At 42.0% G+C, this 144179-nt stretch overlaps 2 protein-coding genes and 1 non-coding gene across 4 annotated transcripts; 2 read left to right on the top strand and 1 right to left on the bottom strand.

Moving 5' to 3' along the window:
* Positions 1-26864: 26864 nt before the first annotated feature.
* Positions 26865-122796, top strand: Ca8 (carbonic anhydrase 8). Of its 2 annotated transcripts, XM_051160003.1 has the most exons (9): positions 26865-27038; positions 27795-27986; positions 41776-41900; positions 75015-75110; positions 78732-78794; positions 79780-79828; positions 80992-81104; positions 102876-103045; positions 122304-122796. In XM_051160003.1, the coding sequence occupies exons 1-8, from the start codon at positions 26939-26941 to the stop codon at positions 103008-103010; spliced, it is 873 nt and encodes a 290-aa protein (XP_051015960.1). In that variant the 5' UTR covers positions 26865-26938; the 3' UTR covers positions 103011-103045; positions 122304-122796. The 2 variants fall into 2 exon arrangements, with proteins under 2 accessions (XP_051015960.1, XP_051015952.1); XM_051159995.1 differs by lacking the exon at positions 78732-78794.
* LOC127207710 (small nucleolar RNA SNORA17) lies at positions 48035-48166 on the bottom strand. Its single transcript, XR_007832956.1, has one exon. It is a non-coding gene; the product is annotated as a small nucleolar RNA SNORA17 (small nucleolar RNA).
* A 12905-nt stretch (positions 122797-135701) lies between the features above and the next one.
* LOC127201409 (isopentenyl-diphosphate Delta-isomerase 1) lies at positions 135702-136538 on the top strand. Its single transcript, XM_051159981.1, has one exon. It carries the CDS (start codon positions 135749-135751, stop codon positions 136430-136432), a length of 684 nt encoding a protein of 227 aa, XP_051015938.1. The 5' UTR covers positions 135702-135748; the 3' UTR covers positions 136433-136538.
* Positions 136539-144179: the final 7641 nt, after the last annotated feature.

The following is a 144179-nucleotide window of genomic DNA, read 5'->3' as shown; positions in this document are numbered from 1 at the left end:
GGAAATGCAAATCAAAATTAATTCAGATTTTATCTTCTACCAGGCAGAATAGCCAATGGTCAATAAAACAATGACAGCTCATGGTAGCAAGGATAGGGGAAAGGGGCAAACTTATTTATTGCTGGTGGGAATGCAAACTTGTACATCTACTATAGGAGTTGGTGTGGCTATTCCTCAGGAGGTTGGGAATAGAGCTACCTCAAGATCTGGCTATGCTACTCTTGAGCATGTAAACCACACATATAACTCCACTATAGACACTCGTTCATCCACGCTTCTTGCTCTCTATTTTTAATAGCCATAAATTGGAAGCAGCCTACACATCTATCAATGGATGAATGGATGATGGAAATGTGGTACATTTACAAAATGGAATATTGTTCAGCTGTTAAGAAAAATAAAATTGTGAAATTAGCAGGATGCATCTAGAAAAATATCATCCTAATTGAGGTAACCCAGACTACAAATATTAAATAGTGTGTGTGTGTGTGTGTGTTAGCTTTTTTTTTTCTTTAAAATAATTTTTTTTGATCTTTTATCTTTATATATTTTTTTATTTGTGTGTCTTTATTTTTTTTAATTAATTTATTCTTGTTTCATCTCAATGTTTATCCCATCCCTTGTATCCTCCGATTCCTTCCCCCCACCCCCATTTTCCCATTATTTCCCTCCCCTATGACTGTTCCTGAGGCTTTTAAATGTTCAATATGAATGCTGGCAGAAGGGGAGGATTTCTCAAGGAAGTAGCATTAGAATATAGTGTTATGGAGAGATAAAGGGGGAACTAGAGGAGGAAGGAAGTGAAGGGTAAAGGAGAGAATATGGGAAGGGACAACTAATAAGGTCTTTTGAAAAACCATATGGAAGCTTACCACTGTAAAAGCTTCCTAAACATCACAGGTTATTGCCAAGGCTATGTGTTGTTCCCCACAACCTGATGGTAAGGCCATATTGCTGAGAAGAACACTTAATTATGTCATCACACATGGAGAAGTCAAGCTGATACTTCAAGAAAAACCTCACCCCTACTGACTAGTGTTCATAATATTCAAAGGTACTCTGCACACTACCAGAGGGCAAAGGTCATCAGTATCACCAAACACTAATTCTCTTTTTGAAATTATTATTTTTAATTCATATCAAACTTTTCTCAGCACTTAGATATGAAACTGTACTCTCCAGTAATTTAGTTTTTTTCTCTTTGTCTATGCAGACATCAATATAAAATACTTATCACAAATGCTCCCTGTGGCACATGTATTTACTCACAATCTACATTCATACATACATATCCTATTTACATGATGGGGATATATCAAGGGAAATGGCTGACTATATGAGAACTTCATGAATCCAAATCCTTTTGTGGGTAGATCTCTGAGAACTGGTGATGGTTGAGATGTACTGTAGAGAAATTTTTTCAAAAATATTATTTGTTATTATAATTAAAAAATTTTGTCTTTTTAAAAAAATTTTTTATTTTTCATATACATTTCTATTACCTCACATATATACAATAAACTACTTATAGCAAGAAGAACCATGACACAATCAGGAATTATATAAATGTTACATTCTTAGTGTTTTCACTGTTCATATTTGGTAGCTTTGAAAGAAGAAAACATTGTTTCTATCTTGGTGTGCTTAAAATTCTGGATATAAATCAGTATCTATCATATCTTGTCATTATCAACTTAAAACATCTATCTAGACCTAAAAACATCTTAACCCCTAAGCAACTAAGCTTAATTGTAAAACTAAACTATCTGGTCTTCAACCCCATTAGAGACTTGAGAAGAAGTAAAATTAATTACCTGAGTATACAGGGAGTGCAGGTTAGTAGTTTCCCAAATGAGAGGATGACAGAGACAGTTTGCTATCTGAATAGTGATTCTCCATAACATTGGAGCATCTTCTTCAGCCTTCTGGCTCAATATAACTGACAGACATATTTGCAAACACTAATTCTTACAGATTGATGTGTGGCATTTAAGTCACACGATGGTATCGGGCACACTTCCCAGGGCTTCAGCAACACTGTAACTATCGTGGTACTGTTTGCTGTTTCCATAGCTTCCTTCTTAGAGTCACCTGTTTTCTGTCTGCAGCTTTCCCCAGCAGACACTTCACACTTCTAAGATCTCCACTGTGTCTATGGCATCACTTTCTTTTCTTTTTTTAGAAGATAGACTGCAGTTTTTAGTTCACTTTTACTGATTCTTTCTGAATTTCATATCACACACCCCAATCCCACTCATGTCTCTGACTCCTTGTGCCCACCGTCTACCCTTGAGAAATCGCTCCCCCAAAGGAAAATAAATCTTGTGACAGCTGAAGAGAGGTTACATTGTATTTTTTAAAATTAAAATGTAACTACATAATTTTTCTACGCTTTCCATATCCTCCCATGATACCTCCCTCTCCTTGTTTCCTAAAATCATAGCCTTTTAAAGGCGTCATCTATCTATCTATCTATCTATCTATCTATCTATCTATCTATCTATCTATCTATCTTAGATATATAAAAATAGAACCTACTCAGTCTCTTTAGTGTTACTTGTATATGAATTCAAAGCTGACCACTTGGTAATGTAGGGCCCATTAATGGCTCATGCATCCTTGGGAAAGGCTATTTTTCCTGTGTTTAGTATTTCTTAGTTGCCTCTGGGTGAGATGTCATGAGATTTCCCTTTTCCATATTGGCACGTCTATTGGTGTTGTGCTTTATCTTAGTGTTCTATTGCTATAAAGAGACAACAAGGCCATGACAACTATTATAAGTGAAAGCATTTAACTGTGGCTTGCTTACGTTTTCAGAGGTTTAGTCCTTGATGGTCATGGCAGGGAGCATGCTAGCACACAGGCAGACATGGTACTAGAGAGCAGCTGGGCATTCTACCATTTCAATTCACAGGCGGCAGGCAGAGTGAGAGATGCTAGGCCTGCTTGTATTTCTGAAACCTCAAATCCCATCCCTAGTGACATGCTTCCTTCAACAAGGCCACACCTTCAGATAGGGCCACTCATTAAACATTCAATTATATGAGGCTCTGAGGGCCATTCTTATTCAAACCACCACTTAATTCAGGTCTTGCTTAGGCAGCCATATTAGTGAGGTACCATAGGCGAAGTTTCCCTGTCCTTTCTAGGAGACACACTCACCAGCAACTTTCCTGCTCCTCTGGCTCTTACAGTCTTCCTGCCTCTTCTTCAGAGATGTTGCCTGAGTCTTAGGTACAAGAGTTGTGTTGTAAATCTAACAAGTGGGATTAGGTACCCATGACCAAATGTTCTTTGTATTTTAAGCAGTTGCTGTTTTCTATAATGGTCTCCATCTGTTGCAAAGACAAGTTTCTTTGATGATGGGTGAGAGCTATGCTTATCTGTGGGTGTGAGGCTAGAAATTTACATAGAAGTTATGCTGACATAATATGTTCTTCAAGATTCTTGACCTCACTAAGCCCAGGTGGTTGGCTAGTTTTTCAGGATCAGGCATGCTTTTCCTGCAATTAGACAGCTGTTGGCCACCGCCAAGATATGAGTGCTACTGCTACGTCCTTAGGGTTAACTTGTACTCTTAGTGGTCCATACACTAATCTCTCTACTTGTAGGAGCTGCTTTTAAGGATCCAGACACTGCCAACAATGCCTACTTTCCTATGCTTCTCTTTCAAATATTGAGGGAACCATTTGTGACCTTACGACTATCAAATACTGTACAGCTGCGCAACCTAGCACAATGTGGATGGTACGAAGGTCCACAGCTTTCCTGCACCCTGTCTAGTCTCTCTTGGACTGTGGCTTCAGTGACTTTTGAGTGACTGGGTGATCCTGGGAAATACATCCATGGGTAGCTCTGTGAGAGCAGGGGGCCCAGAGCTCTCTTCCCAAGGGAAAGTCTTTCAAATGAACCTACTTGTCCATACTCCTGAGCCTGTAACTGGTGGCTTCTAGCCAATTTCTGAGTTGCCCTCAAGGCATGTTTCCCATTGTATCCATACAAAGTACTTGGCTTCTTTTCAATGCTGCAAAACTCTTTTTTTTTTTTTTTTAAATCATGCTTTCCTTAGCTTCAACTTTACTTACCTGATCAAACTTTCTGCATTGTTTGTTTTCCAAATTCTCACTGTGTAAAAACAGACAGCAATGAGCATGCCACAGTCCAAACACTGGCCTACCTTCAACGTGTCTTCAGCAGATCAACCAGTCACCTTTAAAGCTGGCTTCCTATAATCCTTAAAGACAAAACACTGATAAGGCCTCTTGTTCTTTCCTCAGAGGACCCCTCATTCCCATCTAGAGCCTTCTGAGCTCCCTCTTTGCTCATTCCAGTGTCATCTTCTCAGCATCTGGAACCTCCAGTTAAGCTCTGTTCCCACATTCTAGAGCTTCTTTAGCTTGCTTCTCCATTTTTTTTTTCAAATGTACAACATAAACAAGTTCCCAAGGTCTCTGAACCACACCGAGCTGTCAGAGCAACACCTACACTTCTGGTTAGTAGCTTTCTCTGTTAGTCAGATGGTATTAGTACAAATACTTTACATAAACAATGTAGTGAGGGACGGGCTTATTTAGGTTCATTGTTTCAGAGGTTTCTTCCTATCTCAGAAGGGGGAGTGTGGTGCATCAGGGCAGGTAGCTCATGGCATGGTCACTCAGCAGCAAGGAAAGAATGCTTGCTTCCACCTGCTTCCTCTTTGCCTCCTTTTATTCTTTTCATGTGCTCAGGATGGTGTGCCACTTGCATTCAAGGCAGGTCTTCCTCCTTAGTCCTGTCTGCAAAGGCTCTCACAGAACCACTCATGAATGTGCTTTATAAACACATAAGACACTTCTCAATACAATCGAGTAGATCAAGATTAACCATGATGTTTTGCTTAATCTAATGTATTAAAATCATTATTCTTTATTTTGATTTATTGTACTTTATTCAGATTATTTCCTGAATGTTATTCCCTCTCTTGTATCTTCCCTTTCCCACCCACCTTCCTTCCCTCTTCCACCCTATTCCCTTCCAATAGACCCACAGCTAAAAACATCTTTAAAAAATCATTTTAATTTCTCTATCTTTTGCTTCTTTATAATTTCATATATGTAGATGTGTATCTTGATCATATCCACCACCAATGCCCCCTCCCCCTCCCTCAGGTGCACTCATCAGATCACCTTCCCTTCTTCTTGTCCTCTGCTTTTACCCTTTGTGACTCATTGAATCCAATTAGTACAGCCTGTGGATTAATCTAGTTGGCTTGACCTTCTGCATGGCTCGAGCAGGTAACCATAACTGGTGTGAGTTCAGGAGTGCAACATCCATACTCTGTCCAGAAGACGGCACTTCACAGCTCGCCTCCCCATCCTTTGCCTCCTTCTCTCCATCCCTTCTTCTGTGATGTTCTCCAAGTGGTCTCTCTCTCCCCGTCCTCCCTCTCTGTATCTCTCTCTCCCCCTTCTCTGTAGGAGGTTGGGAACCATTATTTTGATGTATTTCAATATAAAAATCAATGAAAATTTGAACATTCTTTAAAAAAATTAAACAAAAATTGCAGGAGTCCATTATTTTTCAGCATAATATTTTTATTGATTATTTGAGAATTTCACAGGACCCATGAGATTCTTAAATTCTAATAAAGACTGGTCAGTGATAGAAGACAAGTTCTCCATCAGTCAAACTTGGAAGCCCATATAAACCTTTTTTCCTTTTATAATATAATGGACTGGTACTGAATCCATGTATTTACCCTTATTCTTGAAGTACTAATCTGTAAAGCTATATAATAGTTTCTTGAGGTTTATTAATGGCAATAAAGCAGTGCATTTAATTTTTCCAGAAGTTACACATCCTAATTTCCAAGAGGAACTTTATTAATTTCATTATTACAGTTGTGCTGGATAGTTTTATGTGAATTTGACACAAGCTAGCATTATCTAAGAAGAATCCTCAGCTAAGAAAATGCCTCCATAAGACTGGGTTGTAGGCAAGCGCACTAGGCATTTCCTTAACTAATGGTTGATGTCAGAGGGCCCAGGCCAATGTGGGTTCTTATGGTAGGTTTAGTAAAAAATAAGAATTAATATTATTAAATTAGTGACACTCCTCCATGACATGTAGTTCTTGCCTCCAGATTCCTACCCTGCTTGAGTTTCTGCACTGACTTCTCTTTGTGATGGAGTATAAGAGTGAGTGAAATAAATCCTTGCCCTCCCAAGCTGCTTTTTGCCATGGTAATTCATCTCAGTGATAGAAGCCCTAAGACTCTAAGATTTGGCAAATACATCTATATCTAATGTACACATACCACATTCATTTCCAAATGAAATGCGTCTAGGTAGCTAAAGAGTTGATCTTAAATATCTGGAGAGGTTCAGGTGTTAAACTGCGCAAAAGGCCCAGTTACTGGCCCATGTCACTGTTGTGAATTATTGGATCTTTTGGGCCAAGCAGAAACAAATTATGTTATTGGTGGGATGCCACTTAACATCAGATCTTTCCTTTCTCTCCTTGGCTTTCTCCTTTGTCCTATGTTCACATCATGATGTGCCATGTGCATAAGTCAAGAGGGCCAAGTAACCATGTTTGCTGTAGCAGCAGTAAGTTGTCTACAGGCTACAGCTAGCAACACTGTAGGGTAAGGATTCCCTGTCACCATGTGCCCTGTATGCCATACAAAGAATTATGCCATGTTTGCCTTGCCGAGTTTTGGACTTGCGTGGGTCCACTTTCTCCCTGCCATTGTCCAATTTCTGTATTTTGGAGAAAAAATGTTTACCCTGTAGGATGTGTTGGAGTTGATTTATTCCTGACAAGGACTCATGGCTGAGAGTTCACCTTGAGCATCAAGGGAGACTTTGGGCTTGGGCTTCTCAGCAATGCTGGGACAGGTGCCTTATTGGAGTGGAATGAATGCATCTTGCATTCTGAAATGAGCAGAAAGCTTTGGATCCAGGGTGGAGTGTAATAATTTGGATCTGGAGTGTCCCCAGTGTCTCACATGAAATGTTTTGGATGTCAGCACACTTCAGTACCGAGAGGTCGTAGAGCCATTATAATGCAGGGACTAGTAGAAGGAAATAACCTCACATGGCCTTGGGAAATGGCATTGAGAGCCAGGTGGTAGTGCATGACTTTAATCCCAGCACTTGGGGAGCAGAGGCAGGAAGACCTCTGATCTACAAAGCTAGTTGCAGGACAGCCAAGGCTACACAATAAAATCCTGTCTTGAAAAAAACAAAACAAAACAACAACAGAAAATGGCGTGGAAGCTCAGATTCTTCTTTTTGTTCTATTGCTTTCGGGCCTCTGTAATCCCTGATCTCTGACTTTCTGGCCTCTTTGAGGCAAGCCGGTTTTCTCTACCGCACCATTACCTCATGCTTTGCCAGAGGCCCAAAGTCCTGGAGCAATAACAGAATGAGATTTCTGTTAGCTTTGAGCTAAGGCAAGCCTTTCCTTCTGATAAGTCACCTCAGACTCTCTGCTACATTGTGGAAAGCTGACTAATAGGAGTTAGAGATTTTATTTGAGAGTCTTACATACTGGTGTTTATCACTGGGTATATCCCTGGGCATACATCTTTATTAATAACTGATTCTTTCTCAGCTTATACTATCAAAACTTACATTTCTTCCTATATTGGTTATAAAAAAAAATCATTTGTTATTATCTAAGCGGCTATGAAAGGGAAAAGGCAAGAAAGTGGGGGTGAATGAAGTCGCCTTTAAGTCTACTGGAAAGGGAGACAGGGTTGGACACTCTTGGTGGCCAAGAAGACAAAAGTTTCTTTTCAGGAGATTCACATAAAGACAGATCTTTATTTTCAAGTAACCAAGAAATAAAGCTTCTTCTTCATGGGACATTCTGAAACACAAGCAGGGCCATTTTCTCACAGCTATCACCAAGGCACAAGGGTTCTATCAACGCCAAACATAGACAGCTGGGATATGTGAAAGTCAGGAACACACGGTTCTTGTCAAGCTTCTGTTATGGAGAAGGCCATGCTTGCTGGAGACTTCCCATGGAAACAAGAATCAGTGGCTTAGAATATAAGTTAAAGTTTTATAATGATTTTTTTCATATTGAAAAGGAAAAGAAAAGAATAGAGAATTGGATTCATTGTAGCTCATAGATGCCAATTAAGCAGGAGAACATGTGGGACTGGGTAAGAGCATTTCCTGGGAAAGGCTGACAACTTGAGTTGGATCCTGGAATCCACATAAAGGCAAGGAGAGAACCCGATTTGGTCCGACTCCAACACTTCTCCCCCACAATAATAATTAATAAAAGCATGAGACTGTGTACTTTAAAATATATGGAATAGCTGGGCATAGTGACACATGCTTTTATTCCCAGCACTCCTTCAGAGAGTTATGAGGACTGAAGGACTGAGTAAATAAATGCCACAGTATCTGGTGAGCATCATGGATCTGGCTTTAACCCTTTTCCCACCTTGGTATCTATTTTGCAAACTTAATAACACTTTGTAAAGCTTCTGACGCTTGAGATATTGCTGAAGAATTTGGAACACTTGCTGGAAGGTTGAGCTGAGGTTTGCTGTGTTCAGCGACCTTTAGCTCCATTATACGTTGACATCACTCAGAAGAGCTTTATAAAATTATGATCTTGGTTCTCACTCTTTTCCATGGCTTGAAATCAACACTAAATCATTTCAAGTTCTTCTAAAGATCAAATTGATTTGGGAATTCTGTTTTAGTTTTTCACAAGACTGTCATATCTGACCATCTAACCTCGGTCCACAAGGAGATTCCTTCGTAATCAGGGATTGGTGACTTTGACGGGTGGTCTTTGTTGTCAACTTGATGATCACAACGGGAATGACCTAAAACCCATAGGTGGAGGGGAATATGTGAGGAACTTTTGCTTATCTTGAAATGGAAGGATCCACTTCTAATCTTGATCTTTGAAGAGGGAAGATCCATCTCTAATCTGGACCATGCCTTCTGCTGGAAGCCTATATAAGGACATGGAAGAAGGAAGTGTTTGTTCTTTGCCTGCTTGCTCTCACCTTACTAGATATTCCATCCATTTCTTGGCATTACAGACTACTTTTTGGGGATTCCAGCATATACTGAAGACTAGATGAGATACCTAGCCATGTGGACTGTGCAGCTACTGGATTCTTAGACCTTCTGTTCAGAGGCAGCCATTATTGGATTAGCTGGACTACAACCTATATGTCATTCTATTAAATTAACTTTTATATAAAGAGGAGATTCATTCTATAAGTCTTGTAACTCTAGAGAACCATGGCAAATTCAGTGATCATTTAGAGTAGTATTAATATCATCCTAAGACTTTTTTACAATATTGTTTTGTATAAATTTCACCCACTTATTTTCTGGATCACAAAATGAACTAGATTTTTTTTTAACAGAAAGAAATAACATACTTGTATTTTTTCTTTTTCAGTTTTGATGACTTTAAGAATTAGTCTACCTTAGAAGTTTCTTTATTGCATGGCATGATTCTGCACTCTAGATGTTAGTGAAATGTGTTAATAAAACACAAGACTGCTAGAAAAACAGATGGCAAGATAGTTATAACTGGAAATGCTTGGTGTTTCATTGGGTTATGGATACCTGGAGCATAGCTATAAAGACCTGTTGTGGAGCTTCCTCTGGGAACATAAAGAAGGGTACTGTTGGAGTGGAAATAGAAACCACTGGTGTTGATAAGAAGAGAAAGAACTTTGACAAAACCTCTAGGGTAGTCATTTTTACCAGAAAAGAGATGTGTAAACTGAAAATAGGTCTAGCATAAAAACCAGACTTGAAATTTGTTCATCTATTGAATGTCTATCAACAAAAACTGCAAGTTTGGCTACCCTGTGACAGATCTGAGCATTACTTTAAAAGGAAGGGATATGGGGCCTTGGGAGATGGATGATTTCCACATAAGCATGAGGACCTGAATTCAGATATCCAGAATCCAAATAAAAAGTTGCAAACAGTGGTACATTTTTGTAACAGTAGTGCTGGCAGGGGGGATATTTGCAGGGACAGGTAGATTCCCAGAGCTCACTGGCTAGTGGTCTAGCCAGTCAGCATGATCTGGGTTCAGTGAGAGGGCTTGTCTCAAAAAATAAGGTAGACCCATTGAGATGGCCGGAGCACAGCCAGCTTAGGTGAGCTGCAATCTGTCCTTGAAACCTCATTGCTGGCTTTCCTGAGAAGACCTGCAGTTGTGTGTAAAAGAAACATCACTAAAGCTTAAATCACACATCAAACACCACACATTAATGGTTGGAGACTTCAATACACCATTATCACCAATGGATAGGTCATCCAGAAATAAACTATAAAGAAATAATGAAAATAACAGACTTCATAAATCAATTAGACCAAACAGATGTCTACAGAACATGTTATCCAAACACAAAAGAATAAACCTTCTCAGCACCTCATGAATCCTTCCAAAGTTGACCACATATCTTGTTTACTATACCCAGAAAGACATGTATGGTCTGTACTCACTTATAAATGGATATTAGACATTAAATACAGGATAACCATGCTACAATCCCCACATCCAAAGAAGCTAAGTAGCAAGGCAGGCCCAAAGGAGGATGCTTAAATCTCACTCAGAAGGGGAAATAAAATAGACATCTGAAGTTGAAAAAGGGAGAAATTTGGATGGGAGAGTGGGTGGGGATGGGAACTGGATTGGGGATCATGTATGGGAGAGCAGTGGTAGGGAGAAAGGGCTGGCAAAGAGAATGGAACTCAGGTAGGAGCTATCACTGAAAAGGAGAGATTGAGGAAGACAATTTATGTAACCTCTTAGCTCTACATGCTTACTCACACATATGCACAGGCAGCCTCACACACATGTGACCAGGCACACACATGTACAGTGCACACAATTACTTTTAAAAGTATCTTCAGGATGTCTTCTGTCAAGAAAAGTAGCTGGAAATGAGGAAAGAGATTCAAGAGTATTCTTTCAGTGCCAAGCTGAACGTTGTCTGTGAGCTCCTTTCTGGATGGTCTTATCTTCTGGTAACTATGAGACTTTGATTGGGCCTGAGTGCTCTATTTGGAATATCAGCAGAAATGGTTTTAGTTCCTTTTCTTGTCGCTACAATAAAACTGCTGACAAATGTAACTTAAAGGAGGATGGGTTTGTTTTGGCTCAGATTTGGGAGGACAGACCATAGAGGCAGAGAGGGTGGCAGGAACTTGAAGCACATGGTTAGCAAACCGAGAAAGAGAGAGATGAATGATACTGTCAGCTTCTTTTCTTCTTTTTATGTGGACCCAGATCTTAGAGCACATTTAGAGTAGGTCTGCCCAGCCCAATTAATCTACTCTAGAAAATTCTTCATAGACATGTCTGGATGCTTGTCTCCATGACCATTCTAAATCCCATCAGGTTGGCATGATTAGACACCACAGAACACTACATTAGAGTGATTATTTTATAGATTTATTGAGTGGATTCTATGGGCTAGGATCCTGGAAATACAAAGATAGATGAGACACGCTTTTAATTAGTTTCTTTTTCATAGGCAAATACACAAGTGCCCAATGTCATTGAGCCTTCCATTGTATCCTGTCATCCTTTCTTTAAATTCACCCAGGAATGGGTCCTTTCTCTAAGAAAGCATAATACAGACAAATGTTGGCTATTTTTTTTTTATTGATGTTAAGTTTCATTTAGTTGAAGATTGGGGTCCAAGAAGAGACTTGATACCCTATGAGAATATATAGGGGGACGTAATCCCCCTCAGGAACAGTCATAGGGGAGGGGAATAATGGGAAAATGGGGGGGGGAGGAATGGGAGGATACAAGGGATGGGATAAACATTGAGATGTAACAAGAATAAATTAATAAAAAAAAACAATTTTAATGAGTTCATTGAGGCTAGATGATAAAATTTGCCCAGTTTAAAGGAAATGGGTCTTAATTTTTTTCTTAATTCATTTTATTACACATTCCATGAATTCACTGAGAGTTTCATATGGTTATTTTGATTATATTCATTGCCAGTTTTCTCCTTAATGCCTTAAAGATCTACCCCGATTTATCCATGTGTGTTCGTTCTTCTGAGAACTCTCAGTTCAGTTCCATAGCCCACTTCTTAATTGGGTTGTCTTCTTGATGTTTAGTTTTTTGAGTTCTCTGTGTATTCTAGAAACTAATCATTTCTTGGATGTATAGGCAGGTAAACTTCTGGGAAACAATCTTACACAGCACATGCATCAGGGAATCAGTAAAGTTGTTAGCTACGGAAGAGACACAGACTTTCCCATCCATCCATACGGTCAATGATCAATCAACCAAAGAAAAGGTACTGGAGTGGTAGGCTCAGAGATTGATTTGGAGTAGAATTCACAATACTGAGTTAGAGATGAACATTTAATTTATGAGAAGGTAAACAACACAAGTTGACCCCAAGCTTTCCGCTCAGGATAAATGGTGACTTCTTTAGTTACAGTCAGAAATAATGGCCAGGGCAGGCTGGGAAGGTCACCAGTGAGCTTTATTTTATAGACGAAATTTGAAAAGCAATTAAACAAGAAAGATTGGGAGGTCACTTTAAATTTGTTACTATTTACAAATTTTAGTATGTATATATATATGTGTGTGTGTGTGTGTATGTATATACTTTTTAAAAATAATTGTGAGTTACTATTACTGTGAATCACACATTTATCACATAAAAGGAAATGCTACATCACTTAATATGCTAATGTGTGAATATGAAGTGCAGTATGGTTCTTTTAAAGGGAAGGCAAAGTTGTCTTTCTGTTACAGTCATAGTTTCTGCACAGCAGCCAGTCCCTATGAAAGGCTCTGTATGAAACCTCAATGCCCCCAAACTCTGGGATGCTTTCTATTTATCATATGACTTCCTGCAAAGCTGGTTTCTTGTGGTCCTCCCTTGAAACTTTCGGTTTCTGCTTTCGGGTTCATGCCTTGAGTTCCTGCCCCGCTTCCCTTCATGCTGGGCTGTACTCTATAAGCTGAAATAAACCCTTTCCTCCCTCAAGTTGCTTTTGGACATAGTGTTTAGCATAGCAACAGACAACAAGGTAGACCAATCCCTAATCAATAAATATTACCTGGGTGAATGAGTGGATGAATGACCACATTCATCTGTTGTTGTAGAAAGGATGCACTGCATGAAAAACCCTGGAACTTTGCTGCATCAATACACCGTATGGCCATGGTTTAGTCAATGATGAGCTATGAATGTTGTCTAGTGACAGTGTGTCCATCTTAGCCTGTGGGGGCACGTCATATGTTTATATGACATTGGCATCATCTAGTGATGCGTCTCTCGGAACGTGCACCCATTAAGATGTTCAGAATTATATTTGTAATTTTATTGTTCCTGCAATCTGGAGAAAGCTCCCATCTCAGATCATTTCCCTGCCTTGTTTCCATGACCTCAGCTCCTGGATGGATAAGTTTATTGCCCACCTCACCTGAAATGTAAACATTACTTTCCTATTTATGTGCCCATGGATGGAGGCAGGTGTGGGTAACTAATCCAGAGCACATGTCTGTGTTTAACTTTGGAGTTTCTTGATGTCAAATACCTCATCACCTAGACCCCAAGCAGATCCTATTTTGATCTGAGGTCTCAAAGGTAAAAGATTAAATTACTGAGGCATCCACCATGTTTGAGACTCTTAAGTGATGATGGCTCTTGTATTTTATGTGCTTTGGAAAATCTTGTAAATATTAGAATCATGAAGACATTCTAATACCATAATAAGAGTAACATGGACATGATTTAAACAAATAGCAAAGCTAATTCAACACATAATTTAATAAAACACACATATAGACTGTTGCCTTCTTAAAATAACTACAACAATGATTGAGTATTTATTCTATTCTGGCTACAGTTTTGTTGTAACTCAGTGCATATATGCCTAAAAATCAACATTGGCAAATAACCACAGAACAATGTGGAAAAAGTTAAGTGAACGGTACTCTAAAAATAAAATATCTGAACAACGGCACACTAAACACACAAGCATATACATGCCAACAATGATGAATCTAATAAACCAACAACAGCTGTTTATAAAAAAAATATGTGCAATGGTAAAACATGCACAAATGATAAAAAACAAACAAACAAAAATTAAACTATGGCATCTTTAGATTTGAAAAGAGGAGATGTGTGCGGTGCAAGTGCCAGACTGAGGCTAACTGGAATCTGGTGCCCAGCTGTAGCAGTGGATAAGGATGGCCTGGCTTGTAACACGTGATAGGCTGAGTATCAGGAGCACACGTGGGGCATGTACAACTGTGAATTTTTGTGTATTCCCCACAGGTTTGATTCTACTGGATACTGTTTCTGTGTTTCTCTGCTACATCCCATGGGAAAAAGGGAGAGAAAAACCACACACTCAAATTGTTCTGCAATAGAAATTGTCCTCTAATTATATTATTCTGTTATATTGCTTTCATTGTTTGAATTTACGTTTTTAAATCTCACATTCTAGTAGGCCTGACTGTTCTAGTTGAAGTGCTTGGCCTATGTTAACTTCTTTAATCGTCTCAGTAGCCCATTTGATTAGGTGTAGACACTGTCTTCATTTATTGGGTTAAATAACTTGAAGATAAAATCTTCTTAAGCAACAGAGCCATTTATACTACCTTGCTCTTTAATGTTTATAGTATCTGAATGATAAAGCACACTTAATAAGACGTGGTTCCATCTGATTTTTGAAGTATGATTTATTTTGGAGAAATCTTCTTTAAATATTTTTTTTTTTTTAGTAATTGACTATCATTTTGCCCCACGTTATATTTTAGTTTTTGTCTCTTTTTCAATTTTCTTCACTGCAAAGGTGGGGGAATAGCAGGGTATCATGCCTTCAAATACTTAAGTACTAGTTGAAAGTGGTGATGCCAGTCTTGTTGGTGCTGCAAACGTGGGCAGCAACAGGCTTCATTTTCTCTTCCATAATCGAGAATTATGCTGATAATACCCAGCTAACTCTAATCAAGGGCTTCCAACCAGTGTAAACACACGGGAGCCCCATTAGCATTCCAAATGCTGATTGGTGTGTGTGTGTGTGTGTGTGTGTGTGTGTGTGTGTGTTTTCATTAGTGTCCCTGGTTCCTCCTCACTACACAATCTCTTTACAGAATTGAAATATTTAACATAAAGCATCGTGAATGCTTTCTGTTTTGGAGAAGCATTGTAAATTGCTAAGCAGCCACTTAACAATTGACATCTCATTGAGAGTTGGTGGATGAATAACAAATGCCTCTATGAATGCTCGTTTTGCACAACAGTGATTAACACATCCTCACTGAGTTGAGAAGCAAGAATGAGTTCTGGCTTTGGAGCTGGCATTTCAACTCTTCCCTACATTAGCTGTGTGACAATGGCCAAAACATGTAATCCTTCAGGTTTCCTTTCTTCGACTATTAAAAAAGGACTTTTGTTTCATATTGTGATGAATTAATGGTTCAATCAAATTACACACAGAATACACAATAAGTAATTCACCTGCTGATGAAAAAGGACGTTGAAATCTATCAAAAGATGGAATTCTGGATTGCTGGTCTGAGCAAGCCAAGCCTGAAGCAGGAGTTCAGTATCCAGATAACCTTCTCCTTGGTAACATGCTCCATCCAGGTTTCGATATTTTCAAGATATCAGATCTAGAGAATGGGCTAAACCAAGAAGGCCCAGAAAGACAGTGGAGAGGGCAGATCTGGACCAAGCAGAGGTATATAATGATGTGCTGACAGAGGAGGGTTGGCTTGGGAGCTCATCTTTTTAGCAGAGCATTCTAGGCATTGGTTCCTTTTTCTGTACATAAGCAGAATCTTCAAATAATTCGTAAGATGCTGGTAAATCTTCATGGCCAACTTGATGGAATTTATAATCACCTAATACAGAAAACTGGTACTGAATAAAGGGGGTTGTTGCTGGGCTAACTCTCACTGTGTGTACTGTAGGCAATTGGCTATGGTTCATGAGACCGTGGAAAAGTTTAGAACTGTGGGCTAGAGAAATGGTGCTTAATAGGTCATGCTGGTGAGAGTACAGAAAACCAGAACACCGACTGAGTGTAGACAGTGGATTCCAGCTTAAAAGGCCAGGCATGTTTCATCTGGCAAACAACCTGTTGGCATTCTGCTGGTACCTGACAATTTGAGTGAGGCTCAATTCAAAATTAATGAACTTGTTTGTGCCTTGGAGAACATTTCATGCCTAACAGAGAAGTGTACCACTCGGGTACAATACGGAGTCTGTGTTTATCCAGGCTTACAGTGCAGTAGAAAAGCATGGAGTGTTCAGATTGGTGAGAAAAGGGTGAGCAAATAAAGTTGTCTACAAGAAGAATGCAGGGTGAGACACTGTAACTGTTAAAGAGCTCAACCCAATTAAAGAGAGACAGCACAGTCTCTACTGGGACAATTGAAAAGGTGCTTTGATCATAAGACTCTTTTAAATACCAATTGAAATATGAGATACGAGATGGAAATGATTGAACTATGTGCCACACAAGGGATATTATATGGAGAAGTTTATTATATGAGCGTGGGGAGGAAGACGGTAGCCCAGAGAGAAACAGAGAGACAGAGAGTTGAGAGATAAAGATAAGAGAGAAAGAGAGCAGGAGAAAAATGAGAGAGAGAGAGAGAGAGAGAGAGAGAGAGAGAGAGAGAGAGAGAGAGAGAAGAGGAGAGGAGAGGAGAGGAGAGGAGAGGAGAGGAGAGGAGAGGAGAGGAGAGGAGAGGAGGCAGAGGGAGAGGGAGAGCTAGGTGGGTCCTACTGGGCAGGGCACACTCAGTGGCTAGTAGGCAATGACATCACAGGTTGCTAGGCAGACTGGGGCAGAATACTAACATACTCCTCTAATAGAAGGCTCCAGTCTCTAAAAATGCAAATTTACTTGAAAGGGGATGGGATGACTGAGAATGTCACCGAAGACACTCTCTGCTCTAAAACAACTACCTAGGAAAGCTGTTTTCTCAGGTTCACTGTGGCAGAAAGGGCCATACTTCGTCTCAAGTAGGCAACAGAACTGGTTTTGCAGACAAGAGTTATAGGGTAATACAAGCTTTGTGACAACTTCTCAGAAACCCACAAAAACCAGGCAATATGCAGCTGGATTGGATTTCTTGCAAGGAACACTGAGAGGTCACTGCTTGAAGCTCTGAAGGTGAAGCTCAAGTTGTAATGGAAGCCCTAGGATGCTGGAGATGCCAGAACACAGGGCGTTGACCTAGGAATAGGGTAGGTAGGCATTGAGTGGAGCCAGTCTAAAAGAGTAGCTGTGTGTTGAGGGACTATGGGATCCCAGTTGATAGCATTAAGAGCTCCAGATGCTAGTTATCATAATGAGTGAGTTCACCCAGAAGCAAAAAGAGTTAAATGGTATATACTCACTTATATCGAGACACTAGCCCAAGGGGTACGTCCCCATGGAAAACTTTACCTATCAGGAAAGTGGGTCAGAGGGGAGGACATCCTATTGAGACTTTAGGTGTGAGAAGCCTAGGAGAATGAGGAAATAGAAGGATCCAGAGGGTCCTGGAAAACTACAGGCGGGTCTGGGCCCTGGGGTCCTCCTCAAACTATGACACCAGTCAAGGAAAATATAGGCAGTAAACTTCGAACCCCTACCCAGACTAGCCGATGGACAGGACATTCTCCACCGTTAAGTGGAGAAGAAGATCTGACTTTCACACAAACTCTAGGGCCCCATATTTGACCATGTCCCTTGGATGGGGATGCCTGGTGGCACTCAGAGGAAGGATAATAGGTCATCAAGAAGAGACTCGATACCCTATGAGCATATACAGGGGGAGGAGGTCTCCCTCAGTCACAGACATAGGGGAGGGGAATTGGCGGGGGGAAGCGGGAGCGAGGGAGGAATGGGAGAATACAAGGGATGGGCTAACAACTGAGATGTAATTTGAAGAAATTATTAATAAAAAAAGAAAAAAAAAGAAAAATTCAAAGGAAAAAAAAAAAAAAAAAGAGCTCCAGATGCTGGAGATGAAGCTGTGGGTGTTACACTTGCTGATTTGGGTTTTAGCCTTTTATTGGCCTGTTATTCCTTGTTGTGCTCCTACTCCATCCTTTGGGGATGTGAATGCTTACTATATGCCATTTTATATTATATTATATTAGAAATTACTTGCTTTTTATGATTTTATAGGAATTTATGGTCAGGAGACTGCTTTGAGCCTGAGAAGAAACTGGACTTTTGAACTGTGTTGGGCCAATTAAAAACTGTGGGGTCTTTCAGGGATGAACTAAGTATATTTTGAATTATGAGGTGAAAAGGAGACTTAAGAGGTCAGGAGAAGAATGTTATGACTTGTGTTTGAGGGCTGGACCGATGGCTCAGCGGTTAAGAGTGCACACTGCTCTTAAAGAAGACCCAAGTCTGATTCTAAGCCCCCATGTCAGGTGACTCACAACAACTTACAACTCCAACTCCAGGGGATCTGACACCCCCTTCTGGGCCCCATGGGCACTAGCACACACATATCACATACCTGCTCCTGCATATACAAATGCATAATAAAATGTGTTTCGGTGTCCAGCTGACAAGGAGTGAGATTTTGATTGTCTACTTGATTATATTTGAAATTGCCTAGGAAACAAACCTCCGGGTGTTTTCTGTGAGGGTTAATCCTGAAGGATGTAACTCAGAATAAGAGTTAAGAAGGTAAGAAGACCCATCCTCAATGTGGTTGGTATCAGTTTTATGGCTTAGGGACAAAGAGCAGAGTGGGATGAGTACCAGCATTCCTTTCTATCTGGTTCCACTTCCTGTTCATACTGCCACCCCACCTTTTCCAACATGAATGGACTGTATCTCTTCAAACTATGAGCCAAGATAGACTCCTTCTTTCTTAAGTTCCTTTGGTAAAAGCAACGAGAGAATCAACTAATACAACATCGAACACAGTGACCCGTGTGCTGTGGACCGTGGCTAATAATGATGAACAAAAACTGGCCCAGGAAGCACAGTCAATCTATGACATGTCATCATTAGCAGAGGAAACAAGAAGTGAAGATGTGTATTAGTGCTTTCTGTTCATTTTCCCCTGTAATAAAAAACTGCTTAAAAAGCCGGGCGTGGTGGCGCACGCCTTTAATCCCAGAACTCGGGAGGCAGAGGCAGGGGGACCACTGTGAGTTCGAGGCCAGCCTGGTCTACAAGGCGAGTCCAGGACAGCCAAAGCTACACAGAGAAACCCTGTCTTGAAAAACAAAACAAAACAAAACAAAACAAAAAAACTGCTTAAAAACAGGCGGGAAAAGTCTGCTCTTTCTTTTTAAACCACTCAGATGTGCCTGCTGTTATTAGTCCAGTCTACCTCTGGACTGCCCAGAGAAGGATGAGTTTCTAATAACCATGAATAATGTATTGGGGCTGGAGTGTGCCTGAGGCTGCAGCAGTGGTGACAGGATCCTCACTGTCCTGGCAGGACATATTGGTTGAGTTCAGTTATCTGGAAAATTCAGGTTTCAGGTTTGGTGGCTCAGATCAGAGGCCCCAGCATGAGGCAGACTTGAGATCATTCATTGCCTATGCCACTGCTGGTTGTCAAGTCTGAACCATTGTTTTCTTATCAGAATACAGAATCATATTTTTGAGCCCTTTACAGTAATGGAAAGGAATAATCCGAGGAAAGTGCTTGGCATGGTGTCTGGACTGCTGGTTTTTTTTTTTTTTTTTTTTTTTTTGCTGCTGTTGTTGTTGTGTGTATAACCAGTAGATTTCTTTTCTCTTTCTTTCTTTCTTTCTTTCTTTCTTTCTTTTCTTCTTTCTTTTCTTTCTTTCTTTCTTTCTTTCTTTCTTTCTTCTTTTTTTCCACCTTTTTTGGTTTTTCAAGACAGGGTCTCTCTGTGTAAGACTTGGCTATCCTGGAGTTGCTTCGTAGACCAGGCTGGCCTTGAACTAACAGCAGTTAGACATGTTCACATCAGGACACAGAGTTTGCTATAAAAACAACAAAACTACGACTTCTGAATTTTGTCTTAGACTATACCTAACTTCTGGCCTTAAGAGAGTGTGGGAACTTTGCCTGGGGAATTTTTTTTCTGCAAACTTTTTTTTCCTTGCTTCAATGCAGGCTTGTTTTCTGAAGTATCAACCTGACAAAGGAATCCACATATGACATCGTCATGCACTGTGGGTTTTTTTTTTTTTTTTCTGTTGTGCCTTTTAGTTAGGTACCAAGGTAGAAGCTGCTGCTTATACTTGTGCCAGAGGATTTGTTCAGGGGTATCCATGCCTTCTGCAAGCATCAGGTCTTGCTTTTGTTTGACCAGGATGAAGAAGCCTTAACACATCTTTCCTCCCCTGAACAACTTTATCTAAAGCATCCATGGGTGCTGTTTTAATCAATGCTGGATAATAAGCCAAAGCGAAGTGCTTTAGAACACCATGAGTGAGTGGGTTGGCAATGTGGGTGGGCAGGATTGAGATGGGCAATTCTTTTCTGCCTCACACTGTTAGCTCAGCTACTTTCAGCTGCAGGTTATGTTTTACTCTCCAGCTGTGCCTCTGTTTTCCCTTTCCGTGTGGCTGGCTGGGGCTCACTCAGACTGTAGAGGACTTAGGATGATAGGAACTGGCCAGCTTGAAGCTGTGGAAAGCCATTCTACCATAGACTGCTGAATTACACAACTCTGAAATGAACTCAGATTGGCATGTGCCTAGAGGAGGGCAGGAGTATGGCAGGCATCTTTGAAGTTGGCCACAGTACTGAAATTATGACTCCCTTTCGATCTGGCTTGGTGTTTTTGGGTAACAGGCATGGCTTCACCTCGAGGGCAGAGTATTGTACAAATTGCTTCAGGAACTGAAGGGCTGCTGCAGAGACGGGGGGTGGGGGGTGGGGCTAGGGAGCATTCTTACTTGGTGATGGCATCTTCTCTTAGATTCAAAAGGTCTCAGTAAGTTTTGAGTCCTATAGTTCTGCCAGGTCAACCAAGTCATAAACTTGTTTTGAGGGCTTCAAAAAATTAAAACATAAACAAACTAGTTAAATAGGTAAAAAAGTTCCTATTTAAAGAACCAAAGTGGGGCAAAATTCTTGATCAAAATATTGAACCCACCCTAGCCTTCATACTTGTTTATTTTATTTTATTTTCATACTTGTTTTTGTGTGTATATTTCCTTTAAGTTGAACTGTTCTTCTGAGTTCTCCTGAGTCTCTTCTGTTGGCAAAAGAGCTTTATTTGTTTTTCAAGAGTGGTGGGTCATATGCCACTTCCTTGATGAAGCCCCTGTTGACTCACCTGCTGCCCGGTAAACTTGGTCACACCCGTTTATTTCCTGTGAGGTTCTTCTGTACTCTGAAAGCCTCCACCTTAGTAACTATAAGTTTATTGCCCTAATATGTTTGTAAAGGTCAATCGAGCCATTCTATGGCTGGTAACATATGATAATTCCTAAGCACACTCTGTGTACTATGTGAGGGCTACACAGAGGAATAAGGCTTGAAGAGCTCACTGTATGCTGGAGGCAAAGGTCAAGGGATACATATTTAACATGGACTATTTCAGGATTAGAGGTCTGTCCAGTGCTTTGTGAGTTATTTTTCTGGTTGCTATGGCCAAATATCTGATAGAAACAGTTTTATAACTTTCCATCCAGCACGGCAGGGGAGGCGTGGTAGAGAGCCTCAGATCACACAGAAAGAGGGGAAGCACCACAGGAAGTGCCAGGAAGCCCCTGCTTGTTACCCTCCAAAACCTGTCAATGATGCTATTGCACGGGTTCCTCCCAGGGCTAATCCATCCATTAGGTCAGAGCTCTCACGGTCTACAGCCTCTGTAACTACAATCCTGTCACAGGCACAGCCTACGATGTGCTTTATTGATCTTCTAGGCACTTATTAATCCATTCAAGTTGTCGATAATGATTCACCATCACATGTGTATTACAGAGGCACAGGGACTGGTGCTCCGCCCCTGCAGAGAGGGCTTTGTTTGGCAGAAGCTCCCCAGAGAAGCACTATGGCTGCTGTCACAGTGCACTTCTTCAAAGCGATGATCTTAAACATTCCTGCTGGCACAGAAATCATTTGGGTGCTAAAATGGGTGAGGGTGCCCTCGCATAACTGCTGTGGTCTCAGGAAAGAGGGTCTGGTTCCTGGGTTTCTCTTCATTTTAGGGTCCTGGGATGAAGCAATGGCTGTTTCGGTTTGGTTATTTTGAGCAGTGATGGTAAACAGAACAAAAATGATGTTGGAACCACATAAGAACTCCCCAGACTTTCTCCTATAGAAAGGCACACATGAAGCTGCTGGGATGGGCCAGTAGTTAACGAACACTGGCTGCTCTTTCAGAGGACCCAGGTTCAATCCTAAGCACAAACTGCTTCAACTCCAGTTTCAGGGAAAACGACACTGTCTTCTGGCCTCTGCAACCACTAGGCAAAACCATACAGGCAAAAAATACCCATCCACATAAAGTAAAATAATTAAACAACAAAAAGGTAGCACATGCCATTTCTAGCAATATTAGTTTGAAAATGACTGGCTAGCCCACGTAAGAAGAATGAAACTAGACTCCCATCTCTTGCCAGGCATAAAATTGAGTTCCAAACCTGCTGAAGACTTCATGCAAAACCTGAAACTCTAAAACTGCCAGAGGAAAACATAGGAAAAAAAAAATTTAAAAGACAGGAATGGGAAAGAACTTTCCAAAAAGAACTCCCAACAGCTCAGGAAATTATCCGAAGGATTAACAAACAAGAGCCCATGAGTGAATGCAAGAAAGAAGGCCCTGTGCAACAAAGCAAGCAATCCACAGAGTGAAGAGACTCCCCGCAGGGCTGGAGAAGACTTTTGCCAACTACACATTCAACAGAGGATGGCTACCTAGATATCTAAATACATAAAGAACTCTAAAAACCAAACACTGCAATAATGGACTAGTGAAGTGTCTGGAGCGCTCATAAACGAAGGAATGCAAATGACCAAATAAAAACTTAAGAAAGTGTCCAATTTCCTTAACCACCAGGGAAATGCAAATTAAACTTTTTGAAAATTCTATTTTGCCGTGAGAATGACTGTCCTCAAGAAGACAAGTAACAAAAGTAGGTGGGGAATGGGGAAAGATGACAAGCCCCTGTGTGTGTGTGCGCGCGTGTGTGTGCGCGCGTGAATGTGTCATTCCTCTGGCATCATCTATAGGGTATTGTGAGACAGGGTCTCTCACTGACCCAGAACTTGTTAAGTAGGCTAGACTGACTGGTCAGCGAGCCCTGAAGGTCTGCTTGTCCTTGCTTTCCCAGAGCTGTGACACAAGTGCACACTACTCCATCTATGCTGATCTCGGAGATGAACACTTACACACTGTTGGTGGGAATAGTACATTCACTATGAAAGTCAGTATGGGTATCCCTCTGGATACCAGTAGGGGTATTTAAAAGCAGAATGCTTTATATATATGCTCCAGCTATACTAATCCTGGCTACACGCCAGAAGAAATCTAAACTAGCATGACACAGAGATACTTACACCTGCATGGTTACTGCTACTCTAGTGACAACCCTGAGGAAATGGACCAGACTTGATGCCCACTACCAAATAAATGGATAGAGAAAACGTACACATACATAATGGAATTTTAGTCAAGTATAAGGAACAATACAATTACTACACCTGCAGGAAAATGGCCAGAATTAGAGTTCATTATGATATGCCACATAAACCAGACTTGGAAAGATAAACATGTTCTTTCATATGTGAAATACAGATATATATATATATATATACACATACATATATGGGAGTGCACACATATATAGGCTCTGGAAGTAGAAAGGGGAATATTAGAGAGAGGAAGACGCTTAAGGGTGAAGAGCAGGAGGCAACAAAATAGTGTGATGGAATAAATGGCAGTTGAATGCAGAAGGAGAGACTATTTGTGAGGTGGAAAAAGACTGTCACGAGGAGGGCAGCGTGGTGGGGCAGTTGAGTAACGTAGAATAAAATGCACTTATGATGCTGTAACAGTGACGCTGTAACTTCCTTGAGGGCAGAAGTAGGTTTTATTCCTATGGGGTCTTCCACGGACCCTCCTGCTGAGGACCCAGGATTAAAATCTGCATAGAGAGCATTAGTCATGGGCACGCTAGCGCTAACGTCAAGGTGCTCCCAGTGGATAGGGAGCATGTAAGGCGAGGAAGGTGACTGACGCTTATACCTGGTCCCTCTAGGACCCAATGCACAGAAGCAAGTCTTGGTAGGGTAGACAAAGGATGGTTGGGAGGATGGGAAAATACGGAGGCTCTGAGAAGGGATCCCACTTTCTCTGCTCCTCTGACCTCTAGCAGAGCATCTCCCTTTCAGGGACCTGTACTTATATCAAATGATAGTTATACAGAGTTTAGTGTTAAGAAATTGTTCTGCTGATATGGTTTGACTTCAGTCATGCAAACACTATGTATGAACAAAGGAAGACAATTTAAAGACTCATATGATACTAGCCCAAAAGAGACCGAAAGTCAGTAAGATCCTTCCGTTCCTAATACAAAGCACGGATATTTTTAGATTCAGATATTGGATTTGGGTGTACTCGTTCTATTTTGTCAATTAAAGAATTGGCCTCCATCTCTGATCTGTGTTTAGATTTTTCTGATGACAGAACTTTATAATAACTAGATCTGGAAAAGGCATCTTTGGTGGTAATATAGCAGGGGACCTGTGGAGAGGTCTTAGGGTGTTAATTAGCAGCGAGTGAGGCAGGCACGCAGTCTCAAAGCAATTAAGGACGGTAATTGAATATTTGGTTGCAGAGCAAAATGGCTCGTATGTAGCTGGAGGTACTGTATGCTTCCTTATATGAGTGACAAGAAGGTTGGAAATCCAGGAAGAAGAAAAATGGGGCAAACACATGCTTGTCTTACAGGCAGCCGCGATTATGAACAGCAGCGCCTTCTCTGTGACACTGTTACCCACAGACTTCAATAGTAACAGCCCAATCTTTCAGCCCATCTCTTGTAAACACGATGCATCATCTACTCACAAAAAAACTTAACTGTCAAGGGAACTCTGACGTCATTCGATTTGGTAAACACATCCATGTTCGCCTACTTTAAATGCAATCAGTGGTCACGCAACGGCCACGATGGCGGGGGGGGGGGGAATGGGTGCGGGGGGGGGGCGGAATACTAATGACGAGCTCGCAGTGGCCCAGCGATTTTATCATAGAGGCTCTGTACAGCCTTTGCGTGAACCTCATAAGCCACGACACTTGATTAGTGTGAACACATATACAAGAAACTCCAAACAAACCCAGTCTTGTGAAAACGTCTTTAAGCGCAGTGGGAAAGAATCGCGACGTTCCTTTTGGAAGAAGAGCGGTAGGACTTGGTGGGTGTTTTCTGTCAGTGCTTATGGTAGAGTGGCTGCTCCAGGCTGCCTGGCCTTATTAAGATAGAAGATAACAGTGCCACTAAATATGCAGGAAGGGCGAACTTAGAGTCTGTTTATTTCAGACCTCTGGGTGGAGAAGCCATTTCTACAGCTGCTGTGATAAGAAAAAAAAAAAAAAAAAAAAAAAAAAAAAGACATCTACAGGTTATATCAGCGCTGGCAGGGGTTTTCACTCACTAGAGAGGGGTCAAGTAGGTCAACTCGTGATTTTTTTTTCTCCTTAGCCTCTATCTATTTCATGAAGACGTATGTAATAGATTGTGTTATGATTTTTTTTTTTTTAAGTTAAGGTCCCAGCAGGCAGTGAAGGATAGAAATTCAGCATCTTGAAGTTTCCCAATTAATCAATCACCTCCCTCCTGTTTGAGGAACTAGCATGCGTGCTGTGATCTAGGAACTGCAGTCCATTAATATTATAGACGTTTTGGAGTGTGCACGGGGCGTATAAAAGGGAAATCGTACTCCAGGCTTGACTTCTAGTTTACTATGCAAACACAAGGCTGGAGTCAAGCAGCCTAAGGGTTACTGAGCAGGGCTGGAACACTGGGATTCATTAGCTTGGGGTTGGGAAACACGTTTCAGAGGTAAGGACTTGACCTCCTTGGATCGGGGAAAGTTCCTGTTTGTTTCGTAATGTGTGCACTTCATTATTTGCGCGATTTCACGAGGCGCTTGGGAGCTGTGTACACAAGCAAGGTGAGTCTGCAGCAGCAAGCAGTACCCCAGACTTAGAAAGTGGAACCAAACACTTTACTTCACTGTCTAGAGATACATTTAGTAAGCATTTCTCAAAGTATACCTACTTCTTGATGCTAAATTTTTCTTTTTTTCCCCCCTGAAATATTTGTAGGAGTTAAAAAAAAAATCTATGTTCATATTCACGGTGCTCTGAGGGCGAATTGAAAAGTAAAACTAGCTCACAGAACAGCTGCCACCACTGCGAGCTCCCATTCTCTCAGTTGCAATCCCAGTGATTGCGAAGTGGAGGCCCCTGTAGTTCAAGGTCATCCCTTTTCTTTGAAGGCAGCCTGGTCTCCTCCAGATCCTGTTTCACAAAACCAAACCCCAATTTAACTAATCGGTGTATGATAGGCAATAGACCTTTGTTCGACTTGGGAGTTTTAAAGTGTCCATGGTCTTCAATCCCCTTCCCTAAGCAAGGCAAATCATCTACGGCTTTTAGGAAATTGCTTGGAGGAAGAGGAACACCGTGAGGTGGGGTGGGAGTCCGCCTAGGACAGTCCTAGGGTGTCCGGAGGCTTCTGGAAAGGCTATTAGGACTTGGGTGTATCTGGCGTCCGGGGTGGCTGCAGCCCCAGCTAGGCTTTCGCAGGAGGCTCTGCTCCGGTGTGGGGGTGGTGGCGGCGGAGGTGGGGTGTAAGGCGGGGGCGTGTCCTAGGGCCAGACACGCCCCCACCGGCCTTAAAACGCTCGAGCCTGCGCCCGACCCGCTGCCGCTCGCGGGGACTGCCACGCTCCGCGCGGCCCCCAGCCCCGCGCCTGCCGCGCCCGCGCCGCAGAGCTGCCCATGGCTGACCTGAGCTTCATCGAAGATGCAGTCGCCTTCCCTGAGAAAGAGGAAGACGAGGAGGAAGAGGAGGAGGGCGTGGAGTGGGGTTACGAGGAAGGTAGGCTCCCGGGACTGCTGTCGCGGCTTCTCCGCCCCACGTGGTCCGGCGCCTTCTCCCTAGTAGACTGAGTGCGGTTCGCACCTGCTGCGCCTGGGCAGCCAGGAGCATAACCCAGTTGCTTTCTAGTCCTGAGAAGTAAGCTGGGTCAGGGCTCTTGGAGACTTTAAAAAGAGTTTCCTAAATCTATCCTGGAAGACCCAGGGCTCCTTGTAGCCTTCAGTGCTCATGTTTACTGTATACACAGAGAAAAGCGCAAAGGAGTCCCGTAGACTTATGCATAGGATACTGTATTTACATTAACAAAACAAACAAATAAAACAAAAAACAAAGGGTGCTCCTTGAATTCCTGTTTTCTGCGTCTCTGCTCTCTCTCTCTCTCTCTCTCTCTCTCTCTCTCTCTCTCTCTCTCTCTCTCTCTCTCTCTCTCTGTTTCTAGTCACTTAAAGATGACATAAATTTCTTAGATCCCTAAATCAAGGCATCTGTATGCACAGATACAAACACACAGTAAAGGATTTCGTGTGCGGTATTTAGCAACAGATCACTCATAAAATGAATGTAAAAACCCACACACATTTCTCATATTGCATCCATATACAGATGATAGTCATAGCTATAATATCAACGATTATGAGTTTTTCATGTTATATTTTACTGTCATTAACCTTAAAAAAACCTCTCTCTCTCTCTCTCTCTCTCTTTCTCTCTCTCTCTCTCTTTCTCTCTCTCCCCCCCTCCCTCATTTGTCTTTAGGTGTTGAGTGGGGCTTAGTGTTTCCTGATGCTAACGGCGAGTACCAGTCTCCTATCAACCTAAACTCCAGAGAAGCCAGGTATGACCCCTCGCTGCTGGATGTTCGCCTGTCTCCAAACTACGTGGTGTGCCGGGACTGTGAAGTCACCAATGATGGACACACCATTCAAGTTATCCTGAAGTCAAAATCAGGTAATTTGGAAAGCATGTACTTTTATAAGCAAGTGGACAATCTCTGATTTAACTTGTATGTTTTGAAGGTGGCACAAATGCACTTTCTGTTTTAGTAGTTCTTTATAAGATGCATTTTTCTGCGATTTTCTAAAATAGTTCTGAAGGGCTGAGAGGGTAAGGTGATGGCTGTCTCAGCTGGCTGTTCTTCCAAGGCTGTGCTACCTTGGTCGCTTATACACACATTTACTGAACTGTGAGGGAAGGCATATGGACACAGAATCTTTGCTTTGTTTTGGTACTTTGTAAAACCAAAGATTGGAATTTATGGATGTCCTTTGCGTTCGAGATTAACTTTTCAAATAGAATTTCCTTTCTCTATTAATGATAAGAATAGTTTTAGTGACAGCTACAAGCATGCTCTGAGCTCAGCCAGATATTTAAGTGGAAACCCATCTCTTGCTTTTGTTTACTTTAATTCACTCACTCAACTTGAACCCAGTTGAAATGAATCTGAAATGTTTTGTGGAAAAGGCAATTTCCAGTAAAATTAGTTTTCAGCTTAAATGTAGGAGAGATGAAAACAGATTAAAAAAAAAAAACATTAGCATTAACAGTGTGCTTTTTGTGGGGGATAATGACTGTTTTTCCTCCTGGAAAGAATGTCACGTTAGACTGTCTTGAACGTTGGCTGTGCTTGCGTTAATTCTAAGTTGATAAAGTAGGGATGTCAAACTGTGAGTCCGTTAGGTCTGTCATTGGGCAAGGAAGGCATTTATTCCTTTGTCGACTCCTCATGTTTCAGAGCTTTGATTCAGAGGACATCCCTTGCATCTGTGTGAGTCTCATGGTGGTGGGGACAGATTTTGAAGGACCGTGTGAGCTTTAGTAATGAACCTCAACTTGAGCACAAATCAGAATGTTTTGGATGTTTAATGCTAGTCTTAGTATATTTTATATTTTGGTATACTTTATATATTCCTCTGCCCCTTCTCTCCTCTGACCTCCACTCCTGAGCGAGAGGAAGAGCTGCATCTAGTTGTGTGCCTGATCCGGACTTTATTCTCCACTCCTTTGGGGACCTTCCTCCCTCAGGTGCCCAGTCCTCTTTCTGTCACTACAGTAATTTCTCTCTTTCACTATTTCAACCAACTTAAAGGTTAGTCAGTGCTGGGCATGTGGTGCACACCTTTAATTCCAGCGCTCCAGAGGTACAGGAAGGTGGAATCGCTGTGAGTTCCGGGCTAGCCTGGTCTACATCATAGTGAGTTCGAGCCATGGCTACATAGAGAGAACTCATCTTTAAAAAAGAAAGAAAGAAAGAAAGAAAGAAAGAAAGAAAGAAAGGAAAAAAACAAGAAATGGAAAACTGTGTCGATTAATTTATTACTTTTTTCTGGGCTATTTCAGCTTCTGGAAGGAATTGTCTTTAAACTCTAAACACCATTTTTTTTTTAATTTAATGAAGTTTTTCTTTATAAAGATGGACTACAGACATAATTTGAATAATTGGCTATGTCTACATTTTTTTCTACCTCTAGCTACAGCCTGTCCCACCGTACCTACAACTTCTGCTTTTCTCCAATAACAACTACTTTGAACCTTTCAAAAATTGTTTTTTCTCAGATTATACTATAATTACATTATTTCTCCTTCCCTTCCCTTCCTGCTAACCCTCACATATGCCCCTTCTTGCTATCTTTCAAACTCTCGGCCATTTTTCCATTAATTGTTTTTATGTACATATATGTGAATGCATATACATATATGTTCCTAAATATGTAAATACAACGTGTTTATCTGTACAATGTAACCTAGATGCTCGTTTTCAGGGCTGAACTTTTAAAAATTGTTTCTCTTGACATTACCTCTGTATTTCTTAATAGCATGCTTATGTTGTTTGCTCTTAGGTTTAAGAGCTTTTCAGACTCCCTGCTGTGGAAAGGGAGGCAGAGTCTTCTCAGCCTCTTCTGTCCTGCTTCTGACCCACAACTTAAATTATACTGTTATTAGAATTAATACTCAAAGTATTATTGCTATGACCTTGCACCTGCCACTTCTGCATGAGCCTCTGTTGGAGGCTGGAGTTGTTGTATTCTTGTTGATTTATTTTGAAAGTTACCTAACGGGAACTCACTTTTAGCTCTGACAGATAATAGACCCCATTTCAGGACATTCAAAGGCTTCCCCTTGTGTCCTCTCTCTGGCCCCTTGGAGCTGTCCGGGCTGCCACTGAAACACTAAAGCACATACACTTTTCATTTTTACTCTCACACTTTTAATTACTAAAAACTGGCACTAATTGTTCGAATTAATTTTCTTTTGAATTTCACCATCCAGTGTTTTATGAAGGCGAGGCCCTTCTCCATCATTTTCTGTTGCCTTCTTCCTGTTTGTTTATTGTGGGTTCCTTCTTCATCACATCAGTTTTATCCTTTCATCTCGGAGGTCCTTGTAGACACCTAGTGATCCGGCTCTCTGCTGCTATTTAAGATGACTCTAGGTTAGTCTAAAACACTCAGTTCAGGGAGGTTGAGGCTGAGGTCTGGTCACAAGGTCAGTAATGGAGTCTGGTGGTGACAGGCTGTGCTAGAGAAAGCGTCGGAGCTGGACTCAGTGTTCTCAGAACTTACCCGCTTGCTGTTTCTGAGTTTTGGGGGCAGTAGGTGGGTGGGGAGGGAGGGCTGGCCCTCAGCATGTGGATGTTTGCATTCTGGTTGTTGTCAACAGCCAGGAGAGTGTCACCATCTAGTATGCTCTGGTTGGCTATGGGGAATGGGGTGCAGAGTGAACCACTCTTTAGAGACTCTCATTTCCTGTTTGCAGTTTCCCAGTCTGTGCCTCCACCTTCATCCAGGCATGCCGAATGCCTTTCCATTCTGGGCCCGTCCTCCTGTCTGTTTCCACTTGCTGCTATGGCAAAATGCCTTAGACTAGGTAATTTATAAATAATAGGAGTTTATGCCTCTCAGCCCTGGAGTCACAGCTCAGGGTATGTACAGATGTATCACCTGATGAGAACACGTTCCGCTGCGTACATGCCACCTTGCCGCTGTGTCCTCATGCGGTGGAAGTGTAAAGGAGAGCATCTGGGACGTCCTGTCCTGTTCTCCAGGGCAGACCTTTCCTCCCCCAAGCGTCTCTAACATGGCTGTACTTGGGACCTGGCTTCCATAGCCGGCCCCAGGTGGGTGTGCCTCTGGGAGCCGCAGGGTGGGGGTGGGGGGTGAGGCCGGTGGCGTCTCTGCCCTAATTTCTGTTTTACTGAATGAGAGTTTCAGGCTACTTGGCAGCTCTCTTGGTTTCTTTGGCATTTCTCTGCTGCTTTTAGTATCTATCTTTGGCCTCTCTTCCCTTGCACATTCCCCTCTTTTGAGTTTTGAGGTTTGGGGAGGCAGGAAAACACTCCTTTTCTAACGGGAGGTGTTTCCCGATGACACAGCAATGCCTTTTGAATTTTATTTATTGATTTGTTGTTTATTTATTTAGTTTTTTATATAGGATCTTAGTAAGTTATTCAGGCTATAGCCAGAGATGGCTTTGAAGTCCCAGCAATCCTCCTGCCTCTGCCTTCCAAGTGCTGGGATTGTAAGCTTGAGTTACCATGTCCCATTGACATGCTTTTTACATTTTATTTTGGTGTGTGTGCATGTGTGTGTGTGTGTGTGTGTGTGTGTGTGTGTGTGTCTGTGTGTGCATGTGTGTGTTGAACATTTATGCATGGGGAGGTCAGAGGGCAATTTTATGGTTCTATGTGCCCTTTCACCTTTGTATGAGTTCTTGAGATCAAATTCAAGTTGTCAGACTTCAAAATGCTTTTACCTGGCAAGTCATTTTGCTGTCTCACAAGTCATCTTTGTTTGAGTAAAAAACAATATTCACAGGATAAGCGCAGTGTTCTTTTTTTGGAATTAATGCTGACATCTTATCACCTGCTGTGTTGAGGTCTTTGTTTCTGTGTGGATGCCAGTAGCTGTGGACACAGCCATTTTTCTTTCCTTTTTATATTTTTATTTTAAAATACTTTCAAAGAATTACCTCAAATGATGACACCGTGTTTGTAGTATAATTTCAGTGTTTATGCTTCACAAAGCAACGCTGTTCGTGCCATCCTAAAGTGCCGCTCCTGTGTACCGTCCCATTTGGAAACATTGCCCAGGGCATTTCTTGGACGCACGGCCTAGCCTCCCCGCCATGCGGCTCACAGTCCCTAGCTGAGGACACTGGTGATATTCCTACCCGCTCTCCTCAAGTACAACTGTGAAAACCTGTCCTACTCTAACTTCCGGGTTTGGAGTGAGATGTGTGGACACTCCCTCACTCTCTGACACAGCTACCTGATGGTTGCTTTAGTTTTGACTGCCTTCTTCCTGCCTTCATACTCAGTCATGCTTAGCATTCTGGGCTCTCCCGGCTTCCTCCTCGGCCTCCTCTCACATAGACAGTGCAGTGTAGAGCCTGTGTGCTGCTTTGTTTCTTCTCGTGCTTCCGTCAACAGACTGGCCTTCCGTTGCACACCCCTGGGCAGGTTGGGACAGCCCAGGGAAGGAAAGCCAGTCTTCACTGAGGAGCACATTTTGCCCTCGAGCAGTTCTACAAAAGCCAGAAAGTTCTGTGGCTTCTCCATTTTGCCTATTTTAGAGCTCTGCAGCTACGTAGAAGTGACGTATCAGGCTTTCACAGGCATTCTTTGGAACACTGCTGTCATCCCTTCAGGCAGGTGCCACTTTTCCTTTATAAGACACGTGTTCCGTGTTCCTTCAACTCCTGACAGTCCTCCATCTCTCGACACTTACTGGTTATTTACTGCAGCAAGATAAACTCACCTGTCTGTAAGAGCTAAGCAGATATCTTCAGCTAGGAGAACAAAAGACCAGAAATAGCTACTGGCTGTCTGATTTACCCGTGGTGTTGCGAGGGGTGGGGCCCGGACAGAGTATGCCTGGCTTGCCGAATGTTTGATGTGTCAGGCGAAGCTGGAAGTGTGCATCTGTGCAGCAAGCACACTTGCTCATTACTTCCCCCTGGCTGGTAGAATGCAGTTGGCAATGTTATATTTTTACCTCATGCAAAATTGTTACATGCTTTGGGTGTGATAAAATAAGTAAGCAGCAAAGCTATTGAAGGGTTTAGTGGAAATTATTAGAGAAAGAGTTTTGGAAAGATAGAGGATTTGAAGTAATATTGAAGAATAAATATGCTTGCACACTGGTGAGAGATGGAGCAGAGAGCTGCAAAACACCCAAACCAAAACAACAACAACAACAACAACAACGTAACAAAACTCTCACAAGGATATGGGAGAAATGTATGGTGAAAGGAAAGGCAAGTCTTTTAGCACATCTGGAAGAGGTATTTGTGGTAAAGGACTTAATGGGAAATCCAAAAGTAAGGGTGTGTTAGGGCACGTTCTTGAGGTGTCACTAACAGAGTCTAAAGAACAAGACTTACCCTCCCCCATAGGAGTCTTAAATAGCATGTTGATCTAGGGAAATTAACATGGCAACACAGAATGTGGTGGGACCTAGGAGGGATCTGGAAATGATTGAAAATTCAGTTCAAGAATTTTCAGTTCAAATTACCCAAGATGAGGCCATTTTGGTATTTACCAGTGGAAAAGGGGCTGACACGGGCTCTACCGAGGTGGTGTCTGCATACTAAGGTGTGTGGCATATCGGAGAGCAGGGATGGAGAGAGATGGGCAGCAGTGGAGTCCCCAAGACTGGACTATGGTTCAGACACTGTCACCATCCTCTCTGCACTGGGTCTGCTTAAAAGTGGCAGAGTTCCAATTGCTTGGAGTGTGGCCCATTTTCCCATCCTAGCGGTGATGACTTGACCAGGCCACTTGCCCCACTGTCTCCTTGAGCTCGAGGAGTTATTTAAAGCTGTTACATACATCGCTTGATTCCTCATAAGGATTGATAAATGGCAGCGATCTTCACATTAGAAGTGTACAGACTAAAGAAAATTAAACACATTTATCATGATATGAGAAATAGCATAAATATTAAAATAGAATGACAACCATTCTCATTTATTGTCTGTGGATATGTTCTCAGATCTCATAGATTATGTTGAACTCTCTATACTGTTTTCTTGCTACATATGCTTATAATGAAGTTCACCTTATAAATTAGGCACTGTACAAAATTAGCAGCAATATGTAATAGTCATATAAAAGTTATAAACACATCCTGGAATACAGACCATGTGGATCATCACATCTCTACATGTTTAAAATCGTTGGTTCAATACTTTTAGTTTATGGTTGAATGCAGGCAACAGAAACCATACACAATATCACGTATAAGGACAGATTTCTAGTGGGAACAGCGTGGTACTGAGGGGTGTGACATTGCCCAAGTCCATATGATAGCATATCACTCCATCTGGCTCCAAAGGGTAAATACTTGGTTTTTATGAAGCATGGTCTTGCTCTTAGACCAGGCTAGCCTCCAGTTCTCCATCCTCCTGCATCAGCCTCTGAGTGCTGGGATTACAGGTGTATGTCTCCTATGCCCAGCAAAGGTAATGGCATTTTTAATTAGCTGTCAGCATAGGACAAACTGCTAATCATTCTAGATCATTTGTTCTCTATACTGTAACTTATTATAGCAACTTTAATTAGGAAAGTTTACTTCTGAGTCTTTTATAACTATCAATCTAATTTTAGGCAAGATGATCATTCCTAACCCACCTCCCCTGTAGAGAGCCCCTGTCCACTGGTGACTTCTGATTTCCTCTCAGTACATGTGAACTGCTTGTAATCTCTGAGATTTTCCAAGGCTCTACTCCCTGCACGGTCTGCAGTTTCCTACTCCCTTAGCAGATTCCTCCAGGTTCAGCTTGGCTGTCATGCCAGAAAGTCTTTAGTGAGACTGTGTGTGCTACCTGCTTTTTGCTGGACCCTAGCTGTCCAAACATTTTCTTCACTGTCTCTGATACCTCCTGTTGGGAATCTTCTTTAGGTCCTGGGGATGCCCAGCTGCACTGGGGATGCCTGGCTGCACTGGGAACGCCTGGCTGCACTGGGGATGCCTGGCTGCACTGGGGACGCCTGGCTGCACTGGGGATGCCTGGCTGCATTGGGGACGCCTGGCTGCACTGGGGATGTGTGGCTGCACTGGGGATGCCTGGCTGCACTGGGGATGCCTGGCTGCACTGGGGATGCCTGGCTGCACTGGGGATGCCTGGCTGCACTGGGCATGTGTGGCTGTACTGGGGATGCCTGGCTGCACTGGGGATGCCTGGCTGCACTGGGGATGCCTGGCTGCACTGGGCATGTGTGGCTGTACTGGGGATGTGTAGCTGCACTGGGGATGCCTGGCTGCACTGGGGATATGTGGCTGCACTGGGGATGCCTGGCTGCACTGGGGATGCCTGGCTGCACTGGGAACGCCTGGCTGCACTGGCGATGTGTATGCCTGGCTGCACTGGGAACGCCTGGCTGCACTGGGGATGCCTGGCTGCATTGGGGACGCCTGGCTGCACTGGGGATGCCTGGCTGCATTGGGGACGCCTGGCTGCACTGGGGATGTGTGGCTGCACTGGGGATGCCTGGCTGCACTGGGGATGCCTGGCTGCACTGGGGATGCCTGGCTGCACTGGGGATGCCTGGCTGCACTGGGCATGTGTGGCTGTACTGGGGATGTGTAGCTGCACTGGGGATGCCTGGCTGCACTGGGCATGTGTGGCTGTACTGGGGATGCCTGGCTGCACTGGGCATGTGTGGCTGCACTGGGGATGCGTGGCTGCATTGGGGATGCCTGGCTACACTGGGGATGCCTGGCTGCACTGAGGATGCGTGGCTGCACTGGGGATGCCTGGCTGCACTGGGAACGCCTGGCTGCACTGGGGATGCCTGGCTGCACTGAGAACGCCTGGCTGCACTGGGGATGCCTGGCTGTACTGGGGATGCCTGGCTGCACTGGGAACGCCTGGCTGCACTGGCGATGTGTATGCCTGGCTGCACTGGGAACGCCTGGCTGCACTGGGGATGTGTGGCTGCACTGGGGATGCCTGGCTGCACTGGGAACGCCTGGCTGCACTGGGGATGCCTGGCTGCACTGGGGATGCGTGGCTGCACTGGGGATGCCTGGCTGCACTGGGCATGTGTGGCTGCACTGGGGATGCCTGGCTGCACTGGGAACGCCTGGCTGCACTGAGGATGTGTGGCTGCACTGGGGATGCCTGGCTGCACTGGGAACGCCTGGCTGCACTGGGGATGCCTGGCTGCACTGGGGATGCCTGGCTGCACTGGGCATGTGTGGCTGTAGTGGGGATGCGTGGCTGCACTGGGGATGCCTGGCTACACTGGGGATGCCTGGCTGCACTGGGGATGCCTGGCTGCACTGGGGATGCCTGGCTACACTGGGGATGCCTGGCTGCACTGGGGATGCCTGGCTGCACTGGGGATGCTTGGCTACTGTGGAGCTTGAATCCTTTTGCTTTGTCTACTCTGTAGTCTTCCCGCTCAAAATGTGTATTCAGCTCAGATAAGATGAAGGAGTTCTCTGGTCACAGCTTTCGAATGATGTGATAAATTTGTTTTCATCAAGGACTATGAGGCTTAGACAGGTTTATATAAATGTTTATTCATCAAGTTGTCACATGATCCTCAGATTTCATTGAGCATTCCTTTAGGAGCTCCTTCTGTGTCTTTTAAGCATCATGGCAAGGTCCACTAAAGAGCAGCTAAGAAATGACGATGGTAGCAATGACATAAACTCATTGTGGAGCCTTCTCCCAACTTTGTCACTCTAAGGAAATGTATTAAGGGCCATCTCTGTCTGTTTCATTGTAATTTCATTGAAGTCAATGTCATCTCAACAAGATAACTGCCAAGCGGTGCCCAAACATCACTATCACTCTCCAGAATTTAGTGTATAGTTCTGTAGGAAAAGCACCCTGCTGGGTCGACTGGCTTCTTAATAAACATCATCTTCTGTAGAAAATGAGTGTAGTACCTTGAGAGGATTGTCAATGAGTGGAGTCAGACAGCGACAACTGATTCTGGTGTATGAACAGTCAGTCTCGAGGATGGCTAAGGCATTTATTTACTCTCAACGCTTACATCTCAAACTAATTTCTGTGTTTTACTTTTAAAAAACTGGCTCCCTTATGGCCACATGGCGGTACCTTGGTTTCCTTTTGAGTTGTCAACCAACAGCATAAGTGAAAAGCACCCAGACCCCAAGGCCACCTTTTTGCGTCCCGTCTCTGAAGACCAGTCTGGGAACAGTGCCTCCTCCCTGCGTGGTCACGAACCCTCAGAGCACGTGTGGTCCACGATGATCCTGTTTCTTCATTATGCTATAAGGGACTACAATTAACTGCAGCTAGTAAAGCTGCCTCGCAGGGACCAAGTACTACTCAGCTGGGTTCAGTCTCCATGACGAGATGAATTCGACTTCAAACAAAATGGATATGAGATCCAGGAAGCCGGGGATTCCTTCTTAATTTCTTAAAATTTCTTAAAACCATTGTGTCCGCCGTATTTTTTACACTGCCGGGTATCATGGAACAGATGATAAGGAACAGTTGTTAGTGGGTCCCATTTTGAGTTTTGAAGTTTTGAGTATCCTTCTGTCAAAGTGTGGGCCTGGGCAGCTTCAGTTTCTAGCATGGTTAAAAACAGAAGCTCTGGGGCTGGCAAGATGTGTCTATGGTTAAGAACACTTGCTGTGTAAGCCTGAGGACCGGAGATCACTTCCAGTTCCCAGTACCCATGGTAGAGAATGGCCTATTTTTCTCGAACTATTGTCATATAAACACACACACACACACACACACACACACACACACACACACCACACATATAGACACACACACACAAACACACACACACACACACACCACACCACACACACACACACTCATAAATACATAAATACAACTTTCTCAGTTCATATACTGGTACCTGAATGTATATGATCACAGGGATGACCAACAGGAGGCCTCCTCTCTGGGGAGCACCATTTCCCCCACTCTCCGCATTCCTCAGGTGCCCTAGGTTCTTTGTCTAGGCCTGGGACCCCACAAGCTTTCTCTCATGTTACCATGTCCACTGTTGTCATATTTATTCACATCTTATTTAGGTAACCGTGCTGATGAAGCTTCATGGGTATAGGCTCTCTGACCGTTGTAGGAGACATGATCTCAGAGCAAGCTTCTTTGGCTTTTAATATCTTTCCGTCCCTTTTCTACAATGATCCTTGAGATAAGGAATGTAGATATGCCAGTTGGGTACCACACCCTCTCTTGTTCTTTGCCTTTTGGTTGTCTGTGGCTTTTAGTAATGAGCTCTGTCTGTTGTAAAGAGCAGTTTCTTTGATAAGGGTTGAGAACTACACTTATCTGTGGTAGAAGAATAAACACAATCTAGTTAGGGATTATTCCAGTTCAGTTGTAGGTTCTCCTCCAAGATCCATGACTATACTAGGCCTGGGCAGTTGACTAGCTTTCTAGTTCCAGTCATGATTTCTCTCTTGTTGAGTAGACCTTAAGACTAATTAGAGAGCTGTTGGTTACTAGCAAGGTGTGCATGCCACTATTGCACCCTTAAGGCTATTGTGCCATGCTAGTCACTGTTGCAATGCATAGACATCATAGTTAGGTAGAAGGTTTGCTTCTCTCCTTCAGAAGCTTGCATTGTGCTATTTGGTGCCATAAAAACTGGGTCTCAGGGACGGGGCTTTCAATTAGAGTCATCTCATGTCCTCTGGGTCCTGTGTCCAAAGCAATAGATGTGTTTAAACAACTAAGATTTACCTTCCAACCCTGGGAGCCAACCACGGGCAACAATAGTCTGTGTTTTGGGGGTCTCTTAGACAACCTTGACTCAAAGGGGCCTGTCATACTGAGGCTTTTGTTAGATTGTCTGTGGCTCTTGGGGGATCATTGTCAGCTCAGATGGGATGATTTATTTATTCTGTATATGTATAGGTATATATAATATCTTATGTATATTATATGTAATTTTAGGTGAATAGTTAACAGTATGACCTCTTACGATCTTTTTGGACATCCCACTTTTGTTTTACCTTCCACTCTTCTTCTTTATTTAGTTCCATTCCACTCCCTGGTTAAAGTCCTCCCCCATTTCCCATTGCCTCTCTTTCAAATTATTTATGCCCTGCTATTCTTCTACTCCAACAATGGTCCCCCTTTACTGTCCTGGTTTCTGTAGTTACTCCAGGTTTTATATTCACACAATAAGACTTGGAGATGATACTTGTAGTTATCTTTATTCATGTTTGCAACTTCTACTTTGATCTAATAATCTACATGTCTGTTTTTGTGCCAGCACCATATTATTTTTATTACAATGGCTCTGTACTATATCTTGAGGTTTGGAATGGCAATGCCTCCAGCAGGGTTCATTTTGCTCAAGATTGTTTTGGTTATCTGGGATATCTTGTGATTCCATAAGAATTTTAGGATAGTTTTTTAAAAAAATACTTTTTTTTTTTTTTTAAAGAATGAGACAAGGATTTTGATTGAGACTTTGTTTTCATTATTTAGGTTTATGCCTAGATATTTCATTTTCTTTGAGGCTGTGGTGAATAAAAGTGTGTCTATAATCTCTTTCTCTATATACTTGTTGTTCATGTAAAGAAAAACTATTGAGCTATGCAAGTTGATTCTCTTCCCTGCCACACAACATAATAATAATTTATCTTATGGTTTTGATGAAAGGTGGATTTCTTTTTGTTGCTTTGAGGTCCATGTCAAAACTATTTGTATCACCCTTTTCCATATGAGCTAGCACACTGTTCTATACTCTGTAGTAGCTTCTGAAGGTGTGTCTTCATGTGTATCCTGGGAAGGGGTTTACGGCAAATATTTTAATTCCTTTTCTTATTTTGTATGCCTAATTTTATGATACTCCTCTTTCTTTTCCATAGCAACATGGAGCTCAGCTTCTTCCAAGATAATTTTATTGTCTCTCTTTAAAACTGGAGAGTTCCAGATTTGCCCTGAAGGCTGGAATCAGGTCCATGCTAAGCATGGTGGTGATGCACTGTGTTCTTTGGAGGATGCTGGCTGAGGTGCAATGCATCTTTTCTTCTCTGGTTTGTGTGACAGGGTACACAGGGTGTAGACATCCTTCCTTGTTTTTCTCAAGATGGAGTTTGGGTAACCAGTGGAATGGACCGAGTTGTAGTGAACTAGTCAGAGTCTATGGTGCTTTCTTGAAAGCCTTGCTTGCACCCATAAGCCCATATCATGGGTGTTTACAGAACAGAAAGGCAGAACAAGTCTTCACAGAGTTCTGAGTATCTGTAAACCTCTTTGTTTCGTGCACTTAGACTTGTTTTGTCTTTTGGAGAATCTGAGAGCATTTAGTATTGGAATCTAGGCTTAGAGACTACATTCGTTTTTAGTTCATTCTCATAGACAGTATAATTTAGGTCCCTGTTCCTAACTCACCCCCATGGTGGGCTAAGATCCAGCTCCAGGTTCTGTCCTGGGCTTGCTAGCTGGGTCACTGTGGCAGACTACACTTAGTTCCTCAAGATCACCTTTCCCCTCTGTCCCTGGCATGTGAACTCTAACCCTTGGAATTTGCTGTGATGGAAGCACTCTGGATTCCTTTGCCATAGTCTTAATCTGATGGCCATGCATCCTGTCCCACTCCCCTTTGATGGGGCCTATTCACTTCCACTTGCAGAATTATTAAGCTTTCTTCTGGCTGTGTGATTTTTTCCATTGAGTTGGTAGAAAGACGAGAACCAAACATGTAAGACAGTGTCAAGGACTGTGTGGTGTGTGAGGCAGCTTTGGCTTGCCTCTATTTTCTGTCATGTTGTTTGATCTTGCTCTCTTATAGTTTATATTTTCTGCCTGTATTGTAGCTAGGTTGATATAAACCCAGTTAGAACAGCTGTGTGTGTGTGTGTGTTTGTGTGTATACTTTTGCATGCTACATGTGTATGGGTGTTAAGGAGGGCAGACAAAGCCATTGGATCCTCTGGAGCTGGACTTACAGAAGGTTGTGAGCCACCTCACGAGGTGCTGGAAACCTGGGATCCTCTGCAAGAGCAGCAAGTACTTTTAACCACTGAACAGCCTCTCTAGCCCCTGTTGGTTATATTAATATTAATTCTCCTTAGATATTTTATCAACTTTTACCTATTCTCTGAAAATCTACAAATGCCAGTAGATGACCCAAAGACTATTGATAGATCTACAGCAAAGGACTGATTTGTATCGGGGAGGGGGGCATCTGACCATATTTATGTGTCTTGATTAGTGCTCAGTTTAAATATCATAGTAGTGGGGGGTTGGTGGGGGGTTGAGGGACTGGGCAGATGGCACGCTGGTTTTGCAGCAGCATTACTCTTGCAGAGGACCCAGATTTGGTTCCCAGCACCCACATTAGGTGGCTAGTAACTGCCTATCATTCTACCTGTGGGGGATCTGACACCCTTTTCTTGCCCCACGAGCACCTGCACATAATTTAAAATAAGTATTTGAAAAAAAGAGTCTCAGGAATTACCCCTTCTATTCCTGGATTGAAAACACAAAATAACGTAAAACATATGTTTACTACCAATGTAAACATACATTTTCATTTACATGCATTTATTATGTGAACAGCAAGCAGAGGAATTTGAGAGAATTCCGGAGAGTTTAATTTACCTCAGTTGTAATATGTTTCCCATTTTGACTTTGCAAACTCTGTCTTTAGAGCCCAGGAGAGCCTTTTTAGGTTAACAACTGTAGAATAATCAAGTGTCTCTCGTGTGTAGAACTTGTGGCAGCATTCACCAGTATCTTTTTTTTTTTTTTTTTTTTTTTTCAGTTCTTTCAGGAGGACCGTTGCCTCAGGGACATGAGTTTGAGCTGTACGAAGTGCGATTCCACTGGGGAAGAGAAAACCAGCGTGGTTCTGAGCACACGGTTAATTTCAAAGCCTTTCCCATGGAGGTAAGGACAACAATCTTGCAGGACTCTCATTGCTTAGGAAAGAACTCAGCAAATTACCAAAAGTCTTTGGAAGTAGACGTGTAACCCTTGAATCTTATGTTTGTGCTAAGACAAAAGAGTGTGTAGCAGATATCAGGTTGGGGCAGCTAATGAGGACACCTGCCTACTGCCTGAGTTCAGAGTGGCCCGGGGTCACAGGCCGCAGAGCGGATCATACCCACGGCTTCTCAGTTCCTACAGAACATGTGTCTCCCACAACCCACATACCCCAGATACCCCAGAAGTATTCTCTGCAACACTTCTTTCTTTGTGAATTAGTATGCATTCTTTAATAGCCAGGTGAAGCATCCTGTCTCCCGTGGTACTTATTCTGGTTCCTTGCCTATGGAGAATTCTTCATCCCCTTTCTAATCTCCCACTGGATTTGATACTTCCCTGCCATGCGCTCGTTCCACGCATTGGCACACGTTGAGTCCGCTGGCTTCTTTGGCGATGGTATTTTGAAGACAAGGTCTCCTATTCATTCCTCTGTTGACTCATCATTTACCTACTGTCAGGCTCTTCACAGGAGTTCCTGGAGTTGATGGGATCCCCCTGTTGGTATAGGACTGGTTGTATTTCTGTCTGTGTGAAATCTGAGTTCTCCCCAAGAAGCAGCTGTTCATTGGGTATCTCAGCGCCTCCCTCCTTCCCTCCTTCCCACCCTCCCCTCCTCAATCCTGTGGTCTTAACTAATTTTTAAAGCCTTACACCTTAGCTACATCAGGCCTGGATGTCACCTCCATGTGCAAGCATGTTGACAACCGTCTAATGCATACTCTCTTTTGGATACCTGGCAGACATTACAGAGTAAAAGTCATCTAAAAGCTCTCTGAGAAAGAACTGTTTTGAAGTTTACTTGTACTATGCAGATGCACTTCATATTTAGTATGAATTCACACCTTGTCAGAGCCATGTGTAGATCAGCCTCCACAATTAGACATCATCATTGTGTGTGTGTGTGTGTGTGTGTGTGTGTGTGTGTGTGTGTGTGTGTGTGTGTGTATATATATATATTTCTTATGTGGACTAGACAAGATTACACTGGAATATTTTTCAGCATTATTTTAAATCTCCTCAGAAGCTCTAGCTGGCCATTTCATTCGAAAGAGACCCAAGCTTTGCAAAGGAAATATGAAATGATTCAAGGATGGAGGACAAAACCCAAATGGCAGTGTATCGAAGACTGTATGAAGTGTGCCTCGGGAGTTCAGGAAGTTTCTGTTGAGGAAGGTTCCATGTACGTCCTTGCTCTTTGCTTTCTGCCCTTCCCCTCACCCCAGCCATAGAGACATTCTCTCATTGCTACCACCTCAAAAAACATTTTGTGCCACCTCCAGCTTCTGCCCTATCCTGAGCATACCTGAGAAAGAAGCGCGCATGCCATACAACAGCAAAGAGGAAGAAAGACACCACACATAGCAGTGGAGGACAGGGGCAGGTCAGAGGGGAGGACGCAGCAAGGTCTGCCCATCTGTCGGGGTTTGAAAGGCCATGCCATCATGTTATTCTAATCAGTCCTCAAAGGCAGAGGAGGAGATGGGCACAACAGGGCATCATCGAGAGCCACAGGTGGGATTCCATGGCTCTGCTTGTCACACAGTTCCCAGCCCTTGGGGAAGTTTCATTATACTTCGGGGTTAGTGGTCTGCGCCCTATCTGGGCCATCAGATAGTTTCCCGCCCTAGTATTTATTTTGACTGCACCATCCCTTTAAGCACAGGCAATGGCCTAGTCTGTGTGAAGATTACATTCAGGCTTTAAGGCTTTGCTTCTGTAGAGACATTTATATCTGGGATAATGCAACCAATGGCTTTATTTTTTCCAAAGTCATTAAGGAGAGGTATTTGGATACTTTATTATCCTTGATGCAGTGTCAGGGAAAACACATCAGTCATCTGCCATTTGCTTGGACTGATTCTGTCAGGGTGGAAGTACTTCAGCTCCCCAGGCTTTGAGGAGGATCACTGTACTGCAGCATGTAGGAGCTGGGCGGTTGGCTGCATGCTTCAATCAGAGCACCTACTGATTTCACAGAGGACCCACGTTCGGTTCCCAAGCACTCATGTCAGGTGGCTTGCAAGGATTTATAGCTCTAGCTCCATCCTCTTCAGACCACACACACACACACACACACACACACACACACACACACACACACACACACACACACACACACACAGAGTCTTGATAAGGATGGTTGAAGGCGAGGGGACGAGATTTCCTTTTAAACACAAGAATATTCTTTACTCTTTTTCCTTTTGAGGATACTATGCATCTTTTATTCTCTCTTTTCCCTTTCTTCTCCTCCTTCCCTTCCTTTTTTATCTTGCCTCTTTTCTTCTTCCCTTCCCTTCCTCTCCTTTCTCTTCCTCCTTGTCTCCTTTCTTTCCCATTCCTTTCCTGTCTTTCTTTTTCTTTTTTTTTTAATTTTTTTTTGTGGTTCCAGGTATTAAATCCAGGGTGTGTGCATCCTAGGCTGGTGCTCTACCCTGGAGCTACATCCCAGCCCTTTTGTGTAGGTTAAGGCTAATGTCAGAATCACATATTCATAATTTCCCCAATTTTGAATACAATTTAAATCATTTAAAAATGATTTTAAATGAGAATTCAGTATAGAGACAAAAGAGTAGCATACCTGGGTCCATTTTTAGTGATTACTTCCTGGAGCACAAGGAAAGGCTCTAGACAGAAAGTCCCCCAAAGTCTATTCTTCCGAGTATATTTTCCTCCAATAGTTTCAGACTATTGGTTTTTGTACATGCTGAGAGATAAGGATCCAGTTTTACTCTTTCCGTGTGGAAATGCATCCCCAGCATCTTTTGTTGAGGAGGCTACCATTTCTCCAATGTGTATCATGGTAACTCTGTCAAAACTCATGCAGCTGTCTCAGTTCACTATTCTATTTCATTGATCTTAATGTCAGTTTTTATGCCAATATGAGCTTTGATAATGCGAATCTTCAGTATAACTCAATTCTATTTGCTCAGGATTGCCGTGGCTATCCTGGACCTTTTATGCTTTCTACTGTGATGGCTAGCACTGACAATTTGATGGATATTGCTCAGAGTCTGTGAATCTGTAGGATGCTTTTTGGTTACATAGCCCTTTTCATAATATCAATTCTTTCAACTTATGAGCATCTTTCTGGTTTCTGGTGGACTCTGCAGTTTGCTTCTTCATTCTTCTAATATGTTCATCAAAGATGTCTTTCACTGCGTTGCTTACTTAGGTTTATCCCGATTTTTCTTCCTTCCATAATTGTGGGTAGGATTACATTGTTTCTCAGCCTGTTAGTTATTGTTATGTAGAAAGGCTACTGGTTCTTATATGTTGATTTTGAATCATGATACTTTGCTGAAGACATTCCTCAGCTCCTAGAATTTACAGGTAGATCTTTAGTGCTTCATATATATAACCATAAAATTTTCTCTTTAATTTCCTTCGACTTCCTTGACGTAGCTAAGACTTGAAGCACAGTACTGAATTAAAATCAAGACAGTGGATACTCCTCCCTTTTTTTTTTCCATTTAATGGCTGTGCTTTGAGTTCTTCTCCATTGGCACACTTTGTAGTTTGTCATGAATGGCTTTATTATACTGAGTAATGGATGTCCTTCTATTCCTAGTTTCTTTAGTGCTTTTATGATGAATGCATAATGAATCTTGATAAAGCCCCTTTCTGTTTCTATTAAGTCACTACGTGAGCTCTGTTTTTAAGTCTGCCTGTGTGATTTATAACATTTATTGATTTGTGTTTGTGGAATCATCCCTGCATTTCTGGAATGAAGCAGACTTGATCACGGTCAGTGAATGATATTCATGCTGTGTTCTTAAGCTTACTTTGGAAGTATTTTACTGAGAATTTTTTTCCAGAGAGAATTTTGGCTTTTTTTTTTTTGTGCATGTTTATTCAATTTTGGTGTCATGGTAATATTGTCTCAAAAAAGAATTTGGTTTCATTCGTTACATTTCTTCTTTGTGCAATAGTTTGAGAAGCATTGATGTTAGTTCTTTTACAATTCAGCAGTGATTCTATCTGAACATTTTATAGTTGAGGTTTTAATTTTATTATTATTGATTCAGTCTCATCATTTGTTACAGATCTGTGTATAAATTGTTTGATGAACTTTGGTTTAATATTGCTAGGTCATATGTATTTACATTTCATCCATTCCCTTTAGATTGTTCAATTTAGTGAAATATACATTTAAAAATATGATCTATGGATTTTCTAAGTTGCCTTGGTGTTTGTTATGTGGCTCTCTTTTCGTCTCTGATTTTGTTAAATTCCTTCTCCTCTTTCTCTTTTCAGCCTCATTTGTCTTTTCAAAGATCTTGGTCTTAAAAGAACACTTTCTATTGGTTCTTTGTGAATCTTACATCATACAACCCAATCCAACTCATCTCCCCCTCCCCTTTAATTCACCCACACCCTTGCAAGCACCCCCCTCCCCGCACCTACAGACAAAAACATATCATGGAAGCTGTAGTGTGTCACAGGATGCCCTCAGTATGCCCCTTTGTTCACACTTCTTCACTTGCAAATGTTCATTGCAAGTTCTTGGTTTGGTATGAGGCCTCTATCAATACTGGAACCTCACTTGGACTCCTCTCAGATATCCTGTTGTTGCCCTGTGTCCTGGAAACCCTGTAGTTTTGGATCTATGGAATTGGTCCCTTCATACACTCTAGTGGTTCATGGATGGGGGTGGGCCAATTCAAAGTCCTGGATCTGGGCCTGAGGAGCATTTGAGGTAGTCTCACTGTCAACATGAGAAATGAGGGCCACCCTGCTGCTCAGGTGAAGTACAGGACCAGCTCTCCTGAACATTGCAGCCAGTGAGGGACAGGGCCAACTCTCCCACTCTCATAACTCTGTGGCCAGCTCTTCTGCCTGCCATAGGTGGCAAGGGGTCAGGGTAGGATGGGTATCTCTCCTTTGCCTATGCTGACCCATGGCAGAAAATTTACAGGGCCAGCTCTGCCATGCTCATGCCCTTGAGCCAGTTCAGCTGCCCCCCCCCCCCCGCCACCATGCTCAACTCTGTTGTGCTGCCTGGGTGAGATGCAGGGCCTGCTTTCTCTAGTGTTGCAGCAGTTGAGAGGCAGGGGCAGCTCTCCTGTTCTCATGACCTCAGGACCAGGTCTCCTACCTGTTCCAGGTGGCAAGGGGTGAGGTGGAAGGAGAGAATCTCTCCTGTCCATGCCACTGCACAGAAGACAGTTCTCCCATGCTAATATCCTTGACCAGGCCAACTGGAAACTCCACAATGTGTAGGACCTGCTCTCCCAATTACTGCAACTGTGTGTGTGTGTGTGTGTGTGTGTGTGTGTGTGTGTGTGTGTGTGTGTGTGCGTGTGTGCATGTGCGCGCGTTCCTCTGCTTTCATGCCCTTTGGGCTAGCTCTTTTACAACACCCAGGTGAGGAATGAGATCAGTTCTTCAAAGCCTTTAGATATCAACATAGCCTCAGGCTGCCTAGACCAGGGACATCTGCTTGGCCTTTGGTGGTAACAGTCTCCTGTTGCTGCAGGGCTTCAGATGGTCCCAGATGGCATCACTGGCTACTCACATCAGGCTGTTCCTCACTATCCTAGTGTCTCCGGTTCTGTCTCTCTTCATTGTGCTCATAACTTTCTGTTTCTCTTTCTCTTCTACTTCTGCACCACTTACTTGCTCCTGTTAGTGGCACCCAGGGTCTCTGAGTGTCCAGGGTCATCTCAGGAGTGGTCTCGGGAGGGCTAAGCCCCATTCATGCATTATAGCAACAGGCAGGAGTCATCTCAGGCACGGTCTGCCCCTCCAGGCCTGTGTGACCCCTGACTGGTGGTCATCTCAGGCTAGCTCCCTGTCTGGGTCCCATGGTCTGGTGGTTATCTTGGACTTGCTCCTCTCCTAGCCCACCTGAGTGGCCCCATGCTAAGGTCATCTGTCTCAGGCTTATTCCCATCAAGTGCCCTTGGTCCCAGGTGGTTTTTTGTTTTTTTAGTCTCTGGCTCAATTCCTGCTCTGGTAGCCTGTCCAGGCCTACAAAATAGTGGACTGGTGATTGTCTCCAGCTTGGGTTTTTGTTTTTGTTTTGTTTTTCAGGAAATGTTAGGCGACTAATCATTCAGCTGTTCACAGGTGAGAACACTGAGCAAAGACACAGCCTCTCTCCTTTCTGCCACCTACTGACGTACAGGTGACACAGCAGCCACTCCTGCTAAGCCTACAGGGATAGGGGTCTTTTTTCATTGATTCTTTCCCCTTCCCATGTCCATATCATTAGTTTCTACCTTGATTTTAATTATTTCTATTTACTAAATTTATGTTGATCTTGTTTTTGTTTCTTCAAGGCTCTAAGGTACATCATTATCTATTTGAGACTACTTACGTTTATTTATTTATTTATTTATTTATTTATTTATTTATTTATTTATTTTTGAGACAGGGTTTCTCTGTGTTAGCCTTGCCTGTCTTGGAGTAGCTTTGTAGAACAGGCTGGCCTCGAACTCACAGCAATCCACCTGCCTCTACTTCCCGAGTGCTGGGATTAAAGGCGTGCATCACCACGCCCCGCTCTACTTTGGATTTTTAATGGAGTAACTTGTAACTCTTAACTTCCCTCTTAGGATTGTTTGAATTGTATCCCATAGGTTTTGGTGTGTTGTGTTTTCATTTTCATTTATCTTTAGAAATTTTAAAGTTCACTTCTTGATTTCTTCAATGACGCGTTCAGCCTTTTTATACCACAAAGAGCCAGCCCTTGTACTGCTTCAAAAGTTAGCATGATTCTTGACTTTTAACTATAGCTCCTTTACTAAGCAGAGTTGAGAAAGCATGTAGTCTGTGTACAGTGTTAGGCTAGGACATCCATATACATTGGAATTATTTATTCCTTTTACATTTGATACAGTCTTACAGTCATAACTTCCATATATGCAGGCTCATAGTTTTACATTTTATTCTCAGGTGTCAATGAGAGAAAAGAGCTTTCACAAAGGGATAAAGGGCAAAGTTACTGTGGAGCCACATATGAGTGACCATGGCTCAGGGGAACACAGGTTTAGCTTACCCCAAACACCATGTTCCGATGAGGCAGCAGTTCATGAACTTTCCAAAGTGAAAGAAATCTAAATTGAGACACGTTTTCAAATACGCTGGTGTATACATCTAGTAGGTGGGTTACAGTAAGACCGAGTCAGGCGGTACTCTGTTACAGGCCTTGGATACTATCTGACAACATTCTTAGCCTTGTGATTGGTGGAAGGCTAGATTCTTGTTAGGTTAATATATTCCAAAGGTTTTTTTTAAAAATCTGTTTGTCAGGATGTTTATGTAGTATATTTTGATCGTATTCATCCCACCCCAACTTCTCCCAGATCCTCTGTTCTTTTTTTTTTTTTTTTTTTTTTTAATTTCTAGAAGGCCATTAGATATGTTTTTTGACCCTTTGAATTTTCTGAATGTGTCTTAATTACTTTTGCTTTGTTTCATACATGTATATAGATGCGTCCTGGTTATCTTTCCCTCACCCCTTTTTATTTCTCTCCTGCCCCTGTCACCCCACGTTTTCCCTTCAGATCTCTTTACCATACTTAATGACTTCTTGTTTTATTTTATTGTCCACTGAGCTTACCCAGGGCCGTCTGCATGACTCTGGGTTTAGAGCCATCCTTTGGCAGGTGGGCTCACTAGTGGATGGATATGCAATGGAAGACAATGCCCACCCCCTCCCAGAATGTCTGTAGTCAGTAGTTATGCAGTAGTGGGTCAGGCCCCATCAGGTCCTCCCTCATCCGTGGCTGACTCTTGGCAGGACTAGTCTTGGGCAGAACCTGTATGGATAACCTCAGATGGTGCGGTGAGCTCATATTACAGTGTTGTGCTATGCCCAGAAGGTGGCATCTTTTCCCTGTCACTATTCAGCTCACACAGTCTTTATCCTCTTTGATATTCCTTAAGCATTAAGGGGGGAGGGTGCTTTAAATGTCTAATTTAGGGCTGAATCCCCAGCCCCAAGATGCTTTTTTCAGCATCGAGGACAGCTATGAGTCTGCATTCACCACTACTCTCTTTGTAGAGAGACTTCCTTGATGAGGGTCCAGAGCATCATTTGCCAGGGTTTAAACTGAGTTAGGGCACAGTGTGTCTACCTCTATAGGCATGGGGTTTTGAGCAGGTTTGTGTTACTTGGCAAGAATTCTTTCCTGTGGGACAGGCCTCTGATCCAGTCAGAGTACTTGGTTACCGCCATAACAGTTGTGCCTCTATTACACAGGAGGCTGTATCCTGTCTGACTGGTTAGGATTATAATTTGTAGGGTTCATAGTTGCATACAATTATTAGTGCCTTCCCCCAGGTGCCTGTGTAGCACCTTCTAGAACTTTGAAAGTATCTCAGTTCCATTCCAATATCTCTACATCTAACACCAACTTTTTTCTTTCTTCATTTATTTATTTTTCTTCCGAGGCAAGAATGTAGCCCAGTCTGACCTGCAATTCAAAAATCCTCCTGCCGCAGCTACCTGAGCTCTGAGATTACAGGTGTGCACTACCATGATGGATTTAGGGCTCGCTGCTCTTTCTGTTTTTCTCATTTACACTCCAGATGCACGAGTGTTTCAGGAGATGGGCAGACTGAATCTTCACAGAGTAGCAGCACTCTGGGCTGCAAGGCCTCTGGTTTAAGAATGCCTTTTGTGGCAGGCTAGTGGTGGTGTAGTGCCGACCCTTGTCTTGATTCAGGTTATGCTTGAGGAATGCTCTTGCTTTGTGTACTCTGAGTGGACTAAGCAATGAATGGGCCACACACCAGCTGTTTATGGGACATGGAATGCAGTAAGAAAGGAGATTATCTTCCTGAGAAGGGGCTTTTACCTCTCATGAAGGGCCCCTCTCACCCCTGCAGTCAGACAGGTGCCAGCTTTCTCCTCCGGGAAGCAGGGTGTCTACCATGAATTGCAGCCTTCCTACAAATGACCTGATCTTTTTTTTTTTTTTTAATTTTTTTTATTAATTTATTCTTGTTACATCTCAATGTTTATCCCATCCCTTGTATCCTCCCATTTCTCCCCCCTCTATTTTCCCATTATACCCCTCCCCTATGACTGTTCCTGAGGGGGATCACCTCCCCCTGTATATGCTCATAGGGTATCAAGTCTCTTCTTGGCTACCTGCTGTCCTTCCTCTGAGTGCCACCAGGTCTCCCCCTCCAGGGGACATGGTCAAATGTGAGGCACCATAAAACTGGGACAGAGGGGAAGGCATCCTATTGGGACTCTAAATGAGAGACGCATGGGAGAATAGCAAAATAAAAGGATACAGAGGGTCCTAGAAACCTACAAGTAGAACAATATGATAGGCAGATTTGGGCCCAGGGGTCCCGCTCAAACTAAGGCACCAGCCAAGGACAATGCAGGAGGTAAACTTTAAACCCCTTCCCAGATCTAGCCAATGGTCAGAACATTCTCCACAGTTGAGTGGAGAGTGGGGTATGACTTTCTCACGTAAAATGACCTGATCTTTATAGTCACTGCCTCCAGGTGAGTTTTGTATTTCCCTGAAAAAAGGCATACTCCTTCTTAATCATTTCTTTACTGCTCTAGAGAGATCTCAGGAAGAATTTCCTGGTTAGCAGAGAAATTATGAGTGAGTTATTTTACTTCCTGGAGCTGCTCATAGAGAGCTTCAGATCTGTGAGTCTTTTCTAAGAGAGATGTCCACTGACTTCTGAGGAAATGTAGTGTGAAGATTTTATGGTAGAATATGGGGAAAATTAGATGCAGAGACTCAATAGTTAAGGCATTGCCGATGTAAAAGGTACCTTTGAGATTAGCAATCCAAATGCCCATCGAGTACAGGGCAAAGCTCCACGGGGTTGAAAGGGTCTAGTATTAGCAAGTATTTGTTGGAAACACAAAGTATGGTCTTCATGAAGCAGAGAGGCTGGTTAAGTAGTGTAGGTAAGGGAGGGTTGTCCCCCTAAGGGCTCTTCTTGCTAGCTCATCAGATGGACACACAATACAGGAGTCATTCCTGAAATGTGCCCCTGCAGTTGGTTGTTGTATTTACAGCCATGTAAAATACAGAGGCGGTGGGGGATGGGATGGGGGTTGTGGCCCTTAATGCAGGCTATGAAACCAAGACCCACAGTGGATTAGTGAAGGTAAGGGTTTGGTAGCCAAGGTGGAACATTTGCTGTACTTTATGCATAGTTAGCGCTATACTTAATGCATAGCCCGGCTCTGCCTAGCCACCTCCAAGGTCTGAAGAGGGAGGTGGTGGCTAGGCTTAGGATTAGTGCTCTCAGAAATACCCGAGAATCAATGTCTGCTTCAAGAAGAGTTAGTTCTTAGGAGGAAAGTCAACAAGTTGGGTTGTTCTTGAGATTGTGTTAGGGGAAGAGTAGTTGCCACTCAGAGGAGTTACGGCTGCTAAGAAAAACTCTGCAACTTGATCAAGCTTCCCTGATCACTCTTATTATTATTTCCAGTAAAGTCTTATCATTTTTCAATAGGGAATGACATCTTGTCTCTGACTATAATTATCGTTTAGTATTCTGGTATCCCTCATGGGGTTCACGCATTGAGCCTCGTATCTAAACTGACCACTGGCCTCTCCAGTGGTCACACTTGTAGAAACTCTCTTTATTTCAGCAACAAACAAACCACACTATGTTTCCTGAATCCAACCAAGCACTTGCCTTTTTACTTCATGAAAATCATGGTCTCTCTGCTTTGATCTGGCATGTTTACTTTTTTCATTTACCATGTGCTTGTGTGTGCAGAAACCTACCAGATTACTGACTAGAAGATAAAGTTATGATGTTGAGCAAACAGAAATGTTCTTGTAGCTGCAGCTCACTGTGAGGGCATCCACCTTTCCTCCCCATCTGCCCTTCCTCTTAGAATTTACCTTTGAGTTTTCATCTGTAAGCAATTCCTTCTTCATCACTGTTTAAAGATACACAGAAGGTTGTTTTGTCAAGCGAGAGTTGGAAGAAGCATTTGTATTCAGGCCGATTTTATGATACAAAGCAAACCAATGTAGATCCTTAATAGTGACGGTATGCAGCTAATGCACGGACATTGAAGATGTGAGTTTTAATAGACTGATGGTCTGTAGCGAATTATGTCTCATCTCAATATGCCTTCAGATAATAAACGTTAATTTTGATATTTATTTTGTAACTGAGCAGCTGTTTCTAAGCTTTTATTCATCCACCCATCCACTCATCCATCCATTTATCATCCATCTACCCATCCACTCATCCATCCATCCAGAAACACATTTTAAGAACTCACTACTGTTTAGACCTTTGACTAATAGTGGTGGTGAATGTAACATGGAGCTTGGAATTTTTCACACAGTGGGGGAGAGGGGGAGCTCAAATGTAAGGTAACATATGTGATTTGTTTCCTCCCTAGTTTTGTTCTAAAAGGAAGAATATTTAGAAAATATATCTGTTTCTCTGATATAGAAAGGATCCCAAACCCTTTATCCTGTCCACACAATATGCAATTTCTGAATTAGAAGCTAATGATAATACTCCCTGAAGACACACATTAGAATGTAAACATTACTTGAGATGTAGATGTTTGTTAATCAAACAGAATATCAAGTAATGTATGAAGACATTGTGCCTGGCATAGCCCAGGCACAGCCCGCTGTGGGCTAAATGAATGTCAGTATCCTAACAAAGTTAGAACCGGTGAGATTTAGGACAGGAAGCCATAACAGGGAAGTGTTAAGAAAGGAGGTCCAGCTGGGAACCATGGGCAATGTGGCAGGAAGGAGAGAATCTTGGCTTCCTGTAAGCTCTTCAGTCTTGGAGAAGCTAGTAAGCGGAAGTGTTTCCAATGTCCACATCCCCATGTAATGGGCAAGAATTTAACTCAGAGGCTGGCAAAATCAACCCTCCTGTAATTCTTATGATTAAGAAGAGATGGGAAAATCTTAGGGGTGATGGACCGCAGTAGTTGTGATGATAAAATCTTTGTAGATACTGCAGATAAGAGGCACAGGGGGTTTGCATGGAGAAAAAAAAAAAAAAAGTAGAAAGCCTTTATTTGATCCTCGTAACTTCTCCTTCCTCTTCAATGGAATATTCTGGCATTCAGAATCTAATGACTCTAGTCCATGTTCTTTTCTTAGGCCCTCTTTCCTGGTGCCTTTTTGGTTATGATGCATACACATGAAACAGAATTTCCGTCATTAGCTGTCACTGATCTAGAGGCGGTGGGACCTAGGAGAATGGAGCATGGAGCTGATAAACTGGGAAGCCTAAAGTGTCTCATAATAGCCAACTTCATTCAGGGCCTCAGACAATTTACACTCTGAGGGTCAAGAATGGCCATGAGAGTAAAGTTCTCATGAGTTCCAGCTGTATACAAACACAAAGGCAGCATGTGGCAAAACCCCACGTTTTTCCATAGACGTATATAAAGGGTATTTCATACATTTAACTGAACAGCAGCAGCAAGCGATAAGGAACAATCTGAAGTAAACTATCTGCACTCATATCTGCTACACCTGGGCAGGGCAGAAAAACACATTCCAAGAACAAGTCTGTGTTTTGAAGGGACTGAGGTCACAAGACTCTTGTCTTGTTTCTTGGAGTTTTCTCACAAGCACTCAGAATCCTCCTCACATGATTCCATTGCTGGACCATGTTCGAACCATTAGCTGTTTTATCGGGAAAATAAACCCTGCTCTGGGTGGGTAATGATCTAACGTATCAACCTGCTGGTTGAATGAGGATATTAGAATGTTCTTAGCTTTGTAATATCTTAGTTGGACAGACATGTAAGCTTTGGCACTCAAGGAATTACAGGTTAGCTACTGGATGTGTGACATGGTGGTGGGAAACCTGCTCGGTGTCGCCCAGGTTCCAATCTCAGAACTGTGAGAAAGGAAAACAGAAGAAGGTAGAGTGATGTTTCTAGGATAATTGTGTTTTTGCTAATTCTTGGATGTGCTTAAATATTTTTTCTTTTAGTTTCATAGTTCACAACAAAATTTCACTTCAGAACCTTACAACAACATATCCAATATTCTCAGACAGGAAGACAGATTTTTGGCGAGGGCATGATTTCCCAGGAGGCAGTTGGCCCTGGTGGCATGTGCTATAAGTTAGAGAATACTCCATTCTGATTCTATGTCATTGTATTTGCTGTTTGGTTTCCATATAGTTGTTTAACTTAAACTCCTTCCTTGATACAAATAAAGATACATTTGTCCCTAACAATATGAAGCTGTAAAAATTAGTAATGTAGGGGCTCGGGCTCTAGAGGTGGCTCAGTGGGTAAATACTTGCTGTGTAAACAAGAGGGCCTGAATTCGTATTCTCAACACACACGTGTACCCTGTGTCCCAACCTCAGTCCAGGGCACAGAGATAAGTAGATTCTTGGAGCTCACCAATTAAGTAAAAGACTTGTCTTTAAAAAGAAAATCAAAACATAAGGTGGATAGTGATTGGTGAAGGCACCTGATGTTGACCTTTGGCCTCTATAGGCACGTGCACATCTCCATGACCCCCAAACAGGAACTTGCGTTAGGACATCCCACAACACTAAAAAGAAAATAGGAATGTAAGAGTTGGGAATACCATCTACTCAGTTTCTCCTATGATGGTAGAATACGTTGTTATTAAGCATGGTCTGGTATTTATTTGATGCCATGAGCATAGTTTAGATATATTAAATGTAAATGCTCTGTAATTTTGAAGCCCAAAAGGACTAAAAAAAGAGAAGTCTGAGTTTCAAGTTAAATATAAACATTAACTACAAACAGAAGATATTGAAGACCTGACAAACATTGGGAGGCTTTTTCCCATTCACTGATGTCTGTTATTTGGAGTCGCCACAACAAGTAAATTCTCTGAACTCTATCTAGTAAGTCAAAGACCTCTATGTGAAATGGCTTATTCAGTGGGACTGCTTAACCAGCTCCAGAATCAGGGTATTCCCTAGGACTGCTCCTTGAGAACTTTCCATCGGATAGATCAGTGAGGAGACCCAGTGTGGAGATCGAGTGTCCCCAGGGTGTCCTCTGAACTGCTAAGAAAGGCGCCATTACGAGAGGCCGTAGATGGAGTGTAAAACGTCACGTCTGGTGTGAGTGGAAACACACTGGAGGCAGCTCAGTGAGAGGCAGGACAGGGAGTGGAGGGGATTAGAGAATTGTGCTTGTGCAGTTAGTTTATAGGCAGGAGGGGAGGGAAGAGTAGGCTCAGATAGGTTAATTAATTGATTTCATAAGAGTAGCTCAGGTTTCACACAAGCTTAAAAGAAAAAAAAAAGGAGGAGGAAGGAGCTTTTTGGGGTGGAGAAACAAATAAGACGGCGGGCTTTGTTTAAGGAAAATAATCTCATTGTAGAAAGCAGGAACAGGGAAGATATGTTTCCTGTTAACGGCATGACCCCTCAGGTTTCTCCGTTCACCCTTTAAGGCTCACGTTCTCCCACTCACCCTTTGGGACTGCACAGCGCTCGACCCTGGAGAGATGACCATCGCATCTGGGAGGCAGCAAAGGCAATCCCATTTTCCTTATTGCAGACTGGTTCATCTTAGTCATCCGTGAGAACTCGCATCCCTTTTAAAAGATTTGAGGGTAGGCAGAGCGTTTGGAATCATGCCAAAATTTATCTTTCCTGTTTCTTCTTTCTAATCTATTACGTAGGTTTTGGCCTGGGCCAAGCCTCTCAACTTGGGCCAATAACTGAGCCGTGGGGACTAACAATGGGTACTTTATGACTGTCAGACTTTTCAGCAAGTGTAGCCGTGGTCTAGAGCTTAAGTCACCAATCCTCCACTTAATATGGGTTGCACAGTGGTGGAAATAGTTTTGTAATGACTTTTCAAAACAAACACCACTTATCCACCTTGTTCCGGATAACAGATAGTTCAGATTTTTAATCAGAGCCCTTTGTTCCCTGTGGACTTACCAGCCCCCGATGTGCCTTTGAGCTCTGTTCTCATTCTTGCTCTACTGATTCAAGCCTCCTGTGTATGGCAGCAGGGTGAGTCATACTGGAGGGGAGGAGATCATGATGTTTATAGCTGCCTGTCACCTTTCTCAGCTCAACACCTCAAGCTATTTGCTTTGCAGTGCTTGTACTTTGGAGGCAGTGCATGCCTCTTCCACGCAGGCAGTGCACTAGTTACTTTTGCATCACTGTGACCAGAGCATCTGACAGAAGTATGCTAAAAGGCAAAAAGACTTATTTTGGCTTGTGGTTTCAGAGGGTCTCAGTCCCTCCTGGTGGGGAGCATGTGGTAACAGAAGTGCCAGGCAGAGGCTGTTCACACCCTGGGGAGCCAAGAAGCAGGATTTAAAATCCATGCCTAACCTTCAAAGGGGCACTCCAGTCCCCCACTTCTGTCAGCCAGCTCTCATCTCCTGAAGCTTCTGCAGCCTCCCCAGAAGGTGGGAGGAAGCACTCAGAGAATGAGCCTGTGGAGAACATTCCAGATTCAAACTGTAGCAGCAAGAGAAGAAAAGTGTTTCTGGTGATTGATTCGATTAGGAGGAAGACACTGTGGTAGCTGATGCACCCAATGAACATATGTTTGTGCCTCTGTTCAAAGCCCACGAGAAATAGGAATATTTGTTTCTGGAGACCCCTCTGAGTCTGATGGGAACACCAAGGAAGAAACACATTTGACACCTGGACTGTCCATTGTAGAACAAACCAGGACAGCCTTAGGAAGTGATGGCTGTGTGTTTACTGTTGTGCTTGGGGTTGACAAGGGTGACGAAGAAGTGGTCATTCACCACAGGGTGGCAGACCTATTCAAAATGGCTGCTTGTCTGAAAAGTGCTTTTAGGGTGTGCATGCTAAGGAGGGATGTGGATAATGGGATAATGGATTTTTGGCTAGGCTCAGAGGAAACTAGGAAAGAAGGGATTTTGGAATTAGATCTTGATAGTGGAGTAAGAGTTCGCTGGCTACACAAGGATGGGAATTGCTGTTTCTGGGCTAAGGAGTTGTATTATTTAGGGCAGGAATTCTAGGCTCCATCGAGGGTGAGGAGGGGTACTGAGTAATCTGGGGTTGCCTGAGAATTAGATTCCACTTTCTGGAGGAGAGCAGGATATACAGGCACTTTTAAGCAGGCGGATTGTCAGGGTGAGGTTAGGGTGGTAAGCAGGGATGGGGCAAAGAGGAGGGAAGATGAGAGGGTGTGAGACTGATGTGGTAGATGGCAGATAGGCAAGGCAGATTAGGCAAGCCACTGGGGTGTGAGGAACGTGAGTAATGGACTAGTGCTGAAATGAGTAATGGAATAGTGGACTCTCTACAGAGTGTCCCTAACCCAAAATGCTGGGCAGAAGACGTGCTTTGGATTTGAGCTTTTGGAATATGTGCATGTAACAGAGAGATATGATGGGCCTGGACACCAGTCTAAACTGGAGATTCATACACATTCCACATAAACTTTCACATAGCTTTAAGGTGAATTTTTCCTTCCTTCCTTCCTTCCTTCCTTCCTTCCTTCCTTTCTTTCTTCTTTTCTTTCTTCCTTATTTATATACTTTACATCATGATCAAGTCCCATCCTTCCTCTTCTCCTAGCATCACCCTCCCTCCCTCTTCCCCCTATGCCTCCTCTCCTACTCCTCAGAAAAGGAGAACCCCTCATAACCCCAGCTCATTAAGTTGGCATCAGGATTGAATACATCCTCTTCCCCTGTGGCCTGGCAAGGCAGCCCCACCAGGATGAAGTGATTGAAAAGCGTGGAACTGAATCCATGCCAGAGACAGCTCTGCTCCCCTTACTAGGGGACCTACGTGAAGACTAAGCTGTCCATTGGCTGTAGGCCCAGTCCATGCATAGTCCTTGGTTGGTGTTTCAGTCTCTGCAAGCCCCCTTGGGCCCTGGTTAGTTGGCTCCGTTTGGCTTCTTGTGGAACTCCTGTTCCTTCAGGGTCCCTCTGTCCTTTTCTCACTCTTGTACAAGACTCCCTGCACTCCACCTAATGTTTGACTGTGAATCTCAGCATGTGTTTCTATCTGTTGCTGGGTGGAGCCTCCCAAAGGACAGCTATGTTAGACTCCTGTCTGCAAGGATAGCAGAGTATTGTTAATAGTGTCAAGGGTTGGCTCTCTCCCAGCGGGTGAGTCTCAGGTTGGGCCAGGCATTGGCTGGACATTCCCTCAACCTCTGCTCTGTTCTTATAATATACAGGAAACAAAGATTCATGTGGAATTTTATGATTGCGATGTCATATTAGTTTGAAAAAGTTTTGGCTATGGTGGCATTTTGGAGTCCAGATTTGGGAATAAGGGATGCTAGTTGAATAATAAGAAAAAAAAATGAGGCACCACATAGGGAGGGGCTGATGAATGAGTCAGTAGATTTTAACAACAGCGTCATCTTGTTATCTTGTTACTGTCTGCAGTGCTGTTAGTTCTCCCCCATTTCAAATTGCAGAGAGAATAATAGTAGGAGGTCCAGCCCCTTGGTGTGTTGATAAAGATGATCTTGGCTATTTACACCGTGGAGACATAAACATATATGAAGCCATGCTAACCTGTATATAATTTGAGTCTTATGTAGAATAGTAACATCTCTCTATTTAACAGTGTGGATTAATTTAACAACATTATTAATTTTAGTCATTATTTATTGTTTGTTGCCTTTGATTTGTATTGTCAAGGGGGAAATTCAGCTTTAGAATGTTCCCTCCCTTTTTCAGTTCAAGTGTCTTAATGTATTAATCTCCACAGGAAAACGTGTATTTCTCCTTTGGTTTCCTAGGCAACGTCTACCACACTGTCTCTTATCTGGTGATGTTTTTTGAAGGGCTTTATCTTGATACCTTTGTTCCCTAAAATTGCTACCACTTGCTGCTGTAGACAGCTGCTTCCAGAGTCCCTGTTTATCTACTTCCATCACCAATAGTTGTTTTCACCATAGATATCTATATTTTGTCATGTGCCCAGGAGAGGGAGGTCTCATAACTTCCAAGTCTTCATATATAAAAGGAAAATAAAGACTTTTGACTGAAAGTAGCAATCGAGCGAGCATCAGCTTTCCTGGGTTTCCTACATTTGCTTATATCAGAATTTTAATAGACACCTAATTTTGATGTAGAAGTGAAAACCGGTTTTGTGTCCAAGCAATACAGAATTTTATTTAAAGTGATTAGAATTTGTCTTGCTCATAGCCCTGGCCTAGGGAGAGCTGTAAGCGTTTGGGGGACTTGAGTTTTGTTTCCTGATTCCAGGGGGAGTCCTCCTTACAGGGAGAGGGTCTGACTTCAGAAACCTGTAGGTTTTTCCCTCAATGTGGGGGAGTGTTGAGTCTGGTGGGATGTGGAGATTTGAGAGAATGGCAAAGGATGCTGCTCTTTTCTTCAAACCTTCAGTTTTGGTGAAGCTAGAAAAGGTACAATAAAGGCTGACCAAATATTTGAAGTCATTTTGGCGTGGTGCCCTGTAAGCATGTATGTGGTACTTTTTATGAGTCGAGTTTTGAGTGTGAGGCCCCGGAGGATCAGTGTCGACAATGATGCAGCTACAAGGAGGCCAAGAGAATTGGAAGTCGTAAAGGTCAAATAGTCATGCGGATGCGGCGATTGGTGTTAAGTTTAAAGTAAACTCAGATAGAGTCTAAGAAATCTTCATACTTAGCAGTTTATCTTGACGGTTTACAGAACAGCAGTCCTTGGCAGATAAATAAAAGAAGTAGGTAAAAGAGTAAAGAATAGATGAGTGAGTTCTAGGCATAGTGCCAGGTACTGAGCCACAAAGCTGACAGGGAGGTCATTCTCCTGCTTTGGAGACTTCCTGATTGCTGTCCACTCAGAAAGCCAATGGCTTGCTACTTCAGTGTCTTTGGGGCTCTATTCCCATGTCATATAAACAAAGAGGCAAACCCAAACTTTTCCCCTTCTCTAGAAACTTATTTGCATAAACATAATTATAGCTATAGATATAAAATATATGCATATATATATATATTGTTTGTTTTGTTTTTTTGAGACACGGTTTCTCTGTGTAGCCTTGGCTGTCCTGGGATCACTTTATAGACCAGGCTGGCCTCGAACTCACAGAGATCTGCCTGCATCCAATTTCCAGAGTGCTGAGATTACAGGTGTGCACCACTGCACCTGGCTTATATAGTTATACGTTGTTACATGTGTGTAAATGCAAGAGTACATCTATTTCATAATAGTCTACTATAGCTGGTTTTAGAAGACATGGAAATTAAGTAGCTGGAGATGATTTTAAAATGAATGGTTAGTGACAAAGACTGGAAGCTTACCTGTCAGATGTTCACTGGAAAATGGCTGCGGTCAGATGCTTAGTATGTAAATGGTGTCAAACTAAGAGCTATGGGGTATTGCTATGCACTATTTCAGCTGTGAGTGTTTGATTTACCACTAAACATTTTTAATGTGCCTACTATGTATGTTCAGTACTGGTAAGTTTCATACAGAAGCCCAGAAGACTTTGCTGCTAGTGCCATGGTTTCCTCGGTCAAGAGAGGTGACACATTGTTAAAAGTCAGGTGTGATTGTTTCCATGCTCACCAATGGGATGATAGCCTTGGCAAAGAGAAGAAGGGGAAGGAAAGAGCAAATGTGAGGGAGAAGGACCTTCAGAGTCCTTGACAGCTTTAGAATTTGCTTGGAGGTCAGAGGGAAGTGAAGCATGTGACTTGGAAACTGGGAGAGGAGTGGAGTTTTTCGAGACCTCTTCCATGGGTATCAGGATGTAGAATTTGACATGTTTTGAATTTGACAGTTGCCATCCATTCTGTAAAATGTCCAGGAATGGGCTAGGAATATAGATCAGTACCTCAGAACAGAGCAGGCCAGATTTATGGAAGTGGGTAATTTTCACTCACTTATCTCTTTCAATGTGGCTCCATGGAAATGATAGTGCCATAAGTAATAGTTATAATTTTAAGTTGTTGTACTATTACCATTGCTTATTGGTATCACAGACATATGGAATGTTGCTTAGCAAGCTTAACCATGTAAGACTTTGCCAAAAGGAAATTAGAGTCTTGATCCTAGGTATTGGTTGTTTCATGTTCCTAGATACCATACAATGAGCGTAGCTCCAATAGTAGCACATTATTCGTAGTCACACCCACAGTTTCCTCATTCTTGATATTTATGAAGAAGTCATGAATAATAAATTATCATTAATAGAATCCATAGATAGATATTTAGGAAATATCAGTGTGTGCATCTATGCCTATAGGTGGAGGTCAGAATAGGTTCTCTAATATTCATTCTACTCTGCTGCTCTCTGCTTTATCGTCTTGAGGCAGAGTCTCTCACTGAACCTGTAGGTAGGTAGGCTGGTAATTGGCAAGGTCTAGGAATCTTTCTGTTCTGCCCCCTCCCCCAGCTCAGGCCTTTACAAGCTTTCCTGGCTAAGCCTGGTTTCTTTATGAATTCTGAGATTCAAACTTGGGTCTTTATTCTTACCCATTGAGACACCCCCTCCAGCCCTAAGCAACATACTTTCTCATCACTGAAAATTGGTTTACATTCTTTATGTGTTTTGAATACTGCACATAATATTATAGAAAATGGCTTCAGAATACCTTTGTGAAAAACTCTAAATCATCAGAAAGCCCGATTTCTCTATTTTTAAATGAAACATTATTTTCAGCAGATATCAGGAAGTTTCTCTTATTAAGTTATTTATGCATGATTTGCTGCCATCTGAGGCAGCCTGTGGGACACCCAAGCAGCTTTGGGCTTGGATCTCTCTCTCTACCCACTCCTCATTGGCCTGGCCCATCTGGGACATAGACAGTGAACCAGCAGAGATGAGTCTAGTGCTAGGCACAACCCACATTGTCTACAATACCAAGGAGGCCTGTGGGGCACCTGAGCAGCTTTTGGTTTTCTCTCACCTTGCTTCTCAACTGCATGGCCCACATGGAAGACAAACAGCAACCCCATCAGAGGAACCTCCAGGCTTGTTAACACCAGAGACAATCAAATGCCTAGAGGCCAGTGCAAGAACACAAGAAATAAAACTCAAAGCCATCAGAAACCAGCAGTCCTACCACAGCAAACCCTGAAGTACAAGAACAAGATTTTAAATCTGAAGTGAAGAAAATGACAGAAGCCTTAAAGGAAGAAAATAAATCTCTTAAAGAAATACAGGAAAATACATTCAAACAGATGAAGTCATTGGACAAATCCTATAAAGAATTACATGAAAATTAAGTCAAATGGGAGAAAGAAATGAATAAAACTATTCAAAACATAAAGAGGGAATTAGAAGCAACAAAGAAAACACAATCTGAGGCAATATTGGAGCTGGAAAACCTATGGAAGAGAACAGGAACTGTAGACAAAAGCAACACCAATAGAATACAAGAGATGGAAGAGATACTCTTTTTTTTTTTTTTTTTTTTTTGTAGTAAGTGTTTAGAAATTTATTATAAAATATTAAACACATCTTTGTAGGTAACAGATCTTTTTTTTTAATTAATTTATTCTTGTTACATCTCAATGTTTATCCCATCCCTTGTATCCTCCCATTCCTCCCCCCGCCCCATTTTCCCATTATTCCCCTCCCCTATGACTGTTCCTGAGGGGGATTACGTCCCCCTATATATTCTCATAGGGTATCAAGTCTGGAAGAGATACTCTTAAGTGTATAAGACACAGTTGAAGCAATCCATACATCAGTCAAAAAATGTTGAAACTAAAAAGTTTCTGACACAGAACATCCAAGAAATCTGGGACATTATAAAAATACCAAATCTAAGAATAATAGGAATAGAAGAAGACTCCATGCTCCATGGCCTAGAAAATATTTTCAACAAAATCATAGAAGAAAACTCCCCCAATCTAAAGAAAGAGATGCCTATAAACTTAAAAGAAGCCTACAGAACCTGAAATAGATTGGACCAGAAAAGAAAATCCTCAAGCCACATAATAGTCAAAATACTAAATGTATAGAACAAAGAAAGCATAGTAAAAGCTGCAAGAGAAAAAGGGAAAGTCACATATAAAGGCAAATGTATCAGAATTACACCTGATTACAACAGAGACTATGAAAGCCAGAAGGGCTTAGACAGATGTCATGCAGACACTAAGAAACCACAGATACCAACCTAGACTGCCATACCCAGAAAACATTAAATCACCATAGATGAAGAAAACAAGATATTCCATGGCAAATCTAGGTTTAAACAGTACTTAGCCACAAATCCATCCCTTCAGAAGATACTAGAAGGAAAACTCTGCTCGGCTTATTGGCACATGCCTTTGAACCCAGTACTTGGGAGGCAGAGGCAGGCAGATCGCTGTGAGTTTGAGACCATCCTAGTTACAAAGAGAGTTCCAGGATAGCCAGGACTATTACACAGAGAACCTTCTCTAAAAAAAAAACCAAAAACCAAAAACAAAACAAAACAACAACAAAAAACAAAACCAGAAACAAACAAACAAACAAACAAAAGGAAAACTCCAAACCAAGGACGCTAACTACACCCAAGAAAACACAGGAAATAAAGAACTCCACATCCATAAAAACAAAAGAAAGGAAACACAGACATATCCTCTACCACCACCAATATGCTGTCTTAGGTTTCTATTACTGCAGTGCAACACCATGACCAAAAAGCAAATTGGGGAGGAAATATTTTATTCAGCTTACACTTCCACATTGCTGTTCATCACCAAAGGAAGTCAGGACAGGAGCTCAAGTGCCACGGATCACTGAGGGGGCTTCTAGCCGTGGAGAACAGGGCTGGAACCTGGAGGTCAGAGCTGATACAAAGACCATGAAAGGGTGCTACGTCCTGGCTTGCTCAGCCTGATTTCTTATGGAACCCAGGACCACCAGCTCAGGGATGGAACCACCCGCAATGGGCTGGGGCCTCCCCCATCAATCACTAATTAAGATGACTTGGAGACCCTGTCTTGACCTGTACAAGCCCTAGGGACATTTTCAGTATTTTTGTCCCTGATGATAATTATCATAATTGCTCTTTGTTTTGTTGAGGCTGTTGTGTCTGGCTCTGTAGGGAGGCTGGCCTTCCCTTGAGTGCTGGTGCTACAGGATTGCTGGCATCCAAGGATGTACCACAATACCCAGCAAGTTAATTCATTAGTCAGTTAGTTTGTTTACTTATATTTTGATTTTCAGGGGTGCTGACAGGGATGTTCTGTGGCTCAGCCATACCTCCACCTTGATAACGAATCTTAGACTGTGTATAAGGTATAGTGTCTACAGCTGCTTCCCCATGTCATTGGTCTGCAGGAAATGGAAGTTTAGTGCTAGAGATCTCTTTCCTGTGTCCACTTGGCCATTTTATTTTATTTTTTTAAAACTCTGAATGTTTCTGTTCAAATTCCACTTTGGCCACCAGCCTGATACTGTAACTTCTCATCGCATTGAAAGGGAGCTGGTCTCTGAGGCTTGGATACGGTGATTTCTTAAGCTCCATTTCATGGACTCTCCTTTACAATTAGCTTATAACACTGCATAGTGTCTAGCCCTATGGGAGCAGGAGGGTCTCAGCAGATCTCAGGGCCGTGCAGTGGGTCCCCTTTGCTGCACAGTGGAAGCACCTGTAGTGTGGTTCACCACGAGTTTGCTGAACACTAATTCTTTGTGCTGCTCTCTTGAGCAAGGAGTGGCTTGGATTAGCATGTTTTGATTTGAAAGTGAGTTACAAATCTTACATAAATAAGGAAGCACTTTGTGAGAGAAGCATACAGTGTGCTTATACAGAGCCTTTTGTCTTCACATTAGTCTCCCCCCAGTCTCCCCCCCCTTCATTTTCATGTGGTTGCTGAGAAGGAAAGCGAACGCAGGGAGCGATTTTGGTAAAATTCTGTTACACATGTCGCTGTGTGTAGCTGTGTTTGTTTAACCTGCCAAAGTTCATGCTTCTCACAGCATTATGAAGACAGGGCGTTAACGCCATTGGGCAGTTTTATATCCATGCACTGTCTTGTGAGCATGAGGTTATTTCAAAATACATTCCACTGTGATTCCCAGAGCTTGATGAGGCTCCTGTGAATGCTTATGAGGACTCTGTGTGAGCCAAATACTTGGCATGCCTGATTTAGTCCACTCTATGTAAATTCTTTTTTATATCTATCTTTTAACTGAATAATCAGGTCAAGAAGTGTTAAATTAGTGGCCCAAAGCTACTAAGGTAATGACACAGATGAGGACTCCCTCCTCGTATCATTGTCCCTCCCCCCACAGCCTATGCCTTTCCTATTTCTAATAAAATTACTTTGGATAATTCCAATAGAAAAACTGTGTTAACAGGTGAGTCCCTTGCTGATGATAAAGTGAGAATTACAGTGAAATGTTGTCTCTTTTCAATATTACCAGATAAATTCATTTCATCATAAATAATTTGCATGTTATGATTGGGCCTAAAATATTGTTCCGAATAATGAGGCTATTAAGCAAAACATGAAGTTTATAAACTTGGAGTTGAGTCAGAAGCTCAAAGTGGTATGTCACAGAGAAAGGAAATCATGTTAGGTTTTGAAGTCCAGTTAAAGTTGCTTTATGTGCCTTCTTGGTACTACAAAGAGCTCACATCTGTAACTATCACCGTACTTGAAATAGTTAATATAAATCAAGTTGCACTTGCCATGCTTGATGCCTGTGGGAAGATGTCCTGTTTGGACACTGCAGGCTGTGGATTCCAGTTGTACCCCATGGATAGCGATGGCCTCTGTGGAAGCAGGGCAAGAAAAAGAGAGAGAGGAAATGCCAGTTTTGGAGGCATTGACTCCACTTAGATTTGGGTAGTAAGTCTGTTTAGATACCTAAACTAAGAAACAGATGAGATGTGGCTAAGAGGTGAATTTGGAAGCTTTGTGGAGGTAGAAGGTGAGATGTAAGTCTTGACTGTGTGTAAGGGAGGACACGATGGAGCAGATTTCTGATTTGGGTTCCGCCGTTAGAGCTGAGAAACCAATAAATGACACTGGCTGTGAGGTTGTGAGGGCTGTGACACACTAATGTTAATATATACTGTGGGAGGGCTTTTACTAAGCAGTTTAGTACAGAGACCTAGCCTCAAGAGGCTGTTTGGGTTAAAGAAGTTGATTTTGGGACATAGGCATCTAGGTGATAGTTAAGGGCATGGGAGTAGACAAGATCATCCACCAGCAATGAGTGAAGGGAAGGAAAGAAAAGAGGCTGTAAGACAGACCATGGGCAGAACTGGCATGGGGGGGGGCATGTCAGAAGAAAGGAACTAGAGGGGATAGAGGTGGAGGGATGGAGGAGGGAGCCAAGGAGTATATATACATTATGGCGCCCTTAGGCAGGGAGGGTGTGAGAGTGTAGATGTGATAGCAGATGCTGAAAAATGAGCAAGGATGCCAAGGCTAGACTGTGACACAGCAGAAGGACAGTCCCTGGGTGAGTAGTTTGCTAGAGTGGTGGAAATGAGAAATTGTGGTGCATCCTGGGAGAAATCGCCAGGGAGGGGTAAGGGGGTGAATAGAGATACATTTAAGGGGGGGGGGGGAGAAGAAGAGAAGCAGTGGGAAGGTACATGAGGTCCAGAAAGTTTGCTTGTGGTTTAAGGTGAGAAAAAGATACTGATGTGTTCAAATGATGGGGAGAGGGTAGCACCTCACAATGAAGAGGACAGAGGTTGAGATGCACCCAATAGCCTTCTGTGGGTAGCAATAGAATGTTCCAGAGTGGACAGGTTTGGGAGAAAACTTGGGCAAGCGTTTCTGCCAGGAAAAAGACAGATTTTCTTGACTCACAGAAATGAGTGGCCTTGTTGCTAGAATGTTGACAAGTCCTTGACCCTAATGGATGGGCTTTGTGGTTGGGTTGAAGGCTGGTTCCAGCAGATAAGGCTGGTTCCGGCTGACCGTATTTTGTAAAGTTTGGCCTCAATGCACATAGGGCGGAGCCCTGGTCTTCTTTACACAGTTCTCAGTCCTCTTTTGGGAGGTATTTGAAATTATGAGAGATTGTGGTGGCCTGGTGGCTTCTATGGCAGAAAGCATCATTAATTATCTTTGAATTTTCAGGAAATAAACAAATGGGTTTAAATGGTGTCATGGGTGAAAATAATGTGGAGTGGCCTTGTATGTATACTGTCATAGCTCCCTCCATGTCACCTTGACATAAGCATAGACACGCCTGGGAAGAAGGAGCTCAGGTGAGGAATCTTCTCCATCAGATGGCCCGTGGGCCTGTCTGTGGGGTCATTTTCATGATTGCTAATGGATGGAGGAGATCCCAGTCTGCTGTGGTGGTGCCAGCACTATAGTGTTAGGTTCTTCTTGTTCAGGTCATATTTAGGCCACCCAGCTATAACTTTTCTAATAGTTCTAGAAGATATATCCTCACAGCAGATTTCCTGGTTCTGTGGCTTATACAGTATTTCTGCGCCTTCTCTCAAAATGTTTCCTGAGCTTTGGGCACAGGAATTGTATTGTATATCAGTTGGGGCTCTGCACTCCACAATTACTTGTTCTTTAAAAGCCCTGCCTAGCTGTGACACTTATGAGTGACAACAACCAGTGTGGCATTGTAGTCCTAAGGGTGCAATAGAGGTACTCCTATCCTGGTGGTAATTGGACTTATACCTAATTCTGAAGCCTAGATAATTACCTGGGCCTGTGTGGTTCCAAGTCTGGTGGCCTCGGCAGCAGGTCTGGGTCTTTGCAGGTTGGTCTGGCCACTGCTTGCTTTGGGATGGAAACTGGTGGTCCTTGAGACTAGAGGCCCTGCCCTCTCTCAGGTGTGCTACAGCATTTTAGGGTTCAGGTTTGTCGCTTTGGAACAAATCCAGGTTTCTAGCCTTCCAGGGGAGGTGCGAGTCCCCATACCTGGAACAGATACCCAAAACCCTCTGGCAGACAAGGAGACTCATGCCTAGGGAGTGCTTCTGCAGGGGTCAGCACCAGCTACTGACCGTGGTTGGGTAGGTCCCAGGGACTGCAAAGGCAGTTCTGCCATTGCTACCTGATCACCAGGCATCCAGCAGCAGTCCGGTGTGTCCTCCCCCACGCTCCCTCAAATACATGGAGTGATGATGGAATGAGAAATCAAAAGCCAACTTTACATGTGAATTAGGGATTAAAAAACCCCAGGCAGTGAGGGTGAATGTGTTTGATTTGCTTGGGCTCAGCCAGGATACCTCATTTACATACAGTGATACAGCGTCTCAGTAACATGGGTTCTTTATCACGGGAAAGAAAACAGTACTTAATTATCGTATGTGTGAGGGGATGGCTCCGAGGTATAATTAAAGACCACTTGTTGCAGGCTAAGATCTCAGCTTGGGGTGGGGTACTTCCTGTAATTCCCCGCGCTTGTTATCAGGAAATATCGGGGCTGTGCTTTCAAAAGGACTGTGTGATGCCCCTTACAAAAATCTGGAATCAACAGATTAGGTGGGGTGAGGGCCCCACTGAGAAAAGGAGTCATTCTTCATAGGCTGAGCACCGAACTGGCTGTCTGGAGGAGATGGACTTCGGCCTGAACCAGCAGAGCTCCTTAGGCCTAGTGACCTCATGGATCTTTGAAGATAACTCATTACCACCACAATCCTCCTGTATTCCGTTTTTTTTTTTTTTTTTTTTTTTTGGTTGTTCTCATAAGTCAATTTATTTATTTATTTCTCAACTGTATTCTAAATACTTACTTTTATACTCTCAGATCAGTGTAGCTTTTAAGCCTCTTTGAAGAAACCTTTCTTTGCATCAGACACACACTATTACAGAAAGCCAACTATTGACTCTTAAGGGTTGAGACAGTAGCATGTGCATCTAGCAGTCATGCTCAGACTTCCTAATGCCGTGACCCTTTAATAAAGTTCCTCATGTTGTGATAAAACCTCAAGCATAAAATTATTTCATTGCTACTTCATAAGTGTGATTTTGCTACTGTTATGAATGGTAACGTGAGTATCTGCTATGCAGGATGACATGCAGGTTAACAACCGTTGATCTAGAGGTAGATGATCATAACACAGGTGCACCCAGCTCCCAACGCTGGACCTGGGAAGTCTTAAAGAGCAGAGCATTGGATGCTGCTCACTATTGGGGAGTGCTTTCTGCTATTCACCGTACAGAAGTCAGGAGGGCACGTGGACACAGGTAAAAAGGACAAGGTGGCCTTGCTCCCTAAGAAGTTGTAGAAACTAAGACACACAGCAGCAGGAGTTAGGTCAGTCTGCAAGAGAGACAGGCATGCCTCTCAAAGGCCTAATCCTTTTTCAGAGGCTTCACAATCCTACAGTTGCCACAGTGGGCCTTCAACATCTGCATATTCCTTGGAGACCAAGGACAGCCGTGCTTGTGATAGACTCTACCACAGTTATAAAGGTGTAAATAAGGAATGAGCGACACACTACTGTTGTGTACTAGTCTTTTCGCTCATCTTCCATGAGGCTGTACATACCTTGGGTCCTATTAATAAAAAGATTTGAGGTCTTTGTGTTTCCGGGAGCCAAAAGCTGTGAGCACTACAACACTAGATAATGTGGGTTCCCCAAAAATGCTTAGAGGAGGGCAGCCATTGTTTTAGAGTGCCTTCCTCAAGTGGGGCTTATGTCCGCAATGAGAGAGTGGATTGTCATCACTGTTTACTGTACCAAATAAACAGATCTAAACTATGTGACAGTCAATACCACTGAGACGCTTTGTCAATCTCTTTACTTTGTCTTCTTCATTATAAAGAACAATAAGTGCAGTATAGGTTAAGTTACAGCAAATTAGTTGCACCATAACCCTTAATTCAGGCCTTTATGAAGTAACAGAATATTTCCTGGGAAATGAGGAAACTAATGCCAAAAATAATCAGTTTTGACATATGAGGAAAAGAGAGAGCACCACACAATTGAATGTCCTTGTATACTTATATACATCATTTTCTTTTGAGACGGGGTCTTCCTATGTAGCCCTGGCTGCCCTGGAACTTGCTATGTTGTCCAGACTAGCCTGCAGCTCACAGATATCTGCCTGCCTCTCTTGACTGGGTGCTGAGATCAAAGGTATGTGCCACCACGCCCAGCTTATGCACCAATTTAACTATCAGCACTCTTCATCATTTTTATTTAAGTTTTAGGGCTTTGCTTGTTTGTTTTATAGGGAGTATAAAATATTTTTAAATGTCATAATATTTCATTGTTTCTACTCACATGATGGTCTCCATAAGACTTTCCAAGACTTTCACTTCTGGAGAGAGCCTACTGGTATGACAGTGTCCTGTTCCTCACAGGGCAGCAATATGCAACACTCTATAGTATGTCCTGGTATGTCCTTCAGCTAGGGGCCACCTTCTAAAGTAGCACTGCTCACTAGGGACCAGGCACTCAGCATGTAAGCTTTTGGGAATGTCTCCAAACAAAAACAGGTTGTATCTCCCTATCTGTAGTCCAGATTCTCAAGGAGGCTCTTGTATGGACTCTGTCTAGAACAGGGAGGCAAGTTCACATGTAGACCCCCCCATCTAAAATAGAAGTCATCTTACTTTTGATGGCATAGTTTGATGAAATCCCAGCTGTCCAGCCTTTCTTCCTTTTTTTCTCCTATTAGTTTAGACTCTCATCTGTGTCTCCATCTCCCTGCCCTTCTGTCCCCAGCTCAGCTCCTTCTCCAGTCAGCTTTTCTATCAAATGTCTCCACACTTGATAGGCCAGAGGGGAGAGAGGATTTGTATGGCAGGAAGGTCAATAGGGTGGTGAAGTTATGAGGAGTCTGGTTTTCTCTTGTCTTGAGCATTGGCTTGTTAAATGGGAAAGGAAGGGATTAGGGACTTTGAGTCTGCTTAGAGCAGGAAATAAAGGCAGTTAGAGGTTTCAAGCAGAGGAAATGCGAAAGCTGAGCTCTAGAGACATTAGTGGGGGCTGTGTAGGGCAAATGGGAAGGGCAGGAAAGGCGTTGGCGAGTGGAGATAAGGGCTGGCGTCTGAAGCCAGGGAGATGCAGCTTGGTGCTAAGTGTCAGCCAGAGTGCACCCTTGACAAGACTGGTGTAAGCTCTAGAGCTGTTCTGTTTGTGGTAACAAGAAGACATCTGGAAGGAAGTGCCATTAAGCCTTTGCAGCTAGGAGGCTTCAGAAAATGCACAGGAGTGCCGACCTAGGGGGACTGGTGAGTCACGGTGGCCTTTTCAGATTTTTCCACCTTTTTCCCATTCTCAGGATTCATCTTTTTGTACTTTAATGATGTCAGGTTATTATGTCAATAATAAACCTCATTTATCTTGAAGATAGCTTTCTGTTACACCGCCGTGGCATCTTCGAACTTACTTTTCTCAGCAGCAGGCAATTAGAGTTTGTGAACCTTATAGTGAAAACTCAAGCCAAGGATTTCTCTGAAATTAGGAGAGGGTGACTCACAACAGGCTGTGTGTAACTCAGTTTGATGTGTTAGTGACACTGTAGCCTACCCATCCAGCACCCCAGGTAGGGTGGATCTTTGTAACATATGCCTCTTACAGAGGCCCGAGTGAGTGTGAAAATAGTTGTGAAAAGCGAGGAAGGCTGGGTTTACGTTTCAGAGAAGACCTTTCCTGCTGCCCTGACACACCCATGCTAGGAGAAAGCCAAACCTTTGACTCACTGAATGTGCTTAGTACTCATCGTAAGAGTTGGGTTCAGTCTATACAAGGTAGCCCTTCACTGCCTTCTGGACCATGTATTTTCAAGGCAAAGACTGTCTGCGTTTCTCGTGGAACAGGGTGCAGCTGCATCCTGGCCCCAGGTGTCATCTTTATTACAGTGTCCTTTGAAGAGATAGGTAGCTGTGCATAGTGAGCCTTCTAAAGCCTGCCAGTGGACATAGTGACACGCCACCTCGTTCGTAGTGGTAGCAAGCAACATTGCTATGCTTGGTCTGAACTGTAAACTGGGAAAGCTGCTTTCCATCCTCAGACTTCACCTTCCAATGCCCCTGCTAGCTACAGATAACCAATGCGAAGGAAAGCAATGTAGGCTGGGAATCCGGGGGGCGGGGCACGCAGGGAGACACAGAGGTTTGAGTGAACTGAGCTTATGAAGTGCAGTACTCCTAAGGTCACAGACAGAGAGCCTGATGTTCAAAGGACGTAGTGAGTTGTGAAGTTCACAGGGTTGAAAGGGAGCCTGTTACGCTTGTGATGCCCAGGTAAGGTCTGCGAGAGCGCACTGCCTCTGAGAGTCCAGAGTTTCAGGCGCTCGCTCAGGTTGCAGCCTTTCCCTCTGCCCTTGTAGTAGTCAGACATGCCCCTAGCAGGTCTGCATGGCTTGCCCTCTCCACCTTTGAAGTTCATCTGCTGAGGCCCTTCTCCTCTCAATTGCTGTCTACTTGGACCTCTCAGAAGCCAGTTCTTAGGATAATGTGGGGAGAAGACCATCTGTAAGTGTCACACTGAGACAACTCTGCCAGCGCCTTATTCTCATACTTGCAGCTCCTGGAACTGTGAGAAAATGAATTCCAGTTGCTGTAGCCTCCCAGTCCATGGCATGCTGTGGCAGCACCCCTCATAGGAGGAGTGTAGATAAAGCAGGAACGCCCTTGAGGAACAGTGCAAGCCTAGAGCTGAGAAGCAGCAAAAATGCAGTGTGCTGGGCATGCAGATCCTGAGATGCAGCGTGTTGCACCTGCAGACCATGCATCTGGCTATTGCTGTGGGTGACAGCCCAGGCTGGCCAGCTTCCAGGATGTGTTGGAAACTGGCCTGGAACTTGAATTAGCCATCTAATCTTTTTTTCATGTAGAAATGGAGGCTCTCATTGTCTCCTTGTAAGAAGGGACACATCATCAGGGGAAGATAAGGTCTCAGGACCAGGGTGGTCCTTTAGTACCAGCATGTGGGATGCTTGTTGATTTTGAGAAGAGAGTCTTCTTGGCCCTGAGCCACCGGGTCTCTGGTGATGGGTGGAGAGTTGGGCAGACAAAGGGGAACAGGTTGTAGAAATTCTCTTGCTATTTTTATTTTGAATTACTGTGTTAGACAGGTGGGGGACCAGGGAGAGCTACTGTCTGTTTTATCTTGGAATGGCTGAAATGCTAGTGTTCCCTTTATTTTCTTTCAAGGGAAGGAAAAATCACCATTTTTACAACAGTTTGAGATTTGTAGAAAAATTGTGAAGATAACACAAAAGACGTCTATGTGCACCACACCAATTTTTTCCTATTAACATACATTTGGTAGAATTAGTGGGCTAATGCTGATATATTACTAAGTCTATATTTCATTCATATTTCCATAATTTTTATGGAACTTTCTTTTGTCTCTAAATCCTATTTTTGATACCTTATTGGTGTTAGTATCCTGGTGTTCTTCAGCTTTTCTTGTCTGTGACAATTCCTCATTTTCATCTTGACAACTCTGAGATGTCCTGGCCTGGTGTTTTGCCTGACCTTTTAATCATGATCACACTGTAGTTAGGGGGAATGAATGGCCTTTTTCTAGAAATGTGTGTCAACATTCATTATTTGACCATAGCCTTAAAACAATATAGCTCCCTTCACCCAATAGTTGGCTGTTTCTGGATATTCTCAGAGAGTTGAAATAATTTACCAGAGTTTGAGAACGGCTTTTTAAGATTTCTTACTGGGCCGGGCATGGTGGCGCACGCCTCTTATCCCAGCACTCAGGAGGCAGAGGCAGGCAGATCTCTGTTGAGTTCGAGTCCAGGCTGGTCTACAAAGTAAATCCAGGATAGCTGCCAAGGCCACACAGAGAAAGCCTGTCTTGAAAAACCAAAAGAAAAAAGAGATTTCTTATGGAAATACTGGGCAGTTATGCAGGTCACAATCCAATCTCCCCTCTCTGTTGGTTCTAAGCACATTACCAGTCTACCACTGAGCCCACCTCTGCCCTTCCAATGAACAGTAGTGTTTGTCTTTAGACCTGCAGTTTTGCTCCATTGCAATCCACAGGGCCTGGATTTAAAGAAAGATGCTCAACCAGTGTGAAATCCTTGAGTTACATTGAGCTGAATAGGAAGGACTCTTACAGAGAACGTCTCTTGGGGCAGTATTCTGCTTATGACTGGTTGTGATCCCCCTTGGTGTGCTTGCTACTGCATACAGTCTGAGTAGGCTGGACAACGTTTGCTTTCCTGAGTAGTGTGGTAAGTGGTTTGGTCTGTTTTGTGTCTTTAGCTCCATCTGATCCACTGGAATTCCACACTGTTTGGCAGCATCGACGAGGCGGTCGGGAAGCCCCATGGCATCGCCATCATCGCACTGTTTGTCCAGGTAAACTGTGCTGTGTGCCTACATTGCTAAGAGAAGTTTGCCCTAAGTCATTTTGTTGAATATTTTTTACTTCTCAATTTTAATACTTAGAGGTCAAATTAAACACATGTAAGCATGTAATTTGACAGTTAGTTCCCAAGAGCTGAGTTTCATTTCTTGTAGAAAACAGTTCATTCATTTATTAAACGTGTTCTTCAGAGTGTTAGCTGGAGCCTTTGAGAAACAACTAAGAAGTCTCCTGAAGCCAGACTTTATTTTCTTATGTAAGAAAAAGAATTCAGAAAAAAATTTTTTAGACTCAGGCTTACTACAAAAACCTAAGTTAAAAAAATCGATAATGTAATCATGTAGTGAATCACCTTGTCTTTTTGTTATTAACAATTTTCACTCAAAGATGATTTGAAATCCTTTATAGAAAACAATAAAGACTGTAAGGACCATGGCAGATTGAGCCAGTGTAAAATGGGTACTGAGCTCTGCCATGACAAGAGAGTATTACATGGCTTAACAATCACATAGAATGGGACCATGTAAGTAGACATTTAAAAGGTATCCTAAGGTGAGTTTTAAACTTTGTCCTCAGTTTCAGGGTATGCTAAAAGGCTTACTAGAGGCAAAAGGCCCTTTGGAATTTTAGCAGTCTTTGGGTCTCAGAAGTGCATCCAAGGCCAGAATGAACACAAATACTTGCATTTTAAGATGACTTCTCTCTCCACTCTTTACTTCATGTTTATACAAGCACAGATCTATATTCCTTTAGTTTTGCAACTATTATGTAGGTAGTCACAAATTATTGACAGAAAATATTTTTAATTTTTAGCGTGTTGAAGAATTAACTTAAAAAGACTGTTTGTTGTTGTTGTTGAAAAGTGAGTCGAGTATCAAGTCAGCAAAGTTGAAGCAGTGGAAGGTGTTATGTCATTATTTAGGAATAAGAATAAGGATAATAGTAGGAACACAAACAGGATGGGAATAGGTTCATCTTCAGACTTGGGGGTTTGGTTAGGTTGTTTACTGTTCTCATTGCCTGATTCTCCATGTATGATGGTCTGAGGACGAAGGGAGCCCTTGATCGGAAACTTTGCCCTCTTGTTTCCAGGAACTAGCTTGTGGTCACAGAAAGCCCCAGAACATGCACAGATGCTCTGTCCTCCATGCAGTGTCATGAGGATAGACGACTGATGAGTGTCAGGGGAAGCAGAGAAGAAAGGGGCTGAGGTCTCTGTATCCCCTGTGGGTGCCCTGGCAACAGCTGTGCAACACCAGAGGAGGAAGGGGGTACCCGAATCCTGACTTGTTTTCTGAAAGCTTGACTTCAATATGAAAGGGCCAATGGAGCCAAGCTAGTGGCAGATTTGAGGTCCCAGAGCTAGGACAGTCACAGTTTAAAAAGCACGTAGACGAGAGGGGACAGGTAATGTAGATGCACCTTAAAGGAGAAGGGAGGGTGTGGAGTGAAGAACATCTTCCTAGGCCTCACACAGAGCAATCAGTTTCTTAGGTGAAGAGAGGGCAGGAAGTGACGGAAGCTCATGTTTGGTGCTCTTCATTATTCTGAGACATGCGAAGCAGTATTATAGAGTAAGAGGAAGCTGAGTATAGGGTTTGGCTTTGAAACAGCCGGGGGGATGGGACAGAGAGAGAGAGAGAGAGAGAGAGAGAGAGAGAGAGAGAGAGAGAGAGAGAGAGAGAGAGAGAGAGAGAGAGAGAGGACAGTCTGTGCGGCAAACACACTGAAGGGTGGATGACGTCATGGGTTAGGTGGGACAGCACTTGAGAGAATTATTCTCCATGCCCATAGGAAGAAAATGGCATTCTAGCAAATTGTTGTGACCATCAGCTGAAGAGTGGGTGATCTGGGAGGAGAAAAGGATGGAAGGCCTGAGAGTGGTAGAAAAGATATCCTTCAATTTAATGAGAAGGGATGAATCCAGGGGACTGGGTATCTTGGCTGCCAACAACCAGGAAAAAGAGAGAGCAGAAGAAGAGAGGCCTGGGGGGATGGGGAAGCTCCATCAGAAAGAGTGGCCTCTTGGAGTTGTGCATTTCAAAATGGCAGCAAGGAGGAGAGAGAGGTTAAAGTCATCAGTCTGAGATCACAGAGCTGAAATGTGGCAGAGTCAAAGTGTTGTGTGACTGTGCAGTGTTCTGATGTGGACTCCTCTCAGGGTTTATGATCTAATGGGAAAGTCATGAAGGGAAAATTGACCCATCCCAACTAGGCACCATGCCTCTAAGAGCTAACCCCTGGTACAATCACGGAAACAAGGAGAGTCCTCTTCTACCGACGACAAGAGGAGGCTTCTGGTCGAGATGCTGGGTTTTGCATTCATGCATATATTTGAAAAGGATGTTTTCAACCTTTAGAGGTTTTTCTAGAAAATCTAGTAATATTTATGGTCTATCATATTGTCTTAGCTATGACAAAGAGACAGCATAACCAAGAGCAACTTAGAAAAAGAAGCACTCAGTTGTGTATATAAACATTAGACATTTTATTTTCTGTTTTTAGAGCCCGTCTCAGGAAATGTTTTCTATCACATTAAACTGCCCGGCCATTTTTCACTTCAGTTTTTTCTTCTCTTGTCCATTTCACACTTAGCATTAGGAGACACAAAGGTGTGCATGTGGGCAGCTATTCTAGCTTCTTACATGCCATCCTGCAGACGTATATATAAAGAGAAAAAGCCTAGCACAACAGTGCCTGTTATCTGAGGTCATGCCTGAGCTCTGCTGTTCTTCTCTGTTGTCAGGGTCCACAGGAGGAAGGATGCAAGTGGCAGTCAGGTGGCACTAAACATTTACACAAAGACAAGAACAATTAAGTGCCAGAAAACTTATTTCAAGTATCAGCAGTTTTTTGGACCATTACTTTATATATTATATATAAAGTATATATAAAGTATACACACATATTTGGTAAGAATGACGAAGAGGCAATTGAATAGTGATCAGTGATAACCCAGAGATGTTTTAATTTTGATAGTGACATATGAAACAATATATTTACTTCTGAGTTTGTGAGAATTTTCAACATTGCTGAAATATTTATGAAAGCATTATACAAATGTCAAAGACAAGAATACAGAGCAAAGTTGGTAAATAAATAAAAGTGAAAAATCTGGGCATGGTGGTATATGCCTTTAAATCTAGCACCTGGGAGGCAGAGGCAGAGGCAGAGGCAGAGGCAGAGGCAGAGGCAGAGGCAGGCTGATGTCTGAGGCCAACCTGGTCTACATACCAAGTTTCAAGTCAGGGCTAGTTAGAGAGAGCCCTGCATTTAAAAAAGAAGGCAAGAGTTTAGACACATACTGCCAAACTAACTCAGAACTACTTATGACATTTTTCCAGAGTGACCTTTGATGGTTGTGTATATTACATATGACACTGTAAGTGACAAATATCCATAGTGACATGAGTTTGGATATTCTCAGGTATTATACTGTACATGCTTTAAAACTTTAGTTACCTTTAGTTATTGATGTGAGCATGAATAGAAAAGCAATTTAGCTCACAAGACAGACATTCAGCTGCACCGGGAGGCCTTCTCTGGTAGTTATTTTAGGTAAAAGCTAAGCATAAAAAAATGTGTGTTTGTGGGTTGTGCTTTGTGTATTTCAGATAGGGAAGGAGCATGTCGGCTTGAAGGCTGTGACCGAGATACTCCAGGATATTCAGTATAAGGTAAATCGTTACTTAAACGAAGGTAAATAGTTCTACGTGAGCTCCCAGTGACCATCTCTAAGCTTGGTAATTCTCAGAAGGGCTTATGGGACTCTGAATGGCTGGTAGAGTTAACAGTTATGGTTAATTATAGTGTGGTACTGGGAAGGGGACACGGGTTGGCATCTGGGGGGAAGTAGCAAGCTTCCTAGTGTTTCTTCTGGGCAGGCCCCTGGTATTCCCAGCACAGTATGTCATCTGTGTGAACTAGGGAAGGTCTCCTGGAAGTGTATCAGTCATTTTTTTTTCAGGGTCTGCCTATTTAACCATGAATTGCCTAATCACTTTCCCTTGGCTCCTTAAACACTGCTGTTATTTTCCTGACACTGAGCCAAACCAGGCATCCAAAACTTGGAGTTTTGGAGATAAGCATACCAGCTCATGCTGTTGTAGCAGGCCAAGGACCAGATTGAAAACCCCAGGACTTCACCTTAAATATTGCATGAGCCAAGCCTTCAGGTATAGGAAAATATCTTACCAGAGGCGGGGGTAGGCATACCCCCAAGGGCTCAGAGGTCATCTTCTGGAAGGCAGCCAAGTCTGAAGCCACTTCTGAAGTCAGGATACAGGGGCTTTGAGCTGCCTGGCCCTGCCAAATCCAGGAAATTAGGACAGGACTTCCTTTGATAACTTTTCTTATGGCATCTGTTTTAATAAAAATGTTTCTGTTGGGCAGTTAGGTACTAGTTGGACATTCTCCACCAGGCATTATAAATAAAATTTAAATTCAAAAGCAAACAGCCATAGACTCAGAGTAAGGTGTATTTTATTGGATCTAGCCGATCTTACTCCAATGAGAAAAGGGTGGTCCACTCACTGATATGGAGACCCAGTGAGATCATCTGAAAAGACTCCAGTGTAGACGTAGCTTTAGTTTTACTAACTTTTTTGCAAAATTTTATAAATTTTACATTAACATGGACTGGATTATTATTTTCTTTTTCAGGGAAAATCTAAAACAATACCATGCTTTAATCCTAACACTTTATTACCAGGTAAGCACTTATCTGAGAGCCTTAAATGAATTGTGTGCATAGCCACACTATTTTCTTTACAATATTCATAATCCTGCAGTGTTAGTTGAAAAGGTTTCCTTGCAGTTTCTGTGTTCTGTAGCAGGTGCAGGTTCTGACCACTGTTGCTAAGGCAGGGGCCCTTTTGAATGTCAGGAAGCTCTTGTCTCTGCTTCTTTATTCCAGACCTTTCTCAGCAACGTCACCTATAAAATGTAAAGTCACCACCTCGGTGTAAAGAGCCCACAAACTTCAAAATAACTGATGCACTTCCAAGACGATTGGATCATTTCTAGAGTGATGTGAACTTTATAGCTAACTTTATAAGGTTACTTTCCTCAGCATCACTATTTAAATATTCTAATTGCATTTGCACGCAGGGAATTATACATAAAACACTCTGAATATAACTTGGAGTGCAGTTTTGGTTTCCACATTTCTCTGCTTACACTGTATGCTGTTCCACAGTGTTTCAACCAACTAGGCCTAACCACTGTATCCTTTTTCTACAATTGCACACTCGCTTTGGTATATTTAATTATCCATTTCTTTTGGCCACGATAAGAAGTTCAAACACATGACTTATCTTCTCTTATCACATTGGGATTTTACTAATGAGCTGTTAAATAAGCAACGCAGAGATGGTTACAACAGCATTTAAAGACTGCTTAGGTTCAAGTACTCCGCCATTTCCTAGCTGTGTGATCTTGGACAAATTACTAACATTCTGTAACTCAGCTTTTCCATATAAAACATGGCTAACATGTCTCATGTCTTTGTTGTGAATATCAATGAATTGATATATATTACTCTAAATAATTCTCTACCCATAGTTCAATAGGAATCATCTATGAATCAGCTAATAGAAAAAGTGAGTTGCAGTTTCCTTACTACATTAAGCTTGATAGATGTGTCTAGTGAAACATTGATAGAACTCTCTGGAGATATAAAAGGGAATCAATCATCTTTTTCATTAATTACTTTCTTCACAAACTGTAGTGTAATAATTTGTGTATGAGGCTCTAACTTAAAAATGGCATCCATCTGAGAAGTGTTACATCAACAGAATGCCATTTTGGAAACTGTTGCTGTAATTTTAAGTCCGTCAACTTGCCCTCTCGTAACGTGTCCCTGTGTTTGCACAGACCCTCTTCTGCGGGACTACTGGGTCTACGAAGGGTCTCTTACTATCCCGCCTTGCAGCGAAGGAGTGACCTGGATATTATTCCGATACCCTTTAACTATATCCCAGCTGCAGGTGAGTGTGCACCTTCAGATCTTTCAGAGTGAAGTTCTGAGGTTAAATATCCTTTCCATAAAGGGAAAATGTCTGTTTTGTGCTTTCATTCCTGTTGTTAGATCAGTCATAGCTTTCGGATGAAAGTTAAATGTTCGATCCAGGGAAAGCAATGGGAAGGTCAAAGGTGAGTGAAACCAGTTCATTGACGATCTGAACCTTAAAAGTTAGTTGTTATATTGCAAAGAGTCTGGCCGTTCCTATAAGTGGATTTTTTCCAGGTGTGGGAAAGTTCTGGAAATAGGATAAGACTTCTGATTATCTCACTGGCAGGTAATAGTTCTTTCTGGCATGCAAAATACTGTGTGTGATGTATGAGGGTGTGTAAGAGAGGCAGAAAAAAAAAAAAAAAAGCCCTGGTAAGTTCTGGATCGTTCTCTGCCTCTACTCTTGCTGTCCTTTGGTATCCCATAGATTCTCTAAGTGCCACGGAAAGCCACTTGTGGGGACCCACACCCACAGGGAAGCTAAAGTGATAAAGCTGTTTGAGTCCAGGAGTTTAAGACTTGGCTAGGTATAGTGGCAAGATGCACTCTTAAGAAGAAGAAAAGGAGAAGGATGGACGCTGATACCCACGGAGCAGAAACATCCCAGTCAGCTTGGATTGGATGTTAGCTGTGCAAACATGGTTTCCAAGGGGTCGGGGATGTAGCTTTTGCCTAGTATGTGTGGTCATGACTCTGATGGACAGGACCACTCATATACAAAAAAGAATGAAATGGCTGCAGTGTTGCTACAGAGATGTTAGAATGGTTTCTGTCTTTTTGTGGTCTAAGGGTCATAGTCTCAAAAGCTGTATTTTCCCTTCATGACCAATGCCTAAATGCTTAAGAAACAGTTAGAACACTCCAAGGGTTCTTCAGAAAAGTTTTATGATTTTTTTTTTATATCTCATCACTTCTTGAAATTAGGAAGCTTGTGTTCTAACTGCTAAGTCAATTTCTTTGCTAGTATTATTTGCATTTATTTTATTTTTAAATATTATTTATACCTTTTGAGATTACAATCATAGAATATAATTTCCTCCCTGCAAAGCCTCCTATGTATTCCCCATTGCTTTTCTAAGTTCATGGCTTCTTTTCTCATTAGTTGTTGTAACAGACATATCTGTATATGTAAATACATTTGTATTCATAAATACATCGCTATAACTAGCTTAGTCCACATAATGCTATTTATATGCACATTTCCATAGCTGAACAGTTGGTATTGAAGAGCCAACTGGTATTCTCTTCCCTGGGGAAGACTATTTCTCTCACTCTCAATATTCTTTGATTTAGCATTAATTCCAAAAATCTCATACTTAGGATTTTCAATCTTTATTTCTAGTTGTCTAGGAGACAATTTAAATTCCCCATTCATCCTCTTCTGCCTGTCTTTCATGGGGTGTGATCTTCTCCCACATTCCCTCTGGCTTTTATTTTTGTAGGACAAATCCTAATTCCATTATTCTTCTTCATCTATTTGTTCTCATAAGAAACTGTGTCTGACTGTCAACTGGGCACAGGGACAAAAGATTGTAACATAACTTTCACTCTCATGTGTTGCTGTCAGTTGGGGAGGGAAATGGCCATTCAGGCTACAGTTGTGGTAATGTGTCCCAGAGAGTCCAGACTGGATGGCCCAAGGTATGACTTCAGAAAAGTAGAGGTTTGTTCAATGGGGGTGAAGGAATTAGAAAATTCACTCTATTAAAAATAGAGCCTTGGGCTAATGGTGTCTAATTTTGAGATTTAACAGCAACAGTGTCTGCTGTAATAGATGAAACCCCATCTTTGTTGACCTGGAGTAAATAACTATTTTATATGAGTTTGTTTAACCTCAATGTGTCAAGGACTTGTGATCTATCTGAAATCCCATAGAGGATACTTGCCAGCCTGGCTCTGGGCATCTGAAAGCTGAGTACCTTTGTGAACATTGTAGACAGGACACAGTGTTTCATTGTCTGTTTGAACAGTATCTTCTACTAAGATGCAAGACAAAGCCATTGTTTTGAGCCTCTTTCTAGTTTGAAGGGGAACCTAACTTTGTGTTGTGCCCCTGAGTAAGAGGCCAGATGTTAAGTCTAACTCTCATTCACCGTGTCAGGCTGGGAGATAATCTGCACTGGGAAAAGCCAAGGCCATGTGTGTTTGGAGAAATAGATCTTCTTCCTTTGAGAACAGGTGAGGTCCCAATCACTCTAGTCTGTCAGAGAAGAAAAGGCCTAGGCGTTTTCAGCACAGAGCACTGTGGCATCTCCTGAGAGGAAAGCAGGGTACGTGCAGACTCACATTTATACAGCATGTTTGTGTCTATGGAAATGCACTTTAGTGTGGTTTACTAAAATAGGATCTTGGAGAGATCTGTCTTTGACTTGAAGATTTGGCTCACTGCTTTTCATGGAGTTCCATTGAAAGGAAAGTGAAAAAACTGAAGTGTTCCAGAGAAGGCAGTAAAAACCAGAAGTCCAAAGAAAGAGGATATGATCAGGAAAAGTCAAGAAGCTGTGTATTTTATGTTTGAGCGAAAAAGATGATTGGGCAGATTCGAGTGGAAGTGATTTTCTTCTTTTTATGATCTATAACTATTAATTAACTTTAAGATAAGAAGTGTTCTAATTATTAGAAATCAAGGAAAAACAGCCCAAAACATCTCAATTGTTTATCTGAGTTATTGCTTAGAAGTGAGATTTCCAAAACAAAATAAAAATGCCAAGCATCATTACATATGATAGAACTTTTAAGACATCTCCCATTTTGCTGATCACTAAAATGGAGACAGAACCGTCTAGCAGAGGACGTGGCCAAACATCAAGCGATGTGAACATATATCAGGTGAGGCAGGTTGGTTGTTGCTATCCTTTTCTTACCCAACCCTTTTTCTCCCACTTGTTTCAATTTCTTAGCTCATCTCTATTCTCTTCTTACCTGTCTTGTGGCTTTCCTTTGTCCTTTATCCTAAAACAGTGCCACTGAGCAAAGGGGTATGACTGGAGATTTTTTCTTAATCTTCTCTCTCTCCCTTTCCTATCTTATAGAAATGGGCTGAACATTAAGAATCTTGCTAGACTTGCTGGCCTGAGGTAGAGCATGATGTGTATGCGGTCTGTAGCAGCTAGGTCATGTCTGATTGTGGTGCTAAGTACCAAACTCAGAGCCTTGCAGGTACTAAGCACATGCTCTTCACTGAGATGAATTTATTGTTATGGACAGATGAGGAATCCCGATAAGCTGGGGACACTGCTGTCTGTCTGGAGGATCTTATTGCTCCATATGGGACCGAGAGACTGTTGCCTGGAGACCTGGTCTACATCATGGCCATGCAAGAAAATAACTCAGCAGATTTGGAATGCCAGCTGTAGCTTTTCATCTATGTCCATGGATGTGGTAGTTTGGATATAAATGGCCCTCATAGGTTCACGTGTGTAAAAACTTGGCCCCCAGTTGATGAAACTGTTTGGGAAAGATAAGGAGGTTTGGCCTTGTTGGAGAAGGTATGCCACTAGGCACAGGCTTTGATGTTTCCAAAGCCTACACCATTCCCAGTTAGCTCTGTTTGCCTCCTACTCACAGCTCGTGCTATAAGCTCTCAGCTGCTGCTCTGGTGCCAGCTTGTACCTCACCACTTCCCACCATGGTGATCATGGGTTCTAACCCTCTGGAACTGTGAGCCTTAAGATAAAAGCTTTCTCATTTGCTTTGGTCACGGTGTTTGTCAGCAATAGAAAAGTGACTAAGACAGAAGGTGGTGCTAGAGAGTGGTCTACTGCTGTCACAGACCTATGTTATTTTTTGGAGGAATATAGAAGATTTGGGGACCTTGGACTAGAAAAGATGTTAAACTGTGTAAGCAGGCCTTAATGGGCTATCGCAAGAGGAGTTTAGAAGACAATAGTGTTGAGAGCAATGTGGCCACCCTTTGCCTCTCACCTAAGGATCTGTCTGAGGCTAAATTGAGAAAGAAAAAGAAAACATGGCTATTGTGAGTTTAATGGGCCCTTCCAGAATTTGGGTGTTGGCCCTGTGAGAGAACTAAAAGGTGGGGTCTACCATGAAGGTTTCTTCTATGTTTACAGGATCAAGATGAAAGAGGAAGGCTGGACTGATTTTGTTGGCAGAAGAGACTATAAGACAAGCTAATATTTACTCTCACAATATTGACTCTGTTGAGTGGTTATTACTAATAACTCATATGCAGATCAATGAAAAAGGACAAACAAGGAAATATAAAAGATACAGTTTGAGGAGAAAAAAAAAAGGGCATCAGGACATTTTATGTTGGAGCCAAGGCTTATGCTGAAGGAGATAAGGAGGGTCCTGATGCAGGGCGGGATAAAGGAGTGTGTCCTCAACTCAGAACTCCATGAAGCCAAAGCAGCAACTTGTGAAAAGAAAAGGCCCAAAGAGTATTCTCCACCTAAAAAGGAAATGTATAGTTAAAGGAGGGGTCCAGCCTTGCATCCCAAGCAAGCAGCCTGACTTGGTACCCTGTGTCGTGGGGTTCTGGCTTTAGGTTATGAAGGGTAGAGGAGTGAAGCGGTTGTGCGTTCTTCCTCTTCAGAGGACAGCAATGTTAGCAGAGGACTCCCTGCATGGCATCCCTGAGGGTCCACTGTGTGACGCTGTGAAAGTGGAGCCTGGCCTGAATTGCAGACTCCAGGATGTTGGAGCTGTGGGATATCAGCCTGGGAGAGCGGCATACAGGGAGTGGAGCTAGGCCAAAGGAGAGAAGTGTGTTTTAGTCAGCAAAGTTGGAAGGATGCAGCCATCTAAGCCCTTTGATTTCAGAGATGGAGTTACAGGATTTAGAATTTGCTCTACTGGGTTTCCGTAGGTGCTGTCATTCCTTCCTTTTGAAACAGTAATGTATATTCTGTGCCATTGTCCATTGGTGTTATGTAATTTGTTTTTTGATATTAATCTTATAGAGGGTTACAATTAAGAGACTGTCTTGAGTCTTACAGGAGACTTTGGACTTCTAAACCATGTGACGACTATAAAAGACTATAAGGACTTCTGAAGTTGGACTAAATGCATTTTGCATTACGATATAGCTGGGAACCTGTGGAATTGAATGTGGTGGTTTGAATGAAAATGCCTCCTGCCCCCACATGTTTGAGTACTTTGGAACTGTCTGGGAAGGATGAAGAGGCATGACCTTGTTGGAGGATGTGTGTCACTGGGGTGGGCTTTGAGGCTACAAGAGCGGACACCATTTCCAGTTAGTTCTCTGTGCGTCATGGTTGTGTCTCAGGATGTAAGCTCTCAACTGCTGCTCTAGCACCATGCCTGCTTGCTGCCATACTCCCAGCTGTGATGGTCAAGTACTCCAACTCCCTGGAAATGTGAGACCAAAGTAAGTGCTTTCTTTCATACATTGCCTTCATCATTGTGTTTGTCGCTGCAATAGAAAACTGAGACCATGGCCTTGGTGCTAATGAACCCTTGCAGAGCAGGTTTGACACTTCATTTCACTTGCTTGCTTCCTCTTCCACTTTTTGCTGTGTGAAGACCTTGCCATGTGCCTGACCCTTGCTCTTGTCATTTCTAACCTATGGAGCTATGAGAAACAAATAATTATTTTTACATCACCCAGCCTTAGGCATTCTGCAATCATAGCACACACCTCAAACACGCAGACACAGACACACACACACACACACACACACACACACACACACACACACACACACACACACAGGTACTTGTTGGTCTTAGACTTGAGTGTGCACCCATGTGCTTGGGTGGTGTCTGAGCTCCATCTGAGATGCTAGTCAAGGGGTGTGGTGTAGGAGCTGGCAGTTGTCCTTTCCAGCCACCTCAAGGACTACTGTGCTGCTCCATTCTGCACATACCCTTGATCATGTATTAGATATGTTAGAATTAGAATATTCCAAACACTGAGGTTCCGAAGATAGTTTGAGGGTGATGGGTAGCTCCAGGCCTTCCTAATGGAAACCTAGCCATGTATGCATGCATGTCAAAACAAAACAAAAAGTAAAGACGATATATTTATCCCAGTATACATGTGATTGCAACAGATGGTAGAAAAGGCATTGCAGGGAAGTTTTTGAGTCCTTAGCTTCATGCTAAGCCTCTGGTCCTCTGGGAGTGTTATGTACTCACGTGCATCTCAGCTTGTACTGCGGCTGTGTGAACACTCAGGGAAATGGAGCTGGTGGCATGGTTAGAGGTTTTCTCACTTGGGAGACTCCTTCTCTTTCTTAAAATACGTACCCATAAGGTACTTGCAGACCTTTTGTGACACTTTGCATGAGCATTTCCTCTGGCTTGTGTCATGAGAGCAGTTCCCTGGTGGATGAAGCCTTACTGACCCATGTTTCCTGAGGGAGTTTTAGTGTGTGGCTCATCAACAGCTACCCAGAAGTGGAGAGGAAGTCAGCTGGGGCTGGAGCTGCTGTGCCTACAGATGGGAATAAGAGGGACACTGACATCAGCGTGCCTGGGGAGAGGATGCTCTTTCTCTTCACTAATTCTTCCTCAGGAAAGCATGTCTAGATTAAAGAACCTGTGAAGAGTCACTCATAGTTGAGAAGTTAGATGCCTCTTGAGTGCTGGGATTATACTTTTAAGTCATGATGCTACTCTGACCACAAGCTATGTTATTGAAATATGCCTAACATAGAAAGCTATACATATTGACCATAAATATCCATAGGGAAATATACATTTGAGAGACTTGGGAGCAAGCACATACCTGTGAAATCACTGGCACATCAAAGCCCATAAACATGTCCATCACCTTTTTCCTACTTTTCTATTGATGTGAAGACACCATGACAAAGGTAAGTTATAGAAGGAAAAGTTTACTGGGGTCTCACAGTCTCTGAGTATGAGTCTGTGACCATCACAACAGGGAGCATGGGGCCAGGCAGGTACGGCACTAGAGCAGTACCTGTAAGCAGGAGGGAGGGAGAGAGAGAGAGAGAGAGAGAGAGAGAGAGAGAGAGAGAGAGAGAGAGACAGACAGAGACAGATAGAGACAAAGAGAGAGAGACAAAGAGAGAGAGACACAGACAGAGAGAGACAGACACACACACACACACACACACACACACACACACACACACGGGGTGGGGGGGTGAGGGGAGGGGCACACAATGGAGCTAACCGGGAATGTCATAGGCTTTTGAAACCTCATAGCCTGCCTACAGTGACATGTGTTCTCCAACAAGGCCACACTGTCTACTCCTTCCCAAACAGTTCCACTAACTGGGAACCCAGCATTCAGACATGGAAACCTATTTGTGACATTCTCCCTCAAACCATCACAGCTCTCAATGAACCCTTCTGTAACCTGCCTTGGCCATGGTGTCCTCACAGCAATAGAAAAGTAACTAAGACAGCCCGCCAACATTTCTTCTCATGGCTTTTGTTAGTATTATGTATTCTTGGTGGGAGGACTTAATTCAAGTCCTAAGACATTAATACTTTTCCGTGCACGACACAATATTGTTAGCATAAGCGCTGTGCTATATAGTATATCCCCAGAACTTGTTTATTTGGTAAAACTGAGACTTTGGATCTTTGTCCATCTCCTCCCCAGTTCTTCCCCCACCCCGAGCTTTTGGCCACCACCATTTTACTCTCTGCTTCTGTGGCTTTTGTTTTCCATTCAAATATAAGCGAGATCACACAGCCTTCCTGTGTCTGCCTTCTTGCCTCATCTGTGTATGGAACCATAGGAATTTAAGGTAGTGCCTTGCAGGGATACCTGCACGCACATGCTATTTGTAGCCTAAATCTGGAAACACCAATATGTCTGTGGTGTGTGAGTAAATAGAGGGCACCGACTTCTATGTACTGTACTTTCTTTTTGGCAAAATGACACAGGAAATAGAAATCAGAAGAAGTCTGTTAGATTGGATGACCATAAAAATAGGGGTTTCCTGTAAGATAATCTGCCTCAAACTGCAAACCATGGAAATTAGCCTCTTTTTTTTTTTTTTTTTTTTTTTTTTTTTTTTTTATTAATTTATTCTTGTTACATCTCAATGTTTATCCCATCCCTTGTATCCTCCCATTCCTCCCCCCCCCATTTTCCCATTATTCCCCTCCCCTATGACTGTTCCTGAGGGGGATTATGTCCCCCTATATATTCTCATAGGGTATCAAGTCTCTTCTTGGCTACTTGCTGTCCTTCCTCTGAGTGCCACCAGGCCTCCCCCTCCAGGGGACATGGTCAAATGTGAGGCACCAGAGTATGTGAGAAAGTCGTATCACACTCTCCACTCAACTGTGGAGAATATTCTGACCATTGGCTAGATCTGGGAAGGGGTTTAAAGTTTACCTCCTGTATTGTCCTTGGCTGGTGCCTTAGTTTGAGCGGGACCCCTGGGCCCAAATCTGCCTATCATATTGTTCTACTTGTAGATTTCTAGGACCCTCTGGATCCTTTTATTTTGCTGTTCTCCCATGCGTCTCTCATTTAGAGTCCCAATAGGATGCCTTCCCCTCTGTCCCAGTTTCCTGGTAAGTGAAGGCTTTCGTGGGACATGCCCCTTGGGCTAGTATGCAGATATAAGTGAGTATATACCATTTGATTCTTTCTGCTTCTGGGTTAACTCACTCATTATGATCATTTCTAGCTCAATCCATTTATCCACAAATTTCGGGAATTCCTTGTTTTTAATAGCTGAGTAGTATTCCATAGTGTATACGTACCACAGTTTCTTTATCCACTCTTCTACTGAGGGACACTTAGGCTGTTTCCATGTTCTGGCTATTATGAATAAGGCTGCTATGAACATGGTTGAGCAAATTTTCTTGTTGTGTGCTGGAGCATCTTCTGGGTATATTCCAAGGAGTGGAATAGCTGGGTCTTGAGGAAGCCCTATTCCCATTTTTCTGAGATAACACCAGATAGATTTCCAAAGTGGCTGTACTAGTTTGCATTCCCACCAGCAATGAAGGAGTGTTCCTCTCTCCCCACATCCTCGCCAGCATGTGGTGTCGCTTGAATTTTTGATCTTAGCCATTCTGATGGGTGTAAGATGGAATCTCAGAGTTGTTTTGATTTGCATTTCCCTGATGACTAAGGAGGTTGAGCATTTCTTTAAGTGTTTCTCAGCCATTTGATACTCCTCTGTTGAGAATTCTCTGTTTAGTTCCAAGCCCCATTTCTCAATTGGGTTATTCGGTTTGGTGGTGTTTAATTTCTTGAGTTCTTTATATATTTTGGATATTAGACCTTTGTCAGATGTAGGGTTGGTGAAGATTTTTTCCCAGTCTGTAGGCTGTCGCTTTGTTCTCTTGACAGTGTCTCCTGCCTTACAGAAGCTTCTCAGCCTCATGAGGTCCCATTTATTAATGGTTGACATTAAGGCCTGGGCCGTTGGTGTTCTGTTCAGGAAGTTGTCTCCTGTGCCAATATGTTCCAGGCTCTTTCCCACTTTTTCTTCTAAGTGAGTTAGTGTCTCTGGTTTTATGTTGAGATCTTTAATCCACTTGGATTTGAGTTTTGTGCAAGGTGACAAATATGGGTCCAGTTGCATTTTTTTACACATAGACCTCCAGTTAGACCAGCACCATTTGTTGAAGATGCTATCCTTTTTCCATTGAATGGATTTGGCTTCTTTGTCAAAAATCAAGTGACCATATGTGTGTGGATTCATATCTGGGTCTTCGATTCGATTCCACTGATCAACCAGCCTGTTGCTGTGCCAGTACCATGCTGTTTTAAGTACTATTGCTTTATAGTACAGTTTGAGATCACGTATGGAGATTCCTCCGGAGCATCTTTTATTGTACAAGATTGTTTTAGCTATTCTGGGTTTTTTGTTTTTCCATATGAAGTTCAGAATTGAACTTTCAATGTCTTTAAAAAATTGTGTAGTTATTTTGATAGGGATTGCATTGAATCTGTAGATTGCTTTTGGTAGGATGGCCATTTTTACTATGTTAATTCTCCCGATCCATGAGCAAGGAAGATCACGCCATCTTCTCAGGTCATCTTCAATCTCTTTCTTCAGAGTTTTGAAATTTTTTTCATACAAGTCCTTCACTTGCTTAGTTAGGGTAACTCCTAGATATTTTATATTGCTTGTGGCTAATGTGAAGGGTGTGGTTTCCTAATTTCTTCCTCTGTAAGCTTGTCATTTGTGTATAGGAAGGCTACAGACTTTTTTGAGTTAATTTTGTATCCAGCCAATTTGCTGAAGGTGTTTATCAGCTTTAGGAGTTCTCTGGTGGAGTTTTGAGGGTCACTTATGTACACTATCATATCATCTGCAAAGAGGGATAATTTGACTTCCTCCTTTCCCATTTGGATACCCTTGATCTCCTTTTGTTGTCTTATTGCTCTGGCTAGAACTTCGAGTACTATATTGAAGAGATATGGAGAGAGTGGGCAGCCTTGCCTTGTTCCCGATTTGAGAGGAATTTCCTTGAGTATCTCACCATTTACTTTGATTTTGGCTATTGGCTTGCTGTATATAGCCTTTATTATGTTGAGGAAAGTGCCTTGTATCCCCGATCTCTCTAAAACTTTAAACATGAATGGGTGTTGAATTTTATCAAATGCTTTCTCTGCATCCAAGGAGATAATCATGTGGTTTTTTATTTTCAGTTTGTTTATATGATGGATTACATTGATGGATTTCCGTATATTAAACCATCCCTGCATGCCTGGAATGAAGCCTACTTGGTCATGATGAATGATATCTTTGATGTGCTCCTGTATTCGTTTTGCAAGTATTTTATTTAGTATTTTTGCATCTATGTTCATAAGAGAAATTGGTCTGAAATTCTCTTTCTTTGTTGAGTCTTTGTGAGGTTTAGGTATCAATGAGACTATGGCCTCATAGAATGAATTTGGTAATTTTCCATCCATTTCTATCTTTTGGAGTAGCTTGAAGAGTATCGGTATTAGCTCGCCCTTAAAGGTCTGGTAGAATTCTGCACTGAAACCATCTGGCCCTGGGCTTTTTTTGGTTGGGAGACCATCGATGATTGCTTCTATTTCTGTAGGGGAAATGGGACTATTTAACTTGTTTATCTGTTCTTCACTCAACTTTGGCAAGTGAACTTGATCAAGAAAATCGTCCATTTCCCTTAGATTTTCAAATTTTGTGGCGTATATGCCTTCAAAGTAGGATCTTATGATTCTTTGAATTTCTTCAGTGTCTGTTGTTATGTCTCCCTTTTCATTTCTGATTTTGTTCATTTCAATACTGTCTCTCTGCCTTTTAGTTAGTTTGGCTAATGGTCTGTCTATCTTGTTGATTTTCTCAAAGAACCAACTTTTGGTTTTGTTGATTCTTTGGACTGTTTTCTTAGTTTCTAATTTGTTAATTTCAGCCCTGAGTTTGATAATTTCCAGGCGTCTACTCCTCTTGGGTGTTTCTGCTTCTTTTTTTTCTAGGGCTTCCAGTTGTGTTGTTAAGATGCTTATGTGCGATGTTTCCAATTTCTTTTAAAGGCACTTAGTGCTATGAATTTTCCTCTTAGCACTGCTTTCAATGTATCCCACAAATTTGGGTATGTTGTTTCTTCATTTTCATTGAATTTCAGAAACTCCTTGATTTCTTTCTTTATTTCTTCCCTGACCCAGGTGTCATTTAGCAGAGAGTTGTTTAGTTTCCACAAACGTGTAGGCTTTTTGTTATTTCTGTTGTTGTTGAATTGCAGCCTAAGAGCATGGTGATCTGATAGGATACAAGGTATTATTTCAATCCTCTTGTATCTGTTGAGGCTTGCTTTGTGACCTACGATGTGATCAATTTTGGAGAAGGTTCCATGGGGTGCAGAGAAGAAGGTGTATTCTTTCTTGTTTGGGTGAAAGGTTCTATAGATATCTGTTAGATCCATTTGACCCATGGCCTTGGTTAATGATGTTATTTCTCGGCTTAGTTTCTGTTTCAATGACTTATCCTTCAGTGAGAGTGGGGTGTTGAAGTCTCCCACTATTATTGTGTGGGGATCGATGTGTGGTTTAAGCTTTTTTAGGAGATCTTTTACATATGTGGGTGCCCTTGTATTGGGAGCATAGATGTTCAGAATTGTGATGTCATCTTGGTTGACTTTACCTTTGATGAGTATGAAGTGTCCTTCCTCATCCCTTTTGATTAATTTTGGTTGAAAGTCTATTTTGTTCGATACTAAAATGGCTACACCTGCTTGCTTCTTGTGACCATTTGCTTGGAATATTTTTTTCCAACCTTTTACCCTGAGGTAATGCCTTTCATTATGGGTGAGATGTGTTTCTTGGATGCAGAAGAATGTTGGGTCTTGTTTATGTACCCATTCGGTTAGTCTGTGTCTTTTTATTGGAGAATTGAGGCCATTGATGTTGAGAGATATTAATGACCAGTGACTGTTAAGAGTCTTAATTTTGATGTTGTTTCCAGTCGAGCGTTTGTGTAGTTGTGTTTTTGCCATGGGATAGTTATCTATTTCCTGGGTAGTTTTGGTTGTAGCTTGACCCTTTGGGATGGAGTTTTCCTTCTAGTACCTTCTGTAAAGCTGGGTTTGTGGATAGGTACTGTTTGAATTTGCTTTTGTCATGGAATATTTTGTTTTCTCCATCAATGGTTATTGATAATTTTGCTGGGTAAAGTAGTCTGGCCTGGCATCTGTGTTCTCTTAGGGTTTGCAGGATCTCTGTCCAGGCCCTTCTGGCTTTTATGGTCTCTGCTGAAAAGTCAGGTGTAATTCTGATAGGTTTACCATTAAATGTTATTTGGCCCTTTTCCCTTGCAGCTTTTAATATTTTTTCTTTGTTCTGCATGTTTTGTGTTTTGATTATTATGTGGCGGGCAGTTTTTCTTTTCTGGTCAATTCTATTTGGTGTTCTGTAGGCCTCTTGTATGTTTATAGGCATCTCTTTCTTTAGATTGGGGAAATTTTCTTCTATGATTTTGTTGAGAATAGTTTCTGGGCCCTGGAGTCTGATGTCTTCTCTTTCTTCAATGCCTATTATCCGCAAATTTCTTCTTTTCATGGTGTCCTTAATTTCTTGGATGTTTTGTGTCAGGAGTTTTCCAGATTTGGCATTTCTTTAATGGTTGATTCAATATCTGTGATTGTATCTTCTAGCCCTGAGATTCGTTCTTCCATCTCTTGGATTCTGTTAGAAAAGCTCACCTCTGTGTTGCTCGCCTTCTTCTCTGAGGTCTCACGTTCTCGTTTTTCTTCTGTCTGTGTGTTTATCATTGAATCCATTTTCATTTTCAGATCTTGAACTGATTTTTTGATTTCTTTCATCTGATTTTTTGTATATTCCTGAGTTTCTTCCATTGCCTCTTTATAGGTCTTCAGAGCTTGAACCGTTTTAGTTATTTCTTCCATCTGGTTGTTTGCATTTTCCTGCAATTTTTCCAGTTCCACTCTATGTGCTTCTTTTATGTCTCTCACCTGTTTGTCTGCGTCTTCCTGCATTTGATTACGAATTTTATTTGTTTCCTCCATTATCATCCTCATTACTAAGGATTTGAGGTCATTTTCTTGTATTTCCGTTGTATTTGAGTTCTCTGGGTGGTTTTCTTTGGGATAGCTGGAAACTGGAGACGCCATGTTGTTTTGGGGTTTTTGCGTATGCTTTTTCGTTGTCCTTTAGACATCTTGCCGTCTTTGTTTTTGTTGGGTAGCTTCCAGAGTTGAATGGAGGGTGTCTGATGATAGATTCACTTGTTTTCTTACGATTTCCCTAGGCTGCGAGCTCAAAGCTTCACTGGTGTGGATGTTAGGAGGTTAGCCCTGTTGTTCTGGTCTCTCACAGCCAGTGATCCTCAGTCCCTCTCTGCTGTGGATCCTGCAATTGTTCTGGGTCTCTGAATGAGCGTTGGGTCAGGCCAAGGTATCCACAGCCTTCTGTGTTCCCTGCCAAGTCCAGCCAGGAGCACTGGGACCGAACCACGGGCAGAACTCAGCTAGATTCTCAGGGCCAGAACCGTCTGCCAAGCTCAGCTAGGGATTTTGGGCCCAAAATGCACACAGGGCCCAGCCAGAATTTTTGGGCTGGGACTACGCACCAAGCTCCACTAGGGCCTTTTGGCCCAAAGTGCGTGCTGTGGTCAGTTATTGACTCAGGGCCCGAACTGACCACCAATCTCAGCCAGGAATTCTGGATTCAAACTGTACACTGTGTCCAACCAGAGTCTTAGAGCTGGTGGAACCGAGAGCTCTGTCCAGCCTGTGCCACAGCAGGAGAACTGCGGCTGCTCTGAGTTAGCGCCAGTGGTGGAACAAGTGCTCCGCCCGCACTGTGTCCCCGCAGGGGAGCTGCCGCTGAGCTGAGGTGGTGCCTAGGATGGAACCGAGCACGTCACCAAGCCTGTGCCACAGCAGGAGAACTGCGGCTGCTCTGAGTTAGCGCCAGTGGTGGGACAAGTGCTCCGCCCGGACTGTGTCCCCGCAGGGGAGCTGCCGCTGAGCTGAGGTGGTGCCTAGGATGGAACCGAGCACGTCACCAAGCCTGCGCCACAGCAGGAGAACTGCGGCTGCTCTGAGTTAGTGCCTGTGGTGAAACCAAGTGCTCCTCCCAGACTGTGTCCCCGCAGGGGAGCTGCCGCTGAGCTGAGGTGGTGCCTAGTGTGGAGCTGCGAGCTCAACTAAGCCTGCGCCACAGCAGGGGAGCTATGGCCACGCTGAGTTAGTGCCTCAGGCAGAATTGTTTGCTGGGCCGGGCCAATACCCGGGACTCTGGGGCCGAACTGTCCGCCGAGTCCAATCTGGGTCCAAAGGCTCCACCCGACCCAAATCCTGCCCCGAGTCCCCTCTCCCGCAGCAATTCCCACCAGCCACCACACCAATCGCCTCCACCGGAAGGCTATGAGCTGCAAACCTCAGCCGCCGCTGCTGGTGCCGCTGGTGCTGCCGCCTCTGCCGCTGCCGCTCCGATCAGAGAAAAACCACGCTCCTCCCGTGTGCAGGGGCACGCAGGTCCTCCGCACCCTGGTCCCTCCGAACCGTGGAGCACTCCCGCTGCCGTGATGTTCGGACCTCGGTGTTCCTGGCTCAGAAATCTGTGCAATTCCCTGAATTGTTCACTGGAGCCTCCAAACGCGGTCCACACTGCTCGCCGCCATCTTGGGATCCAATCTTTTTTTTTTTTTTTAAGTTTTTTATTTATTATAATTTATTCACATTACATCATGATTCTTATTCCTTTGGTCTTTTAAAAATTAATTCATTCATTTTACATCTCAATTGTTATTCTATCCCTTGTATTCTCCCATTCCTCCCTCCCTCCCGCTTTCCTCCTACTCCCCATCCCTATGACTGTGACTGGGGAGGACCTCCTCCACCTGTATATGCTCATAGGGTATCAAGTCTCTTCTTGGTAGCCTGCTATCCTTCCTCTGAGTGCCACCAGGCCTCCCCATCAAGGGGACATGGTCAAATATGGGGCACCAGAATTTGTGTGAAAGTCAGTTCCCACTCTCCACTCAACTGTGTAGAATGTCCTGCCCATCGGCTAGATCTGGGTTGGGGTTTGATGTTTATTGCACATATAGTCCTTGGCTGGTGCCATAGTTTGAGCAGGACCCCTTGGCCGAGATACATCCATCATAATGTTCTTCTTGTAGGTTACTAGGACCCTCTGGATCCTTCTATTTCCCCATTCTCCCATGCTTCTCTTGCCTAAAGTCCCAATAGGATCTCCCCTCTGTCCCACTTTCCTGACAAGTGAAGACTTTCATGAAACATGCCCCTTGGACTAGTTTGAGCAGTTCAATTTCTTTGCTCCTATCTTCCCATTCCCACCCTCCTGCCCTCTTCCATATCCCCGCCCCCCATCTCCCAGCCCCCCATCTCCCACAGACCTTAATGGAAGGGGCCCTTCTCCCAGAAATTAGTCTTTTGAATACATTCATGAAGAGACAGTGTTAGAGTCTGGCTTTAGTCAGTAGTGTGGTTCGTGAGTCTGAGGTTGAATAGATATCTTAGGCCAGTGTGGTTGCTTCGTTGCTAGTTGTTCAACTAGATAGCTTCACAAGATGGGACTTCTTTCAGGGTGCAGGATGTCCACTCATGTCTCTTTTCCTCTCTTTCCCCCTACTTCAAATTACTTAATCATGAGTAGAATATTTCAATGGAATAGCGTTACAAATCCATACAGTGACCCAAGCCACATATTTGTATTTCTGCTCCAGTGCCCACTGCCTGGGTTTATTGAAGGCTTCTGTCCCGAAGCATGGTTCAGCGCCTTCATCGCAGCCCCTCACTTTGGCATGGCTTGATTGCACATGCATTTGAGGCATTGAAGCTGATGAACGGTTTTGAGAAAAAGTGACATTTTAGGAAGAAGAGTTTCCCTCCCATCTCTGCTGATGTTTGAATTCTTCAAAGCATCACAGCAATCAAGGGGAAAACACTCTGGCAAAGCAGTTCTCTGCAGAGTGTGATGAGTGAGTCTAGCATTTGCCTAGACCTTTTCTCAAGGAATTGCTCTCATACAGCGTCCTCCAGGCTCAGGCCCAGGATGCGCCTTCAGCTTAGGAAAAGAAAATATAAAATTAATCGGGTTTTAAAATAAGCTGCAAAGTCAGTGAAAAATGACACAGTTCCTATAATGAGCTTAGGCAGTTAGCTTTCTAGTGCACACTGCTCCTCACTGACTCTCCCACTTGGGCAATGAACTTTGGCACAGTCTCTTCTTATAGTTTAAAGTGTATAAAGTGAATGCCGAGAGGCAGGATTTAAGCTTTCCCAATGGATTGATTTACTATCAGTTTAAGCTAAAGATTTCTCTGCAAATGCTAAAGGTTTGGCATTTAACGATGTTGCACAGTGGACGGCTGGTTAGTAATTAGCATTGCGAAGTGCCGCTGGCACTGTGGTGGGTGATTACACATGGATTTTCTTCTTCTTTTTCTTCTTTTACCGTTGATGTCACCCTTGTGAATGCTGTCATCATTTCTGTTGCATAAGGAAAATCGAGGCTTAAAGAGGTGACATCATTTGGTCATTTGGGGCCCCGGTAGCAGAGCCAAGAGAGAATGACAGGTGTTTGGCTACTAGGCCGCACCCTCACCGCTGTGTTCATTTTGAAATAGCATAGGATTCTGTGCTGCCCAGGGTCTTTCCGTTTTCACCCTAAGGAAAAACATTAAGGGAGAAGCAAATACTGACAGGGCAGGGGATTCTCAGTTCTGGAAAGTTTTCCGTTGCTGTAAGCATTGGGTACTGTGTAGGACCCTGAGAAGGGCCAGGGAAAGGAGCGTCAATTGAATAGTTCCTTACTTCCCTGACTGGCACTGCTATGTAAACACAGTACATAGGCATAGGAAATATGCAAATCAGCAGGGCAGTCCCAGCTGGCCAGATTTTCCTCACATAGAAAAATCAATCTGTATTTGGAGACACGGAAAAATAAAATATTACAAGTCATCTTTGTAACTGGGTTGCTAATGTGACCTGTCATTTACATTTCCCCAGCTCTCTGTCCTAGCATGCATGGGAGTGTACTGAATTAGAATATTGTGGGACAGGAGGATGCATGCTATGGTTTGGATATCATTTAGAGATTTCCTGCCCCCTCCTTTTGAAACAAAGTGGGAGTTTATTAAAAAACAAACAAGCAAAAATAAAAGTCACAAGACGGGCCCAGGGTGTGACCTAGGGCATGCTCGCCTCTTGGTAGTGGCGTATGTGGTGTCATCATTTCCCTGAAGTGCTCTTCAAGGGATGGACTTTACAGTTGCAGAGATTAAGTAAACTTTTCTAAAAAGCCAGTTTAAAATGTGATCTGGATTACTTAGTTTTATCACATTTTAATTTCTTTTGCAAGATGAAATTGCAAAGGGTTACAGATGGCAGGTTAAAGTCAAAGGCCACAAAGATGTAAGACATGTGATGTGACCTGGCTCCTTTTAAGTCTCAGCTTTTAGTTAGTCGTTGATCTCCTGCATTGCTTCTCTTTAAGGAAGACAGAATTCTTGTGTTACAGACCCTGTACCCACAAAGTGTTGATACATAGACACTAACTAGATGGATGTTCAGATTACAGAATCTGGGACAAGCAGGGTATAGCTGTATTGATCTGACCAGAGCTTCTGAAGATGCTGTCGTAGACCCGGGAGGAGCCAGGTGGATTGGAAAAGATGGATTTGGCGCAATAGCTAATTTGGAGATTTTCTTTGCTTCTCTGGCCTCAGTTTCCTCCCACATGAGAAGAATGAGGCATGGCTGTTTCTTACTGCTGTGTAGTAGTTCAGTGAAGTGACGACTGTTGTAGGTCACTTGGGTCACAGGTGGAGGGAGCTTGGGGAAGACACATGATACTTCCGCTTGCTACTTAAGTTCTTCTCACATCCACACCTGGTAGAGCACAGGTTCTTAGGGGGCTCAAACCTGACAAATCACAGCAACATCCCCAGAACCCTGGAGAGCTCGTCACACGGCATAGGCAAGTCCTGGAGAGGCAACCAGAGACAGGGAGATGGGCTGGAAATGGCTGAGAGAAGAAGCTGGGTTTACACCATAGGAGAACAAGAGGCAACTTTAACACCTGTGCTCTCGGCATACTAGATGATAAGTAGGGGCAGTCTTTTGAGGGATGATCTATCTATCTATCTATCTATCTATCTATCTATCTATCTATCTATCTATCATCTATCTATTATCTATCACCTATTTATCTATCATCTAACTCTATCTATCCATTTAATTCTACTACTAGTCATACATGCATATAATGAAATATAGTCATATACCTGACCCCCAATAACCACTCACATCCCACAACATCTTTCTTAACTTTATTTATTTTCTTTGCCTCTTCCTCCTCTTCTTCTATGACACGGACTAAAAAGAATTAGTGCTACTCATTTGTGCATGGTTATAGGGCCATCCATCATAGCATGGGACGCCTGCTAGTTCCATACCCTCAAAGGACAGTGATTGTCCCCTGATGAGCAGCAATCCAATGGCAGTAGCATCTCAGTAAGGCGATAGGCCTGGGGACTGACCCCTATCTATATCAGATGGCTTCATCGTAAGTACATCTGCCACAGTTACTTTGATTCATGATGTAATAGCCATGTCATGTCCAGAAGACAGCATTTCAGCAGACTGCTCCCCATCCTCCAGCTCTTCCATTCTTTGTGCCTCCTCTTCTGTGATGGTCCTTGAGCTTTGGTGGGGAGCTATTAAAGTTGTCTCCTACAGGACTAAACACTCAGTCCCTTCTTTCCAACATCTTGACCAATTATGTGCCTCTGTGCTGGTTGCTGTATGCTCCGTTAGTTGCCCTATAACAGTAGTGCCACTATGACACCAGTGGGCACGTCTTCCCTGGCAGATCAGTATTGTAGCATTCAGCTGCCCATGTGGCATAAGGACAAGAATGTTTTATCCTCTGTGGCACCCGCACCACTGTGGAGCGAGTCAAGGGCAAGGGACTGCGTTTTTAACACACACACACACACACACACACACACACACACACTCAAAATAAAACAGCGGGTCCTTCATGTTAAGAGAGTAGCAGCAGCGGCAGCAGCTTTTATTTAGTGTCCCAAGAGCCTTCTTATAGGCAGCAAAACAGGAATGCCACTCACAGGTGAAATCCCTCAAGAGGTGATTGCACACAGGAGAGAAAGTCCCGAGGAGGGGAGGGTTGTGTTCTCAGAGCAGTAAACATGACAAGCTAACCAACATAAACACAGACATGGAAGCTGCTAGAAACAAGACATGAAACAGTAAGACAGGCAGGCAGCCCAGTCGGGCCTGGTTCCCACAATCCTCAGCTGTGTGCATAGCACTAATCATGTGGCACTATGAGGGCTAACAAACAGGGCATACATTTTCTGGACAGTCTGAGACTGACATCTCTATGGCCCACAGTTATAATGTGTGGTGTGCTCAGCAATAAGGTCTTAGCATGCAGGTCTAGTGGGCAGCGAGAGCAATGATAATATCCTATGATGTTGAGAGCGTTGGGGCACTTTCTTGACCAGAAACTTTTGGGATGTGTCTGTAGTTTGTACTACAACTTTCGTTTAATAACTCATATCCTCTGGGAGTGGCAGTGTCAACCCATTTAAGGTGCTCTGCATTTGAACTAAATTTTTTTAAAGTTATATTTTGAAATTAGCTTATTAGGTAGTAGGTTTCCATAAGACTTTTCCCATAATAATTAGTTTGTGTTAGTTTGCCCACCCTCATCTTGCGTCTTTCTGGGTCTGAGTTACCTCAGTCAGTTTAAAGTTTCATTTGCAGATGTCATTTTTCTTTATGACTGAGTAATACTCCATTGTGTATATGCACCACAGTTTTCTTATCAATTAATTGGTTGATAGATATTTGTTATAATTCAATTTCCTAGCTACTATGAAAAGAACAGCAACGAACATGGATGTGCAAGTGTGTTTGTAGTAGGAGTTCTTTGAATATGTACCCAGAAATGATATAGCTCGGTTATTTGGTAGCTGTATGTCTAGTTTTTTGTAAGCCTCTGTATTATTTCCAAAGTGGATGCACTAGTTTACACCCTCCAACAGTATATATGAATTCCTTTTTGCCACATCTACACTAGTGGTTGTTGTTTGTTTGCTTATTGATGGTGGTTGGCCATATGACCATTCTAACTTGGGTGACATGGAATCTAAAAGTGGTTTTGATCTGCATTTCCAACTGCTGAGGATGCTGAGTGACTCTTAGTTGTCATAGCCATTTGCGTGGTTTTTTTTTTTTTTTTTTTTTCTTTTGAGCATTTTCTTTTCAGTTCATGGTTACAGTTGTTTTGAACCTACTGATTCGAGTGCTGGTAATTACACTTAGGTCCTTTGTAAAAAGTGTTTTTGTTCTTAATTGCTTAGCAGTCTCTCCAGTTCCCATAGGTCACTTTCAAATTAGTTTGTTTATTTTCTTGGTGTTTAGGTTATTTTGGGGCGGGGGGAGTACTTTATATATTCTAGACACTAATCCTCAGCCAGAAGGATATCTGGGAACGATTCTTTAGGAATACATGAATTCTAATACCTAATGCCAAACCGAGTACCTAATCAGGTGACACACAGTGACGTCAGAGCAGCTGGTTAGGGATGTAATTGGGAAACTTCTAAGAACACTTACTCATTTTGTCCTCCCTTTTCCTCTATGTGTGTTTTAGCCTGAAACAAAAAATTTGTGTAGTAAGATTTTCACATTAACAAATCTAGTAGTTTCTGTAGCCATTGGAATTACACAGATTCCTATTATCTTTTTTTTATGATTTATTTATTACATATACAGTATTCTGCCTGCATGTATGTCTGCACACCTGAAGAGGGCTGCAGATCTCAGTATAGATGATTATAAGCCACCATGCAGTTGCTGGGAACTGGACTCAGGACCTCTGGAAGAGCAGCTGGTGCTCTTAACCACTGAGCTATCTCTCCAGCACTCTTATTTTCTTCTTTTAAGGGCCTTGTCTGATATTCTTAGGTCTGGAACAACCAAATCTGTTTAAAATTTTATTTATTTATTTATTTATTATTATTATTTTAACACACACACACACACACACGTTTTGAGCACAGTACCTCTGGAGCTGGAGTTTCAGGCAACTGCAAGCTGCCTTTTTGTGGGCACTGGCCACTAAACTGGAGTCCTCTGCTTGGGCAGCATGCTTTCTTAACCACTGAGCTCTCTCTCTCTCTCTCCAGCTGTTTTTCTGTTCTCAAGGTTCACCTTTCATTTTCTTTTTTATATTGTAATTTATGCATATTTTAAATAGTTTATGAAACTCTGAACCTGCTAATGTGTGGTTAGTGATTACTTCCCTTTATTCTGCTTTTCTTTTCAGATAGAAGAATTCCGAAGACTGAGGACACACGTTAAGGGGGCAGAACTTGTAGAGGGCTGCGATGGGATTCTAGGAGACAATTTCCGACCTACCCAGCCCCTGAGTGACAGAGTCATCCGAGCTGCATTTCAGTAGCCAGAGACACCAGGAACAAGCCTGTCTGCATCAGGGTATGTGAAATTAGACAAGGAAATGAGTTACCTTAACCCAGCATCCCAGAGTCATCCTATAGTCTGACCGCTGAAATGCACTTCATTTCAATACATTTATGATGCATTTTCATGCCCCATTAATGACAAGTAAGGTGGTCCTTTGCATTTTATGCAATTTTTAAAAAAATCTATTTTTCCTTTAGTTTCTCATTTGAAAATCCTTAATTTCAGTTTCTGCTTTAATAGTGGCTTTCCTAAGGAAAGGTACACGGAGTGCAGAGGCAGGAATTTGCAGTGGTCTCTTTAAGATTCACATTGTCATCTGAAGATGCAGCAGCCAGGTCTTCTGAGCAAGGAGTGTGCAGGGAGGCCTAGAAGAAGGAGCCTTGTTTAATCACCTTGTAGGTTCACCTTGCTCATTGCTATATGGAGGGCTGATCTGGCATGACTGAAAGTCCTGTGTCCTGTAGAAGTGTTTTTATTAGCATATGTTACTTGCACAGAATAATCGGCTTGTGTGTGACATTTTCATACATGTGACACACTTCGATCATATTACTCCTTCTTGTTTGTTTCTTAGAAGTACTTTTTATTTTCTAAATCAAGAAGCATATATTAGATATATATTAGATATTGTCCATTATTTTATTGAATGGCATGTTGAACTCAAGACTAATAAATATTACTTACCCTTAAGGAGCTCACATGGGAAAGATAAAAATATGCAAATATCACTATGGATTGGAATCTTTCTTTAACTTATAAGCCACTTAAGTGTGTACCGACCAGAGAAATTGTAACAGACAGCTGCTTCCCACAAGGGGGCACATCTGCTAGAACTGAGCCTGGAGAAGCAGGTGATGTCTGGGACCAGTGATGAACTATTGAGTCTATGGGATGATTTGTGAGTAAACACAGTCCTGGCAATATGAGATCACGGGTAAATGGATATATCAGGCCTTGAGGAGCTGACAGTCTCCTGACCTGGTCACTCTTGATGGAGATTCCGAAAGGCGATGGTCTTGTCTATCTTCTATTCTTCTCTCTGCTATTGGTATTGTGCTCTAGAGTCTCATTTTCTGCATACTCTTTGCTCACTCTGTACTTTCCATCCTTCCTTTTGCCCATTTGACCTCTTCTCTACCACTGGATAGGTCTGAGCCACCATGGCCTAATGTTCTGCAAGCACCTTCGCATGCACACATCGTGGTGAGCTTGTTAAGCTCTTGGGCGTTTCTTCATCCAGGCAAGTCGAGAATCAAAATCAAGCATCACAGAAGAGCAAAAAATGAATCTGTGTGAAATATGGAACTGTTTTCATGGAGAAAGGAATATGACACTTAAATGGATCAGAGGGATTATTTCATTAAGTGTTTATGAAATCTTATATGGGACTTTACAGTAGAAGGAATAAACCCCAGGAAATCCAGGTCATTAATTGCTTAAAGCAACCCATTGTTTGAACAGTGAAGCTGAAAGGTTGATGTACACAGTTTGGCTGAAGACTCCTTTTCCTTTTTCTTTCTTTTTTGTTTTTTTAAAGATTTATTTATTTTTATGTATACAGTGCTCTGCCTGCATGTACACCTGCACATCAGAAGAGGGCATTAGATCACATTATAGATGGTTGTGAGCCACCATATGGTTGCTGGAAATTGAACTCAGGATCTCTAGAAGAGCAGTCAGTGCTCTTAACTTCTGAGCCATCTCTCCAGCCCCAGACTCTTTTTTCTTAATGCCACCTGGGCTGAGGTCAGAGAGGGTCTCCACTCTGGTGGTGTGAGTGGCTCAGGTTAATGGGAGGGTGGAGACACAGGCACAATAGCTAGAAGAGTGTTTTCAGAAGAGTGTTTGTTTAACTTTATAAATGGCTTTCTGGTACTTTCTTAAAGTGCTTCCACTCCCACCAGAAAAGAATGTTCTAGGTCCTTACACCACCAGCACTGTCGGGCATTATTGATCTTCCTTTAAAAAAGCTATTAACACATCAAGTGAACAGGTCAACAGTATCTATTGTGATATTTCATACATACATACCTTAATGTATTTATTATGATAAACTGGGCCAGGCAAAGCAGAATGCTGCCGTTGATTTTATTTTGAGCACAAGAAATACCAGAACTTGTCTGCGTGTGTGGGAGAGGAGCAGAGCACACAGCTGAGCACTTTGTTTTGGGGGGAGGGACAGATCCTAGTATTGAAGACTTGGAAGCTTGAAAGGCCGTGTCCCTGAGCACACAGGGAGGAGACCAGTTTCGTGAAGAGCAGGTGCCTCCTGTGCTCCGAGAGTGAGGAAGAAGGGAGTGCTGACTTAAAGATCAGACCCGTCTGTGCCTTGCTGTTTTTAAATGAGGAACAGGGTGGTCACCAGGAGGGTAAGAGTGGCAGTGAAGCTGGAAAAGACCCTCGGGATGGAGAGGGTAGACCCACAGGAAGAGGCACATTAAGAGGGTCATAGAGAGGTGCAAAGGGACTGGTGAGTTACTTAAGAAAGAGGCTCTCCAGACTATAGTTGATATTCTCTCTGTGAGTATAATTAAGTGTAAACTACACTTTTAGTGACATGACAGTATTGCCTTGAGTGTTTGTTTCATAGACCACAGGTGCTTCTGTCTATGTATCTGAAAAGTCATCACTATTCTCTGGCTTTATTACACAGAGATGGTGCAACCTCATACTGCTTATGAGATTTTGTATATTTTAAATCCTTAATTGTTTGACAGGAAAATAGTATTTACTCCTTTCTAGGTATTTAACTAATTATAATTGAGATTTTCCTCCCAAAGGGGGGCATTCTTCAGAATTTCTAATTCTGATTTTGTCCTTTTCTGAATGCATTATCATCCTTTTGTCTTGAAATGTATAATACAAATGTAGTCATAGTTCTACATAAAGTTATATTGGGAAATCAGACTTAGGGATATGTTCTTTTTATTTGATATTTAATAATGCCCTAAGGCTTGTAATTCAAATTTTTATTAAAGTGAAATTATTTGACAGTCAGACTTTGAATTTAATGCATGAATGTTTCATTTAAGCTCTTGGAACTAAAGAGGGGAAAATCCACGGTAGTTGTTCTCTTAAAAATGTTTAAAATAATGCAGATTTATTTCAGCTGTGCTTTTTGAAATAACTTTAGTTTTGGAATTAAATTGACAGCTTTTTAAAATGTGCCATTTCCGGACATCTGGAGGGCTTTGATAAGAAGGGATTATTATTCCCATGAGGGCCCGAGACCTTTTTATGTTAGCATCTAAGAAGTGTGAATTAGGACTTGGATGCTATTTATCGAATTATCAGGTAATTTGCCAAGGTGCTGGGAGTTCTTTGGTTCAGCAGTGACGGCTCACATTTCAGGGAGACAATTGCTGCTGCTGCTAAGAGGTTTCTTAATTATTGAAGGTTTAAAAGTGTTTCTTTTTTATTTATGTGTATGTGTGAGTGCATGCCATATATGTGCAGATTCCCACAATGGCCAGAATACAGCATCAGATTCCCTGGAACTGGCATCAGGACGCTGTGAGCATTCTGGTGTGGGTGCTAGAAACCAAGCACAGGTCCTCCACAAGATCAGAAAGTTAATTGCTGAACCATCTCTCCAGTCTTTTACATTTTAAAATAACCTTGGTTTACTTGGGGCAGGGTAGATATTAATCCCCTAAATTACCTCCCATATCTCTCTTCCCCAATCTCATGCCATCTGCTTCTCATAATTTCTATTGAGCTACCTCCCATCCATAATCCCAAATACTTGCTAATGCTCTTTGTCTGGGCTAAATCCTCCATCCACACCAGCCATGTGCTTCTTACTCCAGCCAACCCATGGCGGCCTCCTTCCTTCTCCTATGCCTCTCCTTCCCAAGATCCTCTTCTAATCTCTGACTGCTTCCCTTCCCAAGATCCACTCTGTTCCCCAAAGCCTTCAAACTTTAGCAACACTTATCCCATTTGCCCTGCTTTGGTGTCTTGGTTTTTTGTTGGTCAAACAGGAATAAGTTTTCAGGCAAGGTTACGAACATTTTGGGGTACGCAAATCTGCTCAGTTGGGCAGCAACCAGACCCACCTTCAACAATATGGTCTAAACATGTTCTGTTTTTCTATTGCCTTTTCTCAAAAGATACGTGTTGACATAAGATGGTTATAAATAGGCAGCTGAGAGGACACACATCAGCCGAGGAGAGAATTTATGTCTAGGAGCTATAAGGCAGACTTTCTACAGAGAAGTAGATCCCATCTTAGAGGGGCTTTTGAGGGGTACTGTGGATGGAACCCTCCTAGTTCCTTCCTGCATGCTGTTGATGGGAACCTGGCTGGACAAGGGCTTATTCCAGCAGACCTCTTGGGGGCCTTGGTCCTGTGGGTTTGTGTGAGGAATGTGCATCCTCCTTTCTTGACTAACTGTATTGGGGCGAGACAAATGGTAGTAGATTAGGCAGCAGGGAAGTGATCAGGAGCTGAAGTTAATAAGGTTTTGTAGTATGTCTCCAGCTAGAGAAAAGTAAAAACTAAAAATATAATTTGGGGAAATTGCCAAAAACGCTAAAAACATGTGTGCAGAATTCCTGTGAAATAACATGCTCTTTAATCAGGATTTTAAGAAGACATTTTTTTCTCGGGCACTGCATGAGTCTCCTTTTGAGACAGGGCACCATGGAAGCCCAACCACAGAGAGAGTGACTTCCACACTAGTGTCCCATTCTGATCGAGAGCCTTAAAGGGGAATACAATCAAAGTTGGATTGATAATTTGCTTAACAATTTTCCCAATTAGAAAACCCCCAAGGATTTCTTAGAGAGTCAGATAGCTATTTACAACTTAGCTTGTTCCTGGGGGTGGAGGTGGGGGGTGGGGAGGGAGATGAGTGGGGGGGGGGGAGATGCGGGGGTGGGGGGTGGAAGTATAACAGCTACAGGAATTGAATTGCTAGGCTATTCTTCCTTTAGGATCACCTCCCCCCTCCCTCCCCCAGGAACTTACCATCAGGAAGCCCTGAGGGTTCTAAGGGCTTCTGACTGTTTAAATACAGTTTATATTTGGGGGGCCACACTTTTCCTCCATGAAGCCTTTCCCAAGTAAGCTTGCTTTACTAGCCTCACTGGATTTCCTGGAGTTTAGATCCACCACTCATTTAGCTTTTAGTTGCTTCTGGTCTTCTAATAATGTGGTTAGTAGGACGGAGTAAGTGTTATCCTCCCCCTACTCCACTCAAGTGTGAACTCCTGTGCACTGGAATTAAGTCCATTCGTAAGGCACTACATACATTAGGCCAGTTTTCTTTATGCATGTGTTCTAAGAATATTTACTGTGTCAAGGCCCACGACAGTCTGGTACAGGAAATGCCACTGCACAGGTTTAACCGGAGTGCAGTGCAGTGGCAGGATGCAGACGGGTAAGCGCGAGGGGATGCCAAGCATCCTTTGTGGTTCTGGGAGGTCTAAAGTGGCAAGGATAAGCAGAGCTAGCAGAACTAGGGACCAGAGACCCTCATGGTTCCTCATGCCTCTAGGAAAGGAAGGGCTAATCTAGGCTATGGTCTTCTCATGTTAAAGGCTTCTTGGACTCACAGTCCCTTTATATAGACTCAGCTGGCTGACATTCACAGATGGGCCACGGGGAACCCGAGCTTCCTCACCTTACTCCACACTTCTAATTTGTCACCCATTTTTGTATATTTTCCTTCTGGTAGTGTCCAGAGCTGTGTAATGTCTCCATATTTGTCATTACCACCTGCAAAGTCAGCATCAGATTCTGTAAAACTGGTGTAATATAATACTATTATATATATATATATATATATATATATATATATATATATATATATAAAATAATAATATAAAAAACTAAATAAAGATGCTAAGGAAAGACACAGATAACAGAACTCCAACTCATATGTCAACTCCAGTCAGCTGGCAGTAGCTATCTGGAGAGTGCTAAAGATTCTGAATTTCCCTGTGAGCACAGCAGAGAAGGAGTAATGGGACTGACTGGCAATGCCTGCCATTGGTGGGACGGTCTTCTGTTCTTTGCTGTAGCCCATAATGAGAGGTAACATAATTAACATGCGGCGTTGATGTTCTCTCTGTTAACTATGGAATCTTTTGAAATGAGCTTTGGAAAATTGATCTGTATTAGCCAGTAATGTTAGCTCTTAACTGAAGAAGTACAGAAGCAAGTCAAAGTGGTTGAATCCCTGATTTGCTTTGTCAGTATTTTCACCTCTTTTATGTACAGGTTAAGGTCCAGGTTAAGGGCACTACCCCTCCAATGCTCTACATCCTAATGCTATATAGCATACTGCTTACACACAGGAAGTGCTTGGGAAACCTGCAGTCTCAGGGATGGGGGTAGTGGTGGAGGCATAAACCTTTAGACCGGTCAAGTATTCATAGAAGAAGTCTTGTAAGAGGAAAGTGGATGCTGACATGAGCCTCCCAAGACCAAGAAGCCATCTACTTTAAAATGCTTGTAATGGCAATATAACCAGAGACAAATAATTGCTTTTAGCTGTAAATTTTAGAGATTAAAAAAGAAAAATGGTAGAGGCATACAGGTCTGCTAAATGCTCTGGCTTTTTAAATGCATTTTTCTTTTTTAATGTATATTTTATTTATTATAACTTATTCCCATTACATCCCGATTGTCATACCCTCCCTCTTATCTTCCATTCCCAACCTCCCTCCCTCTTCTGCCTATTCCCTTACCCTAGACCTCTGATGGGAGGGGCCCCTCCTACCCCAACTGTCTGGCTATAGGCTATTAGTTTTCATCAGGATAGCCTGCCTCCCATTCCTTTTTGTGCGCAATAGTTCATCATGGTAAATGGGCAGTGACCAAATCATGAGCATCTGAGTGCATGTCAGAGGTTCATCAGCGCTGCCCCATCATGTGGAGAATCAGCAGTCCATCCATTACATCTGACCAGGTGGTCTTTGTTCTCTGCATGCATGTGTCCTTGACTGGTGCATCAGTTTGTGCAGCCCTCTCCTCCCCTACCTCCCTGCGCACCTCCCCCCCCCGCCGCCCCTGTCGCCCACTGTGTGTAGCTCCTGCTCCCTCCTAGGCCTTCCATCCTCCGACTTTTCTCTACAACTCTCAGCATTCCACCCAGAGTCCAGCTTCAACTCCCAGCATCTGTCCTGATTCCCCACTGGGTGAAGTCTCTCAGAGGACATCTATGTTGAGCTAATATCCACTTATAAGTGAATATATACCATGTGTGTCTTTCTGGGTCTGGGATACCTCACTTAGCATGATCGTTTCTAGTTCCACCCATTTGCCTGCAAATTTCAAGATTTCCTAGTCTTTAGTAGCTGAATAGTATTCCACTGTGTAAATGTACCACAGTTTCTTTATTCATTCTTCAGTTGAGGGACAGCTAGGTTTCCAGAATCTGGCTATTACAAAAAAAGCTGCTATGTACATAGTTGAGCAAATGTCCTTGTTGTATGGGGCAGCATCTTTCAGGTATACGCCCATGGGTGGTGTAGCTTGCTCTTGAGGTAGCACTATTCCTGATTTTCTGAGAAAGCACCAGAATGATTTCCAAAGGGGTTGTACAAGTTTGCACTCCCATCCACAATGGAAGAGTACTCTCCTTTCTCCACATCCTCACCAGCATGTGCTGTCACTTGAGTTTTTCACCTTAGACATTCTTATGGGTGTAAGATGGCATTTCAGAGTCATTTTGATTTGCATTTCACTGATGACTAGGGAGGTTGAGCGTTTCTTTAAGTGTTTCTCAGCCATTGATATTACTCTGTTGAGAATTCTCTGTTTAATTCTGGGCCCCATTTCTCAACTGGGTTATCTGGTTTTGTGATGTTTAGTTTCTTGAGTTCTTTATATATTTTAGATATTAGCCCTTTGTTGGATGTAGGGTTGATGAAGATCATTTCCCAATTTGTAGGCTGTCACTTTATTCTGTTGACAGTGTCCTTTGCCTTACAGAACCTTTTCAGTTTCTTGAGGTCCTATTTATTAATTGTTGATCTTAGAGCCTGAGCTATTGGTGTTCTGTTCGGAAAGTTGTCTCCTGTTCCAATGAGTTCTAGGCTCTTTCCCACCTTTTCTTCCAACAGATTTAGTCTGCCTGGTTTTATGTTGAGGTCTTTAATCCATTTGGGTATTAGTTTTATACGGGATAATAAATATGAATCTATTTGCATTTTTCTACATGTAGCCATCCAGAAGATGCTGTGTTTTTTTCCATTGTATGGTTTTGGCTTCTTTGTCAAAATCAAATGACCATAGGTGTGTGTATTTATTTCTGGGTCTACAATTCCATTCCATTGATCAACTGGGCTATTTTTATGCTACTACCATGTCATTTTTTTTTTTATCACTTTTGCTCTATAATACAACTTGTGATCAGGGGTGGAGATTCCTCCAGAAGATCTTTTATTGTACAGGATTGTTTTAGCTATTCTGGATTTTTTTTCCACATAAAGTTGAAAATTGATCTTTCAATGCCTTTAAAACATTGTGTAGGTATTTTGATAGGGATTGCATTGAATCTATAGATTGCTTTTGGTAAGATGGCCATTTTCATTATGTTGATTTTCCTGATCCACAAGCATGGGAGATCTTTCCGTTTTTCTAATGTCTTCTTTGATATCCTTCTTCAGAGACTTGAAGTTTTTTTCATATAAGCCTTTCACTTGCTTGGCTAGAGTTATACCAAGATACTTTATATTATTTGTGGCTATTGTGAAGGGTGTGGTTTCCCTAATTTCCTTCTTAGCCCATTGGTCATTTGTATACAGGAGGGCTACTGACATTTTTTGAGTTGATTTTGTATCCAGCCACTTTGCTAAAGGTGTTTATCAGCTGTAGGGGTTCCTTGGTAGAATTTTGGGGGTCACTTATATATACTTTCATGTCATCTGCAAACAGTGATACTTTGACTTCTTCCTTTCCAATTTGTGTCCCTTTGATCTCCTTTAGCTGTCTTACTGCTCTAGCTAGGACTCCAAGTATTATTCTGAAGAGATGTGGAGAGAATGGGCAGCCTTGTCTTGCCCGTGATTTCAGAGGAATTGATTTAAGTTTCTCTCCATTTAATTTGATGTTGGCTATAGACTTGCTGTATATAGCCTTTACTATGTTTAGGCATGTGCCTCGTATCCCTGATCTCTCTAAGACTTTTAGCATGAAAAGGTATTGGATTTTGTCAAATGCTTTTTTTGGTGTCTAAGGAGATAACCATGTGTTTTTTTTCTCTTCATTTTTTTCCTCTGGATATTTTAATTTTACTTAAACATTCCAGTTGTTTTCATAAGGAGTTACAACAGTCTATGCCCAGTACTTTTGACAAAATCTGAAATATTTATTAAGATTATATAGAGATTTATCCAGTCAAGATATATGTCATGATGTAATAACTCCTCAAAATAAATTGCAAAAAATTGTAAAGCCATGACAGCTTCAGAAGAATTCATTTTCCATCCCCCCACTTGTTAAAAAAAATCCTGAAATTGGACTGTATTCTTACTGTTCTCATCATTCAGAGTTCTCATTATTCATTCTGTGATGGTTTTAGTAGGAACATAAGATTTTTAGTGCTTTTCTGCAGAAAATACAATATTTTCAGGGACTTCTGAGGAGTGTGCTACTGAATTGAATCACAAGACACTTTATAATATAGTCTTTGGCCTGAAGAGCTCCTTAACTAAATTATTTCAAATGGGTACTCCCCATACTTAGGGGAAAAAATTAAGGCTTTGCTCTTTTGAAATACCCCTTCAGCATTCACACCAGCATAATATCCAAAGGGAACAGCCCATCACCTTTATGAAGTACTGGGCCTTCTACTCTGTGCTGGAATGCCGTCCTCATGGGGGTATTCATATTCTCAGTACATAGCTATTTCTGATATACATAAATGATTGTATTTTAAATATTCTCAGATTTGCATGGTCCTCCTGCTCACATGCAATGATTCTTACCCCCTTGTGCTGCAGAAAAAGCAGCAGTGATTTTTCAAGAGTTCAGCTATGTACCTTTAATGTCATTTTTTCTTTATAATTATAAAGATTCTAATTATATGATTATAATTAGTGGATCACAGCAAAAAGAATCACTGTACTGCTACAGAAAAGAAATATGAATAACGATGTTGCTAATTATCAAAAGTAGTCATTTATACCACATTTTGGTACCTGAAATATTTACATAGGAAATAAGGTAAAGACGCACATTTACTTACAAGGAGACAGAGTACAAAAACCCCCTTTTTCATAATAGCTGCCCAAATACCAATTCTGCTTAAGTTCATTGACTTTGATTTCTGGATTAAAAGAACTAAGCCTGAACTAGTGAAAAATGAAGAAGATGTGCTTTCAGTTAAGACGTAATTAGATACTCAATCACCCTTACAACACACCAGGGAGTGAGGAAGAAGGGAGAAAAATGTGACTCACCATAGTGTATAAAATGGTTTTGTTAATTAGTTTAGTGCTAATTGAGATTGAGCAAGTGTTAGAATATCACAGAGGTTTACTTCTGAGTAGTTTTAGAAGCTAAGTCGAGTGTTGTGTAACTTCAGTGCAGAATGATGTGGTGTTTACTCAGCAGTAAGGGTTATTCTGCAGAGTGGGGACAACTTCCTCTAAGAATGCTCATATTCACATAGAGTGATGGCTTCAGACACTGTCCTGCACCGCTTCTCACTTAATGCTCCCAACACCCTGAGGGGCACGTGCTCTTATCTGTAATTTAGGGAGAAAGAAACTGCGGCAAAGAAGTGCCCAGTAGCTTGCCTAGGGTCACAGCCAGTAAAGCCACTCAGATAGCTGTGGGATTCGCTCCTGACAGTGAGCTATTGTACCTCAAGGATTTCTTCCCTTTTAGAGAATTCCCTGGGGGTGAGGTTATCTGAGGAGGGGGGGAGAATGTGTGTGTTTTCACTTTTTGGCCTGTGTTGCTAATTCTTCTGAGGGGTTACTAATTCACATATGCCCACCATAGGGATATTTTACAGAATGAGGTTTTGCAGTCCAGTCTCCTTCCTACCTCCGGTTTATCTCATTTCCCTCCCTGGCCTATGCTATAACAAGCTAACCACACAGTTATTTCTTTGCTTTTGTTTTCATGACTCCAAATATAGTTGATAGATATTTATGGTTAAAAAAATTCAAGTGACGCCGTCTTCGATGAAGCAACAGCACACATCTCTGGAACGCTGCTGCCAGCGACAGCCATCGGTAGCCCCAGGTGTCCTGGCATGGCTGCGAACCCTGAAGCTTGTGTGTGAAGTGTGTGTGTGACTGGGACAGAGTTACTGACACTTTCCTGTCACTTAACGGAAGCTGTAGTGGGGTGTGTCTCAGAGGTGATGGAGAGGCTACAATGAGAAAACAAAATCTACACGTTTACGTTGTTTGTTCTACAGTATAAGAATGTAAGGACTATTAATTGTGTACATTTGGCCTAGATATGCATCTGTGTAACGTGCATGTAAATGCTTCATATGGGATTATTCTGTGTATGTTATTTTCTGCTGGTTTGATGATGTGTCTTCTCGTCATTGACAGCTATATGTCATATACTTAAGTGTTAAGTATAGGTTACTTTTTTAATTTTTAAAGATTTATTTTATGCATGTGTTTTATCTTCATGTATGTGGGTGTGTGCCACCTGCATGTCTTGTGGTCATCATTGGGCTCCCTTGGAAGTGGAGTCAAGGATGCTTGCGAATTACCCTGTGGCTACTTGAAATTGAATCCAGATCCTTTGGGAGAGTAGCAAGTGCTCTTAACCAGTAAGCCATCTGTCCATCTCCAGTATGTTACGTTTAAACATTTGCTAAAATGTATTCACACCTGGGCTATTTCGAGCATTCTGCTATGATCAGCTATACTGTGGCCTGTTAGTGACTTATTTTCTTAAAGCGTTCTTAGTAATGAATTGCCAGAGGTTTTGTTTTGTTTTGTTTTGTTTTAACTCAGAGAAAAATTACTGTCCTCAAGAGTTGTGTCAGTTCTTGCCCTAACTATCCATATGCTGAGAAATGGTTCCTCTTCACTTTTACCAGCATGAGTCCTCAGGGAATTGTCATTATTGCCAGGCTGTATACAGATGACCCCTGCACTACAGTGTGTCCTGTAGCCCTTGGCTCATTCCTGGCACTCCTGTACTGCTCCGTTATTCTGTCTAGTGATATGCACTAATTTGTGATATTAGTGTGGAAGAGACCCCCTTACCGGTCTCTTCTAGCTGTTTTCACGTGTTTAAAATGACCAGATAAACCACAGAGTCGTTTTAGCAGAAGAATAAAAGTAGCAAAATACAATGAGAGAAAGGAAGGAAAGGATATGTCCAGCATTTGTGACTTGTATTACATCTCACTTAAGGGAGCTCATTTCTTTATAATATTGAGGAACAAAGGGTAGATATTTGTTTAGTACAACTATTATAATTTTTATGTCGTGCATACATTATAAGACTATATTTCATACATTCTGTTGCTTCGTTGCAGTTCCTCTGGGTAGCATATTTGGGCAGAGTCAACTGGGGTGGGGCTGGACAATGAGTGCGGTAATGGCGAACGAGCCCCTTCACTCACTGGCTCCCCAACTTGGGCAAGTTATCAAGAGTCATTCAAGGTTTGCTTCCTCAAAAGTGAGGTGGAGACAGTGGATTCAGTTCCTACAGCTGTTGGAGGGCAGGTGGTTTGCCAAAGGGCAGTGCTAAGGAGATTAACATTCCTGGAGCATGAGAGCTCACTGTGACCATGGTGGCCATTTTGGTCCATATTGACTAGTATCTTTCTCAGTTTTTGTTTCCATATTGATGGATGTTTTGTGGAAAACATAATTTGTAGATTGGTCCCTGCTTTTCTAATGATCTTTTCACATAGTTTCTTTCTAATAAGGAGTCCAGTTACTTATTCTGAGTTTTCTAGGGAAACTGTAGTAGTATTTGTCAATTGTGACAATTTTATGTATTTTTAATTTTAACAGTTCTTGCTACATTGCACCAATGGGTGCTTCAATAACATTTTAACTGCTTAACTGTGGCGTCTGCTGTCCTCATCTCTGAACCGCTTGGGCCTCTAAGTCCAGAGGCTTGTTTCCCAGTATCTATCTGCGGAGTGTTCAGAAACAACTGCCACTCTTGATCTCTCACTTCTCCTCTTCGGCGCTGCTTTGTTTGCCTTTAGATGATTAGTGGCGATAGTGGGAAATAGTGGGCAAAGCAGGCAGCTCTGGGCCATTGCTTATAATAGAAGCACGTTGAATTTCAGCCTTTTCCCTTTGTGTGTGACTCCTCCGAGATGTTTGAAGTAGCTTTCAGGCTAAGGCCATGGCAGGTGTGCCCAGCTAAGTCCATATCAGAGGAACTGGTGCAGCCCATGCAAGGATCGGCCAGTAATGCCTGGGGAAATGGCCGCTTAAAAAGAGTCCTCATTCTTAACCTGTCCCCATTTCATTTTAGTCTTTTAAGTTAGTTTTTAAAAAGATTTATTTATTTTATGTGTGTGAGTGCTTTGGCTACATGTATGTGTATGTACTATGTGTGTGCCTGGTGCTTTTGGTGTCAGAGAAGTTTGGGTTCCCTGGACTGATGTTTGGAATGGTTGTGAGACCCCATGTTCTGGGACCTCTCATGAACAGTTGCTCTGAGCTGCTGAGCCATTGCTAGCCCCATGTCACCATTACTTAAGTGTGGAGATTTGATCCTGAATTGTTGTTCTTAAAAGGGATATTTAATAGGTAGATTATCAGTTGGCTGAGTCAGATTTCTTGTTGCTCATGTCAGCCTCTGACTTTCGGCAGCCTTTGAGGGGCAGGATGTGTGCACACGTGCATCTGCATTGTTTATAGCCTTTCAGGAAATTCCCTAAAAGGATCTGAATTGCACTCGTTCCCTGCGGTCCCTTCATAGAAGACAAATTAAGGTTCAAAACATACATATGAAAGATAACATCTGTTATAATTATATTGAAAGAATTGATGATTTAACAGACTTTAGAGCATGATCATACTTCAAAGACATTATTGTGAATAATAATCATTGCAGAACAGAAAATTCAATCTACATTGAAGCTTCTCTGTTTATATTTAGACAAGTGGGTATTTGGAAGACATCCCAAAGAGGAGAATGCAAGCTTGATTACCTCTGTTTCTTTGTCATTTCTTTAGATTGCTTTATCAAACAGATTCATGCTCTGATGACCGGATGCTATGGTTATCAGAAAGAGTTTAGAAAATGCCCAGAATACATCAAATGGCATGTTTGTCACAAATAATGATCACTGATTGAGCATTGACACTTTTTTTTTTAAAAAAAACACCACACATTGCATTAAAATAACAGAAAAGAATTTCTTTAAGTATACAAATTCCCAAGGATGAGAAAGTAAGATGAAAGACAAGGTGGCAGGACTTTAGAAGATGGAAGCACAGGGGGGCATGGTGATGCAGGTATGGATGCTTCTGTGATGGGCTCTCAGAGTCCTGGGCATTTGCAACAGATGTATCTGGACATCAGATGGCAAAGAAGACAGTGTTAGCTGGCTTGGTTGAGTACCGTTTGAGAAGCAGTTATACTTTAAACTCCTCTTCTAAGGCCAAGCAGCTGCCTGGACGTACTTACCTCCTGGAGAGGGCAGACAAGAGGTGATAATAGGGATTGAATGTGGGCTGCCTCACAAAAACAGGGTGGGGAACTCATGGTTTCTGGTTTCTTCCTCTCCACCCAGGCTCTGATGCAGTGCCAGGAAGGAGGAAGGTAGTCTGCTTTCCAGCTGACCAACAAGGTGCATGCCCAGGATGGCAGTAGAGGGACATTCCAGATATAGAAAACAGTCAGTGCAGATATGACTGAGTTGGGTATGAGCTTCTAGAAGAGGTTTCTGTATAGACAAGGACTCACTATATAGCCTGGTAGGCCTTGAACTTGCTAGGTAGACCAGGCTGACCTTGAACTCAAGGAGCTCTCCCTGCATCTGCTCACAAGTGCTGGGATCAAAGTGGTGTGCCCCTCTATCCAGCCATAAGATATGCCTTAACCTCTGGAAGTAAGTAGGAAAATTGGTAGACAGAATCAAATTCAATTAATTATGAAAAATCTAAGATGTTTATTTGATTCAGAGACAGCAACATCCAGGAAAGAAAAAAAATCGAGTGAAACACATAGTTTCATTCTGAATGTTATTTGTCATCACTATAATATGAAACAATTGATTCAACCAAAATCACAGGGTGGGATAGTAGTAAGGATTTATGCACTTGCCATGGGTGGTGTGCCTTGGTGTGTGTGGGAGGGGGAAGGGCCGAATGAGGGAAAAAACGTCAAATCTTCCCTTGCCGTTTGGAAAGTCAACTTAAGCAAATTGGATCATGATCTGTGATGCTCATAAAATCTCTCATGGAGACACGTGGGACAGAGGATAGGTAGTCTTCATAGCAAACACTTTTTACTTATTTAAGTGTTTAAATGCTCTTAATATAATTTTTATTCAATCAAAAAAGTTAAATAGGATACCCGCTCTATCATTTTTGCTATGCTTTTTGTGCATGTATATACACATGTGTGTGCAATGCATGCGTGCGCAAGTGCACGCACGTGTGCACACACACACACACACACACACACTAGCATCAGCATCGGCAGCAGCAGCAGCAGCAATCTTCCTGGAAGCAGTTGCTTGGGATCAGGTAGCATGCTGGACCTTTGTGAAATGGCACAGATGTGACCTATCATTACTTTCATCCCCTCAGAACGCTCTCTGATATACAGAACATCTCAACCATCTGCTATAATGTTGGAAAATAATGAGCCAAGTTTCCCATTTAATTTCCTGCACAGACCATCAAGTGAGATGTTCTCGAATCAGTCAAAATCACTACTAGTCCACTGGCTTTCAGCCTTGGGCCAGTATGTTCAGAGCACTGTTCTACTGCAGTATTTCCTTCTCAGATACCATGGGATGTAGGGATTGTGATCCCAGGCTTCAGAGGGTGCCTGAGATCAGCGTCGGGCGTCTCTTTATTTGCTGGCTTCATTATCTGTTAAGAAAGGATTCCACTGCCTGCAACTGACTCATTGCTTAGGTTAGGCTGGCTGACCAGTGAACCCAAGGGAGCATCTGTCTCTGGCACCCCAATACTGAATTACATGTGCACACTAGCTGACGTGAGTTCTGGGGACCAAACTCATAATCTCATACTTTCAAAAATAAGCTCTTTACAAATGAACTATGTCCTCAGTACCTAGAAAGTATCATTTTACTTGTTGGAAAGACATGGAAAATGCAAATCTTAACAACAACAACCAAAACCAAAAAGACAGGGTATTATTTCTAGCTTCCAGTCTGGGCAAATTTTAGCAAAGCATCCAAATTTACCAGCATGTCACATACCAAGATAAATTAGAATTCTGTAGGCATTTCCTGAAAACCTCTCCGTGATGCCTCTGGAGCATCAGAAATTAAAAAAAACGCCAATGAACATATAAGCTTTTGCACTGTGGAATACACTGGAGGTTAGCCCCTCTGAGGTCAGGTCTGAATCAAAAACTGATGGAATATTACAGATTCATATGTTGTTAATGTTTGGGACTTAACATTTATTAGAAATTAGGATATATTCTTCAAGTAAAACATTTTTTTAAATGAATTTAAGATAATGTATGTAACCAACCTATCCCAAAGGAGCTCTGCAGAGTTCTGGACCATTGGTGATCTCTTAAATTAGTAAAGATTGTCCCCATCTGGAATACAGTGCCCTTTTATACATTTCCACTGCAAGTTAGCAAAGGCATCTTGCTGATTTTGAGTTAAGGAACTCTATTACCAGAGTCTCTATGGGGTTTTGGGACATTTTTTTCCAACCAAAGTTTGGTATTGTTAGGAACATACTTTGCGAGACAGTCAATTTCATTGTTCCCTTTGCAGAAAATGCATGCATGTTCATTAAGCTCCTTCTAATTCTGAAATGTGGTGCACTGAACCTGCAATCCTTACCTTTATCATTGCCAAAATATGTATTTTGACTTTTTTAACCCTTAAAATCAGGTTTTTGAGGCTCAATAGTGTATATTTGATAAAGAAAGAGTCAGAAGATGTTGACCAATATTATAAAGTTTAAACTAGGAATATGTTCAAGAGAACATCATGGTGACTGTAGTTTAAAATGATGTATTATTGGAAAATGTAAATAATGGATTTTAAATGTTCTCACTACAAAAAGTGACAACAGTATGAGGTAAGGTGTAGGCTTTAATTCTTTAAAACCTACTTTATTTGGAGTTCCTTAATGCCTCTACCTCCCTTCCAACACACTGACCCTAGCTAGGAGGGAAAAGAAAGGTTAATAGGGACAGGGGAATTAGATCTTTCTAGACTCAGTTTCTTGTGGCGATACCACTCTTTGTTGTCAAGACTTCATCAGTCCAGCAAAGCAATAGCAAACAGCAGCAGGAAACAGCAGCAGGGGGAGCAACATCAGGGACCAACAGCAGCAGCCTCTTTGAGATTTTCTCCAGAGCATTTCTCTCTAGGAACATCTTGAAGCAAAGAGAAGGTGCAAAGCCAAGTGATTTGAAGTGGTGCAAAGTGATCTCTCTCTGCTTTGGGCTCTTATTTATACCCTCCCAGAGTCTCCAAATGATATTTTTCAGTTGGCATAAACTACGCTCCAAGCCAAGGCAGTGCCCAGCAGAGAAATATCACATGCCCTCTCATGAGGCAGTTTCACATCCCACACTTGGGATCAAAACAAATAAACATGCCTGCATAAACAAAAGGTCCACCACAGTAAGGCATCTATTGTTCAGCTTGATGTAGCCGTTCTACAATATAGTTCAGAGCATCATGTTGTATATGCTAGCATGTCACTTTAATTACGTGTTTTAATTTTAAAGACTGGAGCATGACAGTATTTATTTGAAGCATAGTTTGGCACTTTACACACCAACATTATAAACACTTTGTTTTATGAACTGTATATATGTTTACATGTGAACATTCACGACATGCAAGTGTATACAGGCATATGGACTGATGCATAGGGATACTAGAGCGGATAATTTTAACTAATTTTTGTTGTATTATATTTTGTTTAAAAGTTATTATTTACAGTTTTTACTGTTGTGGTGATGAATATCCTTGCACATAAAACTGACCAGGTGGCTTTGTCTTTGTTATAAATTTCCAGAAATACTATTTTTTTCTTAAAAATTGTATAAATCCTTAGCTTTTCTTTTCCTTTTGTGGTCCTGAGGGATTGAACTGGATGGTGGACAAGTGCTGTACTACTGGGCTATACCCCTAAGATATACCACCTCTTTGAGTGGACACCTGTTGTCTGAAACTACCACATCAACCATCTGCATGGGAGTGTCGGTATCTACATCCTAGTAAAATGTTGGATTCAAATCTTAGCTGACAAAAAAATAAAAACAAACAAACAAAAAGCCCAAATCTGAGCCGACACTTTTTCCCTAAATGGATGTCTTAGTTACTTTTCGGCTTTTGTAACAAAACACCATGTCCAAAGCAACTTATAAAAAAATGTGTTTAATTTGTCAGCTCATGGTTCCAGAGAGCTAGCGTCCATGACGTCATCATGCTGGGGAGCATGGTGGTAGTCAGGCAGGCATGACACTAAAGCAGTAGCTTAGAGCCTACATCTTGAGACACAACCCCGAGGCAGAGAGAGCTAACTGAGTATTAAAACCTCAAAGCCTGCTCCCAGTCACACACCTCTATATACCTCCTAAACCTTCCTAAACAGATTCCCCCAACTGGGGAGCAAGTATTCTAACATGTACGCCCATGGAAGCCGTTCTCATTCACACCTCACACTAGGAAACATATAATCTTTTATATCCCCAAAGTACCATCCCGTGTATTATTCCGTGTAATCGAATTTAACTGTGTAATTAGTAACACCATTAAGGTGCTTTATGACCAGGAAGAAGTGGCTCCTATCCACCGTGATTATTACATATGAAATTGATATCAATTTAAAGCTTCGTTTTTATTTATTAGACCCAACATGTAAGTATTTCAGGTATGATATAGCTCAAGTGTCAATCTTGTTGAAAATATCGGTGGCTATGATATTATATTCTAGTTCTTTCTGACATGGAAATAAAATGATGGTAGACCTTGTAAGAAAGTAACAAAGATAGCAAACCTATGAAAAGAGTTTAAAATTTCTACATTCTCTCATGTTTAGTTTCTACCGTCTTTAGTTGGACCCTAGAAAGGCTTTGCAGGTGCTGTGGAAGGGTGCCAGTAACCAAAGTGCTTCATTCTCTTTGCCTCAGGGAGGAAGACAGTGGTCCCCCGGGAGCCCTTTGAAGAGGAGTGGGAACTCTCAAGTGGCAGCTTTGTTTTAACCCTCAAGCCTGCATTGTCTTCAGCTGCTCCAGCTTTGATGGATACCTGTGACCATTGTCTGTATACATGCTGTTATGAAATATTAAAGTGGCTGTTCATTGTAAAGAAAGTCAGTGTGTATGCACACACCACCGCTTCTGCATTCATACTTTTGCACATATTGCTTATTGCTTATGTGTAGAAAGAATCAAAGTAGTTTTCAGGCCCATTAATATGACTGTATCATATAATAAATAAATATGAGATGAGAAAAACATTCCCAGAGCCAAGACATGTATTTCTTATCTGTATTAGAAAATGTGCTCACTCCCAGCCTAGTGTCATTCTTGATAATAAAATAAGAGTTCTGATCTACAACAGCCTAGAATGTTGAAATCCAACATGAAGGACTCAAAAATTATCTCACATGTCTGTGTGTTTTTTAAACAGTTATACCAAATTTAATATCAAGCTGGTTTGCCATAGAAAACAATTGGCGCTAATGAAAAATACTTTATATATTATTTTAAAAAGATTAATTGAATATAATGTAGTTATGGCATATCTGTAAGTATGGCTTCTACAGTTATGAATAGCATAAGAAATAGATAGGAAGAAAGCTAGGCACAGCCTTCCAGTAATAAGTTTGTTTCCATAATAGAAATGTAAATTCAATAGTATACTATATTAACTTAGTATTGTACACTTTATTGCTCTTCTGTGGTGAGGTAAGATAAGGGTCAACCATATCTTTTTTTTAAGAATGGCTGTCAATTAAGCACATCCTTAGTTATGGTTCAGTGTGACAGAATGGTATAAAGTGGTAGAGATAATGGAAGAAAGCAAGCAGTTAATAAATAAATGTTATCATTGCTGCAAAAGCACATGGCTTCAATAACAATCTCAATTTGGAGGAATTTTGTGATGGTACATAGAAGGGTTTGGATCTATTGGGTAAATGCCACATTAATAGAAACAAGACAGAAATCACAAGAGACCTCCCTTAAAAAAAGCAAAGATGGTTCAACATAGAGTTCTGGGCATGAGGGAAGAGTAGAGCCATGGTCATGAGGAAAGTGGGATACAGGAAGGGTCAGCACCCCTGGGGCACAACAGAGCAGCCACAGGCTGGGCCTCTGATGGCAGAGAGGCCCTGGATACTTCCTTCCTGCAGCATTTAGTATTTGCTAAAATGGAAATGTCAAAGTACAGGTTAAACTAACAAAAAACTAGAAACCCGCAATCTAAGCCTTTACATCTCCTGGACTTGCACTATGAGACCAGTGTTCAGCCATGGCTACAAGGATGTCATAGCTTATAGGTAGTGGACTAGATCTATAGGCCTCTGTGCTTTGGCTAGCCAAATGGTACCCTAGCGCTGCTTTGGTAGATCAACACCTGGGACACAGAAGAAACGCACAGGTGTCTGTGTCTACTCCTTCAAAGACTTGGACTTGAGTTCCTGGTTTTCATGTCTTATCCTTCTATCTCCACCCATCTTACCCTGTAACATGTAGATGTTGAATTACTTTTAAAATCTATCTTTATTTTTGGTTTTCTTATATTTCTTTCTCCCTTTACCACCCCAGTCCCTTCCAACACCCCAACACCAGGTAGGAGAGAAGGAAGGTTAGTGAGGAGAGGGGCTTAGTTTTTCTTAGCTACTTCCTGTTGTTCAGGGTCATCAGGGTCCTTGGGGCAAGTCCAATGCTCCTTTCAGGATATTTCCTACTTCTTCTCAGATAACTGCATCAACAGCAACCAGGAGCAGCAGGGGAAGCACCAGCAGCCTTCTTTCTCAGAGACGCCCAGTCTCTCACTGGGTCTGGATTTTACCCCCACTGGCAAAGACCACGGCCCTGCACAAAGGTAGTTAACAGCTGACAAAGATAATGTGCCCTCTCAGGAGGCAGTTATCAGCTGTGGACAAACTGGAGCGGCCCCCCATATCCCACACCTGGGATTAAAACCAAAACATGTTTACATAGAAACCAAAACACCGAGCCGGGCATGGTGGCACACGCCCTTAATCCCAGGACTCGGGAGGCAGAGGCAGGCGGATCGCTGTGAGTTCGAGGCCAGCCTGGTCTACAAAGTGAGTCCAGGACAGCCAAGGCTACACAGAGAAACCCTGTCTCGAAAAACCAAAAAAAAAAAAAAAAAAAAAAAGCCCACAACATATAAAGGGGAAAATGTAACAACAGAAACTAACGCACTTGACTTCCAGAGTGTCATCCAGCTGTTCCCTGTTCATCCTCTAGTCGAAGAATCTCATAAAGCAACCAAACTCATTTTCTGAGTCTTTTCTTAAATGACCATTTAAAATTAAGGCTTAATAGTTTTTATATTCTTAACTGTCTTTTTTTCTCTCTCTCTCTCTTTTTTCTGAGAGAAGATTTCACTGTGTAGTTCTGATCATCCTAGATATCTCCTGTGTAGATCAGACTGGCCTGAATCTCACAGATTAAAGGTGTGTGCCAGTAAACTCAGCCAATATTCTAATGGATGAAAATCTTCTCCAGTGTGAATTCCAACTGATTCAGAATAGAAACATGGCTGTGTGTTTGTATGAATGGATTTGAAAGTCTAATTTGTCCATCAATAAAACTATAATTATTCTCAAATTTATATTACTTTGATGGTGAGTGGGAAAGAAAATCAAACGGTATGCAATGGGACCCGATCCTTCAGAAACATAAGGGAGGAGGGCAATATGGTGAATTTCACAAATCTTGAGACTTAGAGAAAGGCAACAAACTGACATGCCTTTTTATATAGCTCTCACATAGATAAGCGCATCTGAGTTGCTGCCACTAATGAGCCTAATGGTGTGCGAGAGGATATTGTTCTCAGACGTTTTGTCAGCCAAGATAATTTCAGTGTTCTCCATGAAGAAAATGTGTGTGTGTGTGTGTGTGTGTGTGTGTGTGTGTGTGTGTGTGTGTGTGTGCCACAATGTGCATGTGAAGGTTGGAGAATGACTTTCAGGAGTTGGCTCTCTCTACCATGTGAGTCCTGGGGTTGGGACCGAACTTAGATCATCAGGTTAGCAATAAGTACCAGGACCCACTGAACTATTTGGCTAGGAGTCTTTTCCTTTTGTTGTTGTTGGATGTATCCACAGACTTACCAATACTGTTAATCTTTCCAAAAGAATTGAAGTTTGATTTTATTGTGTTTCCCTTTTGTGTTTCTGATGTCGTCTGTATTTTCTCTCATTACTTGTTGCTTACTGTGCATTTAAGCTATGAGATTAGGTTATTTCATTGAGAGTTTTCACTTTTAAATCAGGGTGTTTGCAGCTGGAAGTATTACTTAAGCACCTTTGGCAGCAGCCTATAGATGTTGAAAGGATACTTTCAGATTTTCATTCACTTCAACATATGCTCCCAAATTTGTACTTGTGTGTTGAGCTCATTTGTCACTTAGATGTATATTGTTTGGTTTGTACATATTTGTGAGCTCCTACGTTTTCATATTCATTTACGATTTCCCTTTTTGTGGTTAGGCAATATATGCCGTATGATCTGGACCCTTTACAAGTTATGTAGTCTTTCTTGTGTCTCGTGCAGAATGTTGTGGATGTGATGCACATGGATGCTTGCTTTCCTTTTGTGTGGTGTGTCTTGTAGATGCTTGTTCATTCTAGTTGACGTATAGCTTCGGTTAAGTCTTCTATTTCTGTGTCAATCTTCTGCCTATTTCTGCTTATTATTGAAAGTAAATATTGAAGTCTCCACTGCTATGTTATATTGTCTATTTCTCTCTTAAATTCTTTTAATATTTCTTTGGGCATTTTGGTACTCTGTTGCTAAGGATATACTATTTATAACTGTTTAATTACTGTTAAATTTTTGGCCTTTTGAATTTACATTCTTAGTGGCTTGTTCTAGAATTTATATTATATACATATATATGTGTGTGTGTGTTTTTACTTTTTGAGAATTGATTTTAGATTTATATCAACTTTATTAGAGGGATCCAAGATGGCGGCGAGCAGTGTGGACCGCGTTTGGAGGCTCCAGTGAACAATTCAGGGAATTGCACAGATTTCTGAGCCAGGAACACCGAGGTCCGAACATCACGGCAGCGGGAGTGCTCCACGGTTCGGAGGGACCAGGGTGCGGAGGACCTGCGTGCCCCTGCACACGGGAGGAGCGTGGTTTTTCTCTGATCGGAGCGGCAGCGGTAGAGGCGGCAGCACCAGCGGCACCAGCGGCCCAGCAAACAATTCTGCCTGAGGCACTAACTCAGCGTGGCCATAGCTCCCCTGCTGTGGCGCAGGCTTAGTTGAGCACGCTGCTCCACACTAGGCACTACCTCAGCTCAGCGGCAGCTCCCCTGCGGTGACACAGTCTGGGCGGAGCACTTGGTTTCACCACAGGCGCTGACCCAGAGCAGCCGCAGTTCTCCTGCTGTGGCGCAGGCTTGGTGACGTGCTCGGTTCCATCCTAGGCACCACCTCAGCTCAGCGGCAGCTCCCCTGCGGGGACACAGTGCGGGCGGAGCACTTGTCCCACCACTGGCGCTAACTCAGAGCAGCCGCAGTTCTCCTGCTGTGGCGCAGGCTTGGTGACGTGCTCGGTTCCATCCTAGGCACCACCTCAGCTCAGCGGCAGCTCCCCTGCGGGGACACAGTGCGGGCGGAGCACTTGTCCCACCACTGGCGCTAACTCAGAGCAGCCGCAGTTCTCCTGCTGTGGCGCAGGCTTGGTGACGTGCTCGGTTCCATCCTAGGCACCACCTCAGCTCAGCGGCAGCTCCCCTGCGGGGACACAGTGCGGGCGGAGCACTTGTTCCACCACTGGCGCTAACTCAGAGCAGCCGCAGTTCTCCTGCTGTGGCACAGGCTGGACAGAGCTCTCGGTTCCACCAGCTCTAAGACTCTGGTTGGACACAGTGTACAGTTTGAATCCAGAATTCCTGGCTGAGATTGGTGGTCAGTTCGGGCCCCGAGTCAATAACTGACCACAGCACGCACTTTGGGCCAAAAGGCCCTAGTGGAGCTTGGTGCGTAGTCCCAGCCCAAAAATTCTGGCTGGGCCCTGTGTGCATTTTGGGCCCAAAATCCCTAGCTGAGCTTGGCAGACGGTTCTGGCCCTGAGAATCTAGCTGAGTTCTGCCCGTGGTTCGGTCCCAGTGCTCCTGGCTGGACTTGGCAGGGAACACAGAAGGCTGTGGATACCTTGGCCTGACCCAACGCTCATTCAGAGACCCAGAACAATTGCAGGATCCACAGCAGAGAGGGACTGAGGATCACTGGCTGTGAGAGACCAGAACAACAGGGCTAACCTCCTAACATCCACACCAGTGAAGCTTTGAGCTCGCAGCCTAGGGAAATCGTAAGAAAACAAGTGAATCTATCATCAGACACCCTCCATTCAACTCTGGAAGCTACCCAACAAAAACAAAGACGGCAAGATGTCTAAAGGACAACGAAAAAGCATACGCAAAAACCCCAAAACAACATGGCGTCTCCAGTTTCCAGCTATCCCAAAGAAAACCACCCAGAGAACTCAAATACAATGGAAATACAAGAAAATGACCTCAAATCCTTAGTAATGAGGATGATAATGGAGGAAACAAATAAAATTCGTAATCAAATGCAGGAAGACGCAGACAAACAGGTGAGAGACATAAAAGAAGCACATAGAGTGGAACTGGAAAAATTGCAGGAAAATGCAAACAACCAGATGAAAGAAATAACTAAAACGGTTCAAGCTCTGAAGACCTATAAAGAGGCAATGGAAGAAACTCAGGAATATACAAAAAATCAGATGAAAGAAATCAAAAAATCAGTTCAAGATCTGAAAATGAAAATGGATTCAATGATAAACACACAGACAGAAGAAAACGAGAACGTGAGACCTCAGAGAAGAAGGCGAGCAACACAGAGGTGAGCTTTTCTAACAGAATCCAAGAGATGGAAGAACGAATCTCAGGGCTAGAAGATACAATCACAGATATTGAATCAACCATTAAAGAAAATGCCAAATCTGGAAAACTCCTGACACAAAACATCCAAGAAATTAAGGACACCATGAAAAGAAGAAATTTGCGGATAATAGGCATTGAAGAAAGAGAAGACATCAGACTCCAGGGCCCAGAAACTATTCTCAACAAAATCATAGAAGAAAATTTCCCCAATCTAAAGAAAGAGATGCCTATAAACATACAAGAGGCCTACAGAACACCGAATAGAATTGACCAGAAAGAAAAACTGCCCGCCACATAATAATCAAAACACAAAACATGCAGAACAAAGAAAAAATATTAAAAGCTGCAAGGGAAAAGGGCCAAATAACATTTAATGGTAAACCTATCAGAATTACACCTGACTTCTCAGCAGAGACCATAAAAGCCAGAAGGGCCTGGACAGAGATCCTGCAAACCCTAAGAGAACACAGATGCCAGGCCAGACTACTTTACCCAGCAAAATTATCAATAACCATTGATGGAGAAACAAAATATTCCATGACAAAAACAAATTCAAACAGTACCTATCCACAAACCCAGCTTTACAGAAGGTACTAGAAGGAAAACTCCATCCCAAAGGGTCAAGCTACAACCAAAACTACCCAGGAAATAGATAACTATCCCATGGCAAAAACACAACTACACAAACGCTCGACTGGAAACAACATCAAAATTAAGACTCTTAACAGTCACTGGTCATTAATATCTCTCAACATCAATGGCCTCAATTCTCCAATAAAAAGACACAGACTAACCGAATGGGTACATAAACAAGACCCAACATTCTTCTGCATCCAAGAAACACATCTCACCCATAATGAAAGGCATTACCTCAGGGTAAAAGGTTGGAAAAAAATATTCCAAGCAAATGGTCACAAGAAGCAAGCAGGTGTAGCCATTTTAGTATCGAACAAAATAGACTTTCAACCAAAATTAATCAAAAGGGATGAGGAAGGACACTTCATACTCATCAAAGGTAAAGTCAACCAAGATGACATCACAATTCTGAACATCTATGCTCCCAATACAAGGGCACCCACATATGTAAAAGATCTCCTAAAAAAGCTTAAACCACACATCGATCCCCACACAATAATAGTGGGAGACTTCAACACCCCACTCTCACTGAAGGATAAGTCATTGAAACAGAAACTAAGCCGAGAAATAACATCATTAACCAAGGCCATGGGTCAAATGGATCTAACAGATATCTATAGAACCTTTCACCCAAACAAGAAAGAATACACATTCTTCTCTGCACCCCATGGAACCTTCTCCAAAATTGATCACATCGTAGGTCACAAAGCAAGCCTCAACAGATACAAGAGGATTGAAATAATACCTTGTATCCTATCAGATCACCATGCTCTTAGGCTGCAATTCAACAACAACAGAAATAACAAAAAGCCTACACGTTTGTGGAAACTAAACAACTCTCTGCTAAATGACACCTGGGTCAGGGAAGAAATAAAGAAAGAAATCAAGGAGTTTCTGAAATTCAATGAAAATGAAGAAACAACATACCCAAATTTGTGGGATACATTGAAAGCAGTGCTAAGAGGAAAATTCATAGCACTAAGTGCCTTTAAAAAGAAATTGGAAACATCGCACATAAGCATCTTAACAACACAACTGGAAGCCCTAGAAAAAAAAGAAGCAGAAACACCCAAGAGGAGTAGACGCCTGGAAATTATCAAACTCAGGGCTGAAATTAACAAATTAGAAACTAAGAAAACAGTCCAAAGAATCAACAAAACCAAAAGTTGGTTCTTTGAGAAAATCAACAAGATAGACAGACCATTAGCCAAACTAACTAAAAGGCAGAGAGACAGTATTGAAATGAACAAAATCAGAAATGAAAAGGGAGACATAACAACAGACACTGAAGAAATTCAAAGAATCATAAGATCCTACTTTGAAGGCATATACGCCACAAAATTTGAAAATCTAAGGGAAATGGACGATTTTCTTGATCAAGTTCACTTGCCAAAGTTGAGTGAAGAACAGATAAACAAGTTAAATAGTCCCATTTCCCCTACAGAAATAGAAGCAATCATCGATGGTCTCCCAACCAAAAAAAGCCCAGGGCCAGATGGTTTCAGTGCAGAATTCTACCAGACCTTTAAGGGCGAGCTAATACCGATACTCTTCAAGCTACTCCAAAAGATAGAAATGGATGGAAAATTACCAAATTCATTCTATGAGGCCATAGTCTCATTGATACCTAAACCTCACAAAGACTCAACAAAGAAAGAGAATTTCAGACCAATTTCTCTTATGAACATAGATGCAAAAATACTAAATAAAATACTTGCAAAACGAATACAGGAGCACATCAAAGATATCATTCATCATGACCAAGTAGGCTTCATTCCAGGCATGCAGGGATGGTTTAATATACGGAAATCCATCAATGTAATCCATCATATAAACAAACTGAAAATAAAAAACCACATGATTATCTCCTTGGATGCAGAGAAAGCATTTGATAAAATTCAACACCCATTCATGTTTAAAGTTTTAGAGAGATCGGGGATACAAGGCACTTTCCTCAACATAATAAAGGCTATATACAGCAAGCCAATAGCCAAAATCAAAGTAAATGGTGAGATACTCAAGGAAATTCCTCTCAAATCGGGAACAAGGCAAGGCTGCCCACTCTCTCCATATCTCTTCAATATAGTACTCGAAGTTCTAGCCAGAGCAATAAGACAACAAAAGGAGATCAAGGGTATCCAAATGGGAAAGGAGGAAGTCAAATTATCCCTCTTTGCAGATGATATGATAGTGTACATAAGTGACCCTCAAAACTCCACCAGAGAACTCCTAAAGCTGATAAACACCTTCAGCAAATTGGCTGGATACAAAATTAACTCAAAAAAGTCTGTAGCCTTCCTATACACAAATGACAAGCTTACAGAGGAAGAAATTAGGAAACCACACCCTTCACATTAGCCACAAGCAATATAAAATATCTAGGAGTTACCCTAACTAAGCAAGTGAAGGACTTGTATGAAAAAAATTTCAAAACTCTGAAGAAAGAGATTGAAGATGACCTGAGAAGATGGCGTGATCTTCCTTGCTCATGGATCGGGAGAATTAACATAGTAAAAATGGCCATCCTACCAAAAGCAATCTACAGATTCAATGCAATCCCTATCAAAATAACTACACAATTTTTTAAAGACATTGAAAGTTCAATTCTGAACTTCATATGGAAAAACAAAAAACCCAGAATAGCTAAAACAATCTTGTACAATAAAAGATGCTCCGGAGGAATCTCCATACCTGATCTCAAACTGTACTATAAAGCAATAGTACTTAAAACAGCATGGTACTGGCACAGCAACAGGCTGGTTGATCAGTGGAATCGAATCGAAGACCCAGATATGAATCCACACACATATGGTCACTTGATTTTTGACAAAGAAGCCAAATCCATTCAATGGAAAAAGGATAGCATCTTCAACAAATGGTGCTGGTCTAACTGGAGGTCTATGTGTAAAAAAATGCAACTGGACCCATATTTGTCACCTTGCACAAAACTCAAATCCAAGTGGATTAAAGACCTCAACATAAAACCAGAGACACTAAGCCACTTAGAAGAAAAAGTGGGAAAGAGCCTGGAACATATTGGCACAGGAGACAACTTCCTGAACAGAACACCAACGGCCCAGGCCTTAATGTCAACCATTAATAAATGGGACCTCATGAGGCTGAGAAGCTTCTGTAAGGCAGGAGACACTGTCAAGAGAACAAAGCGACAGCCTACAGACTGGGAAAAAATCTTCACCAACCCTACATCTGACAAAGGTCTAATATCCAAAATATATAAAGAACTCAAGAAATTAAACACCACCAAACCGAATAACCCAATTGAGAAATGGGGCTTGGAACTAAACAGAGAATTCTCAACAGAGGAGTATCAAATGTCTGAGAAACACTTAAAGAAATGCTCAACCTCCTTAGTCATCAGGGAAATGCAAATCAAAACAACTCTGAGATTCCATCTTACACCCATCAGAATGGCTAAGATCAAAAATTCAAGTGACACCACATGCTGGCGAGGATGTGGGGAGAGAGGAACACTCCTTCATTGCTGGTGGGAATGCAAACTAGTACAGCCACTTTGGAAATCTATCTGGTGCTATCTCAGAAAAATGGGAATAGGGCTTCCTCAAGACCCAGCTATTCCACTCCTTGGAATATACTCAGAAGATGCTCCAGCACACAACAAGAAAATTTGCTCAACCATGTTCATAGCAGCCTTATTCATAATAGCCAGAACATGGAAACAGCCTAAGTGTCCCTCAGTAGAAGAGTGGATAAAGAAACTGTGGTACATATACACTATGGAATACTACTCAGCTATTAAAAACAAGGAATTCCCGAAATTTGTGGATAAATGGATTGAGCTAGAAATGATCATAATGAGTGAGTTAACCCAGAAGCAGAAAGAATCAAATGGTATATACTCACTTATATCTGCATACTAGCCCAAGGGGCATGTCCCACGAAAGCCTTCACTTACCAGGAAACTGGGACAGAGGGGAAGGCATCCTATTGGGACTCTAAATGAGAGACGCATGGGAGAACAGCAAAATAAAAGGATCCAGAGGGTCCTAGAAATCTACAAGTAGAACAATATGATAGGCAGATTTGGGCCTAGGGGTCCCGCTCAAACTAAGGCACCAGCCAAGGACAATACAGGAGGTAAACTTTAAACCCCTTCCCAGATCTAACCAATGGTCAGAATATTCTCCACAGTTGAGTGGAGAGTGTGATACGACTTTCTCACATACTCTGGTGCCCCACATTTGACCATGTCCCCTGGAGGGGGAGACCTGGTGGCACTCAGAGGAAGGACAGCAAGTAGCCAAGAAGAGACTTGATACCCTATGAGAATATATAGGGGGACGTAATCCCCCTCAGGAACAGTCATAGGGGAGGGGAATAATGGGAAAATGGGGGGGGGGAGGAATGGGAGGATACAAGGGATGGGATAAACATTGAGATGTAACAAGAATAAATTAATAAAAAAAAAAATGGATCTCAAAAAAAAAAAAAAAATCATCCTTGAGCTTCAAAAGCTAAAATAAAATTAAATTTAAAAATGTATTTTAAAAGTAAGGCAATCTTACCACTTGTGACAATACACACATATTTGTAAGGCATTGTGCTAAGTAAAATAAGCCAAGTAGAGAAAGACAAATACTACTCGGTCTCATTTCCATGCAGAAAATTTCAAGGAATTTAATTTATAGCAATGTGTCACTAATTATCTCTGTATTGTCTCTTTAAAATGTATGAAGTAGGTGAATAGGATCAAAATACACTGCAGGGAGTTATCAAAGAATTAATAAAATTAATTGTAAATCTTCTCATTCACTGTCCCACCCACCACCATCAAAAGAAAGGAACAAAGACAATGAGACATGAGGAATAATGTGTTCACGAGCTTCGCACATGGCTGAGGAAGACGTGGTGATGGTGAGGAGAAGATGGCATCCTGCAGGTGTTCAGGATTAAAATATGATGAAACATCACACTCAGAAATCAACTCTAAATGTACTAATAATTCAAACAGAAAGCCTGGAACTGTAAAACTACCAGGAACAAACACAGAGGAAAAGTTTCAAGCTATTGGTACGGGCAGTGATTTTTTTCTTTTAGATACAAATCTAACATTATAGGCAATAGAAGCAAGAATATAAAAAAAAGGGGGGGCTATATCATTATTCTAAACCCTTCTACAAAGCCAAAGAAGCAATCAGCAGGATAATTGATAATTGACAGTTAAATAATATCTAAGAAAAGACGTTGTGCTGGCTAGTTTTTATGTCAACTTGGCCCAAGATAGAGCCAGCCTTCTGACAGAAGGAAACTTCAATTGAAAAACTTATCCCTATAAGATCAGACCATAAGCAAGCCTTCAGGGCATTTTCTTAATTTGTGATTGATATGATAGGGCCCAGTCCACTGTGGGTGGTGCCATCCCTGGGCTGGAGGACTTGGGTTCTTTAAGAAAGAGGCTGAGCAAGCCAGGAGTTGGCCCTCCTCCACAGCCTCTGCATCAGCTCTTGTCCCCAGGTTTTCACTCAATTTCAGTTCCTACTTTGACTTCTTTCAATGTACTGAAATTCAGGATGTATAAGCCAAACAAATCCTTTTCTTTCCAAAAAAAAAAAAAAAAAAAAAAAAAAAAAAAAAAAAAAAAAAAAAAAAAAAACTTTATTATTATCGTCTACTTAGTTATTCCAAAATAGCCCCCTGACTTCCCTTTTTGTGCTATTTTCATTATGTATATTTTTCTGTCATATTACCAAAAGTTATTATCTTAGATCATTTATAGATGAATCAACAATATATTTTAGAACTGTTAATCTGTATAATTATGTACATGCTAAAGTGCCCAAGGAAGGAGAGTAAATACATAGTCACAGAGTTTCTTATTTAGTCGTATTTGTCACTCTCCTTACATTCATTTGGTTCTAGGGATTCAAATTACTGACTGGTGTCGGTTTCTCACTCTAGTTCTGACTTGATCCCACCTGCCTTCCTGCTGTTATTGCCAAGAATGCTGTGTTTGTGTATGCTGTAGGTCAAACAGTACAATAATGTAGTATTATTTTATATAGTTGTCTCTTAAGTGATAGTGTAAGAAATGTCCACTTAATGCTGTTTTACAGTGACCTAATTAAATTCTCTGGTGTCTTGTTGATGTTTTGGTATAGGTTCTGATTAGTCTCTGGTATGTCTAGGCTGCAGGCTGAGGGTTGTCCCTTTTGCTTTGGGACAAAACCACAAGAAGTCCTCATGGTTCTTATTTAAACGTAAAGTCTTCCTTTCACCTGCATTGGTAAACCGTTGTTTTGCTGGATGTAAGATTCTTCATTAACATCTTTATTAAACAAGGGATGGCCCACTGTCTTCTAGAATCCACAGTTTCTGGTGCAGTGTTATCAATTCTATTCCCTTCTGAGTGAGAAGTCACTTTTCTCTTCCAGCTTTCTGAATTTCCTCTCCCTTTACAATATTCTTCCTGAGATGTTTTGGGTATAAATCTGTGTTTATGCCGCTTGGACTTTTTTTGCTGTCTTGAATATGTAGAATAATGGGCGTTTTTGCTGTTGTTAAACATCAAGGGTTTTTTTTTTTCCTCACAGGTTTAGCACAACTAACTTTTTTTTAAAGCAGCATTTCAATGTAAAATACAAGAAAAGGAATCTGTCCCCTCCTTCTCATAGTCCTGGCCCCAGACTGAAAGATTAATCCTTATAAGCTTGCATAAGAGAAGAAAAAGGTTTGGAGCTCATATTTCAAATTAAATGTTCTTAGTGTTTTTATTAAGTTATAAAAATTCGGCTTCTCTGTCGGGAATCTCGGTGTTCTAGGTCAGATCAGACATTCCGTCACGATGCCTGAAATAAATACCAACCATCTTGATGAACAACAGGTTCAACTTCTAGCAGAGATGTGTATTCTTATCGATGAGAATGACAATAAAATTGGGGCTGACACCAAGAAAAATTGTCACCTGAATGAAAACATTGACAAAGGATTATTACATCGAGCTTTTAGTGTCTTCTTATTTAATACTGAGAATAAGCTCCTGTTACAGCAGAGATCAGATGCTAAAATTACCTTTCCAGATTGTTTCACCAATAGTTGCTGTAGTCACCCATTAAGTAATCCAGGGGAGCTTGAAGAAAACGATGCCATCGGGGTTAAACGAGCAGCACAGAGGCGCTTAAAGGCTGAGTTGGGAATACCCTTAGAAGAGGTTGACCCTAATGAAATGAATTATCTAACACGAATTTACTACAAGGCCCAATCTGATGGTGTCTGGGGTGAACATGAAATTGATTATATTTTGTTTCTGAGGAAGGATGTAACCTTGAATCCAGATCCCAATGAGATTAAAAGCTATTGTTATGTCTCAAAGGAAGAGCTCAAAGAAATTTTGAAGAAAGCAGCCAGTGGTGAAATTAAGTTAACTCCATGGTTTAAAATTATTGCAGACACTTTTCTCTTTAAATGGTGGGATAACTTAAACCATTTGAGTCAATTTGTTGACCATGAGAAAATACATAGAATGTGAATGTGTAATGAACTGAAAATTTTTCTACCTACTAAGATTGGTTTTGTTTTGGTTTGAATTTAATTAGCCTCCCTTGTATGATACATAGGAATTTTACAACCACAATCTGAGAAAAACCAATTGACATACAGTTTTGTATTTACATGGGCCATATATATGCGCTAATATTTGTAAAAGACATTTATTGTGAAATTATTCCATAGATAAAACTTAATTTATTATGTCCAAATATATGACTATGACAAGATAGAAGAAATAAGTAGAACTCCTCACTCTTTACATTTTTGACAAGCATTTTCAGAACACTTTGTTTTGCCAAGTGTTTTATCATAGGTCCAAAAGATGAGCAAAAGAAACTGCTTAGCTGCTTCAAAACCAGCACTAATAGATCAGTGGGGAGGGCTGGGGATACAGTCCAGTGGTACCATGATTGCCATGCAGGCATGAGGTCATGCATTGTCGTGTCCCTAAGCCTAAAAATAATTACAACAATAATAACAACAGACAGAGCAGGTGTAAGGGAGAGTAAGTAGTGTCCCTGAGTCTTCACACAGGACCCTCTTCATAACCAAAGCTTGGATGCTCAGTCTTAAAAGGGTTCATCTTGTAACGTGGCGTTGTAGTTGCACAAAACTCACAACTCACCTCGTCTCTGAACAACACAGTGTAAATGCTAACATAAATGATTGTTATACTATGCTTTATGTTAAGGAAAAGCCACGTGTCCAATACATATCAAATATTAATATACAATTGCTGTGAGCCCTTAGATGTTTGAGCCACAGATTTGAAAGGCCAGTTCTGTATATTGATTTTTGTCATTCTCAGTTGACTGCATTCTATAACCATCCTCAAATTTAATAATATACTACTTAAATGTTAATTATTACTTTCAGTGGTAATGGTATCTGATTGACTCTTTCAAATAGTTATTTTCTATTTAGCAAAAATCTCTTGACAATTATAGTGGAAAATATATCAGTCATAAGGTGGGAGTGAGTTCTATTTTACAAGGCACTATCATCACTGGGCCTGGATCATCTTGTTGTGGGAGTCTGATCTGTGTTGGATGTTTAGTAGCATCTCTGAACCCTGTATATTTAATATCATTTAGCACCCTTTTACTAAGACAACCAAAACTCTGGTGATGGGGGCGGGAGCTTGAGATAGGGTTTCTCTATGTAGCCCTGGCTGTTCTAGAACACGGCCTGCAGACCAGGCCAGCCTTGGAACTCAGAAAGCTACCTCCCTGGGTCTTCCAAGTACTCGGATTAAAGGCGTGCACCACCATGCCCAGCAACCACCAAAATTTTAATGGATGATAGTAAGTGTTCCATAACAGAAACACTTCTAGTAACAAACCACTCACTGCTCTATAGTCAGGACTTAGCTTAGATGTGGAAGTGGGAGGGAGTAGCAATGAGGAGGTTTATGGTGAATAAATTATGTTACAGAATAAGCATATATTATACTACAATTTTAAGGCTATGGAATAGGTATATATTGACATTGTGTCTTGACTGAAGTACTTTGTAAAACTTGCCACAAGTGTGTCAAATTTGAGCTCTTCAGCTTTATTAAATGCTGCATAATGAATAATTTTCTTATAAAAATTTTACAAATTTAATTTCTAACTCACTCAAAACAGTTGATTTATCATTGGAGATATGGCTGTGTAGCAAGTATTTATTGAAAAGTAAAAATAAATTATTTTAATATTGTCTGGTTTGTTAATAAAAAAAAAATTCTGGGATAAATATTTCTACATTTTATGAGTGCTCCTAGGACAGTTTTCAAGTATCACAAGAATGTACATATGTTGACTCACTGATACAAAACCCTATATTTGCGTTTTCTACCAGTTTCTGGTATTTGTTTTTTGTTTTGCCTTGTTTTTGGTTTGCAAGTCTCACATTGCCATTGTGGATATAGTTTTCTGTCACTTAACAGAGAACATTTCTTTAACTATTAGGTACGCAATTCCCCTTTGAATTTTTCATTCAAATAAGCACATTAAAAAAAAATTTGTAGCCAAATATCATGATAATTGAAGGTGGGCTTATGCTCTTTGATAATTTTTTTCTGTTGCTTTAAATTTTTAAAAAATATTTATCTACTTTAAATTTATTTATTACGTATACAATGCTCTGCTGGCATGTACACTGGCAGGCCAGAAGAGGAGTCAGATCTCATTATAGATGGCTGGGAGCTACCATGTGGTTGCTGGGAATTGAACTCATGACCTCTGGAAGAGCAGATAGTACTCTTAACCACTGAGCTATCTCTCCAGCCCCCTAAATTTAAAAAAATTATTCTCTCATATATACATCCTAACCACAGTTTTCCCTTCCTCCTATCCTGCCAGTCTCCCATCCCCCACCAACCACTCCTCCTCGATTTCACTTTAGTAAAAGGACAGTCCTCCCAGGGATATCAACCAAACATGGCATATCAAGTTGCAGTAAGACCCCAGATATGTTGGGAGATGTTGGTTCTATGGTAGGGAAGGGAGCCTAAGAGTCAATAATAGATGGTAGAGACCAGGTAAAATCTAGAAACAATGAATGTTAGAGTTTTTTAAAAAACACACTAATATAGGACTTTATGACAAAAAAGGGAAGGGAAAGGTAGCATTCTGCCTCCAATAGAGTTGAGCGCAAAGAAAGACAGAAAGTTTGGCATGTGCGCTGATGCTGCAAAAAGTGTGTAGCTGAGGGTGGGAGACTCCTGGGGATGGAAAGATGTTTATATAAGCACTGGGTGCTCATGCAGAGGACCTGGGCTTGATTCTAGCACTCACATGTGACTAATAACCATCTTAACTCCAGGTCCAGGAAATCTAACATCTCTTCTGGCCCCTCTGGGGCACTTCATGAATGCATATTTGAATTTGAATGACAGAAAAATAATTTGAAGATGTCTTAGTCTCATTTTCTGTCATTGTAATAAAATAGCCTGACAAAAGCAGCTTAAGATATAGGGTTACCCCAGAATACTAAAACAATCCTGTACAATAAAAGGTGCTCCGGAGGAATCTCCATACCTGATCTCAAACTGTACTATAAAGCAATAGTAATTAAAACAGCAGGGTACTGGCACAGCAACAGGCTGGTTGATCAGTGGAATCGAATCAAAGACCCAGATATGAATCCACACACATATGGTCACTTGATTTTTGACAAAGAAGCCAAATCCATTCAATGGAAAAAGGATAGCATCTTCAACAAATGGTGCTGGTCTAACTGGAGGTCTATGTGTAAAAAAATGCAACTGGACCCATATTTGTCACCTTGCACAAAACTCAAATCCAAGTGGATTAAAGACCTCAACATAAAACCAGAGACACTAAGTCACTTAGAGGAAAAAGTGGGGAAGAGCCTGGAACATATTGGCACAGGAGACAACTTCCTGAACAGAACACCAACGGCCCAGGCCTTAATGTCAACCATTAATAAATGGGACCTCATGAGGCTGAGAAGCTTCTGTAAGGCAGGAGACACTGTCAACAGAACAAAGTGACAGCCTACAGACTGGGAAAAGATCTTCACCAATCCCACATCTGACAAAGGTCTAATATCCAAAATACATAAAGAACTCAAGAAATTAAACACCACCAAACCAAATAACCCAATTGAGAAATGGGGCTTGGACCTAAACAGAGAATTCTCAACAGAGGAATATCAAATGTCTGAGAAACACTTAAAGAAATGCTCAACCTCCTTAGTCATCAGGGAAATGCAAATCAAAACAACTCTGAGATTCCATCTTACACCCATCAGAATGGCTAAGATCAAAAACTCAAGCGACACCACATGCTGGCGAGGATGTGGGGAGAGAGGAACACTCCTTCATTGCTGGTGGGAATGCAAACTAGTACAGCCACTTTGGAAATCTATCTGGTGCTATCTCAGAAAAATGGAAATAGGGCTTCCTCAAGACCCAGCTATTCCACTCCTTGGAATATACCCAGAAGATGCTCCAGCACACAACAAGAAAATTTGCTCAACCATGTTCATAGCAGCCTTATTCATAATAGCCAGAACATGGAAACAGCCTAAGTGTCCATCAGTAGAAGAGTGGATAAAGAAACTGTGGTACATATACACTATGGAATACTACTCAGCTATTAAAAACAAGGAATTCCCAAAATTTGTGGATAAATGGATTGAGCTAGAAATGATCATAATGAGTGAGTTAACCCAGAAGCAGAAAGACTCAAGTGGTATATACTCACTTATATCTGCATACTAGCCCAAGGGGCATGTCCCACAAAAGCCTTCACCTACCAGGAAACTGGGAAAGAGGGGAGGACATCCTATTAGGACTCTAGATGAGAGAAGCATGGGAGAATAGCAAAGTAGAATGATCCAGAGGGTCCTAGAAACCTACAAGTAGAACATTATGATAGGCAGATTTGGGCCCAGAGGTACCGCTCAAACTAAGGCACCAGCCAAGAACAATACAGGCGGTAAACTTTAAACCCCTACCCAGATCTAGCCAATGGTCAGAACATTCTCCACAGTTGAGTGGAGAGTGGGATATGACTTTCTCACGTACTCTGGTGCCTCACATTTGACCATGTCCCCTGGAGGGGGAGACCTGGTGGCACTCAGAGGAAGGACAGCAGGTTACCAAGAAGAGACTTGATACCCTATGAGCATATACAGGGGGAGGTAATCCCCCTCAGGAACAGTCATAGGGGAGGGGAATAATGGGAAAATGGGAGGGAGGGAAGAATGGGAGGATACAAGGGATGGGATAACCATTGAGATGTAACAAGAATAAATTAATAAAAAAAAAATAAAATAAGCAACATTAAAAAAAAGAAATAAGGTTACCTGGCTCATAATTCTGGATCATACATCACCATTGTGGGGAAGTCAAGGCAACAGCAATTTAACACAGCTAGTCCCATTACATCCACTGTCAGAAGCACAGAAGCATGGGCTGATGCACGCACAGTAGTGCTCAGGCCATTTTCTCCTTTTCGTTTAGCTCAGGGCCCATCCCATGAAGTCTAGGGTGTGCCTCCCCCCTTAATTAACTCAGCTAATCCTATAGGCATGCCCATAGACCAAAAAAATCTAGACAATTCCTCATTGAAACTTACTTCTGAAGTGATTATAGACTATCGAGTTTTCAAAATTAACCATCATGCCTAGCTATGTAGGACCTTGTCAAAAGCAGGGAAAGTCTTAAATGGAAAAAAAGTGTATTTCTCTGTCTTATCACAATAAATACCACAAGAAATCACATCAAGACAATCATAGACAACACACACCGTTATGTGAGGACCGAACAATCAGTTGCTTTTAAACAGTCAGTTGGTCATTGAAAAAAATCAATAGGGGAAAATTAAATATACCCAGAATCAAATAAAAAGGCACCTTTTATCTGTGAGATATAGTAAAAGCAGTTTTAAGAAGGAAATTTGTAGGTATAAATGCCTACATTAAAAATCAAAATGATCTCAAGAACATAACTTAAATGTGCCCAAAGTTCTTAGAGAAGGAAGAATAAACCAAACCTGAAATTAGTAAAAAAAAAAAAAAAAAGTAATAAGTATAAAAGCTGAAATTAATGAAATGGGACATGAAATGTCCATATCAAGTTCAATAAAACATATAGTCTGTTTTGGGGAAGGATTAAACAAGGTTGACAAACTCTTAGGTGAATTAATCAGAAGAAATGGAGAGATGACACAAAGCAATACATTTCAAGCAGAAAGGGCTATACAATGTTTCCCTGAAATCTAGAAAGCCATTAGGTTGTGCTTTTGAAATTATTATCAGAAACTTTCAAAGAACTGACATAAAACCCACCAAGCCTGAGACAAGAGGGCATCATTTAATAATAAAATCCCTGATGAAACTAGGAACATAATGAACATACCCCAAATAGTAAAATCTCTATGTAACAAACCAATAACCAACATTACATTGTTAATAATATTATATTGAATGAAAACCTTTTTTTAAATTAGGAAAGAGATAAGGGTGTCCACTCTCTTTAGTCTTATTCACTGTAATGTTTGAATTCATAGCCATAGCAATGGTGCAAGAGAAAAATATGAAAGTGATACAAGCATGAAATAAAGAGGTCAGATAATAATAACTTGGGCAAGGGATGTGATTCTGTACTTAAAACACTCAGAAAAGAGTCAGCCTGAAATCTGTGATCTGATGAACACTTTCAGTAATGTAGTGGCTTACAAAATCTATACACTACTGTCAAGATTTCTGAAAAATAAGTCAGGGAAATAATCCCACTTTCAATAGTTCTAAAAAATAATCAAAATTGCAGTGAGACAAATAGACATCATGGATTTTTGAGTAGTTTACCCCAAATTTCCAGAAGATAATAGAATTGAAAAATAGGGATTGCATGACATGGAAAAGCACATGAAAGGAAACAATGAGCAGAGTGAAGAGACAGCCCAGGAATGGTGGTGAACAGAGTGGAGAGACGACAGGCCAAGAATAGCAGGAAACTTTTGCTGTGTGTTCACCTGACAAGAGATTGATATCTGGAATATGAAAGAACTGGAAAAAGAAAGGCCCCACAAAATGACAATTGTTCCAATTAGATGAACAAGTGAACCAGACCGTTCTCAACAGAAGTAAAACTTCAAATCAAAATCACATTGAGATTTCATCTCACCTTCATTAGAGCAGCTATCAGGGAAACAAACCAAACACAACAAATATGTAGAGAAGAAAGCACATTTCTTTCTTTCTTTCTTTTTCTTCCTTCCTTCTTTCCCTCCCTCCTTCCTTCCTTCCTCCTTTTCCAAGCAGGGTTTCTCTATGTAGTCTTGGCTGTCCTGGACTTGCATTGTGGAAATGGCTGGCCTTGAACTCACAGATACCCAACTGCCTCTGCCTCCTTGAGTGCTGGGATTACAAATGTGCACTACCACCCCTGGTTGAGAAAGTATCTTTCTATTTTGGTGGTGGGAATGTATATTAGTTTTCTGTTGCTGCCATGATCATGGCAACTTAGAGAAGAAAGGGTTTATTTTGGTTTATGGTTCTAGCAGAATAAGAGTCCATCATGATAGGGAGGCATGGAAGTGCAATCAAGAAACTTAAATCTCACATCTTCAAATGCTACTGTGAAGCAGAAAGAGCAAATTGGAAGTGGGATGAGGCCAGTAGCTCTTAAAGCCTGCCTCCAGTGATGTATTTTCTTCAGCAAGGCCACACCCTCTAAATGTCCTCACCAGAGAGGGACCAAGTGTTCAGATATCTGAGCATATGAGGAACATTTCTCATTCAAACCACCATGGAATGTGAATTAGTCCAGTCACCTTGGGAATCCCTATGGGGGGTTCCTCAAAAAATAAACTACCACATACCACTTGTATACTTCTGAGTAAATACCCAAATGAATCTGCATAAGCACACTGTGGAGATAACTTTAGCCATACATTTGTCATGGTACTATATACATGCTAAGCTCTGGAATCAGCCTATGTGGCTATCGATAGATGAATACGTAAGAACCTGTGGTATATATGCACACTGGAGTTTTGTTCAGCTACAAAGAAGAATATTAACTTGTCATTTGCAGGATAATGACTGGAACTGAAGACCACCAAGTTAAGCAAAATAAGCAGGGCCTCCCGAAGACAAGTGCCCCCATATGTGAAATCTGGGCACAAGAGGAAGGAGATGGGAGTCAATGCAGGCTCTTGGGAATGTGGAAAGGAAAAGGAGCTGGAGAAGAGACGGCAATAGAGGAGTGA

Source organism: Acomys russatus, chromosome 2 (assembly GCF_903995435.1).
Source record: "Acomys russatus chromosome 2, mAcoRus1.1, whole genome shotgun sequence".
NCBI lineage: Eukaryota > Metazoa > Chordata > Mammalia > Rodentia > Muridae > Acomys > Acomys russatus.
The sequence above is the reverse complement of the archived record's forward strand: the minus strand, read 5'-3'. Positions and strand labels throughout refer to the sequence as shown.

What these genes read in the sequence shown, in the direction of transcription:
- Ca8 (XM_051160003.1), top strand. Translation starts at nt 26,939, where the DNA reads ATGGCTGACCTGAGCTTCATCGAAGATGCAGTCGCCTTCCCTGAGAAA. An exon ending in TCATCGCACTGTTTGTCCAG is followed by an intron (nt 75,111 to 78,731) that starts GTAAACTGTGCT and finishes TGTGTATTTCAG; the next exon opens with ATAGGGAAGGAGCATGTCGG. An exon ending in TAACTATATCCCAGCTGCAG is followed by an intron (nt 81,105 to 102,875) that starts GTGAGTGTGCAC and finishes TTTTCTTTTCAG; the next exon opens with ATAGAAGAATTCCGAAGACT.
- LOC127201409 (XM_051159981.1), top strand. Translation starts at nt 135,749, where the DNA reads ATGCCTGAAATAAATACCAACCATCTTGATGAACAACAGGTTCAACTT.